General features: G+C 41.5%; 6 protein-coding genes across 19 annotated transcripts; 3 read left to right on the top strand and 3 right to left on the bottom strand.

Moving 5' to 3' along the window:
* Window positions 1-37,062: 37,062 nt before the first annotated feature.
* LOC110522239 (cbp/p300-interacting transactivator 2) lies at window positions 37,063-39,840 on the top strand. Its single transcript, XM_021600464.3, has 2 exons — window positions 37,063-37,197; window positions 37,539-39,840. Exon 2 carries the CDS (start codon window positions 37,547-37,549, stop codon window positions 38,249-38,251), a length of 705 nt encoding a protein of 234 aa, XP_021456139.1. The 5' UTR covers window positions 37,063-37,197; window positions 37,539-37,546; the 3' UTR covers window positions 38,252-39,840.
* Window positions 39,841-42,456: 2,616 nt separating this feature from the next.
* Window positions 42,457-64,446, top strand: LOC110522238 (beta-taxilin). Of its 6 annotated transcripts, none has more exons than XR_016495389.1 (10): window positions 42,457-42,663; window positions 43,882-44,223; window positions 44,965-45,056; window positions 45,707-45,877; window positions 57,266-57,460; window positions 59,875-59,994; window positions 60,190-60,377; window positions 62,385-62,477; window positions 62,695-62,790; window positions 63,002-64,446. XR_016495389.1 is itself a non-coding variant. In XM_090232786.1 (10 exons), exons 1-10 carry the CDS (start codon window positions 42,528-42,530, stop codon window positions 64,079-64,081), a joined length of 2,400 nt encoding a protein of 799 aa, XP_090088912.1. In that variant the 5' UTR covers window positions 42,457-42,527; the 3' UTR covers window positions 64,082-64,446. The 6 variants fall into 6 exon arrangements, 5 of the variants coding, with proteins under 5 accessions (XP_090088912.1, XP_021456138.3, XP_090088913.1 ...); XM_090232786.1 differs by having other exon boundaries at window positions 60,303-60,377; XM_021600463.3 differs by having other exon boundaries at window positions 60,190-60,264.
* A 6,836-nt stretch (window positions 64,447-71,282) lies between these two features.
* On the bottom strand, window positions 71,283-76,157 carry heca (HECA ribonucleoprotein granule regulator). The gene is made up of 4 exons (XM_021600462.3): window positions 75,703-76,157; window positions 73,298-74,386; window positions 72,052-72,206; window positions 71,283-71,774 (listed from the first exon to the last, which is right to left on the bottom strand). Exons 1-4 carry the CDS (start codon window positions 75,863-75,865, stop codon window positions 71,610-71,612), a joined length of 1,572 nt encoding a protein of 523 aa, XP_021456137.1. The 5' UTR covers window positions 75,866-76,157; the 3' UTR covers window positions 71,283-71,609.
* Window positions 76,158-77,173: 1,016 nt separating this feature from the next.
* abracl (ABRA C-terminal like) lies at window positions 77,174-83,158 on the bottom strand. Its single transcript, NM_001160560.2, is given in 3 exon segments — window positions 77,174-77,910; window positions 82,034-82,099; window positions 83,106-83,158. Coding segments are annotated over 2 exon segments (246 nt in total). The 5' UTR covers window positions 82,095-82,099; window positions 83,106-83,158; the 3' UTR covers window positions 77,174-77,725.
* A 7,613-nt stretch (window positions 83,159-90,771) lies between these two features.
* On the top strand, window positions 90,772-114,455 carry reps1 (RALBP1 associated Eps domain containing 1). 8 transcript variants are annotated; one of them, XM_090232779.1, is made up of 19 exons: window positions 90,772-91,683; window positions 93,172-93,295; window positions 98,081-98,274; window positions 98,451-98,607; window positions 98,918-98,982; window positions 100,786-100,951; window positions 101,425-101,488; window positions 101,734-101,888; window positions 102,027-102,148; window positions 102,538-102,618; window positions 104,312-104,399; window positions 104,587-104,685; window positions 104,842-104,914; window positions 105,012-105,210; window positions 108,182-108,355; window positions 108,466-108,552; window positions 110,843-110,982; window positions 112,741-112,846; window positions 113,015-114,455. In XM_090232779.1, exons 1-19 carry the CDS (start codon window positions 91,531-91,533, stop codon window positions 113,081-113,083), a joined length of 2,316 nt encoding a protein of 771 aa, XP_090088905.1. In that variant the 5' UTR covers window positions 90,772-91,530; the 3' UTR covers window positions 113,084-114,455. The 8 variants fall into 8 exon arrangements, with proteins under 8 accessions (XP_090088905.1, XP_021456133.3, XP_021456135.3 ...); XM_021600458.3 differs by having other exon boundaries at window positions 98,918-99,051; XM_021600460.3 differs by having other exon boundaries at window positions 98,445-98,607.
* A 186-nt stretch (window positions 114,456-114,641) lies between these two features.
* Window positions 114,642-132,016, bottom strand: clu (clusterin). Of its 2 annotated transcripts, XM_021600461.3 has the most exons (9): window positions 131,717-132,016; window positions 127,680-127,810; window positions 127,416-127,564; window positions 127,087-127,257; window positions 126,442-126,889; window positions 126,218-126,349; window positions 115,396-115,622; window positions 115,135-115,310; window positions 114,642-114,996 (listed from the first exon to the last, which is right to left on the bottom strand). In XM_021600461.3, exons 2-9 carry the CDS (start codon window positions 127,765-127,767, stop codon window positions 114,984-114,986), a joined length of 1,404 nt encoding a protein of 467 aa, XP_021456136.3. In that variant the 5' UTR covers window positions 127,768-127,810; window positions 131,717-132,016; the 3' UTR covers window positions 114,642-114,983. The 2 variants fall into 2 exon arrangements, with proteins under 2 accessions (XP_021456136.3, XP_090088911.1); XM_090232785.1 differs by lacking the exon at window positions 114,642-114,996 and having other exon boundaries at window positions 115,131-115,310; window positions 131,717-131,929.
* Between the last annotated feature and the right edge of the window lie 12,163 nt (window positions 132,017-144,179).

Raw genomic sequence — 144,179 nt, 5'->3', positions numbered from 1 at the left:
TATCTGAGGTGTCTATATTAAAGGGCACTTCATTAAGTATACAGGTTTGGTGCACATCTACTTAAAATAAGCACTCTTTTCACGGAACAACCTAGATGCTAATAATAGCAATGGCATCAGTCTTCTTCTTCTTTTTGCCAATATAATCACAATAACAGGGCTGAGTGATGCTAGCGACTGCCTCTGTCCTCTGAGGCACCTCGTTCTGTATCCCCTTCTCTCTGCTCAGCACTTTTGTCTGTCATATACACTTTAACTAAGGCTGAAGGGAAGGAATGCAGTGAAAATGTAGGGAGAGAGACATTGGGAATGAACGGGGTGATCGTGCACTGAAGCAGTTTGTAGAATTTGTCAAGCCATCTGTATAATGCCTATAGTAGGTGATAATTAGCCATTAGTCACCACGGCAACTTGTCTTTGCCCTCTCTAATTACTCTAGTGGTACTAGAACTAAAGATGAAACTGATCTGTTATTATTTGATGACGGGGGGATGATGCCATTTACCATTTTGTTTTCTTCTACAGTCCCCAAGCAACACACAGAGAAATGATTCACAGCTGATTGGGGAAGATTGCTGGGTGGAATGATCTCTTTGGTTTGTGCAGTGCAGTGAGTGACAGAAGCGATTGGTGGAGCGGCAAGTCTGCTGTCTCTTCCCTGTTATGTCCCCATCACACGACCTGACCTTATACATCACTGTTATTGGTCTGATTATGGAATCAAAGCTGGCCAGGGAAAATGAAAGATTCTTCCTTCCTTGTTGGTTTGTTTACTGAAGTGCAGAATACAGATGAATCTCTTTCACATGGTGCATTAACCTTCTCTGTGCTCTGCATTGTGAAAGAACAATAACGGATTGTCTCTAAATTATTCCCTGGCTACTTTGTGGGTTTGTGGTCTGTAATTGCTTGGATCATGTTTGGATTTTGGAAAAGGGCCTTACTCTTGCCATACTCTTGCCATTTTCTGTGAAATTATAAACTATTGCCTCTCAGGGAGGAATCTGTCCTCTGCCATTGCAGTTTACTGTCAGAACTGTCAGGGGAGTTCAACAGCTTGTTAGTGGCAGACAGTCATGCCTTGCAGATTCTTTCCTAAAAGAGCCCTCTCCTCCCTTCCCCAGTTGACGAGTGGGTAGAGAGAGCGGCATCTGAGAATCACTGTGTCACCTTGTCTTAGGAGACGTGACTGAAGTCCTGTCACTGAGACCACTGCAGGGCTACCTGCTTGCCTGGGACATCAATCACAGAGAATCACACACTTCCCGTGTTGAAATGACCAGGAAATGGTTAACCATGGAGTGCCAGGAAACATGGGCTACTTTGTACCAGTCCGTGTTGTTGTTTAACAGTCACAATGAGTTCATAATGGGTGTGCCAAATAGTATGGCAATGACCACAGCTGCCTGCCACGTCTAATTTACATGGTTAGTCCTGTCTGTGCAGCCTCAATCTAGATTTACAATCAGAAAAGCCGCAAACATACAGAGATAATATAGGAGAAATATTGAAGAGAGTTGTATAAATGCCTGTTGTAAAAGTAAAAATACTTCTATAAAAATGTATCATAATTTGTGCAACACAAGATGATAAAAGAAGGTAGAGATTATTATGTAACCTTGTACAGAACATGTAAACAAATGCATAGGCTACAAAACATGTATGTTATGACTATGTTAGAATAATGCAACTAGCAGATCAGTCAGCGATGTGAACTGAAACATGACACAGTGAGTGAGGAATGTGTCAGCTCCAATGAAATACATATGTCTGCTCTGGTTCCACTGGAGCCCCGCTCTGATTGTTAGTCAAGTGTTAACAAATTCCAAACTGCAACAGAGTCGTCTTGCGCATGCAGAGCTGGGCTGTGCTAACTTTAGGCCAGACTATTTTTGTCGGCCCAGCCAAGCATTGTGGATAAAGGCTTCTTTCTAACTGCCTGTCTTCTTATTCATGTACATACCACTCCTTCTCCCTTTCTCTCATTCTCTCTCTCTCTGTCACATTCTGACCTTTATTTCCTTTGTTTTGCATTTATTTAGTATGGTCAGGGTGTGAGTTGGGGTGGGCAGTCTATGTTTGTTTTCGTATGATTTGGGGATTTGTATGTTTGGGCCTAGTATGGTTCTCAATCAGAGGCAGGTGTCATTAGTTGTCTCTGATTGAGAATCATACTTAGGTAGCCTGGGTGCACTGTTTGTTTGTGGGTGATTGTCTATGTTAGTTGCTTGTGTCAGCACAGGTCTCATTTATAGCTTCACGGTCGTTATTTGTTTATTGTTTTTGTATAGTTTGTATTCAGTGTTCAGTGCTTTCTTTTATTAAATATTCATCATGAACACATACCACGCCGCATTTTGGTCCTCCGATCGTTCTCGCCTCTTCTCTTCAGATGAAGAGGAGGACGACCGTGACACTCTCCCCCCCTCTTATCACACTCTCCCTCTATCCCCCCTTTCTCTCTCTCTCCCCCCCTCTTATCACACTCTCCCTCTATCCCCCCTTTCTCTCTCTCCCAGCTGCCCTGGATACCTCCAGCAGAATGATGCCTACAGCTTATGCCTTCATTTTTATTGCACAGTAGTGTATCGAGGTTAGAATTTGTAAATCAGGGCATATGCCTAGATTCAAAAATATAAAATGCAAATGGAAAAGGAGAAAATATGTGAAGATATTATATTGATTTATGGTCATCCAAATTAATATCTGCTCATTTTTGTATCCAAACTTGTGGCACTGATTTACAACACTGATTACACTGTGTAAACAATGTTTGACATATGAACATAAGGGCTGAAGTTGCAAATACATTTTAAAGCAATTTTACATGTTCACTATTACTTATAGGAAAGATACTGTATCTATGTTGGACGGTAACATTTCAAATCATCCCATACCTTCCTTACCCAGCAGGAAAGATAAGTGTTTTTGACTAAGATATCCTTGGCATCTCCAGATGATATGCTTTGACCTACATACTCCCCTCTGGATGATGTCAGTAAGAATCAAGGACCCAGACACTTAATACGAATCTACAATAAATCACTTTAAGACTTATCTACAACAAGTCTGTTTTGCATTGCCTAGTTTTACAAATCGTGTTCCTACCTCAAACCCATTCCTTAGCAATACGCTCTATCTCTAACCTCTCCTTTGATCAGTTTTAAACGTCAATAAGTACAGTTGCCTGTAGTTATGGCCCAAAGATTTTTCTCACTTATCTTTGCAGCGTCTTTTCAACTCCCTGGCAGTCTGAGGGCAAGGCTTTCAGGCAGATCCTCTGGAGGTCTGTTTCACTGTGGAAAGGGGGAGGGAGAGCCCCAGGTCCAGATACCAAGCGGTCTCCATCCTCTTTCCCATTCCCAGCGGTGGAAAAAGTACCCAATTCTCCTACTTGAGTTAAAGTAAAGATACCTTACCAGAAAAGGACTCAAGTAAAAGTGAAAGTCACCCAGTAAAATACTACTTGAGTAAAATTATTTGGTTTTAAATATGCTTAAGTATCAAAAGTAAATCTAGTTACATTTAGACTTAAGTAGACTTAAAATAGACTTAAGTATCAAAAGTAAATCTAGTTACATTTAGACTTAAGTAGACTTAAAATAGCCTTAAGTATCAAAAGTAAAAGTATGAATCATTCAAAATTCCTTAAATTAAGCAAAGTTTTTTTTAACTTACGAATAGCCAGGGTCACACTCAGACATCATTTACAAATGCATTTTTTACCAACCATTTTCTGTCTTGCTAAGCATTAAAAATGTAACGAGTACTTTTGGGTGTCAGGGAAAATGTATGGGAGTAAAAAGTACATCATTTTATTTTGAAATGTAGTGAAGTAAAAGTAAAAGTTGTCGAAACATAAATAGTAAATTACAGATACCTCAAAAATCAACTTAAGTAGTACTTAAAAGTATTTTTACTTAGGTACTTTACACCACTGTCAACACCTTCACAACTGCATGTTCCTCCTTAAGAGCTGTGAATCTCCTGGGTGTTTCTCACCTCTCTTCTCTGAATTTCTCTCAACAAATATTTCACCCTGCCTCTAATTGCCACGGGCTGCTGCGGCTGCAGACTGGCTCTGTTATTGCTCAGACACAGGTCTTTCTACTCTCTGCTCTCTCTCTCTCTCTCTTTCTGTCTTTGGCCGAGGTGATGGTTCACTTCTAGAATTTATAAGACAGATGGTCATTTATTTCTCTAGGTTGCAACAGGGATTTTATTTGCACTGTCCTGACATTTTTGTCTATGGGGATCCACTGGACAAATCCACTGGCTTCTATCTGTAGTCTCCTCCAACACGCGTGATAATATTTAAATTAAATTTGATGTTGACATTTCCTCTAAAATCCACTAGTAAGCTATTGGAATATTACACCTCATAAACCTCTTTGTATTGGCTTGCCCATCACAAGCTGGTTCTAACAAAACAAGCTGATTTGAACAAAGCATGGAATTTGACAGTGTCTTGCACCATACCATCCCACTGGGCACAGACGTCATTTAAACATCTAGTTTTGCTTTACCTTTGATTGAGTTATCAACTAAAGTGAATTCAATGTGAAATCAACAAAAAAAGTCACCATGTCATTGGATTAGGTTAAAAGTTGGATGAATAAAAGACAACATTTTCCACGTTGATTAAACATCATCACATAGATTTGTTTGTGTTGAAATGACATGGAAACAATGTTGATTCAACCAGTTTTTGCAGATTGAGATATGATTCCGTTGGCATGGTTTGTGAGCCTTTGCTACAAATAGCCTGTTTGGAGAATGGGGGAGAGGAGGCTTTTTTCCCCTGCATTTCAAAGGTTGTAACCCTACACAGCAACTTCCTGCTGACAGTGCTAAATGCCAGGCATTAAAATGGCAACACTTATTGTAACAAACAGCCCTTGTTGGCTCTGGTATTGCTTGGTTACTTACCAGAGATCAGTGAGGGTGCTTACCAGAGTCTTAAATAGGAAATAGATGGTTACAACTTGTACACAATTTCTCAGACATCATTGGAGCTTACCATTTCAAGTGTGTGGGGGCAGATGGTTAGTCAGAATGAGAGTCTTCAGTCTGTAGTTGTAATTGAAACTGCAGAGTGCTCTTTTCAGAGATTAGTAATGTCATTTGTGTCTTTCACAAGACGTACGCAGCAAACCAGCATCATCACAGCGCTCTAGGCAAACATGCTCTTCACTGTCAGTGCTGTGCTGTTTAACGTGAACATTTCCAACCCGTGTCATCTTGTTACTAGATATCATTCAATTAGGTTTTAGGTTAACCACATCTATACACTTTCAAAATAACAAGTATTTTAGTGAAAGAGTAAAGGTTATTCTTGATAATAGCAGAGGTCCCTGACTGAGTATATTGTATAGTGGAAGGTTGGAAAAAGTAGTGGAGGGATGTTTGTTTTCCTTATTTACAAGGCACGTTTATTTTAACCATGTGTTTTACCATTTATGAGTTGTTTCTTTTACTGCCATATGTTTTAGTACATCGGCATTCCTTCCAGCAGCCTCTCAACTTTCTCCGCTTTTTTTTATTTTCATTTTTTTTACAGAACTTTGAGACTCTAGCTGGCTCCAGGTGAACAATACTCTACAAACTCTGTCCTCCCTCCCATCCCCAGTGTTCCCTTTGAAAAGCCCTGCGATGCTTCAGGCGCCTGTTTCTCCCCGTCTCTGTATCTTTGTTTAAGACAAGTCAACACGGCATCCAGCATAAGACCATGTAACCTGTTTTTTTTACTGGAGGAGCCAAGCACAACTCAATAAACAGAATAAAAAGACAACAAAAGAAAAACCATTACAAATATCATGTGGATATGCTATCCAGACATTACATGGGCTGAATCTGTTTGCGGTGATATTTGCTGTTATAAGGGTAAAAAGTTGATTAGCCAAGACAAGCCAAGTGTTCCTCCTGGGGCAGGTCTGTTGAAGCCTTTCTGCTCTGCTCAGGGCCAGGACAAGCCCTTAAGCCCACTGATCTGAATATCAAATTAAGCCTGCTCCTCTGCTTGCTGTTTCCAGTATGCTTGGCGCCAGGATCGCTCCCTCTCAAAGCACAGCTCTTACTCTGGCTCAATCCCCCATGGCTTTCCCTGACGGACAGCTAATTAAGCCTGGTCCAAATCATTTTCTCCATCATTATCGTTGTGCACTTCTCCCATAGCTGGGTGTTTGCAGAGAAAATAATCACTACTGCTTTGGCTTTATTGACACACGTAGCCACGGGTTATGGAGCTCCTCTTATGTGGTCCGCTATTCAGTCATCTAATAACTAACATTCATTCCTTGTTGAGTTGAGACTTTTTTTCACCTGGAACAAAATGTGTGTGCACACCACTGAACTCAGAGTGTGGGACAGAAAAGGACAGAAATTGTGGGTTTAGTTCTGCACCAGTGATCATTTCAGTACAAACATTGTCCCTGGTCTGTACAACCTGCTCCAGACATCCTAGACAAGTACAGCAGTACCCATCACACTGTTCACATCAGTAGAGTGGAAGATATGGATTTCTGACTGACAAGGAAAAATGATTTCACATCTCCCTGCCCTTGAATAATATAATTTCCTTCATAAATCAAATCAAATGTGTCACATGTGCCGAATACAACAGGTGTAGACTTTACAGTGAAATGCTTACTTACAAGCCTTTAACCAACAATGCAGTTTTAAGAAAATACCCAACCCCGCCAAAAAAAACTAACTAAAAGATAAGAAAAACAAATAATTAAAGAGCAGCAGTAAATAACAATAGCAGGGCTGTATACATGAGGTACTGGTTCAGAGTCAATGTGTCAATGTGCGGGGGCACCGGTGTCGAGGTAGTTGAGGTAATTATATACATGCAGGTAGGGTTATTAAAGTGGCTATGCATAGATGATAACAGAGAGTAGGAGCAGCATGGTGGGGTGGAGGTGGGGCAAATAGTCTGAGTAGCCATTTGATTAGCTCTTCAGGAGTCTTATGGCTTGAGGGTAGAAGCTGTTTAGAAGCCTCTTGAACCTAGACTTGGCGCTCCAGATACAGCTTGCCGTTCAGTAGCAGAGAGAACAGTCTATGACTTGGGTGGCTGGAGTCTTTGAGAATTTTCAGGGCCTTTCCCTGACACCGCCTGGTGTAGAGGTCCTGGATGGCAGGAAGCTTGGCCCCGGTGATGTACTGGGCCGTACGCACTACCCTGTGTGCTGCCTTGCGGACAGTTGCCCAGCAGTTGCCATACCAGGCAGTGATGCAACCCGTCAGGATGCTCTCGATGGTGCAGCTGTAAAATCTTTTGAGGATCTGAGGACCCATGCCAAGTCCTTTCAGTCTCCTGAGGGGGAATAGGTTTTGTCGTGCCCTCTTCATGACTTACTTGGTGTGCTTGGACCATATTAGTTTTTTGGTGATGTGGACACCAAGGAACTTGAAGCTCTCAACACGAGAGCCCCGTCGATGAGAATGGGGGCGTGCTCGGTCCTCCTTTTCCTGTAGTCCGCGATCATCTCCTTTGTCTTCATCACGTTGAGGGAAAGGTTGCTGTCCTTGCACCACACAGTCTGGTCTCTGACCTCCTCCCTATAGGCTGCCTCATCATTGTCGGTGATCAGGCCTACCACTGTTGTGTCATCAGCAAACCTAATGATGGTGTTGGAGTTGTGCCTGGCCGTGCAGTCATGAGTGATAAGGGAGTACAGGAGGGGACTGAGCACGCACCCCTGAGGGGACCCCGTGTTGAGGATCAGCGTGGAGGATGTGTTGTTACCTACCCTTACCACCTGGGGGCAGCCCTTCAGGAAGTCTATGATCCAGTTGCAGAGGGAGGTGTTTAGTGCCAGGATCCTTAACTTAGTGATGAGCTTTGTGGGCATTATGGTGTTGAACGCTGGAACATAGGTGTTCCTTTTGTCCAGGTGGGAAATGGCAGTGTGGAGTGCAATGGAGATTGCATCATCTGTAGATCTGTTGGTGCAGTATGCAAATTGGAGTGGGTCTAGGGTTTCTGGGATAATGGTGTTGAAGTGAGCCATGACCAGCCTTTCAAAGCATTTCATGGCTACAGACCTGAGGGCTATGGGTCGGTAGTCATTTAGGCAGGTTACCTTACTGTTCTTGGACACAGGGACTATGGTGGTCTGCTTGAAACATGTTGCTAGCAAACCGCTAGTCCACACATGCCATACACATGTCCTGCGGTTGTGAGGCTCTGCGGTTGTGAGGCCGGTTGGATCTTATTTTCCACCATAATTTGCAAATAAATTCATTAAAAATCCTACAATGTGATTTTTCTGGATTTTTTTTTCTAATTTTGTCTGTCATAGTTGAAGTGTACCTATGATGAAAATTACAGGCCTCTCTCATCTTTTTAAGTGGGTGGCTGACTAAATACTTTTTTGCCCCACTGTATGTCACTCCCTTTGGTTCCTTCCCCAGGCATCATTGTTTCTGTTTCCTGTCTGTGTGCTGTTAGTGTTTCTTGTTTTGTATTATGTTCCATTTATTTTATTAAAACACTCACTCCCTGAACTGCTTCCCGACTCTCAGCGCACATCGTTACAATTGCCCCTAGCACAAGGTGTACCTGTGTAAAGATCATAATGTTTACTCAACTTCTTGATATGCCACACCTGTCAGGTGGATGGAATATCTTGGCAAAGGAGAAATGCTCACTAACAGGGATGTAGACAAATCTGTGCACAAAATTTGAGAGAAATAAGCTTTTTGTGTGTATTGAATTTTTGGTGTCTTTTATTTCTGCTTATGAAACATGGGGCCAACACTTTACATGTTGCGTTTATATTTTTGTTCAGTGCTATTTTTTCTTTAATCTATGGACTTCAGAAAACACGAAGAGAGCTTCAAAAGGGCCATATGTGAATTGTTTCAGGAAACTAGGCATATGTCGCACCTCCCTACTTCACGTAAACATTTCTTTTTTGTCAAAATACCTTTTTGGCCAGAAATTTCTTTTGGAACATGTAAACTTTCATGTGCCTTAAAACATGTATTCCAACCATAAATATGAAAACAATTGTTAAATTACGAGCCTTGTTGGTTTAGCCATGGACAAATACAGGAACCTTCCCGCTAGCCATGATTGGCTGAGATAATGGATGGGCTGGACATCCCAGGAGATGAGTATGGATTGGTCTGCCATATAGCAGGCTTCTGTCAATTATGTGAGCTGTTCAGTGTGTGTTGACAGTACTTTCTATTGCGCCATTTTTGAAATATATAACGTTAGCCCTAAAGAACTACAAAAGGTATGCTACTTTACTCAAAAACATTGATGCCCTGAATTTAGCAGGTGGAATCGACAGAATAGTTGGAAAAAGTGCACACTTTCTGCACACGCCACGGTCAGTGTGAAACGGAGTGACTTGACACAACGCTAGCCAAACAAGATGTAGCTACAAACAAAACAGAGTTAAATGGTTACAGTCTGCCTTGAAGCATTCATCCATGTATACAGGTAAGAGTCTAGCTACATTTTCAGGTATAAGTTTCACATTTTGTCAGAAAGTCATTTTTATTGCAAGTTAAAGCGTACTAAGGATCGGCGTTCCGTCAACGGGACAATTGTAAATAATTGTAAATAAGTGTCTTATATCAGCTGAACGCGTATATTTTTGTTAATATAACTGCACTGTCCAATTTACAGTAGCTAAAAATGCCATGCTATTGTTTGAGGAGAGCTACTAACAACAAAACACTTTTTTCTTCATGATAGATTTGATAAATTCACCTCTGAAGGTGAAATGTGTACTTACATTCTGAAATCTTGCTCTGATTTATCATCCAAAGGGTCCCAGAGATAACATGAAGTGTTGTTTTGTTAGATCAAATCCTTTTCCTTTTCCATATCCTAAAAAGATCCATATAGCATTCGCGATCAATTTCCACTCGTTCAATTTGCAAAGAAAGGAATCTGTGAAATTCTCACCCTAAATGCTCTTTCAACGAGTCAAATCACATTTGTATCTATTTCTCAGAGATCCTAGAAGGTAACAAGACTTCACTAATTCATTAGGGGTGTAGTATATCCTATAGGACACCATTCATGAACATGTGTACATGTCTAGACAATAGTGACCCATCCACTTAGCTAGATGTGACTGGGGGGAGGTTATAGCATGTCCTTCACATTACCCATCAATTTAGTGGCATCTAATAATGATAAAATATTAAAATATTTATTCAATATTTTTATCTGGACACTTTCTGTTTATTATCTATGTGTCACGCCCTGATCTGTTTCACTTGTTCCTGTGATTGTCTACACCCCCTCCAGGTGTCGCTTATTTTCCCCAGTGTATTTATCCCTGTGTTTCTCTCTGTGCCAGTTTGTCTTGTATGTTTAGTCAAGTCAACCAGCGTGTTTTTCCCGTACTCCTTTTGTTATTCTCCTTTTTCTAGTCCTCCTGGTTTTGACGCTTGCCTGTTTCTGGACTCTGTACCCGCCTGCCTGACCATTCTGCCTGCCTTGACCACGAGCCTGTCTGCCACTCTGTACCTCCTGGACTCTGATCTGGTTTTGACCTTTTTGCCTGTCCATGACCATTCTATTGCCTACCCCTTTGGATTATTAAACATTGTAAGACTCAAACTATCTGCCTCCTGTGTCTGCATCTGGGTCTCGCCTTGTGTCTTCATACTATGCATAGCCACTTTACCGCTACCTAGATGTACTTACTACCTCGACTAAACAGTACCCCCTGTATATAGCCTCGTTATTGTTATATACTTTTATTGTGTTACTTTTTATTTTATTTAGTAAATATTTTCTTATCTATTTCTTGAACTGCATTGTTGGTGAAAGGCTTGTAAGAAAGAGATTGGTGGGCTAAGGCTTAGAGGGTGTGAACGATGCTGAATGGGTGTAGACATAAAAAAGAGCTCTCCAGTAGGTATACAAAAAGCATTCAATGGCCATTTTCTCAATAGTGGTTTATCAACTTTCAAAGCAGAATTACTTTCCCATTGTTCCTCAACTGCAGTGTATGATATACCATTTTCTAGCTCTGAGTCTCTACTTTTATCCAATGTAAAAAACACAATTTCAAATTTTGCTAAATGACCGAATAGAGGCGATCGGTCACATACAGTGCATTCGGAAAGTATTAAGACCGCTTGACTTTTTACACATTTTGTTACGTTACAGCCTTATTCTAAAATAGATTAAATCGTTTTTCCATCAATCTTTACACCATACCCCATAATGACAAAGCAAAAACAGGTTATTTGAAGAAAAAAATCAACTATCATGGTCAAGTCATATTTACAAAGTTGTTGTGAAGATGGGGAGGGGTATGTCTGTTATATACACTGCTCAAAAAAATAAAGGGAACACTTAAACAACACAATGTAACTCCAAGTCAATCACACTTCTGTGAAATCAAACTGTCCACTTAGGAAGCAACACTGATTGACAATACATTTCACATGCTGTTGTGCAAATGGATTAGACAACAGGTGAAAATTATAGCCAATTAGCAAGACACCCCCAATAAAGGGGTGGTTCTGCAGGTGGTGACCATAGACCACTTCTCAGTTCCTATGCTTCCTGGCTGATGTTTTGGTCCTTTTTGAATGCTGGCGGTGCTTTCACTCTAGTGGTAGCATGAGACGGAGTCTACAACCCACACAAGTGGCTCAGGTAGTGCAGCTCATCCAGGATGGCACATCAATGCGAGCTGTGTCAAGAAGGTTTGCTGTGTCTGTCAGCGTAGTGTCCAGAGCATGGAGGCGCTACCAGGAGACAGGGCAGTACATCAGGAGATGTGGAAGAGGCCGTAGGAGGGCAACAACCCAGCAGCAGGACCGCTACCTCCGCCTTTGTGCAAGGAGGAGCAGGAGGAGCACTGCCAGAGCCCTGCAAAATGACCTCCAGCAGGCCACAAATGTGCATGTGTCTGCTCAAACGGTCAGAAACAGACTCCATGAGGGTGATATGAGGGCCCGACGTCCACAGGTTGTGCTTACAGCCCAACACCGTCCAGGACGTTTGGCATTTGCCAGAGAACACCAAGATTGGCAAATTCGCGACTGGCGCCCTGTGCTCTTCACAGATGAAAGCAGGTTCACACTGAGCACATGTGACAGACGTGACAGTCTGGAGACGCTGTGGAAAATGTTCTGCTGCCTGCAACATCCTCCAGCATGACCGGTTTGGCGGTGGGTCAGTCATGGTGTGGGGTGGCATTTCTTTGGGGGGCCGCACAGCCCTCCATGTGCTCGCCAGAGGTAGCCTGACTGCCATTAGGTACCGAGGTGAGATCCTCAGACCCCTTGTGAGACCATATGCTGGTGCCTTTGGCCCTGGGTTCCTCATAATGCAAGACAATGCTAGACCTCATGTGGCTGGAGTGTGTCAGCAGTTCCTGCAAGAGGAAGGCATTGATGCTATGGACTGGCCCGCCCGTTCCCCAGACCTGAATCCAATTGAGCACATCTGGGACATCATGTCTCGCTCCATCCACCAACGCCATGTTGCACCACAGACTGTCCAGGAGTTGGCGGATGCTTTAGTCCAGGTCTGGGAGGAGATCCCTCAGGAGACCATCCGCCACCTCATCAGGAGCATGCCCAGGTGTTGTAGGGAAGTCATACAGGCACGTGGAGACCACACACACTACTGAGCCTCATTTTGACTTGTTTTAAGGACATTACATCAAAGTTGGATCAGGCGCTGGTCTCATCTTGATTACTGTCAGGTAGTATGGTCAAGTGCAGCAAAGAAAGACATAGCAAAGCTGCAGCTGGCTCAAAACAGAGCAGCACGCCTTGCCCTTAACTGCACACACAGAACTAACATCAACAACGTGCATGCCAGTCTTTCCTGGTTGAGGATTGGCAAGAAGCATTACTGTAATAAAAATTACAGATTGTCTGCATAATCAAGTAACATTCAGCTCAGACACTCATACATACCCCACAAGACCTGCCACCAGAGGTCTCTTCACAGTCCCCATGCCCAAAACGAATTCACAGCAACACACAGTATTATACAGAGCCTTGATCACATGGAACTCCCATTCATCTCCAATTACTCAAGCAAACAGCAAAACTACATAAAAAAAAGATAAAACATGGAATGGCGGTGACTGTGAGGGGACTCACACAAACACACGGACACACAGACACACACATACTTTTTAGTGGTTGTATTGTTTGTATTGTATTGTTTTGTTACTTGTCATGTTCTGTGTTTTTTGTGGACCCCAGGAATAATTGTTGCTGCCTCTGCAAAAGCTAGTGGGGATCCAAATAAACAAACAAATACTGACCATGCGTAGCGGGTGATGTTAGTCCATATGTGGTCCATTGAAACTGCAGGTGTCATACAGCCCAATACAGCCCATTGACATTCAACTGAGGGGACTGTAGGAATTACAGTGATCTTTCCTAAATTCTCTCTCTCTATATCCGCCTATGATTAATCATCAGGCAAATTCCATGACTGTTCATGACAAGCCTCATCAGCCACACTGACATGGAAGCTCATATTTGCAATGCTGTAAATCCTTCCTAATGTAGATTATCATAGATTATGTGGGCATGAAAATACATATCCCACACACAAACAAACACATGCTAAAAATAATATTTTATACAGACCACTTGCTGAGGTTCATATCATTCACAGATCCTGTGGCCTTTACACTGATGAAATGTAGACACTGCTACCCTGAATTTAAAAAAAATGTATCCTGCATTTTGAGTGCATCGTTGGACATATTTCAGGGGTCTTTGTGGATTTGAGAACCCGTACAAATAAGAAGTGGTGACCACAGAGGATGTGAGTGTGTGCTGTCACACCTTTGCATATAGCTTATAATCCAGTCCCCACTGATTTATTCCTACCTTGCCCCCCTCTTTTCACTGCAGCCTCTTGCCCTCAGGAAACGGGATATTTTACCACATATTCACTTTTGAGAATGAATACCATCTGGTAGCGGTTTTTAGGGGTCATAGGAAGGTTTGTCAAAGCTTAGTGTTCCAGTGCATTCCGTCTGCATTCTGTCTCACTCCACATTCTATTTACTAACAATATACTCTGCCTGCTCGTATTCACCTGTCACAGTCAATAGCACGCTGGATGCATTGTGCACCCCTGACATTTAATCGAGAGGTATCTTTTAGAAAACCCAAAGGTCGATTTTGTGTCAAGAATGAAAGGGGGGCCAATGCCAACAAAGACTAAAGCACTAATAAAAAACATAACAAAAACAATGTGGGAAAATGTGAATAGCTTAAATATGATGAATTCACCATCCACGAGTAAAATGCATTACATTAGCTCCCTGCTTAGCTCCCTGCTGTTTATACAAGTCTGGAGATACGTATGTGTTGCAATATAATTTTCTTTAATACATTTCCATTTCTGCTCGGGTGACTTTCTTCGAAATTCCAATGTTGTTGGCTCCTCTGACCTTCAAGCCACCATTTATTGACTCTCTGTTCCAGGCACAAGTAGGTTCTATTGATACAGCCCCCTCCTGCCCTTGTTAACTCCAGCGCTTCATTTTTGGCATGTTATTTGGGACCAGGTGTCACTGGGAACCTTGAGTGTGTCCTCACTTCAGATTAAGTCAACATTACGAGGAGCTCTTCAATATGCAAAGAGGCTTAATGAAGCTCAATAAAGTAGATTTGACTTTTGCCCAGATTATACAGAATACATTACTGTTCTTTATGTGAGTGAGTGAGTGAGTGAGTGAGTGAGTGAGTGAGTGAGTGAGTGAGTGAGTGAGTGAGTTTGCAAACAAATTGCCTTGTAGCCTTTTTGTTTTATCACCCCTTCTGACATGATGAGCAGTCTGCTAACAGAACAACAAAGCAACAAACTGCTCTGCTATATCCAACCAGGTTTAACTCTTCACATCCTTTTGGTTTCTGAATAATACATAAAGGTGCAAAATCCACATAGTCTACCTATTGAAACTGCTGTATACGTCTACAGATAACTTGCCTGAAAATATTTCGAAATGTGTGTCCATACAAAGCCATTCACAAAATCACATATTTAGATAGCTGTGATTTATGTACTGTTTACACAACACTGGCGTGAATTGCATTAGCTCTGTGACAGCTCTTGTCTTGTCAAAAGATGGACACAATATAAACAGTGGGTACAAAATATTAGGAACACCTGCTCTTTCCATGACAGACTGACCAGATGGGGGCCTCCCGAGTGGCGCAGCAGTCTAAGTCACTGCATCGCAGTGCTAGAGGCATGACTACATATCTGGGTTCGATCCTGGGCTGTGTTGAAGCCGGCCGTGACCGGGAGACCCATGAGGCGGCGCACAATTGGCCCAGCATCGTTTGGTTTAGGGGAGGGGATGCCCTTGTCCCATCGTGCTCTAGCGACTCCTTGTGACGGCCGGGTGCATGCACCCTGATTTCGGTCGCCTGCTGTGTCAAGCAGTGCGGGGTTGTGTTTCGGAGGACGCTTGGCTCTCGACCTTCGCCTCTCCCGAGTCCATAGTGGAGTTGCAGCGATGGGACAAGACTGTAACTACCAATTGGATATCATGAAATTGTTGAGAAAAAGGGGTCAAAAGTACACAAAAAATAGACTGATCAGATGAATCCAGGTGAAATATTCACTATATTCACTTATTGATGTCACTTGTTAAATCCACTTCAATCAGTGTAGATGAAGGGGAGGAAACAGGGTAAAGAAGGATTTTTAAGGCTTGAGAAAAGTGAGGCATGGATTGTGTATGTGTGCCATTCAGAGGGTGAACGAGCAGGAAAATTATTGAAGTGCCTTTGAATGGTTACGGTAGTAGGTGTCAGGGCGTACCAGTTTGAATGTGTCTAGAACTGCAACTCTGCTGGGTTTTTCATGCTCAACACTTTCCTGTGTGTATCAAGAATGATCCACCACCCGAAAGAACATCCAGCCAACTTGACAGAACTGTGGGAAGCATTGGAGTCAACATGGGCCAGCATCCCTGTGGAACGCTTTCGACACCTTGTAGAGTCCATGCCCTGATGGATTGAGGCTGTTCTGAGCGCAAAGGGGGGAGGTGAAACTCAATATTAGGTGTTCTTAATGTTTTGTACACTCGGTGTATATCCACAAGTGTCTGGAGCCACTGAGGGGAGCTGCTCATCATGACACAGGCAGCCTTTACCGGTCCAAAGGTGACAAACACATTACACCCCTCACACATTGACTCAGTACTGGGACCCCGTGCACATAGCCAAGTTATCCTTCCTCATTGTGTATTTATTCCTTGTGTTATTATTTTTCTATTTTTCTCTCTGTATTGTTGGGAAGGGCCAGTAGTTAGTCCACACATGTTGTTTACGAAGCATGTGACAAATACAATTTGATTTGATTTACTTGATGTGACATAGGCTGGCTGCGAAACATGGTCTGTGTTTGTTTATACCAGAATGTTCCTCCTTAATTAGCTCCAGTGTTGGGCAGTTGGGAAGGGTGGGTGGGGGGGGTGGGGGTTGTTTCAGTGCGTGGGACCACATAGAGCTCTACAGGGAAAGAAAACAACCCTCTTTCTCTAATTGAAAGCAAGTTTACAATGAAAACAAGATGGTGTTAATAGTGCAAGTGGATCCAACCGGTTCCACCTCAGACACTGGCATGCAATTGACACATGGACAGCGACAGGCCAGCAAAATAAAAAAATAAGTGAGTAGGAAAACAGTCAGTATAGCAGCCATGGTAGTGTAGTGTGTCTCTGCTCTCTCCCTTCCCCCTTCTTTCTCTACTGGCCCTGCCTGCACAGAACCAGACAGCTGGCAGAGGCTTTTTAAAGACACAGTGCCTCAACTCGACTAGGACTTCATCTGGGAGCTGAGGTGATAGTCCACACTCCCTCCCCAGCAAATAAACACACATCCAAATATGGTGTCACGCAGCATGACCACAGGGCAGTGAAAAAATGAGAAAATGGCTCCATTTGAGGACTATGTTTCAAGATGGAGAGAATGTCAGAGAATCATGCTGTGATGTCAGAAAGGCTGAGCTGTGAAATGAATAAAGAGTGCTCCCTGCGTGGTGCCAGGGGAAACACTAGCTCTGAGGGAAGCCTGATTAGGAGGTGTTTTTCTTCACTGACCTTGGTGCTTACAAGGTCTTGATCCCTGGGCCAACTCTGTGGCTCATTAAGCGCTAGGCCTCTCTCATGATCTGCTAGACCAGACAACTTTGTATTCCACTTATACGGTCATAAATCAAATCAGTAGTTCACATTAGTTGAAGTTACTACAAGGACAGCTGATGGGATCTGATTGGGTTCCAAAAGGTACATGGACTTTTCCTTATAATTGACAGAGCTTTTAGTCTATTAATTCAATACCATGGGTGAAATGTTCATCATACAAAACAGCACTGAACTGTGCAAACAACAACAGTTTTACTGAACAGTGTGAAAATGTGATGCACGCAATGCAAATGTTGCAGTATTCAGAACTCATCTTGGATGACATGCCTTCCCCATCCATTCAAAATGTTATTTTTCTCACTCTGTTTCTTTTTTTCCCTGCGAGGAAACTCATTCACACCAACAACGGAAACAGTATTTCTGAAGTGTTTGAGAAAAGCCAACCAGCTGAGAAACTGTGGTCTAACAGTGAGTTGAACTTTGACTTTCAATAAATACCGAGCTTAACATGAAATTGACTCATATTGGAGTTAGCCACGACGCTTCAAAGGAAGTCCTTACATGACCATGTATATTCGGTCTTATGCAACAGCATGCCTGAGGTCACAATGGAAGTTAGATACAGGACATGGCCTCTCAAGGTTTTAACAGGGAGCCTTAGGAATCCTCTCTCTAACTTGTAGTAAGTCCATTTTATTCCAATATTAAAAGTTACTGCCCTGATCATGACAACCTCATAAAATGAAATACTACAGAACAATCCATTCAGTATACTGGATATATTGTTCATGACTGCACTACAACCAATACAGTGCCTTCTAACCAATAAAGCAGACAATGATTTTGAAACATTCTGGAGTCTGTGGTATCACATGTCAATGTTATTTATTATTCATTATGTCTATATTTTAAGACACTCAATTAAACCTGTGCTTTTCACAGTAACAAGAGCCTCTCAGCTTTGACCGACAAAATACAAATGAAACATGTTTACAAGGAAAAAAGCCCAATTGTCTCCAAACAATACCTTTCACCTGCTATTTGATTAGTAAAAGAGAAGTGAGTCATCCTGCAAGTTTTGTTGCAGTAAACATTTGACATGATGTTCTGCTGCAGTTGCCTGGCAACGTTTGAGAGAGAAAGAGAGGAGAGGCGACAGGCAGCGAGGGCTAAGTATGGGAAAGCAGCCCACACTGCTCCAATCAAGCTGCTGAGATGAAGCTAATTATTACTCTGGTAAAATTAAGGACAAAAAACTCCTTAATCTCATTAACTCAAACTGGGCCTCAAGCTGAGTTACAATGCCACGCTGGAATCTTCCAAGGCGAATCAAACAACCCTTTAACAATAGCATTTTCTGTCTGCTTGGTATTAGATAGCAAGAAGTTTGTGAAATGTCAAATGTCTTGTGTTTAACAGGGAACGCAATAAGCTATGCAGTCAGTTTGTCATTGTGTGCATTATCTTTTCCTATACAACTCTCTGTTGTCCAATAGCTTCTTAAAGGGGGATTGGGTAAGCAGAACAAACTCACAGGGGTTGTTACATTTGATTTCTGTCACTTTCTGATTTCTGTCACTTTCTGACTACACCCCTTTAGATTTGAATGAAACCTACCATACGATGTTTGCCCATGGCAGAAGTGGTCAGAAATTGACTTTTTGGACTTGAATACCAAAACATTCAGGAGATAGAGGTGCTTAAAGTTGACCTATTTTGCATATCCCACCCTACCCCACCCATTCATGTCGTCATCACTGAAAAGATAAACGGTAGAGTTTAATATCATTGGAAAGCTTGCAAACAGTGTTGTCAAACTGTTTTAAAATTCATAACAAATAAACAAAAAATACTTTTAACTTGAATTATTACATTTTGTCATGTTCAGGTAACAAAATAAAGGAAACACCAACAAAAAGTGTCTTAATAGGGCTTCAATGCACCTTGGCATAGATTCTACAAATGTCTGGAACTCTATTGGAGGAATGCAACACCGTTCTTCCACAAGAAATTCCATCTGATGCTGGTGGAAAACTCTTTTAAACCCCCTATGCTCCTTTGAGACCCTCATTCAAAATCACTGAGATCTTCTTCTAGCCATAGTAGCCAAAATAATGGACAACTGGGCATTTTTATACATGACCCTAAGTATGATGGGATCTTAATTGCTTAATTAACTCAGGAACCACACCAGTGTGGAAGCACCTGCATTCAATATACTTTGTATCCCTCATTTACTCAAGTGTTTCCTTTATTTTGGTCGTTACCTGTATGTTTTAACTTACACCCTATTTTACACCATGAGGTTGTTGTGTTGTTTTGAGACACAGCATACTCTAAAATACAGGGTGTGTGTCATGTTTTGGCTGATAAATGTACTACAATGTGAATATAAATGAAATTTCAACTTTCAAATGGTACCACAGATATGGTTGGAGGTCCACACATCAGAGAATGTTGACTTGAGTGGGAATATCCATTGTTTTGAATGAAACATAGGAAACCTATTGAAGTCATATAAATACATATAATAGAATAGACATTCAAGTCAACATTCGGTGGGTGGCAGCCATCTTTCTGTAGTAGTTGAAAGTTAAAGTTTCAATTACATTTAAATGACAGTGCTGTACCTGCTAAATGATCTGATTCACCTGTCTGACCCTGATCTGATTCACTTGTCTTTGTGCTTGTCTCCACCCCCCTCCAGGTGTCGCCCTTTTGCCCCATTATCCCCTGTGTATTTATACCTGTGTTCTCTGTTTGTCTGTTGACAGTTTGCCTTGTCTCGTCAAGCCTACCAGCGTTTATCCCGTACTCCTGTTTTGTTCTTGTCCCTGTCTTCTTGTTTTCCTGGTTTTGACCATTCTACCTGCCCTGAGCCTGCTTACCATTCTGTACTTTGTGACACTGCTCTGGACCTGTCATTTGCCTGCCCTCTGTTTTTGAAATAAACTTTTGTTACTTCGAACTGTCTGCATCTGGGTCTTATCCTGAGATCTGATATACTGTGATTGTTTTCAATTAAAAACATTTTTTTTAATGGTCACTTTATTAGCTAAATAATTTGTTCAAAACTGTTCAACTATTGTCTCTCTCTCTCTTGAGTCAACTACACAGCACATTTTATGCACTGCAGTGCTGTCACACCCTGACCATAGTTTACTTTTTATGTTAATATGTTTTGGTTGGTCAGGGTGTGATCTGAGTGGGCATTCTATGTTACATGTCTAGTTTGTCCAGTTCTATGTTCGGCCTGATATGGTTCTCAATCAGAGGCAGGTGTTCGTCATTGTCTCTGATTGGGAACCATATTTAGGTAGCCTGGGTTTCACTGTGTGTTTGTGGGTGATTGTTCCTGTCTATGTGTTTTCACCAGATAGGCTGTTTAGGTTTTCGTTACGTTTATTGTTTTTGTAGTGTTTGTGTTTAGTGTGTTTTTTCATTAAACATGAATCGCAATCGACACGCTGCATTTTGGTCCGACTCTCCTTCTCATACAGAAAACCGTTACAAGTGCTAGCTAGCTGTAACTTATGCTTTCAATACTAGATTAATTCTATGATCCTTTGATTGGGTGGACAACATGTCAGTTTATGCTGCAAGAGCTCTGATAGGTTGGAGGAAGACTTTCAGAAGTTGTCAGAATTACTGTGTAAATCTATGGAAGGGGGTGAGAACTATGAGCTTCCTAGATTTTGTATTAAAATCCATGTACCCAAAGGAGGATGGAAACTAGCTGTCCTCCAACCACACCATGGTGCTACCCTACAGAGTTCTATTGAGGCTACTGTAGACCTTCATTGCAAAACATTGTGTTTTAATTATTTATTTGGGGATGTGAATATTTAGTATCTAAAAATAATAACTTGTTTAATGTTTCACTATTTTATTTATTTATTAAATTCACTGAGGACAATGGCCCTCCCCTTTCTCCTCCGAGGATCCTCCACTGTAAATCCACACTTACTGAAATCAATTGATCACATAAATCAAAGGAAAGCAAACTATAATCTTAGCGGCCCTTAACTCACGTGTGTATATCAATGGGTTTCTAAAGTGGTGACTCATGACATGTTACTGCTGCATATTGACACACCATATGGCCACCAAAACACAATCAACATCCATGTACTTTGTGTGAATTCCTAAGTGTGCTGGAGTGTTAATTGCTCTGCATTTACAGTAGCCTAAGAGGATAGTTAATCATTCTATTATTAGATGCCATAAAATGTGCATATGTGTAGTATACGGTGTGAAATTCCTGAGTGCTTGATGTCTGTGAAAGTTAAGTAATATCAGCAACATTTCAGTTAGAGCCACACAGCTTAATTTAATACCTTGAAGTTGGCAATTACATTCGCGATAGCTACCAGCACACTGTCAATTCCAGAGTGTCGGATAGAGTATTAATTTCCAATGGCTCTTGTTGCTTGGAGACCAGGGGAAAGTTGCTCTCTCCCTCTCTTTTATCTGTGGATTACCTCAATGTTTACTTATCATGCTGCTCTCAGCCAAGTGATGGGGAAAATATTCTGTATGTACTTGGGATGAGAAAAACGCTCATGGCTTAGTGGGAGAAAAACAAAGTGGTCAGTCCTTATCTTAATGTCTTTTGTTCGAGATGTGCGGTAGATTGTAGACAGTGAAATAAATGTAGCCAATTAGAAGTATGTTTTGTTCGAAGCATTGTGTCTTTGTGAGATGTACACTGTGTGCAAAACATTAGGAACACCTTAAGGGATCATAGCTTTCACCTACATTCACCTGGTCAGTCTATGTCATGGAAAGAGCAGGTGTTCATAATGTTTTATACACTCAGTATAAAAGTCATACAGACTTTGCTTTACTGTTTGTCCAATGCATAACGTCAGTCCATAAATGTATCCGAAATTATTGCCAGCCTTGATAAAGATTAACAATAATGACTGTATAAAATAAATAGTTCCACTACTGAGCTATATTGTATGCTCAAATAAATTGGGAAATTATATTGTATACTAATACAATTGCTCAGAGAAAGAGATTTTGTTTAACAAGTAATGATTTAGACATGCTAACCTCTCACCATTACCAATAACAGGGGATGTTAGCATGTTTTGGGGTCATGATATTTGACCCAATGTAATTTTCTCACTCGTTATTATTCACGATTCATTCAGGACAATCTGTAATCATGGTAGCATCCACATTAATGTAGAAGTGTTTAGAAACATGTTATAATCTAATTTACAATAAAAAAATGTCTCCAAAATTATAATACATTATTTAGCATTAATTTCTATTGGGCACAAAATAATCTGAAACTCAACCAAAAGGAACTGCAAATGCATCCAACAAGTTTGTAGATTCACAAGCTTGATGAAGTCATTATGTGCTAGAAATATGGGACCAAATACTACACTTTTGACTACTTCATTTATAAGAATCTTTAGTGGTGTCAACTCATTTTGACCCCTACCTTTTTGAGAGAAAAAAATATGACTTGTTAAACAAAAATCTCTTTCTATGAGCAATTGTATTAGTATAAAATAATATATTTTCCCTCCAAAAATGTGTGCTTACCATATAGCTCAGGATTTGAATGATGTATTTTACACAGTCATTATTGCTCATCTTTATCAAGGCTGTCAAACATTTCCCCACTGTGTATGTTAATATAACATATTAACCACATTCCCTAAACGAAAGCTCAGCACTTCTTTGGAGGTGGGCGCTTTTCATAGAGTGTTCATAGGTTACACTACTGTAAACAGAGAACAGAGAAGGGAAAACAAACCGAGCGATTACTGCACTGCCGTGACGACTGTGGGTTATACCAGGACACAACTTCAAATCTTCTCTTCAACCTAATGTCACCTCACTCAATTCTTCCCTTTTCTTTCGGGGACCTCCTCCTATGCATGAGCTGGATTGATTGATTGATTTTATTTGTCAGTTACAAAACACCCATATACACACGCAGTACACACGTTTTAAAAACGTGACAGGATACAACAAAAAAAGTCATAGGCTTATTTTCATTTTGGTTCATAAATTCCATGGTGCCAAAAAACGTCCGGTAGCACTTTATAATAACTCCACCTACTAAATCATTTATAATGGATTATTAAACAGTTTACTCATCATTTAGTAATTATTACTCCCACATTTGTAAATCACATTTACATTTTAGTAATTTAGCAGATGCTCTTATCCAGAGTGACTTACAGCAGCATGTTAGTAACCTAGTTATTCACACATTTATAAACAACTAATAGTGTGATTTGTAACTTCAGACACACTATGCTGAGCAAAATAAAGCTTTTAGTCAACAAATGCTAACATTTCTTGGCAGTGACTTTTCTACCAAAACCGAAATAAGGGTCTAATCTTGTTAACCCAGAACTAAAATCTTGAATAATTTGGTCAGCTGTAATTAAGTTCTGGGTCCATACCAGCGGCAGCGACGGCTCGCCCATTAGGGCATTAGAGGCGGCACCCCACTTGTGATTGGTAATTTTTTTTGTTTTAAATGCTCAAAAAAGTGTGGAAATGTGTACATTTTCCTGTTTCAAAAATATGTTGTTTAAAACAAGCTGTTCAGTTGCCAGCAGCGGCACATCCGTCTCCTTGGGTGCACAGGCCATGCAAACATTGCCTGGATTGTGTTGCCAGCTATTTGCTGTGAGGGGGAATGGTCACAATGAAATGGCAGGAGGATTTCATAGCTTTAATCATAACAGCAGAAAGCAAATGGACCGTCCTGCTCAAATGTCCGTTCAATCACAACTTCTGGGTCGGCTCTAGTCTCCTCTCCCCAATGAGTCGGCTTACTTCCACACCTGAGACTATAGTAGATCTGCTCTATCGGGTACTGATGTCACTAAAGCAAAAAGCTAATTGTAATTATCTTGCAAATAAATAATTATAACAGTCATAGGAACCTGGGACCTGATAAACCGGACAACTACACCCAACAAGGGTCGAAGGACAGTCTTTCTAAACTCTTATCTGACTAACTCAGAAATATTACATTATTTCAGAATAAACAGTAACTGGCTAGCGCGTCATGCTTTGTGACATTATGTTAACTAGCTATCCCCAGTTAGATAATGCGTTTTCACTTATTGCATCTGTATGCTTGTTGCGTTCTCCCTGGTGCACTCGTTCCTTTGTGAGCTGGCTACTTGTTCTGGATAGTATAATATATTCTGTTCAAAACAGTGGCAACATGTGCAGCAGTGGTCATTCAGTGTTTGACATGCAAAAAAATAAACAGATGTATTTATGCTGTCGTTCAAATGCACAGATGGCTTTTGTATCTTCTCAAAGAAACTTCTGGTACTTTAAGAAATTGGCATCACATTTCTGTCATACTGCTTTGTTGATAACTCCAACCATCTCGTACCCTGGGTATTCAGCCAATCAGCGGCCGCCGCTCATCCATATGTGTTAGAAATTGGGGGTTCCGGTCTGCGACGTCTCCACCTTGCAAAAACAAACTCTCAGCCAAAACATTAACATTAAAACTTTCCCTCAATTCCTTGCAAAAGTTGTTTCACAATTGCTTTTGGGAATATAACCTCCTGTGTTGTGTGCTTGTTCTTTTACCATTGATATGTTCTAGGCTATTTTGAAACCTTAAGGAGCATCAGGTACTGCTGGAATGTCTACCAATGGCATGTCCGTCTTTTTGACGAAAAAAAAATACATTTTACTGGTCAGGCAAAACATTTATGGGTGTGCAAATACGGGCCTTTTTGAGTCTCAAGGTTAGATTTTTAAGATAGAATGTTAATTTAGATTTTTTTTATTTCACATCCATTAACACCATAGTACCCTCAAAGCTCATCACAAAGCTAAGGAACCTGGGACTCAACACCTCCCTCTGCAACTTGATCCTGGACTTCCTGACAGGCCGCCCCCAGGTGGTGAGGGTAGGTAGCAACACATCTGCCACGCTGATCCTCAACACTGGAGCTCCCCAGGGGTGCGTACTCAGTCCCCTCCTGTACTCCCTGTTCACCCACGACTGCATAGCCAGGCATGACTCCAACACCATCATTAAGTTTACTGACGACACAACAGTGGTAGGCCTGATCACCGACAACGACAAGACAGCCTACAGGGAGGAGGTCAGAGACCTGGCCGGGTGGTGCCAGAATAACAACCTATCCCTTAACGTAACCAAGACTAAGGAGATGATTGTGGACGACAGGAAAAGGAGCACAGAGCACGCCCCCATTCTCATCGACGGGGCTGTAGTGGAGCAGGTTGAGAGCTTCAAAATCCTTGGTGTCCACATCAACAACAAACTAGATTGGTCCAAACACACCAAGACAGTCGTGAAGAGGGCACGGCAAAGCCTATTCCCCCTCAGGAAACTAAAAAGATTTGGCATGGGTCCTGAGATCCTCAAAAGGTTCTACAACTGCAACATCGAGAGCATCCTGACCGGTTGCATCACTGCCTGGTACGGTACCTGCTCGGCCTACAACCGCAAGGCACTTCCGAGGGTAGTGCGTACGGCCCAGTATATCACTGGGGCAAAGCTGCCTGCCATCCAGGACCTCTACACCAGGCGGTGTCAGAGGAAGGCCCCAAAAATTGTCAAAGACCCCAGCCACCCTAGTCATAGACTGTTCTCTCTACTACCGCATGGCAAGCGGTACCTGAGTGCCAAGTCTAGGACGAAAAGGCTTCTCAACAGTTTTTACCGCCAAGCCATAAGACTCCTGAACAGGTAACCAAATGGTTACCCGGACAATTTGCATTGTGTGCTACCCCCCAACCCCTCTTTTACGCTGCTGCTACTCTCTGTTTATCTTATATGCATAGTCACTTTAACTATACATTCATGTACATACTACCTAAATTGGCCCGACCAACCAGTGCTCCCGTGCATTGGCTAACAGGGCTATCTGCATTGTGTCCCACCACCCGCCAACCCCTGTTTTTACACTTCTGCTACTCTCTGTTCATCATATATGCATAGTCACTTTAACGATACCTACATGTACATACTACTTCAATAAGCCTGACTAACAGGTGTCTGTATATAGCCTTGCTACTCTTTTCTTTTTACTGTTGTTTTATTTCTTTACTTACCTACACACACATACACATACACACACACACACACACACACACACACACATACCTTTTTTTCTCACCATTGGTTAGAGCCTGTAAGTAAGCATTTCACTGTAAGGTCTACCTACACCTGTTGTATTTGGCGCACGTGACAAATAAACTTTGATTTGATTTGATTTAGAGACTAAAATAAACTTAAGCACTAAGCACCCACACCCAAACTTTTGACATTCTGCTATGTATTAAACGTACAAAAGTATTTATAATAAGAAAATATTTAATACACCTGTTTAAATATGACTTGGGAAGATAATATTTTATTGTACGTCATTACCAAATAGGCTATAATAGATGGTTTAAATTTTTTTTTTTTTTATTATGTGTATTTAGGATACATTGTATGCTGGCTGTTCAACTGGAGTTAGCATGCTAGAATCCCTGATATTTATGACCAAATACTGTAAAAATGTAATTCCCACCACACGTCATTACCACCACATAATGAAATGTGATGGCAAGGACAGAATGTGATGGTAATGACAAAATGTATACATGTTTACATACCTTAAGACCTGAAAGGACACACAAATTACATATATGATCATGGTTAAGTGAAATGTAACACTTATTTACCCTTTGAAGGCCATTATGTTTTGTATTATGTCAGGATGATTGAGTGATATTGATGTCTATTTATGTGACTTACTATGGTGATTACTGACTTAAATTATTTATTTTAGATTTTTCTATAAAATGCCCCCTAAATCAACCAAGTAGAGGACAAGCAAATACAGTATACAAACAAAAGTATATGGATACCACTTCAAATTAGTGGATTCTGCTATTTCAGCCCCACCCATTGATGAAAGGTGTATTAAATCAAGAAAACAGTCATGCAATCTCCATAGACAAACATTGGCAGTTGAATAGCTCGTACTGAAGAGCTCAGTGACTTTCAACGTGGCCCCGTCACCTTTCCAACAAAGGTGACGGGTCAGTCCATCAAATGTATGCCCTACTAGAGCTGCCCCGGTAAACTGTAAGTGCTGTTATTGTGAAGTGAAATCGTCAAGAAGCAACAACAGCTCAGCCGCAAAGTGGTAGGCCACACAGCTCACAGAACAGGACCGCTGAGTGCTGACGCGTGTTGCGTGTAAAACTTGTCTGTCCTTGGTTGAGACACTCACTACAGAGTTCCAAACTGCATCTGGAAGCAACAACAGCAAAATAACTGTTAGTCGGGAGCTTCATGAAATGGTTTTCCATGGCCGAGCAGCAGCACACAAGCATAAGATCACCATGCGCAATGCCACGCGTCAGCTGGAATGATGTAAAGCTGGTCTGGGGCTGTTTTCATGGTTTGGGTTAGGCCCCTTAATTTCAGTGAAGGGAAATCTTAACGCTACAGCATACAATGACATTCTAGATGATTCTCTGCTTCCAAGTTTGTGGCAAAAGTTTTGGGGAAGGTGCTTTCCTGTTTCAGTATGACAATGCCCTCACACATAAATGGTTTGTTGAGAACAATGTGGAACAACTTGATTGGCTTGCACAGAGCTCTGTCCTCACCCCCATCGAACACCTTTGGGATGAATTGGAACGAATGGTCTGTTCTATATATATAATAAAATTAAACATGTACAACTGTGACAAAATGTTTAATAGTATTTTTCATCATTTGTTTTATACTGTACCAGTCAAAAGTTTGGACACACCTACTCATTCAAGGGTTTTTCTTTATTTTTTTTTACTATTTTCTACATTGTAGAATAATAGTGAAGACATCAAAACTATGAAATAACACATATGGAATCATGTAGTGACCAAAAAACTGTTAAACAAATCTAAATATATTTTATATTTGAGATTCTTCAAAGTAGCCCCCCTTTGCCTTGATGACAGCTTTGCACACTCTTGGCATTCTCTCAACCAACTTCATGAGGTAGTCACCTGGAATGCATTTCAATTAACAGCTGTGCCTTGTTAAAAGTTAATTTGTGGAATTTCTTTCCTTCTCAATGCATTTTAGCCAATCAGTTGTGTTGTGACACAAGGTAAGAATGGTATACAGAAGATAGCCATATTTGCTAAAATACCAGGTCCATATTATGGCAAGAACAGCTCAAATAAGCAAAGAAAAATGACAGTCCACCACAGTCACATAAACCGTCAAGCGCTATGAGGAAACTGGCTCTCATGAGGACCACCACAGGAAAGGAAGACCCAGAGTTACCTCTGCTGCAGAGGATACATTCATTAGAGTTTCCAGCCTCAGAAATTGCAGCCCAAATAAATGCTTCACAGAGTTCAAGTAACAGACACATCTCAACATCAACCGTTCAGAAGAGACTGTGTCCATCAGGCCTTCATGGTCGAATTGCTGCAAAGAAACTACTAGTAAAGGACACCAATAAGAAGAAGAGACTTGCTTGGGCCAAGAAACACAAGCAATGGATATTAGACCGGTGGAAATCTGTCCTTTGGTCTGATGACTCCAAATTTGAGAGTTTTGGTTCCAACTGCCGTGTCTTTGTGAGACGCAGTATAGGTGAACAGGTGATCTCCTCATGTGTGGTTCCCACCGTGAAGCATGGAGGAGGAGGTGTGATGGTGTGGGGGTGCTTTGCTGGTCACACTGCCTGTGATTTGTTTAGAATTCAAGGCACACTTATCCAGCATGGCTAGCACAGCATTCTGCAGCAATATGCCATTCCATCTTGGTGGGACTATCATTTGTTTTTAAAGAGGACAATGACCCAACACACCTTCAGGCTGTGTAAGGGCTATTTGACCAATATGGAGAGTGATAGAGTGCTGCATCAGATGACCCGGCCTCCACAATCACCCGACATCAACCCAAAGGAGATGGTTTGGGATGAGTTGGACCACAGAGTGAAGGAAAAGCAGCCAACAAGTGCTCAGCATATGTGGGAACTCCTTCAAGACTGTTGGAAAAGCATTCCAGGTGAATCTGGTTGAGAGAATGCCAAGAGTGTGCAGAGCAGTCATCAAGGCAAAGGATGGCTACTTTGAAGAATATACCATTTGAACACTTTTTTGGTTAGTACATGATTCCATGTGTCATTTCACAGTTTTGATGTCTTCACTATTATTCTACAATGTAGAAAATTATACAAAAATAAAACCTCTTGAATGAGCATGTGTGTCCAAACATTGACGGGTACTTTATGAAATCTAATTTCCACCACAGTCATCATCATCGCGGTGCATATTTTTGAGGCCAAGGTGTATTAAATTCCAGTGCTTTCCTTTATATGCTTGTTCTTAAGATAATTCCTAAAATAATGCAAAATATTAAGATGTTGGTGTTTTTGAGTATCATCAAGGCATGTATGGACATTTAGACATCACAGTGACGAATACATATAATTAATAAAACTTCCAAACAGTAAAAAAAAAAAAACATGAACAAATGTGAAGTGTTATATGAAATAACTTAGGCACAATTAGCACATTTTATGACGTGGTGGTAATGATATTTCCCTTCAGGTAATTGGGGTAACTGACCAAAATGTTTATATTCTTCAAGAGTACGGTCTCAAACACTATTAAATCTTGATTCCAGACAGAGTGAAGAAAATATTCAGGTAGATACAAAGCGGTTTCAAGAGGTTTAATTTAACATCCAAAAGTGCCCGTTTTGGCAAAATCAACCTTATAAAAGTATAAATAGCCCACACTTTAGATGAGGCCACGCAAAAAGACTTAACTAATGATTAGTAAATGGTTTATAAGGACCTATATTCAACATCTTATGAATGGAGTAATGATTCATAAATTATTAATAAACTATGTACATTATAAATCCTTTATTACGCGGAGTTATCATAAAGTGCTACCCAACATTACATACATACATAGATCAAAAATAAATCTAGTGCCTGAGCTAAGTGAGTTTTCTGAAATAGCACTAGTAGTGTGAGGCAACAACTGCACAATATAGGCTGTGCCACAATCTCACAGACCGCAGTCCAATTTGTCAAGCCATGTGGAATTCTGGTGTTGACCCTGCAGTTCTGTTATGCCAGTGTGAATCGAGCACAGGACGGGTCTTGCCAGTCTGTTGGGATTCCACGATCGTTTGGCTACGCTGAGTTACACAGCCATCAGACAGCATTACAGTCACGTAGTAACAGGAAGACATGATCCAAACACCGTTTGTTTATTTGCCACAGATTGTTTTCTTTACTTGTATAGATGCTGCAAGTGTTCATCTTACATTCATGTGAGACCAAAATGTGAGAATAACCCCAAATATATTTACATGTGGTAGTCAGTAGTTGACATATTCTGTCTTGAATGCTGTATCTGAAATGCAATAAGCTATTTCAAAATGGGGAAAGAGGGAGAAGAGGACATTGAAAAGGAACTAATACTTCAGCACAAAGGGAGAGCGATGGCAGCATGCTGATCATTAGAGAAGTAGCTGACTACGAGTAATTGACATAATAAGTGATCCAATCCAGGAAGGTAGGAATCATATAACGCTCTTAATCCACAATAAACTCCCAGTTTTCTATCTCCACAGGTTCTTTGTAGTTTTTCCCTGTATGGATATAAAATCACATGCAAGTATTAAGAGCTCTCTCCCTCAGAGCCTCCTTTGACAGCCCAGCACAGCAAGGACAAGCACAGGAGGGGGACCGCCATAATGATGCCATCAACAAACAACATAAACCCATTAATAATAAAAAAGCTCTGGAGCAATCCGGAGCAGAGGTGTTGAAAAACTCCTCCTCAAGCCTTCCCTCTGCTCGTCCATGATCAGAGCCCAGCTCGAACCCAAAGTGAATTGATTTATGGTAACATTGGGGTTGAATTGGCTCTAGAGTGTGTAAACATCCTGTCTTTGCATAATGAGACAAATGAAAGTCCCCAGCCAGCAGCCGCGTCTCCCTGAGGGGGAGAGAGAGAGAGAGAGCGAGAGAGAGAGAGAGAGAGAGAGAGAGAGAGAGAGAGAGAGCGAGAGAGAGAGAGAGAGAGAGAGAGGAGCAGAGCCGAACATAGCGCGGCGTGGTGGTCACATGCACACATTCCTGGTGCGCCTGACCCCCCTGACCCTGCAGGCTGTTTTAGAGCACGGAGCTCATATCACGGGGGTGGGACTGGGACTGGGACCTCATGGGAAGGAGTGCAAAGCCTTGCTGCAAAACCCCAACAGAGAAACACCTTCTGGCCTAACAGCATGCACACCGAAATGTGGAATAGCATGAAATGACATTAATACGCAGTGAACCAGTCAGCTGAGGGATACAATTAACTTAGAGGAAAGGACCGATAGGAACAAGTTCTGTTTGATTGATGCATGTTGACTTGAAGTATGTAAATGACTTTACAAATGAGGGGTGAGGGGAGCCGTGTGAGGTGGAGCACCAAAAAAAAAAAGTGATGGCATTGATTGTACAGTATGTTTATGAGAGTAAAAAGAGCATGTGTTTACTTTACACTCCTATGTGTGAACACAATCATTTGATGAAGGACGGACGCAGTGATAATCCATCTAGTCAAGTGGAGAGTCCTCCTCTATAAGGGACCTAGAGATGGTGTGTTTTACATTTTACAGTCAAATAGCAGCACAGGGTAGGCTATATTCCAGTAGACAACAATCAATGCTTTTAAAGTATTGTGTGGTTGTGAGCTTTATAAAAACTAAAGCCCTTTCAGCCACAGCACCAGACACAGATCCATCTAACATTCAAGCTCACTCTTTAATTAGAGCTGACAGAAAATGACTCAAAGCCGCTTCTTCTCTCTCATTATGACCATATACAAATGGGCATGTTTATCCACAACGCAACTAAAGATGACTGAAAGCGTGTTGTGTTTATTTTCAAATGCTGACATTTTATATCTAGGCTAAATGACTGACTGTCCCCCCCCCCCACACACACACACACACACAAGGGTGAGGTAGTGAACAAACCAACATGTTGCAATGAAAGCAGTCCAAGGTTTAAAGAAATATAGGCTTCTGTCGGTTGACGTTCTTCAACCATAATGTATGGTCTCAGTCTTGAACAATAAATAAAAATCACAAGTAGAGTATACCAATAACAACAAGGTGCTGTTAAATACAGTACAAGCGAATATGTCATCTGAACATGTACAATATTTTCCCACGGTAAGTTTCCTAAGAGCTTGAGACAGCCAGCTAATAAAGAAATAAAGATAATATATAATTCATGGATGTACAATATATACCACACCCATGAGGCTCAATAAAAAATGCATAGTGTTATTTCTGTGGCCGACAGACAGTTTTCCTGATGTTGAGAGACAGAGAGAGAGATAGAGAGAGAGAGGTAGAGGGAGGGAGACATGGTTTATCCATGTGCTGCTGTCTTAGCTATGCCCCTTTGCCGTGGCAAATTTCACTTTCAACGTACTATTTAACCTCAGATTATGGCAGGTGCATCTGGCCGCTTATTTGTTTATGCCACTTCAGCCAGAGAATAAAACCTTTCTGTAGAGGGAGAGGTGGCCAGCCAGCCCACGTAGCACAAACACAGAGCAGGCTCTTTTACAGCCTGTAGCAAGTAGCAACGGTAATGTGACATTTGAGCGAAGCCCTGCCACCCAATCGTTGAAAACGCTGCAACATCACAGGCCAATTGAGAGAGATAATTTTATAAAAGTTGTTTCTTCACAGGTTTGCAGTCTGGTGTCCATGCACTCATATTGCTACAGCAGAGTTGCTGATCACATACTTTAGTTTGGCTAATATTTTAACTTTTTTGCTTAGCGCAAGAGAGTGAAGCTAACGGGTTGCGAACAAGAGCAAATGAGCTGGCTATGCTGCTTGTAAGCATATCATGTAAAGAGGTTAGAGAGTTGTAACTGTTTAGTGACTGTTCAATATTGTTCACTATGTAATAATGAGAACCCACTCGGCACAGACGTCAGTTCTGTCACAACCTGACCTTAGTTATCTTTGTTTTCTTTATTATTTTGGTTAGGTCAGGGTGTGACAAGGGTGGTATGTGTGTTTTTGTCTTGTCTAGGGGTTTTTGTATATCTATGGGCTTTTGGTATGTCCAGGTACATGTAGGTTTATGGTGGCCTGAATTGGTTCCCAATCAGAGACAGCTGTTTATCGTTGTCTCTGATTGGGGATCCTATTTAGGTTGCCATTTTCCATTTTGGTTTTGTGGGTTATTGTCTATGTGTAGTTGCATGTCAGCACTAGTTGTTTATAGCGGCACGTTCGTTTTGTTGTTTTTGGTTAGTTTGTTTAAGTGTTATTTGTGTTTTTCATTAATAAAAGAAGAATGTATTCTAATCACCCTGCGCCTTGGTCTCATCGTTACGACGACTGTTCAACATTTTGCTTTCATTTACATTTGGTTGAGTTGTCAACTAATGTCAATTTAACATGACATTTTAAAAAATGGGGTTAAAAGTAGGGTGAAAAAAGGCCAATGTTTCCTTATGGTAATTACTTTTTTCAAATCCAATTGGTTTTCCACGTTGATTCAATGTAATCACATCGAATTTTTGTGTTGAATTGATGTGGAAACATTGTTGATTCAACCAGTTTTTGCCCATTGGGAAGTCTCCCTCGTGTACCATTATTTCAAGGGAAATAAAATAGAATGGAATTTTCTGCCAGCCTGTGATCATACGATTACAAATCAGCCTTTTAGAACGGCATCTCTTCATGATCTTTGACATTTATCATCATTTACGTCCCTTGTTGAAGAGATTATCTAGTGAGAATATATTTATAAAACACACATTAACATGGTTTGAAAAAAACGACAATATTTTGATCAACGAAATCCATCAAAGTGTTCAAATCTGTATTTAAAGACACGTGCATGCACACACAGACACACGGAGGGACACAGTTTCCCCCTCTAACACACACACATTAAACCCAACCAAATCAATGATTCGGTCTACTCCTGGTTGCCCTCAGACTGATCAAGTGCCTTGGAGGGCCGTATCCTCAGGTGGGTTTAATATAGCTGGATATGGGCAGTCAGAACAGACCACAACAGTAGAGCATAATACCTGTAAGACTGAGGTTTAACACCTGGATGTGCAGGCCTAGCTAAAACCACACAGCGCTTGGCTGTATGGAAATCTTATCCAGAGGGCTCAGCTGGATACTAGTTTACTGTGCTTAATGATGGAATTGTGCTATTGGAGACTATTGCAACCTTCTTTCTCTGATTTATTAAGAGGCATAAAGCAGTACTTTCTGATTCATTGAAATCATAATGGCCCCAATGGGTTTACTGGTTGGTTGGTTGCACTGCACAGCAGTAAATAAAAACCCAGGGGCTTCTAAAGAGATGAGTATAATGTCACACTACAGTGGATTTAGGGGGGATGGTGTGGATTATGAGTCTAATATTTGTTTGCAACGGATGAAGAGGAAGGGAAATAAAATATGCCCAATGAATTAAACAGTGAACAGTCCATTAAAACATGAATAAAGCAGGTTGCATTTCCTTTCAAACAAAGAGAGCCAGCCAGAGCACCCGAGTGATTTCTAGTGGCACGAATGTGCAGTAGGTTTTCAACATACTGTATGGTTTAGTGGGTGTAGGCTCATTAGTTCTATTCCCCACTGGGGTTGAGTGAGGCATGACGTTGGGATTAAACCACCGAGGAATGCTATTGTCCCTCCACATTGAACAGTTGGAAAGGGGAAGAAAACTGTACTTTTGAAAAGGATAGACCAATTAGTAAAAGGGTAGAAGCATGGGTATACAAGACACAGGCTGGCTGGGGGAAAAGCCAGGCATTAAGAGTCTATTTTACCATTATGTACAGAACTGCACTGCAGGTATTATGTATTAGTCTACGTTGACTGAGAGGCAATAGTTCACCATTGTGAGTTCTACTTTATAATAATATCAGTCATATCAACTAAGGTGGTAAAATGCATGTGGTTTGTTTGCCAAACAGAATATGCAACATCCCTTGGAGGAATGTGGTGAGAGACTGGAAATATAACAAATGCCTTTTAAGTTGTAGCCAGAGACAATACAGTATCATAACTATTAGAGCTCACTTTTAAAAGAAAAGTGGCAATGGAGACCTGGGTGCTTCTATAGAGGAAACAACATTGATTCAACCCTAAATGTGTAAACGGGTTTTCTATTTTCCCTCAGCCACTTTCCAGATCTGTGACTCAAATGGCATTTCACAAAGACGCCGCCTGCCGGGGTCTCCGAATCCCTAGCTCTCACTTTTCACACAATGGTTAAAGAGTTTCCCTCCAGCTAGGAGCCATGCTTTCTAACCAAGCATGGCTAACTGAAACAGAATCCACCCATTCCACACTGTGTGCTCTACTCGCTAGCCCCTTTCATTTTCACACAGTCAGCTGAGTGCACTCACATACCGAGCTCCTCTTCCCTCACTCTCTGTCAACACTGGTTTCCAAACACACTCAACGGAACTCAAGAGAACAGTTAGTCACTCTGTCATGACGAGGTGAAAACAAACGTCATATGGTACATCCAAAAGCATTGGAGATGGTGACTCAGAATAGAGGTTTTATATTCTAGGTATGAATTACATTTCTACTACATTATAACCAGGCTAAAATGATGCTGCACCCAAGCAAATTCCAAGATGAATTTAAATTCACTGATATCATGCTATCATCATAAGCATGAGCCACCATCACTTTAGTATTTACATACTATTCTGCAAAAAAGACGCTGTGTACAATCATGCATTGCTAATTTGCCTCCAGTGTGGCACAGGTAATTGGCAGGTCAAGAGCCTTGTGTAATATGGAGCTGGCTTTGTACTCTCATGAGAAGCCATGGTAGATGTGTTTGTGTACAGCAGTGGGCATCATCAGGGTTGAGGTGATCAGGTTTGTTTACAGAGCATGGAGAAGTTTGGCTGTTCAAGACACTGGTGGCAACTGCTACAAGCAGAGTGCAAGTCCACAGAAGCGTTCCATGTAAAACCTGGAATGTGCAAGGACTGAGGGGCAGTGGACAGTTTTCCATTGTTCAATGTGGATTAATGTCACTTCACATGTCATTTGTAAATACTGAAAATACTAAGTCATGCAAATGAACTAGTAGACTGTTAAAGGGCTGTATACTGTATATCCTCCGTATAGCCTACTTTTCCAGGACAGATTATATAGGGTATTTTCATCCATAGTGAGAGATAGATGTCGCAATATCATACCCCCAAAATGTATTTTGTGCGGGGAATATGGGACCAAATATTAAACGTTTGACTACTTTAATACAAATATAAATTCATTTGTCCCAAGAATGTTGGTCCCCTAAAATGGGGGGGACTATGTCATTTCTAAACAGTTCACCTGGTTTTGTATAATTTCAGATGCAAAGGGCTGGAGTACAGAGCCAAAACAACAAAACTTGTCACGATCCCAATACTTTTGAAATTCACTGTATCTAATTTTGTATTTAGGTTGATCAACTGTGGATACACCTATGCTTATCCTAATTATATTGTTTTATGAGTTGATGCATGTTAAAGTCTGGACCTCTGCCACAAGACTAAATAGATTATACTCTGTCCATTAGGTCATTTTTGACCTCTATGCGCAAAAGTGAGGGACAGCTTCTATGCATGTTGATCTTTCCAAAGCTGTGAAATGTGAATCCACGGTTTGCCACTCTTGCCTTGAACAGAAATAGCTGCAATGAGGTAATGTGTGCCTCGGTGTTGCTGCTGTGAACGCGGGAGACGTTTTGTGCGAAGACTCTCCTCCACGTTTTGCGCGATCCTGAATCCAGACTTTTGTCTCGTCAGAGTCAAGATTCGGTTGCTCCGCCCCTGACTGCTTGTATATCAGCACTGGATGAGAGCGGTTGAAACAGTTTTGTATTTTTTTGAGCTGAGTTTGAAAGTACACCATCTTGATTTCCAGAATGCACACCATTCACTGAGTTGTGATTGCAAAAACTGGACTGATACAGTCACTCGCCTTGTGCTGACAGCGGAGCCATATCAAAGGGATCCCGTCAAAGAGGTAAATGACGAGTTTTGTGTTTGGAGTAGTGGAGTGAGCTGCGGAAATTGATTCACTGAAAAAGGAAAGTAATTACAATGTCACGGAGACATTTGAAACAACCTTGCAGCTCTGTTTATTGTGACTCAGTCTGCAGTTACATTGTATACATACATAGTGTCTAAGATTAATGTTTTGCATGGGATTTGTTTCTAAGTAGTTTTAATATAATAATTTGGAGGCTTTAACTGCAAAACTATTTACTGGGTGATAATCATTTTCACTGCGCGTAAATTGTTGGATAGCCTGTTTTTCTTATCCAGTCGATGCAAATTAAATGTTTGTATTTTAATTTGTGACAGCTTGGGGAATGGTAGACCGCATGATGGCAATGAACCATGGACGATTCCCTGAAGCTGTGAATGGTCTCCACCATCACCACCCAGCGCGCAGAATGGGCATGGGGCAGTTCTCGAACCCACTACACCATCAGCAACAACAGCAGCAGCATGGCTACACTACTGGTATAATGGGAGATAATTTGCACTACGGAGGGGGCAATGTAACAGCTAACCACGGAATTCGGCATTCTGTGGGGAATGTAAACGCTGGACACCCAAACGGCAACATGCCTCCCGGAGCGCGCTACAGCTCTCAATTTGTGGGACCTGCCGCCGCCGTCCCCACTCAAGGACAGCTCGCGGCAAGTATGCAGTTACAAAAGCTCAACACGCAGTACTACAGCCACCATACTCACCCCTCTCACCATCATTATATGCATGATTTGCATCCTGCGAATCATCAACTTAACGGGACGGGACAACAGTTCAGAGACAGCAACGCGAAACACAGCACGTCCAGTTTGCCTCAACAAGCGCATCATGTGCCTGCAGCAATACTGCCCCCCAACGTCATTGACACGGATTTTATTGATGAGGAGGTCTTGATGTCTCTGGTCATTGAGATGGGGCTGGACCGAATAAAGGAGCTACCTGAGCTGTGGTTAGGACAGAACGAGTTTGATTTCATGACAGACTTTGTATGTAAGCAACAGCCAAGCCGAGTGAGTTGTTAAATCTCACTAAGTGGACTTATACAGTCATCTACTCAAACAGACTTTAAAGCATTCCTTGTTGTCCCCTAAACTCGAACATTGAGAGAGAAGATCTGCAATATACCAATGGAGAACCATTCAAACATGTACTATACCAGATGATATATTCCTCAAATATTTTGGGGTAATAGACTTATACTGCAGATATAATGGAAATGAGTTTGTTTGATGTAGGAATGCACTACAATCTCAATTGAATCTTTGTCAGAAAGGCAAATCTTTACATCCATGCTATGCATCATTACTTCAAGCTAGAATCCTTAGTTGATACATCAATTTTTGGAGAAATTAACTAAGAAATGTTATATATATATATATATATATATATATATATACCCATTGATTCTTGAAGAATATAACTTAGAAATGCCTCATGAGCTTAGTTCAACTGTGATACCCCATCACCCAAAGGAAAAATATAAGCCCTTTTTTGTTAGCAATGTTAATATAAACAAACACTGTATAGCCTCAACATGGTTAACTATCATTTTGATATAATGTGTGGTCAGTCCTTGCACCAATAGCTATGTCTATGAATTTCAGAGTGGTTATTTTGGCCCATTCCTCAGCTTTAAAAAAAAAAAAAAAACAGTGGGGATGCCCACTTTGTTATTGTTTCAATTAAGGATTCTAGCTTTAGTTGGACAACAGAACATGTGAAATCAAGAAAACCTTTTAGATGAGTAGAGTGTGTCTGCTTATTTGAATAGGCCTAGTTCTGGAGGAAAATAGAGCCGTACAATAGCGTGCTTGGTATATTTATTTTCCTGCCTCGTTCAAACATTTTGGATGACAGAAAATGTTGAATAATTATGAATTGCAAATGAACCATATTCAAAATGCTCGAAGTGGTTAAGAAACATGCTTGTAGACAAGTACTGTGTAATTGTTCCCTACAATACTATACTGTACAATGTTGTGGCCATATACTTACCAGATATCTGTGCTTTAAAATGATTTGTCTATCATGGAGGAAAACTGAAACTTGTGCTTGTTTTTTTTTTTATTTCCTCATCTGCTGCAAATGTATTTTTAACATTGCTTGTATCACAGCCAGGATGCACTGTGAGTTAACATGGTTTTCTTTGATATTGTAAAGGTTAATGGTAGGAATGGAAATGTCTTTACAGAGATGTGGATCCTTCAATAACAGAGGGGGTGATGTGTGGGTATTTTCCACATGCTTAAATGGGAACAATGTCTGTTTAGAAAGAGAGAAAAAAAAATGAGTCTTTGGAAAAGGGATACTCCTTCGCTTAAATATCCAACCCCTCCCCCCTGCTCTTTCATGTGTGGACAATAAACAGTGTGGAATGTTGTCAAGGTAAAGAGTATAATTTCACAGGACGTCTTGTTTCTCATCAGTCCTCAGAATTGACACCACTGTGCTTATTTAGTGTATGCGATACAAGGCAATACTACTGTGTTGAAGCTTTCCAGGAAAGTTTGACAGTATTTTTGTACATTTTTTTTTTTTTTTTAGAAGAAGAAGAAAATTGTTAATTTATTCTATTTTAATTTGCAAACATGAATAAAGCAGCTGAAGTGCATTACTGTAGTGATCATGGTGTCATTGTGGGTGTTGGCATCCGTTCCATGTGTTTTCAATTTGTGGGGTTTGTTGTTGCACACTTTTGCCACTTTTGCACAGTTGCAGGCCAAAGAATGAGGGCAATTCCACCGTAACAGACTGATGCTGAGACTCCGATTTTTCTTTTCACTTTTAAAATGTATGTCAAAACAAAAACCAATGATAGCAAAGATAAATAAACCATACAACTATATGCACAAGGACTACTTTTAACAATTTCCACTGGCATCTTTACAAAAACACATTTCACTTGAACAGTGCAGATGCAAAGTTTGGTAACAGTATGACAAAACAGTCACCAATGTACTGATCTTCAACTAAATGTGCATCATTCTGTTAGTGGAATTGCCCATGACTGTCCTTTTTACATTCAGACAACAGTTTGGTTCACATGGATTCAAAGTTAGGGTTGTTGTGAGGAAATACTACTGGTGAGACTTACAACGTAACACTTCTAGTAGATATAGGATAGTAGTTAATACTATTTAATTTAGCCAAACTGTAATAAATATAACAAACTTAGCACTTTGAACTATGAAATTACATTTGGACTATTCCGCCCATAATACCTTAATGGTGATCTTTGCAGCCAGCTGTCTCTCTTTGAGAGGGAGCGTGAGGAACCAAACACTTAACCAAAAGGAAGTGCTCAATGAGATGAACCCTGAGGTGTAACGCTGTAAGCGTCTAACCTTAACCATGCCAATGTTCAGCAGCTTCATATGCTGAGCTCTTTCTCGCCGTCTGATGAGACCTTGAACCGTTTCTCAGCGAAGGAAGTTATAATAGTGAGGATTCACTCCTAATTTATGTATCTGTTACAGGGACTAAATGTGAAGCGAATTTTAAACACATCTTAAATCAAAACTTGAGACTAATGAAAAGTATGGAAGATGAGTCCCATGTGAGATTTTCACTGAATATTAAGGTAGAGAGATTCATTCATCCCAGAGGCATACTACCCTGTATTGTCCTTGAATTTCTTATTTTTTTTAAATCTCTGATTCAGTCATCCCTTTTATATGGGAAAAGGGATTAGATTCTCAGAAAAAGAGACACTTTAAAAGAAGCTTGAAATGTTAGCAAGAAAACGTTCGGAAGACTTGAAGGGTTATCAGTAAATTGCAATGAATCCTGAAATTGGTGTCTTTGACTATAGAAAACCAAATTGACACAACAATACAGTAGCTTAGCAATAGAGACACTTGTCTTTGTGAAGTGTGCTGTGCAAACCCTTGAAAATATTAATTTCACTCAGACAAAATGATAGGCTCTCTTGGCTCCCAAAGAAATAAAATATACAGTGAATGACAGAGAAGGACATTAAAAATAGTATTTCCATAAACATTAAATATTTACTTTAATATACCTCGGCTTCAGCCCGATCATAGACACAGAACTGTCTTAGGGACAGTTGGCAGGGACGTTTAACAGTGACGAGGAGTATCCTTGTGCCAAAAAACATAGATGCTGCTCTGCTGGTCAGTCTGTGTGCCATTAACACCTTGTCAAGTGTGCAAACAAACCCTGATTTGTATGTTTACAGTGTCTAGAAGAAGGAATAAAATTATCTGTCCTTAAAAAAGGCTAAATGCTTTCAGTGATTAATTTTGCTTACAGGTGTGCATGGATTTTCGTTGAAGACTTGATCCGAACCATTCAAAGATACTTTACAACAGACAAACCATGGCTTTCACTATCAACCCCCAATTTACAGCGGCTGAAACGGAGACAGCACCCCATCCCCCACACCCAATCTATGATTGGCCACCTCAGTCACGTCCTGAATTACTAGATTTAGGATTTTAATCCCAGTCCAGCAGTGGGATTCAACATATTCTCCTGCTCAATCCACACCAATCAGATATGTTTAGCCAGTCATTTAATTTTGACCATATAGAGGGTTTGGGGTCAGTAGCTACATACAATTAATTTTAAATAAACAGTTCAGTGTTGACCTATGAAATAGATGGGGCAGAGGAAAAGCTTCCACATGAAATCCATGAAGTTAAATAATTAACATTTATGACTTGGCAAGAAGTTGAAGTAGTACTGCAGCTGGTGGTAAATCAGGGAGCCAGCGCAGTAACAAAATGCACTCTGGAGCAGTTAAATGCTCATCATAGCGAGTCATTCAATAAAGTTTTAATTAAAAAGAGGTCATTTAAATGGCCAAGTGCCATTTTGGCTGCCTCCTGTAAGTTTTGATAGCTAACATTCACATATTCCATGGAATGAAATGTGTATAGATTTTATGAGTCCTACAAACAGCTCTATAAAAAACTTCAACATAACATGATGAGACATTACCATTTTTACAGCTGTCACAACACAACATGAGCTTTAACTAGGGCCAGGGGGTTATCCTGGCCACATGACATGACCAGAAAAAAACTGGGCGCTACTTATAAGCTATCCAGGGTCCAGAGTATTTCGTAGTCATGTGATATGGTCAGGAAAAACTCTGTGCCCTAAACAAGAGGTATAATAATCAGACAATCTAAACGTGTACTGTAAACCTACACCAAACATTTATTTAAAAACAGCCCCTGGAGATTCCAGAAAGGACAGTCAAGGGTGGTCCTCGGCGCTGCCCTACTGGAAAGCCTGATCAGAAAGGCTATTATTGTACCCCCCCACCCCTCGATGGGCCGACATCCTCTTGGTGTGAGCCGAGTTGAGTTGCAGGAAGTTATTTTAAGGGGCTTGCCTGTCACAGTTGTTGTCTCAGTCACCAGAGTCCTGTTGGACCCATTTCACTTCTCTCTCCCCGCTGGACCTGGTAAGTGGCTGTCCCATACTATTTTACACACTTTTCAGGTACAGAAATGACACGTTAAGTTTGAGTTTCTGTTGGTCTTAGTGCTAAGTGTTACTGGACTGTTTAGAGATGATGGTTGGTAAAACATTTTTTTAAACCTGCTTCATGATATGTGGTGACAAAGTTTCTTGGCGTTACTGTCAAGCCATAGTGACAAATGTGTTGTGCTAGTGCGACATGTGTAATGATAAATGTTCTGTACCATGGTGGTGCATTGAGTTGGTGGGGAAGTTTTCTGCCAAGTTGATTTGGCCTGAAGTCACACTAAATTATTCAAACACTGATGACAAGTGTTTTTTGATGTGCGTTCTTAATTCAACATTATCAGAGGAGGTGATTAGCTGTTCCAAATGATCAACTGAAACACACGGTCGTTTAGAAAATATGTGTAATCTCATCAGGTGTTATAACAGCTAACCAAGAATGAATGCAGACATTCAGAACAAAATGTCAACTCTGTTTTTCTCACTTCTACGTAAAAGCACAGTCATTGACATCAGTAGATACGTGTCTAGAATCCGAAATAGCTTGACCATATTTAGAGGCTCCTAAAATAGAGTGAAGCCTCATAACAGGTGCCATGTGCCTGCCCGCTGGAAGCAGGGAGGGGGGAAGAGGGCTGCAGAGGGGGACTAGGGATCATTTTATCCTGATAAGCTGGGGGCAATCATGTTGCAATAGAGCTGGGGGATAAACAACCTCTGGATACTTTAAGTTCATTCCATATTAAATGAAAGGGAGAAGTGGGAAGGGAGCCTGGTGGGTCTGATGTCTATTTGTGACAGGGCAGATTTAAATCCTCACAGTGGTATTGTGTCCTGACTCCTGACAGGCTACTGGGTTTTGTGCTATTTTTCACCACCCCTAGTGATTTGTACCACATGCATCAGACTGAAAGTTACTTTGCTTGGAAGTAATACTCTAACTAGTATGAGGATGAACAGGAGCTTGAACATCAGAGTAAACATTAGACATTAAATATATGAGATTTCTTTCAAATATTGTTGACATTTTAGTCTATCAAAAATATATTGCAGTTTGGCGATTTGGTTATAGATGTAGATGGCAGGTGGTACACAGGTACCATTGATTAGTATATTTTTCAGTTTGTTTGTTTTACACTGTTTCTATGTATCTGCCACATGGGTACTAGTATCTAACATCTCCGTCCCCTCTCAGCCACATCTGTGAAAATGGAGACCAATGTCCAGTCTGCTGCAGAGGTCATTCCAGCCCAGACCAGAGTGACTCCACCACAGTCCCCAGTCACCACAGAGACCCAGGTCCCTCCACCCCAGGCCCAGGAGGCCCAGCACATGGACCCCATGGAGGAGTTTGGTCGTCAGCTGGAGGAGATCATCAACACCTATGGCTCCGCAGCCAGCCTGATGGAGAAACAGTGCATCGTCCTGGAAACGGAGGAGGTGGACGAGGAGGCCAGCAGAGAGCAAGGTGATGAAGTCACAGCCACCAAGGATGCCAGCACAGACAAGGATACAAAGAAGTTGCTGAAAGCCTTAGGTGAGTGGTTTTAGTGTCACTGTTTTGTTTTGTTTCTCTCATGCATTATTTGTATTGTGCAGTTTTGCTTTTAAAGACAACATCCACAGTGATTTCTATTGAAAACATACAGTCAAGTCTTCACTCGAGAATGGCTTTGTTTTTCGACACAGCTGTGCTGTAATCTGTTGTTTGACAGCAGTTGCTGTGAGGGCAAAGACAGAGCAGTGTGCTGATGAGAGAGTCCAGAGGAAATAATTGAACAACTTCCCTTCCAATCTAAGACAAAGTGCATGTCAGTTTACACTTAATCCCATTCATCATCACATTTTCACAAAGGGAAGAGTAGACTAAATAGCAGAGTCATGCTGTTACTGTATCTTACCATGACAGCAATGTTGTGCCCCATGGTCAGATTCTGTTTTGAGGACAGGTTACACAAGTCCTGGGCAGAAGCAACACAAACATGCATTTTCTAACCAACAGCAGACAGTTGGTTTCTTTGCCACAATATGAAACCGGGCCAGCAACGGAGGGTTATTAACATCTTCCTTGCACATTTTCAGGAATTTGATTTGATTTGCTTTTCCAAAGCCATACTTGTCAAGAAGCAATGGCTTTCATGCTGAGGAAATGGCTTCAGAAGAGTATTTATTTTGAAGAAATTTATAGAATGATCCCTGGTGGGCTTTTTCCATCCTTCTTTTTTTTATATCAGTCCTACAGAAACAAACATTACATGATTTATCTCTATCCACACAGGAAAGGAGGGCACGCTACTAATGCAAAGTTTGAACAAGCTGCACACACCACAGGAGAAATTGGATGCTCTCCTCAAGAAGTATGCCGAACTGGTGAGTGTTCTCTTCTCCCCTCTATCAGCACACCAGAGAGTAGAGTCCTTCAGCACAGCAGTAACCAGCGGCAATAAAACAGACGAGGGAAAGTTAAAAGGAAACAAATAAAAACACACAAATGAATCAACGGGGAAAACAGAGAGTGCCTGGTGAGATCTTGGAAGGGGTTCAGCCTCATACCGTGATGACCTAAATATTCTTCGCCTCCGGCAGCAAAAGCGAATCCGAACACAAGGTCATATGCCATGTGATACAGCTAGCTATAACATGGCTCTCTAATTCCTCGACAGAGATATCAAGAACACTATGCATTATGAATAATATTATCAAAGACATCGGCTCTCGCAGTCAGTTTCATGTTTAACAAATGGATAGTTCCTTAGGCCATCCTAATATACAGTTCATAGTATCACCAGGAAAAGGAAACAGAACGTATAAACAGATGTTGGGTGTCGAGATTAAACAAATATATACTCATCCATATACACCCACCCAGCCATACCAAATCCTCTTCGGGCATTTTTTCTGCTTTTAGTCACCTAGCCGGTTGTTAGCCAAAAGCAGCTTAAAGAGCCCAAGTCTGTACAGAGGGCAGAGGCTGTGATCCAGTGTAATATATATAGCACATCTGTCTGCACGGTCCACAGCTGGAGGAGCGTCGTGGGGAACAGAAGCAGCTGAGGTTCCTGCAGAAGAAGCAGGGCCACGTGGGGAAGGAGAGGGACCAGCTCCAGTACGAGCACAGCAGAGCCATCCTGGCCCGCAGCAAACTGGAGGGCCTCTGCAGGGAGCTCCAGAGGCACAACAAGACCCTCAAGGTGTGTGATCACTGCTCAGCTCAGCTTCAATTAACACTACACTAATCTAATCAACATAATGGGCTCAAGACCCTTGAGGTGGTTTCTCACAGACCAGTCTAACTCCACATTACACTAATCTACTCAACATTATGGGTTCAACACCATCGGGGTGGGTGTTCATAAGACCAACTAGGTTTTGAACCCTGGTTATCCACATGACGTAAGACTATGTTAGACCATTGAGCTAAAGCCTATAGGCATTAGCTCTGAAAGAAATCATGAATCAGGCCTCAAGCAAGATTACGTACCACAATTCAATTGAATTGAATTGAAAGTGCTTTATTGGAAAGGGAAATAGGTTTACATGCCAAAGCAAGTGAAATAGATAATAAACAAAAGTGAAATAAACAATAGAACATTACACTCACAAAAGTTTCAAAGTAATAGAGACATTTTCAAAAGTCATAATATGGCAAGGTAACGATGTGCAAATAGTTAAAATACAAAAGGAAAAATAAATCTTCTCTGGTTGTGTCACATTGGTATGAATGATTTGGGAGACAGGCACCAGAATGCGTAATAAGGTTTATTTATTGCACCCAAATTACGGCGTGCCATGTAAAGGCATGGAGACGAAGACCAAACAAACACTATACAAAACACAGGGTAGAAACCCAAACAAAAGAGCGAGGAGTACCTCAAATAAATAACACAAATGCACAATGATTATCACATGGGACGAGACACGTAATCATCTGCGCAATCCACAATGGCACGAAAGCCAAAACACACCGCACAGGTAGTCACATTGTAACAATAATCGACAGGACAATGGTAAACCAAGGACACACTTATACAATTACTAATCACTGGGAATAGGGGCCAGGTGTGCGTAATGAAAGTTCCGGAGGGATCTGTGACAGGTTGCCCTTTTCTTGTGGCAACAGGTCACAAATCTTGCTGCTGTGATGGCAGACTGTTATACTTCACACCAATAGATATGGAAGTTTATCCAAATGTAATTGGTTTTCAAATTCTTTGTGGGTCTGTGTAATCTTAGGGAAATACGTGTCTCTAATATGGTCATATATTTGGCAGGAGGTTAGGAAGTGCAGCTCAGTTTTCACCTCATTTTGTGGGCAGTGTGCACATGGCCTGTCTTCTCTTGAGAGCCATGTCTGCCTACGGCGGCCTCTCAATAGAAAGGCTATGCTCACTAAGTCTGTACATAGTCAAAGCTTTCCTTAGTTTTGGATCAGTCACTGTGGTTATGTATTCTACCACTGTGTACTCTGCTTAGGGCCAAATAGCATTCCAGTTTGCTCTGTTTTTTGGTAAATTCTTTCCAATGTGTCAAGTAATTATCTTTTTGTTTTCTCATGATTTGGTTATGTCTAATTATGTTTTTGTTGCTATCCTGGGGCTCTGTGAGGTCTGTTTGTGAATAGAGCCCCAGGACCATCTTGCTTAGGGGGCTCTTCTCTAGGTTAATCTCTCTGTAGGGGGTGGCTTTGTTATGAAAGGTGTGAGAATCGCTTACTTTTAGGTGGTTGTAGATTTTAACAGCTCTTTCCTGGATTTTGATGTTGAATTTTATGTTCCTTTTGATGGCGTAGAAGGCCCTTCTTATCTAGTCTCTCAAATCGTTCACAGCTTTGTGGAAGTTACCTGCGGTGCTGATGTTTATGCCGAGGTAGATATTGTTTATGTGCTCTAGGGCAACGATGTCTAGATTGAATTTGTGGTCCTGGCAAGTGGACCTTTTTTGGAACACTATTATTTTTGTCTTGCTGAGATTTACTGTCAGGGCCCAGGTCTGACAGAATTTGTGCAGAAGACCTAGGTGCTGCTGTATGCCCTCCCTGGTTGGGGACAGAAGTACCAGATCAGCAAACAGTAGACATTTGACTTCAGATTCTAGCAGGGTGATGCCAGGTGCTGCAAACTGTTCTAGTGCCCTCGCCAATTCGTTGATATATATGTTTAAGATGGTGGGGCTCATACTACATCCCTGTCTCACCCCACAGCCTTGTGGAAATACATTTCTTTTGTCAATTTTAACTGCACACACCCACTCTGCTACAGCTCAACCTCAGCCAACCCTAGATTGTTGAATGTAACAGTTAACACCTTCTCACAAATAACTGTCCTGATGTTGCAGAGATTGTTAATTCTGCTCTTCAAAACTCCCTAGTGTCAACCCTTGTCATGTGTGCTCCCTCTCTGGCCTCTAGGTCACCAGGCTGCTCATTACGGCACACACCTGTCACCATCGTTACGCGCACCTGCGTGTCATCAGACTCACCTGGACTCCATCACTTCCCTGATTACCTTCCCTATATATGTCACTCCCTTTGGTTCCTTCCCCATGTTAAGCGGAGCAGCACAGAGGAACCCAAGAGCAGACTCAGACTAGAAAACAAGGATGAATGAACCAAGATATTTATTGTAACAGGGAGAGATGAAGTGCAGAAGTACAGGGAAGTTCGGATGAGTTGTGGGAAACCAGATGTGGAGGCTGAGGTTGGAGTGAGCTAGGTTGGGACAGGGTAAACAGGTCCAGAGGGGAATCCAAGAGAGTGATGGTGAGTTGAGTCCAGAACAGAGTAGCATGGTGGTGAGATGTGGAACAGGAGACAGAATCAGGGCGGCAAAACTGCAGTGAGAGGATAAACAGCGTCAATCAGGGAAGCAGGTACAGCAGGGTAACAGGATCTTGAATAATAATAATGGCTAGAAGCTTAAACTGACTGAGCAGAGATTACGATCTGGCAGAGTGGAAGTGGCAGAACTGAGTATTTGTAGAGGTCTTGATAATGGAACGAGTTGTAGCTGGTAGGGATCTGCTCTGACTCCAGCACACCTGTCTCCAACCACACAAGCAGAAAGGGAGGGGGGGGAGAGTGTACTGGGGGAATGGCTGCAGGTCAAGCAGACACCGGATGACCACTAGGGGGTGTGGCAGGAGCAGATGTGACACCCCAGGCGTAATTGTTTCTGTTTCTGTGTCATGTCTGTGTTGTTTGTGTTTTCTTGTTTTGTATGATATTACGTTTATTTTTTAGAACACTCACTCCCTGAACTTGCTTCCCGACTCTCAGCGCACACGTTACAGCCCTAGCTATATGGAAACACAGTTCCCCAAAAAATAACACTAGAGCTCACATTAACATAATTACTGGCGACACACTGGTGCATTAATGGAAAAAGCCCATTGCCCATCAAGTTTCTATTAATGTCTTGCTGGTGGTAGCTGTGAGTATTGAAACTCAAATAGACTTGATGAGGGAAATAAGACATCAAATGCAGGAGAGTGAAAATGTTACTGTCAATGCCTGTCAACTATACTCGTTGGATGAATCCATTTGAATTCAATCACTTTTTGACAGCATCCCTTTTGATTTAAACAAAACTTTTCGTACATGTTTGCCAATGGAAGAAGAGGTCAGATAGTGACTTTTGCCAAAACATTCAGGAGATAAAGGTGTTCAAAGTTGACCCATTTTGCATACCCCACCATACCATGAGACATCCAAAAGATCAACGGTTGAGTTTGATATCACACCTACACACCTACAAACAGGGTTGTCAAACTATTTTTTATAATTTCTTTAAAAATAAAATTGTTCTAATCATATTTGTTTTTGCTTTGACCCTACTTTACGTCATCTGAGGTTTTTGTGTTGTGCTGATCGGTTGAGACACAACATGCTCTCGGGTGTCATTTCATTCATAGAAATATAATTAATAGAATGGATATATCCCTTCAGACCACTGTAATTTAGCTGGTTCACCATTGAAATTGAATTGAAATTGTAACTTCTAATTACAACCACAAAGATAGCCACCAGTCCACCCACCCACTGTCCAATTTCAACTTAAATCTATATTTCTATGATTTCAATAGGTTTCCTATGGAGGATTGACAGTATAATTTAAACCACACATATTTGCGTTCAAGGCTACATTATCTGATGTGTAGACATCTACCCATCTTTGTGGTACCATTTGAAAGTTGTAATTTCGATTTTATTCAAATTTTAGTAAATTTATCAGCCACCCTGTATTCAAAAGCATGTTGTGTCTCAACTGATGGCAGACTACAACATCTGTAAATATGAAAAATCGGAGTTTCCAATTAAAAAAAAAAAAATGACGTTAAAGTTAAAAAATATGACAAAATGTATATTAAAAAAAAAGTTTTTCAATCAATCTATTTTCCAATGAGGAAGACATGGATGTCTCATCGTATGGTGGGATATGCAACATAGGTGAACTTTGAGCAGCTTTATCTCTTGAATGGTTTGGCATGGGCAAATACGTATGGAAGGTTTCATTCAAATTAAAGGGGTGCTGTCAAAAAGTGATTGAATTCAAATGTCTTTACCCCACTGTAGAAATGTGCTTAAAAAATACATTCTACTGGTATTGTCATTCGAAAAGTTGGATGCTTAAAGGCGCCACTCCCAAAACGCCTTAACTCTCTACCCTGAGTCAGAGGGATCTCAATGTGAGGGGGTCATATCTCAATTAGGCCTTACATGGGTAAGTGTCCTGTTACATCTATAAATAATAGATTGACATACGGTATGTTTAGTCATCCCATTATAAGTGGCTCGTGTGTAACATTTCACAGAAAGAGCATGACCAATGGCACTACCTAATTTTAGCAAAGGTCACAGGTTTAGCACAATGAAAGCTTTCTATTGTGAGTTGACACATTGCCACTGCTGTTCATCCTCTCAAAAGGTGAAACCTCTTCAGCTAAACTCTAGGTATTGATAAAGTTTATGCCTTAATCAACATACATGAAACCGCTGTTCACTTATCCTTTGATTCACAGCCAATAATTATGTACACTGTTTGGCCATTTGATTTGTTTATGAATCATAAATCACCCTATAAGTCAATGGCATAATGCTCAATGATCTGTAAACAAATAGTCCCTTTTTACTGGATCAGTGTCCTATCTATTGTGCAACCCTTACACAATCTCTGGGACGTATTGAATCTCCTGTTCTGCTCCCCTTGGGAGGTAATTGGACTCCATGTCGCTCTCCCTCTCTCGTCTCTCACCGCCACAAGGCAGTGTGTGTGTGTGTGTGTGTGTGTGTGTGTGTGTGTGTGTGTGTGTGTGTGTGTGTGTGTGTGTGTGTGTGTGTGTGTGTGTGTGTGTGTGTGTGTGTGTGTGTGTGTGTGTGTGTGTGTGTGCGTGTGTGTGTGATTCCCACTCAGAGAGGAGACCCCTCAGACACAGGGCACCGGTGACGCGGCTCTCTGACAAGAAGGATGGTTTCATTGGGCTTTTGTGGCATCTGCTCTTCGACTATAAATCAAAGGCGAGAGAAAGAGGCTCTAATGCCTTGACCCATCTCTTTCTGCTCCTTCTAACATCTTCACATTTCAAGATATAGAGGAAATCAGGGTTAAAGCAGAATGAGGATGATCATTTGACTGTTGGGTATAATCGATTAATATGCAGATTTGTGTAAATAGCCAGCTCTTTATACATCCTAAATCAATCAAACAAACAATAGACAAATATCTGAACAAGAATCCTACATGCTAACAAAAGTAAATCAAAATGTGCTCATCTGAATTGGAATGGGACAGCTGTTGAAAGTGGAAGATCATGTCTTGTCATCTGGTAGCTCATGATGTAAGCGAGAGTCTGAGGAGGCTTGCAATTAATGTGCTTTGCTCCTTTAGTTGTAAGAGCTCTGTATTTCTGCACTTATCGGTGGGTGTAATTGCGCTACAGTACATTTCCCATGTTGGAGCTTATGCCTGTGTCATTTGCAAACACAGTCAAATAAACAGACATGTCTTAAGATAGAAACTCTGGCAATGCTTGGTTCACTTCTCAGTAAGCTAAGTCTGGAAACTGGCATTTCACAATCCTGACCCTAGCAACTGAATGTTTTTTTTGACACATTTTTTATTTAGTAAATTTTTTTCGAGTGGGGTTTACAGGTACCAAAAAACAATCAAAGAAATACCTACATATAAAACCCCAGCGCATTATATTGTTCTTTACAGAGTCACGTATATTTGTCCAGGCCTCAGTTGTTCCTTGACTAGCACCATTCATTTTCGCTGTCGATAATTCTGATATTATAACATCTAGTAGTAACTGTATCCACTGGTTAAATGGGAGAGAGTGAGTGCTGTCTGCCAGCAGTAATCTTCTCTGATTGATGGAGAGATTCAAGGGACTATCATCATTAAGTAACATAATAGAAGCAAAGCATTGAATATTTAAATTCATGCACTTCGAAATTCATTTTGTAACTTTGCCCCAGAAGCATTCAACTGCAGGGCACTCCCACATCATATGAAGGAATGTGCCTAACTGATGTAGGGGACGCAGGGAACAGATAGGGAGTTGGTGCCAATTTAATCGTAAAATGTTTCCTTGGTGTTAAATACAGTCTGTGAACAAACTTAAAATGTATAAATTGTTGGTTGAGATTACGGGATGCCAAGTTAATATTTCTCCATATTCTGTTCCAGTTAAAAGGTGGTTGAGATTCAATGAGATTTGTGGACTATGGTTTTGTAATGGCTATCTCAGAATAATAATAATAATACATAATAATACATATTATGGAGATCAGTCCTTTCGGGAGCACAGATACTTTATTTATAAATCCCATCATTGGATGGTAGTTGGCTTTCCATAGTTGTAAAGATAGAAAATAAGGAGTTGCCTGGTAATGTGTGTGTCGTTCAAATCTTAGAATGATCTCAAACCATTACCATCCATGATATTGATAAGGGTACAAATTCCATATTTGGACCATTGGGGGGATGCAAAAGGCCACCCTCCAGATCGCAAGGCATCATTGTAACATATTAGAGTATGGGCATGCCATTTTGATTCCAGTTACATTTTTTTTTTCAATTTTGCAGATGGGGCGAAATGCTAGTACCTGGAAATACAATTTACAGTTTGGTACGGATAGTCCTCCTACGTATTTCCCTCTTTGTAAATGTGTTAATTGTATCCGGGACCATTTACCTTCCCATATACATTTTGAAACAGCACTGTGAATTGTATCCCAATTACCAGAAGGAGAAGCCATGGGAAGCATTGAACTACAGAAATTCAGCCTTGGCAATATATTCATTTTGACAATAGATATTCTGTCAGTTAAAGAAACTGGGATATTATTCCATCTACTGAGGTTGGATTGAATTGATTTGAGCGTTCTGTTAAAGTTCTGGCAATGGTTTTATCTAAGGAAGGAAATTTATATTTTCCCAAATATTTAAAACAATTGGGATTCCATAAGTAGAAATGGAGTCATCCATTGGAGTCTTGAGAGGCAGTAGGGATGATTTGGGTAGAGACTGCTTGTCTGCTGCTTCTAATGATGTCTGTTATAACTATGGCTGAGGGATTGGCATATAGTATTTTAATCATATTAATGAAATTGGAGCCGATTCCCATATGTTCCAAGACAGACCAGAGATATGACCATTCTAGTCTATCAAAAGCTTTTTCTGCGTCGAGAGATAATACAGCCCAAGGAGCTGTTGTTTCTGATGAACCATCTAAGATATGTAATAGTCGACAGAGGTTATCTGAGGATAAACACTTTTTAACAAACTCGCTTTGAACCAATTTGGGTAAGTCTCGAGATGGGACAACAACATTTTAGAAAACAGTTTAATATATGTGTGTATCAAGGAAAGGGAGCAATAGTGAGAACACTGGGTGGCATCCTTACCTTTTTTAAATAAAAGCCAAATTAGTGCTGTATACACATTTCTCCCAAATTAACCTTTGTGAATGGCTGTATTAATAATTTTGAGCAATAGTGGACCTAATTGATTCCCACATTTTAAATAGACCCCAGGAGGAATACTGTCCCATCCAGGTGATTAGCCTTTATTCATGATATCCAATGCTCCTTTGAGTTCATTGATAGAGATTTGTGCTCCCAGCGAGGTGGTTTCCTCTGATGAGAGAAGAAGAGTTCTTCATTATTTTATAAATGACTTAGTCTTGCTTGGTGTAGATTTAAAATCAGGGGTGTACAGTTCTTTATAGAAGCGGGAGAATCTGTGATGGATTAATCTGAGTTCTGATCATAATTCCCCTGTTTTAGATGCAATAGTTGCTATATCAGCTAATTGATCATGACTGCGTAGCTTGTTGGCCAGTAAACGACTGGGATGATTATCATGGAAGTAATGGTTGAGTGTTATTTGATGGATGGCAAATTCTGCTCTCCGTCGTATCAATAAATGCAGTTTTGTCTTGACTTTGGAAAGCGTAATAGCTACCTGGTCTGAAAAGAGTGTTTGTTGAAAACATTCTAACACAACATTTCCAAATACATTTCCTTTAATTGTGATTTATTTAACCCAGATACAAATGCGGTTGCATTCTTTTAATAAAACCTTTGGTGGCATCCCATAGAATCCAGGGGTCATCGACTGAATTTGTATACATCGTTATGAATTTTGTTCAATTTCAAATTGATCACAGAATGTAGGCTTTTGTAGTACTGAAATGTTGAAACTCCATCTTGTGGCTCTTTTAGGGGATTCAGAAATTTGAAGTTGGCAGTAGTAAGCGTGGTGGTCAGACAAGCGCATATGTCTAATGTCCATTTTCTTAATTAAAGAAAATACAGGCGCAGATAATTGTATGAAATCAATTTGTGAGAATGATTTTTGACTGTTTCAGTAGAAAGGAAACCTAGTCCGTTGTACAACTGAAATGTGTCATTCGCATTTAACCCAACCCCTCTGAATTGTACTCTTTTGTTTTAAAATGATGAACTCACAAGACATCAATGAGATTCTAATCAGAGAGTATATGCTGGAGAGCCTTGATTGCATATGGATTGTGTATTTGGTCTTATTAAAGTTGTCCCACATGTCCAAAATGGCATTCATGTCTGTCCCAATAACCAGATGGAATTAAGTTCTAACAATATGCTGTTCAGAGAATCAAAAATCATAGGATCATATGAATTTGGAGCATACACATTAATAAAGGCAATTTTCTATCCATAAATAAAGTAATAATGCATTCTTGGTCTCCGCCTTTAACCAAGATGATCATTTTTAGTTTCTTATGTATCGTAATGATTACACCTTTAGTTATGTTTGGGGCTTATGAAAAAGCAGTCAGTTTGAACAAATGGTTCTCTTTTCTATGTCCGTCCTTTTGAATCAAGTGTGTTGCATTGCTGTATCAACATGATTTCTTGCTAGGATATCAAGAAAACTGGAATGTTTAATAAGACAGTTTCGGCCTTTCAAATTCCAATAGAGAATAGCTAGCATTGCCATTGTTAAAACAAAAATAATGTTTTTATTAATAATGTAATTGTTTTCTTTAGTGTTAATAAGCCCATGGATGTGAAAAAAAAGCGGGTTTTGGTGGCACACAACATTTTTCTGGAGGCAAGCCGAAGTTTGGAACCGAAGTCTACGCCCCTTTGTCGGTGATTGGTCAACAGTAGGGGTTCCTCAATAAAGTCTTTGTTGTCATTCAATGAGAGATTACTTGTTTTCATGCAATTTTTTTAATAGAAAAATACTGCACCAAACGCGACTAAGATCTATTTAGCAAAAACGTCAAAATTAATGACATATTTCTTGAGTTATGTTAGATTAATTCAAACTATTTTCAGGAAGCATATATTGGCTATGGTGTCTCAAAATGGAAAAACAGTACTATTGCTGCTTTTTTCTTATTTTTCAAGTGAGGGTTTTTTAAGGGAGTATGCAAGCACACTTGTTCAGTTTGGCTAGCCGAGTTTGGCTAGGCACCAGCCGAACTGAAGCATGCTGATGCCTTTACAGTATTGCAGCATACCTATGAAATCTCTTAAGCAACATATTTTTTGGTCTCAAAACTTCTTCAGGCTAGGGTCTATTTTTCTCCACTTCCTGTCTGACCGACGTGCCCAAAGTAAACTGCCTGTTACTCAGGCCCAGAAGCCAGGATGTGCATATAATTGGTACCATTGGATAGAAAACACTCTAAAGTTTGTAGAAATGTTCAAATAATGTATGAGACTATAACACAATTGATGTGGTAGGAGAAAATCCAAAGAGAGCCCATGCTCTTTCAATGGAAAGTCATGAGTCCTACGCAATTCCAGCTCCCAGATTGTTGATATCTAGTGGAAGCCATAGGAATTGCAGTCTTTGTTCAAGGTTTCAGGCTTGTTTGTTCCCAAATGAGGAAGAATTTTGAGTTTTGGTACTGGGAGTCAGAGTTGGAAATCAGTCTGGTGGCGCGCGACGAAGAGGACGCGCACTTGTTAATTTTGCTTTTCTATTGAACATACTTCTTTTCGTATGAAATATTATAGTTTAATAATATTTTAGGGTACCTGAGGATTAAATAGAAACATAGTTTGACTTGTTTCAACAAAGTTTAGCGTTAGTTTTTTTGGATTCCTTTCTCTGCATGTTGAATGAGTGGATTACTCAAATCGATGGCGCCAACTAAACTGATTTTTTTGGGATATAAATAACGATTGAATATTGAATAAAAGTGAATATTTAATCGTTATTTGTGATTTTACGAAGCCTGTGCTGTTTGAAAAATATTTTGATGTGGGGCGCCATCCTCAAACAATCACATGGCATGCTTTCGCTGTAAAGCCTATTGTAAATCGGACAATGCGGTTAGATTATTAATCATTTAAACTTTTAACTGATATAAGACACTTGTATGTACCTAGATGTTTAATTCCCATAATTTTTTGATTATTTATTTGAATTGCGCGCCCTCCAATTTCACCGGAAGTTGTCGACAGGTGTCCCGCTGTAGGGACGCCTAGCCCTAGAAGTTTTAAGGTATTGAGAATTAAATAAATAACCATTTACCCCTTCAGACCTTTACATTTAAGTTTGCAGACTTGATGAATTAGGGTGGCTAATGAAGAAAAAAGGAGAGATAAGGGAAAAAAGTAGGCAAAACAGAAATACAAGCCTAAACAGTCAAACAGGATGTCTGTGGGAGCAATAGCTCCTGATCCATTATCATTAGAAATATGGTCTAAATTACCCTAAACATAACGTACCCTCAATTTGTATTGAGGGTACGTTATTGGCATTGGCATTTCTAACACACCAGCCCATTCTTTTCCCTGAAACACCCAAACTGGCCAATTATTTTCCTTGAGGCCACCATTATTAGCCAGATAATTATCATTTTGCGGAAAAAAAAAAAAGAAAGTTAGACAGGCCCACTGGGACAGAAATGAACCAGCCCACCTGGCATTTGCCCGAAATGCCAGATAGCCAATCCGCCCCTGCTTCTGAATGTCTCTCTCTCTCTCTCCCGCTCTCTCCCCCCCTCCCGCCTTCTCCCACTCTCTTTCTCTCTCTCTCTCCCTTCCTTGTCCCTCTCTACCTCCCTTAATCTCTCAGGAGGAGACCCTAGCTCGTTGTCGTGAGGACGAGGAGAAGCGCAGGGAGATCACCACTCACTTCCAGAGCACACTGACAGACATCCAGGCTCAGATCGAGCAGCACAGTAACCGCAACAACAAGCTGTGTTTGGAGAACGCCAACCTGGCAGACAAACTCAAACACATCATCAGCCAGTACGAGCAGAGAGAGGAGGTACACAACAGGAATACGTAACCTTAACCTCACTGTTATATGTCTGTACACTCTCATTGGGGTGGCAGGCCGCCTAGTGGTAAGAGTGTTGGGCCAGTAACAGTGTTAACCCACTGTTCCTAGGCTGTCAATGTAAATAAGAATTTGTTCTTAACTGTCTTCCCGAGTTAAATAAAATCCCTGGCCTACTAACACCATGCATGCAGGCTCCAGTCATGGAGTCATTTGATAACCAAAGCTGTTATTGATCATAATTCATCTGTCCCCAAAAGGAACAAAAGTCTATACAGGAAGTAGACACTTCTACGTCATGTTTAGTGAGATAGCTGTGACAAAATAATTGAGTCAGATCTTTGAATAAAGACACTCAGAGACACTTAGAGGTATTATTGCTCCCTACGCACATCAACAGTCAGAGATATAGCCAGCCAAGGGCGCTCATTGAATAACACTATAGCATGTCATATGTAATCACACAACAATACACCAGGAAAATGACAAGCCTAAAGTGACGCACGAAAAACAGGATCTGTCATGCAGTTGGTTGCCACTGAGGCTGTTGCACCACTTCTGCTGCCCACACACAGCTGCAGCTGGTGTGGTAAAACATAAGAAGATTTACATTTCTTATTTTTTACTTTTTTTTAAACTTGTGAGTTTCTAATAATTTGTCTTGAGTGCCATCTGCTGGTTGTAGTCAGTATAAACACTTCAAATCAAATTGTATACATACACATGGTTAGTGCGAGTGTAGCGAAATGCTTGTGCTACTAGTTTGATGGTGCCGTGATATCTAACAAGTAATCTAACAATTCCCCAACAACTACCTACCTAACTACCTAACTACACAATGAATGAGAATATGTACATATAGTATATAGATGAGCAATGGCCGAGCGGCATTGGTAAAGTGTAAAAGTGCATAGGCATAGTAAAATAGATGGTATAAAATACAGTATATACATGTGATATGAGTAATGTAAGATATGTAAACATTATTAAAGTGGCATTATTTAAAGTGGAATTGTTTAAAGTGACTAGTGATCCATTTATTAAAGTGCCTGGGTCTCAATGCAGGCAGCAGCCTCTCTGAGTTAGCGATTGCTGTTTAGCAGTCTGATGGCCTTGAGATAGAAGCTGTTTTTCAATCTCTCGGTCCCAGCTTTGATGCACCTGTACTGACCTCGCCTTCTGGATGATAGCGGTGTGAACAGGCAATGGCTCGGGTGGTTGTTGTCCTTGTTGATCTTTTTGGCCTTCCTGTGACATCAGGTTCTGTAGGTGTCATGGAGGGCAGGTAGTTTGCACCCGGTGATGCGTTGTGTAGACCGCACCACCCTCTGGAGAGCCTTGCAGTTGAGGGCGGTGCAGTTGCTATACCAGGCTGTGATACAGCCCGACAGGATGCTCTCGATAGTGCATCTGTAAAATTGTATCAGAGTTTTGGATGACAAGCAAAAAAAATTCAGTCTCCTGAGGTTGAAGAGGCGCTCTGGCGCCTTCTTCACCACACTGTCTGTGTGGGTGGACCATTTCAGTTTGTCTGTGATGTGTATGCTCAGGAACTTTCCACCTTCTCCACTGCTGTCCCTTCGATGTGGATAGGGGGGTGCTCCATCTGCTGTTTCCTGAAGTCCTCGATCATCTCCTTTGTTTTGTTGACGTTGAGTGAGAGGTTGTTTTCCTGACACCACACTTAAGTGTCAAAAAGACATGATTATTTGATATCCAAATAACATCTAAAGTGTCTTATTAAAATATGTGATTAGATCCTACATTGCAATTATGACATAAAATGGATACAAGTTGAACTTTGATAGTTGGCTAAATGCTGATGGACATAAATTAACTCTGCTCTTTTTGGCAGGAAACTTGTGGATTATGCCACACTGTTTATGCATATGGCTATTTCCCATAGTAAAGAAAATAGATTAGTCTTACGCGCAAAATAAGCAATATGTATAGAAACAATTATTTTCCGCAATTGAACTCATCTTGGGTCAGTATTCTCATCAGAATGTGTGCCCTGATGATAATAATAATAATAATAAAAATCCCGATAAAGACAATACTTTAAACCATTTACTCCCCCGATAAATGTGAAACAGTAATTCAGTAAGTCACAGGTTTTAATTGGTTCTCCACCCACTATTTTGTCTGTTCTCCTTGGCATCATAAAAAGTGTCTGAACTTCCCAATGAAATACTGTAAGGCAAACAACAATGGTCTTAATTACGTATCAAGGCACACATTTATGACCATTTCTCATAGACAGACATAGGGTAGCGGTGGTGGCTTTTAGCTAGACAAAAAAGTGTGAAATGTATCCTAATTGATGAGTCATAACCTGTACAGAATGTCTCAGAGGCCCTTCTCAAACCAAAGTGTCCAATCTCACCTTGTCTATCACTCAGAGCTTGGAGAAGATCTTCAAGCACCACGACCTGCAGCAGAAACTGTCTGATGCCAAACTGGAGCAAGCCCACGCACAGCTGCAGGAGGCTGATGAGAAGCACAAGAGAGAGAAGGAATATGTGAGTTACTATACTTTAACCAACTTTTACTGACCTTACCCACAGCGTACTGTAAAGCAATGTCAATATAGTTGAGAATCATTTGCCTTACATTTTAATTCTGGTTTACTTTCAAGTATACAACCAATAAGTCTTACTGTGCATGTGATGCTCACACAAATGAGTATTGTAACCATCCACTGTCTCTGTTGTTAGCTGCTTAGGGAGGCAATTGACAAAACAAAGAAATGCTACACATTGAAGGAGCAAGAGTTGCAGTTGAAGAAAAAGGTACATTTGTGCTTTGCGTGTGTTTTGTTTTTAACCAGTTACTGGTACACGCAGCTGAGTGGAAACTACAAGCTAAACTTCTGAGAGAGCAGGAGACAGTCATGCAGGCTCAGGTGAATATATCCAATATGGTGCCAAGCACTCTTATTCAAACCATTTATTTCAGGTCCAAGCCTACCAAAGGCAAGCACAGTCCCATTAAGGTCCTCTGGGTTGCTCAATGTGTTTTAAAGGCCCAATGCATACATTTTTTTTATCTTAATATCAAATAATTTCTCAGTTACAGTTGAGTACCTTACTGTAAAACTTTTCCATTAAAATGGTAAAATCTCAAGCAATAATTTTTGAGAGTGATCTGCGTGGGGCGTGGGAGGCATATGTAATCTGAAAACTAGCTGTTGTTGGCGGAGAGTTTTGGAACTCTCTCTGTTATTTGCCTAAATTAACTTAAAGCACCTGGCGATGTCACCAGGCAAGCCAAAACTCCACCTATGCAAAACCTGTTGATTAGAAGGTCCTGTGTAGATTGTATTTTCAACCAGCAACTATTAGGAAATAACGCTGATAACATATTTTCACACTTTTACAGTGTTAGTTTCATCAGCTGTTGTACAATATGATACAAAACACAGGGAAACAGATGTTTGACTGCACTGGACCTTTAAAAGACAACTAATCTATTTCTGTGTATTTGTCCATTGGGATCTAAAGCCCTTCAATATCATCCCAAACATTGGCAAAGTGACCCCCTCATTTGAGAGTAATCCCAAATCGTATTTCTCCTCTCTTATAACTAACTATATGGCTTAATGTACATAGCATTTAATATGAAAGGAAGGAACACCTGTTAGCTGAGCTACTGTACGCAATTTTTTTTTTTGTACACGGTCAAACCAGCACAGAGAGCAGTCATAATTCCCATGATAGAGCAGGCAAGGCAAGAGCAACTTCCTCTCCCTGAACCAGCAGCATGACCCACTGCATCATGGGGATACAAAAAAACTCTTGCTTTGCAATTAATGTGACATGGAGTCGATAAAGGTGATGATTGCATCAATGCAATGCAGCACTGTTTTTCTGTTGGAACATTGAGTGCATACTCCAGTACCATTGATTATTCCATTTGAAAATTATGATAAAATTACAATTGCTATGTTTATTGGATGTGGTACAATCATTGTTTGGGTGCAAGCAAATTATACAATGAAATTAGTTGGGCTGACACACACCATGTTAATAAATGATAAATCATACAGAAATCATTTATGAATCCAACGGAACAGCATTTATCGCTGACAGTTGATATGGTTATAATTAATTGCAGAGAAACCTTGCCATTATGTAAAGCCTTCAGTTTTCTCAATAGAAACCTTAGCCTGGCTCCCAACTAAATCAAATGACAAAGTAAAATGAAAAGATAAATAAGTTAATATTGCATTTCAGTACCCATACGATTCATTACATATTTGTAGCAAGCCATGTCACATTTCCAATCTAATTTACGGGGAATGTTAATTTCTCTGTCCAGTAACAGACAGATTTAGATCACACAAAGAAATGGCCGAGTCAGCCTTCAGACAGAAACTGATCTGAAATACAAAACATATTCATTCAAAAGCCTTTCCTCTTTTATAAAGTGTGTCAAGTCATTTGTTTTGCTTTTCTGCCAAACCAGTAGCTTCAAAATATGGACAGTTGATCTCAGTTGAACAGGGTGGCTTGCAGAGACATGTTTGAATATTGGAGACTGACTGTGTCTGCAATACTGCTTTCCCCTGAGGGCCTCCAGAGATTAGCCTGTTAACTCTAGCTGGACAGACTGCCTGGCAAGGCATACCAACAATAAGTGACCTTATTGGAAGTGCTTATTTGTTCCCGGGGAAAATATACACAGAGGAAAAGAATTGTCAGCCCCCTCATGAATTACCAAATGTTTGCTGAACCCCCCCCTGGCTCTTTCTCTCTCTCATCGCCCTCTAAAGTTTAGAACATTTGTTTCTGGTGTGAAATTATGTTAAAATCATAGATCTGATTGTTCCCGGGGTGAATAGATGCATATTATTGCTACATGTGAAGTCAACATGCAATCTCCTGAAATCAATTTCTCTGTTTCTCTGCAGCTTGTGCTGTACTCCCAGAAGTTTGAAGAGTTCCAGACTACGTTGTCTAAGAGCAACGATGTGTATGCCAGCTTCAAAAATGAAATGGAGAAGGTATTTGGCATCCTTAAAATAAAATCATTGTTCCTTACAATATACAGTGTATTTTTAGGGCCAAGTGCTCGGAGGTGATATAAGGTCAGCATCATCCTGAAATGAGAAAACAACTATTTTCTGGAGGGATAGAAGCTTCTATCAAACATGTTCAAAACGATGAAGGTTACATTTATTTTCATATACGTTTTAACCCAACAAAGATTTTGCTTCATAGATGACAAAGAAGATGAAGAAACTAGACAAAGAGTCAACTGTTTGGAAGACCAGATTTGAGAGCACTAACAAGGCTCTCTCTGAGATGATTGAAGAGGTGACTACTTATCTGTAACACATAAAAAAGAGAGCCTTTATTCAATTGAGCTACAACAAGTTTATTTAATTGAATTTGTAAAAATGTATTTTACCTTTATTTAACTAGGCAAGTAAGTTAAAAACAAATTCTTATTTACAATGGCGGCCTACAGTTTAACTGCATGAACAACAGTGTCCCTGACTCTCTGATTCACTCTCTTTTCCCACAGAGGACTCTGAAGGAGAATGAGTATGAGATGTTCGTTGTGAAGATTGACAAGCTGGAGAGGCTCTGCCGAGCACTCCAGGATGAGAGGAAGATTCTGTATTCCAAGATCAAAGGCATCCGTCAAACCCCTAATGCCCCCGAGGGGACACCCAAGGACGAGACACAGGAGCAGGCCCCTGAACCAGTCCACAGCCTCATGGATATTGTTGAGGAGCCAGAGATGACAGAGGAGATGGCCCGTCTGAGAGCTGAGCAGAACAGGCTGGCGGAGTTCGCCGCCTCTCTACTGGCCCCGTCAACAGGAGACAATGATGACGATGACTCTGACAGCGAGGAAGAGCCAGAGTCTACAGAACCGGCTGAGACCCAGAACATCTCTGAACCAACACAGGCCTCAGCACAAGTACAGATAGAGGCACCAGCAAAGGCAGAAGAACCAGCACATGCAAAGGCACCAGCACAGGCTCCATCACAGATAGAAGCACCAGCACAGGCTCTCTCACAGGTAGAAGAACCAGGACAGGCTCCCTCACAGGTAGAAGCACCAGCACAGGCTCCCTCACAGGTAGAAGCACCAGCACAGGCTCCCTCACAGGTAGAAGCACCAGCACAGGCTCCAGCTCAAGTAGAGGCACCAGCACAGGCTCCCTCACAGATAGAAGCACCAGCACAGGCTCCCTCACAGGTAGAAGCACTAGCACAGGCTCTCTCACAGGTAGAAAAACCAGCACAGGCTCCCTCACTGTTAGAAGAACCAGTACAGGCTCCCTCACAGGTAGAAGCACCAGTACAGGCTCCCTCACAGGTAGAAGCACCAGTACAGGTTCCCTCACAGGTAGAAGCACTAGCACAGGCTCTCTCACAGGTAGAAAAACCAGCACAGGCTCCCTCACAGGTAGAAGCACCAGTACAGGCTCCCTCACTGGTAGAAGAACCAGTACAGGCTCCCTCACTGGTAGAAGAACCAGTACAGGTTCCAGCTCAAGTAGAAGCACCAGTCCAGCCAGAGCCCCCAAAACAGCCAGAGCCCTCTGCCAAAAAGCAGACACCAAAGAAGAAGAATGCAAGGAAGACCAGCTGAACCGACAAATGTGTCATTGTGTGATCGTTAGTACTGTAGTCCCTGTGCCTGGTGTTATAGTTGAGATATCTAATCCAGCTTGGTTTGTCTATATACTGGTGTATCCAAAGTCTATCCAAAGTCATGGCGTGCAGTAGAAGTTTGTTTAAATTGTATATCAGATGACGACAGAGATTTACTGTTTTTTACCATTTAGAAATACACTGGCATAACCAAAGAATGGGCAGCAAGGTTATTCAGGACATTGCAGCCTAAAAACCTTTCAATGCCAAATGTGGTTTGCAAAACAGCATCATAAAAGCCACTGTCTTTTTTTCCATCTGAACCCTATAATGTAACTTCAATAAATATCTGATTGAAATTTATGTAGACATGTTGGTGCTCTTTGGAATGTTTTTATAGGCCCACTTCTCTGGTTTACACAATAAAAACTCATATCTAATATGACCAAATATTGGAAGATGCAAAGTAGCTAGATAAATGCACTACAATGCTTTCATGTCCCTTTTATTTGGATCAGTCTCTCTCTCTCTCTCTCTCTCTCTCTCTCTGTATGAATTGTTAACTGGACATCAAAAACGTCTCAGAAGACACGCGGCCACTCTTTCACGATAATTTAGGGATGGATCCTTACTGTAGTTTCCATGGCAACCCAACCAAAAAAAGCCAAGCGGACAGTGCACATCTATTTTTTTTAAATATAATCTGTTTCAGACAGTCTCTATCCCCAGAGTGGGTTGTTTTGGCCAGGCCGTGGTCTGTCTGTGTTCTGGGAAAATAACAAAGTTACACAAACTCTCCTCCACCAAGGACACAACATTAGAATGACAGGCACCAAGTCGCCACGGCAACGCCATCTGCTTATTCATTGAGGAGGACATTAAGGTGTGCATGATAATATAATAGTGCAGAGGACCCTGGGTTTTTAATAAATACTGATCCGTGTTGAGTGCCCCAGGGAAAACAAATTAGACCACTGTGAACATCATGTTTATGTTCTGGATTGTAGTACTGCTTCAGCAGATTGCACACCGCACAAAAATGGTATACAATATCTTCCGTTAGGACAAAAGCACCTAGTTGTCACTTAATAAAGAAACTGACAAAAGTAGGACAAACTCGAGTCCTATCCAATGCCCGACTTTATGATCATATCTACACCAACCTATGGAAGTCATCCTGATGCCTGAAATAGCCTCTGCAAACTTACAAGGGACGTGAGTATATTCAGTTTCACCAAGAAGATGACAAAGCTTCACGGCTTTTACTTCATGGTTGTGACCACCAGATGAGGCCTTTGAAACCATTCACAATTCCACCGAAACCTCCACACGGACTTCCCTCTTATTTGCATTCCTATGCACATTACTGTGGATTTATACAGTGTGTCATGCAATCAGCCTTTTGAGGGGCCTAATCAAAATGTTGTAGCGAGCAAAACATTTTAGCAGTCCCCCTCTTGACAGCGGAGAGAAAACATGTACATTTTAGAGTTAATTTAATTCTACACATTTTGCTATGGGGCGTAGAGAAAATGTTTGTTTTAGAGAAAGTTTGCTGCAATTCTACTAATTTTGCCATGGGGCAGAGAGAAAAATGTGCAGTTTTGAATATGATATCTGAGTGAGATTTACGAATAAAATAGTAGTAGATGGATCGTTTGTCCAGACCTGCAATAGGCTAACTAGTAATCATACCTCACCTAAAATCTGCCTCAATTTGTCATATGAATCTCAAGAACAAATAGCTGATAGGCAGCGGAGAGGCCAGGTGCACATGAAAGAAGAGTGAAGATATGAGACACACAGCTCAAAATTCTCCCTTATTGATCGTGTTTAGGGGAAATACAATTGTCTGACATAGACTAGCCTACAACAATGAATAATTGCAATGAATAATGAGTGCAAAATTCTGCAGTGAAAATGTCATTTGAATAACGGCGCGAAAGCCTGTGATTTCAATGTTTAATTCGATTTGGATCAGTTGTGGGTCGACTCTCGACAGTTTATAAGGTCGATAAAGGCACAGAAGCACTCCAGTCTAGCTGTATTTTTACTTCTGATACTGAATGCGCTGTCTGTTGCAGATCATCACTCTCCCAAGTCATCCTGTAATAATGTGACCACATACTCCCCGCAGGCCCAGTTATTCAGGAAAGCTTAACACATGCTCTGCCTCCTCTCCAATCTGAGCGGCTATTCCTTTGACACCTAGAACCTAACGCTTCAATACAGTCAAAATATTTATCATTTAACTTTTTAAAAGGAATTACCATAATATGTGGCATAAACACAACCAGTCACAATGTTTTAATCTGATTAGGCTACTTCAAAAGTCTCCTGTAGGCATGCGCACATTCCTCCAAAATATAATTCCAGCATCCTCAAAATTGTTTGACAATAACCAGATTTCTGCATCGCAGTGCTTGAAGCGTCACTACAGACCCAGACTGTGTCACAACCGGCCGTAACCGGGAGTCCCATAGGGCGGCGCACAATTGGCCCAGCGTCGTTCGGGTTAGGGGAGGGTTTGGCCGGGGGGCTTCACTTGGCTCATCACGCTCTAGCGACTCCTTGTGGCGGGCCGGGCGCCTGCAGGTTGACTTCGGTTGTCAGTTGAATGGTGTTGTGTTGGCTAGCTTCAGGGTTAAGCGGTCGGGTGTTAAGGAGCGTGGATTGTGGGGTCATATTTCGAAGAATGCATGACCCGACCTCCGCCTCTCCCGAGCCCGTTCAGGAATTGCAGCGATGAGACAAGATAGTAATTGGATATGGCAAAATTGGGGAGAAAAAGGGAGTATAATAAAATAATGTCACCCCATCATAGGAAAGCATGCAGTTTATTAGGCTACAGATTAAATAAGTTATGATGATCCTCATCACTGTGCACTTTCACCACCTTATGAAAGTCATCATAACTTATTTCATCATAACTTATTTCATCATACCTTATTTCATCATAACTTATTTCATGCTCCTTTCAATAAATATCAAGGGTCTTATTCTGGTGACATGATGATCGATGCTTGGCTGCTATTTGACAAATAAAAATAATCTTGCACTTTTGTCCATAATATCTCATCATGTAGTAGGCTACAATATACCTGCACTGTATCTGCAAGCCGCTGGCTAGAGCGCACGTGCCAATACCAGAGTGGGCATATTCGCTATAGCTATGCAACATTTTCTGTGAAAAAACCATCAGTATGGTAAGAATGTATTGTAACGTTTTTAAACGCTGTGTTCTACTCCCTTCACAGAACAGCGCAAACTGGCCCTAACCAGAATAGAAAGAGGAGTGGGAGGCATCGGTGCACAACTGAGCAAGAGGACAAGTGTCTAGTTTGAGAAACAGACGCCTCACAAGTCCTCAACTGGCAGCTTCATTAAATAGTACCCACAAAACACCAGTCTCAAAGTCAACAGTGAAGAGGCAACTCCAGAATGCTGGCCTTCTAGGCAGAGTTGCAAAGAAAAAGCCATATATCAGACTGGCCAATAAAAATTAAAGATTAAGATGGGCAAAAGAACACAGACATTGGACAGAGGAACTCTGCCTAGAAGGCCAGCATCCCGGAGTCGGAACAGCGCAAACTGTCCTCTTGCTCAGTTGTGCACAGGGGCCTCCCACTCCTATTCTGGTTAGAGACAGTTTGCGCTGTTCTGTGAAGGGAGTAGAACACAGCGTTTAAAAACGTTACAATACATTCTTTACAGAATTCACAATACACTAAGTGTGTGCCCTCAGGCCCATACTCCACTACCACATACAGTGGGGCAAAAAATGTATTTAGTCAGCCACCAATTGTGCAAGTTCTCCCACTTAAAAAGATGAGAGAGGCCTGTAATTTTTATCATAGGTACACTTCAACTATGACAGACAAAATGAGAAGAAAAAAATCCAGAAAATCACGTAAGATTTTTTATGAATTTATTTGCAAATTATGGTGGAAAATAAGTATTTGGTCAATAACAAAAGTTTACCTCAATACTTTGTTATATACCCTTTGTTGGCAATGACAGAGGTCAAACGTTTTCACAAGGTTTTCACACACTGTTGCTGGTATTTTGGCCCATTCCTCCATGCAGATCTCCTCTAGAGCAGTGATGTTTTGGGGCTGTTGCTAGGCAACACGGACTTTCAACTCCCTCCAAAGATTTTCTATGGGGTTGAGATCTGGAGACTGGCTAGGCCACTCCAGGACCTTGAAATGCTTCTTACGAAGCCACTCCTTCGTTGCCCGGGCGGTGTGTTTGGGATCATTGTCATGCTGATCGACCCAGCCACGTTTCATCTTCAATGCCCTTGCTGATGGTAGGCTTTGTTACTTTGGTCCCAGCTCTCTGCAGGTCATTCACTAGGTCCCCCCGTGTGGTTCTGGGATTTTTGCTCACCGTTCTTGTGATCATTTTGACCCCACTGGGTGAGATCTTGCGTGGAGCCCCAGATCGAGGGAGATTATCAGTGGTCTTGTATGTCTTCCATTTCCTAATAATTGCTCCCACAGTTGATTTCTTCAAACCAAGCTACCTATTGAAGATTCAGTCTTCCCAGCCTGGTGCAGGTCTACAATTTTGTTTCTGGTGTCCTTTGACAGCTCTTTGGTCTTGGCCATAGAGGAGTTTGGAGTGTGACTGTTTGAGGTTGTGGACAAGTGTCTTTTATACTGATAACAAGTTCAAACAGGTGCCATTAATACAGGTAACGAGTGGAGGACAGAGGAGCCTCTTAAAGAAGAAGTTAGTTAGGTCTGTGAGAGCCAGAAATCTTGCTTGTTTGTAGTTGACCAAATACTTATTTTCCGCCATAATTTGCAAATAAATTAATAAAAAATCCTACAATGTGATTTTCTCGATTTTTTTTTCTCATTTTGTCTGTCATAGTTGAAGTGTACCTATGATGAAAATTACAGGCCTCTCTCATCTTTTTAAGTGGGAGAACTTGCACAATTGGTGGCTGACTAAATACTTTTTTGCCCCACTGTATCTACAACACAAAATCCATGTGTACCTGTGTGTAAAGTGCGTACGTTATCATGTGTGTGTATGCATGTGTCTGTGCCTACGTTTGTGTTATTTCACAGTCCCCACTGTTCCATAAGGTATATTTTTACCTGTTTTTTATATCTGATTCTACTGTTCTACAGTTACCTGATGAGGAATAGAGTTCCATGTAGTCATGGCTCTATGTAGTACTGTGCGTCTCCCATAGTCTGTTCTGGAGTTGGGGACTGTGAAGAGACCTCTGGTGGCATGTCTTGTGGGGTATACATGTGTGCCCGAGCTGTGTGCTGGTCTTTTAAAAAGACAGCTCGGTACCTTCAGCTTGTCAACACCTCTTATAAAAGCAAGTAATGAGGAAGTCAATCTCTCTTCCACTTTGATCCATGAGAGACTGAGATGCAAAACCAGTTCTTTAAACATGCAAAACCTGTTTTGTTTAACTCTTGAGACATTTTTATTGGCTAAATTAACTTTGATCTGTCTTTTTAATTGTGTGCTCTGTATTTAGCTTAAGATAGGTTATAGGTAGGTGTAAAATAAATATAATTAGCCTTTAGCCTATTTCTGTAATTTGTTGGGTATGGTAGCCACCTGCCTTTGTTGGAAATTGCTGCAATATAGCCTGTTCAAAAGGTTTAAACCAGTTTGTAAGTGTTTTGCTCCATTCTGTTGAGCCATTTTCTTTGGCCAAATTAAATTAGCTCCTGAATGGTGCAGCATTCTAAGGCACAGTGCCAGAGGAGTCACTACAGACACTGGTTCGATTCCAGGCTGTATCACAACTGACCGTGATTGGGATGTCCATAGGGCGGCGCACAATTGGCCCAGTGTTGTCCGGGTAAGGGTTTGGCCGCGGTAGGTCATCATTGTAAATATGAATTTGTTCTTAACTGACTTGCCTAGTTAAATAAAGGTTAAACCAATTAAAAAAGTTCAAAATGTAATGCTGTGTTTGCAGCAATATAATAGCCTGCTCTTATTTTTCCTATAAACAATGGCTTGACTTACTTTTCATACTACCCTAAAAAAAAGTTTAGAAACTTTTGTGAAGGTTTGTTGTGGCTATTATTAAGCTTTAGCTACTGCAAGCCTTTGATATGAAGGCAGTGTGCACTGGCGTTCCAAACAACTCTAACAGTTGAACTTGAGGTGAGCAAGAATGTTTCAGGCCTATTAGAGTTACTCATATAATCTTACACTATAACGCTTATCTATATACAGCATATTCTGATTGACAATGAATGAATTAGCCTCCTTCTGTACATCTATATCTCTATAACCATCACTAAATGAAATGCATGTTGGTGTCCTAGCATCCTGCCGGGCATATCTCTATCTTTCTGGGGCTAGGCCTAACCTTCTCTTCCATGATATAGGCTATATTTATATATATTAATATCATACAGTGGACACCTAAGCCTATAGGCCTATGCATGCAATGCCCTGATGCATTTAGTGCTCACATCTCCAACAGCTGAATCGTGAGGTGGACAATTATTATTTTAGGAAAGCAGCCCAAAAAAAATACAAATTAATTGGCTATAATGTTTGGGCCAATATCCCTCATTTAGTCCAATGTGAATGGATATGGGCGGTCAGTAAATTTCTGAAATGTCTGGTCAATTAAAATCTTCCTGGTCACGTTGTCCGGCACCCTAAAAATGTTTAAAACATCCCACTGCTGGCCTGCTTTGAAGCTAAGCAGGGTTGGTCCTGGTCAATCCCTGGATAGGAGACCAGATGCTTCTGGAAGTGGTGTTGGAGGAGGCACTCTTTCCTCTGGTCTAAAAATAAATATCCCAATGCCCCAGGGCAGTGATTGGGGACATTGCCCTGTGTAGGGTGCCATCTTTCAGATGGGATGTTAAATGAGTGTCCTGACTCTCTGTGGTCACTAAAGATCCCATGGCAGTTATCGTAAGAGCAGGGGTGTTAACCCTGGTGTCCTGGTGAAATACCCAATCTGGCCTTCATACCATCATGGCCTCCTAATCATCACCAGCGTACAATTGGCTTATTCATCCCCCTTCCTCTCTCCTGTAACTATTCCCCAGGTTGTTGCTGTAAATGAGAATGTGTTCTCAATCAACTTAACTGGTGAAAAAAAAAAAAAAAGAGATTCATAGTGTAATTTATATTGACTAATTTCTGCCTACTCTTTGCTGTTTGGCAATTATGATGAACAAGAGCATGCAACATTTCTTTCTCTCCTTTATTATATATTTGTCATCCTTTTGTAAAAAAGCAAATTTGGCATACAGATACATTCACTTGTTGTCACAGTATATGTGTTTCATCTTTTTAAGTGCCAGACAGTTCCGACCATTGTAGGTCTTATGAATATAACTTTTTCTGAAATCATATAGATGCTGTCTTGGACATTTTTAGTCGAGTCATATTCTTTCTATACATACAAAATAAAACAATAACTAAAGCCCAGAAAAAAGTATTTAAGGGCCAAAAATAAAGTTGCCTAGATAAAAAACAGAAACAAGAGAAACAGCACTAGCATGCATGCACATTTGTCAATAAGCTTCCAAGACTTTGAAGGAGGAGAATGGCTTGACAAAGTGGTAGTCGAGGTTCCCACAGTGGGGGCACTGCTGCACGTTGCTGTACTCTGAGAAGTACTGCATCCCCACCCTGACATCTATGACTGGCTTGCCACAGTGCTTGCAGTTCAGACGGGCCTAAGGGTACAAATGGAGGAAATGGCTAAGGATCCGGAGTAGTTGACTTTGCCATGCATAATGTCAATGAGACGATTTGATAGGAAGAGATCTAGCCCCAACACAAAACCTGATTTTTTTTAACTGACTTTGGTCCATGAAGCTACCTTATGGTAGGCAGCCTGCCATATTTAAATGACACCCCTGAACCATCTGGATGCTAACTCAAATATGACTTTCAAACTCATCGTGAGGAGAAAAAAAAAGATATATAGATAAATACTAATAGCCTACTCACCTGACAACATGGTGTGGCGGCCAGTATATCGTAGGTGTACATCGTCCCCAACTGGTGCCAGCTCCCATCCCACCTGGACTTGCACTTGATACAGACAATTTTGTGGACTCCCTCCAGACAGTCGACACATATTGCATACAGATGCATCAGCCTCCCTTTACAAGAGAGACAATAGGGTTGTTTAATAGATTCCACAAATAATCCCTAAAGCGTGAAAAATAATCATGCATTACAAAGCCTGAAGATCAAAGCAACAGCATTCAGCCACGGATGTAATTCTTATCCATGTGGTGAATAGCTACTAAGAACCTGTTTGTGGAAAACAGTATAGATTGACTTGATTGATATGCATGTCATGCTTGATCACATTCATGTGCCATAATAATTTTGTTTAGTTCTCAATGAAAGTAATGAATTATATTGTGCCAGGTTTATTATGGTGTGTTCTTATCTCAAATATATGCAAGGGATAACACCCTTGCTGACCAAAATAACAATTATGAAAATTCACAACCAAACGAGTTATTCTGAAATACACTAAAACATGCATATCTGGAAACAGCTGTGGTCCAAATCATTTGCTTGCAGCAACATACTGTAACTCCTGGGGCCTGATCAGCTGTCAACAGTAAGCCTGAACATTTCACTGTCCACATTTCTTCTACCACAACAGGAACCAGCATATAGGTGTCAGGTAGCCTAGAGGTTAAAGAGGCGCGCTAGCATGTCCGACCCAGGTTCGACGAGGAACAATCTGTTGGGAAGTGAGCTGGCAACCAGAGGGTTGCTGTCGGTACCAAATCCTAGATGACATTGCCTGCCGTTGTGCCCTTGAGCAAGGCACTTAACCCCACAACAACAACAGCTCTTGGGGGTCCAGTGTGGCAGCACCTCTACAAAATCTGTATGCATGTGTGTTTTTCTGCAGTGTTGGGTTCAAAGTCAAACGTCAGATGGAACGTGTGCAATTCACCAATAAAGTGATCTTTCTCTTAAACTCGGGTTCAAGACAATCATTTTCAAATTTTTAATTACAGGTCATCAGATTGTTTGTGGGAAAATATGTCCATAGAATATTAGAAAAATAATTATGTAATTTCCAGTTTGCAATATTTGAGTTTGTACCCAATCACAACATACATACATGCATGCATGCATGCGCAATGGTTGGGCAGTCTGCTGGTTTTGATAGCCTAAGTGTTTCAAATTCTGTTTCTCAGAGATGGACATTGTTCCAAAGACCTACCTTGCAGATGGCACGGCACATCGTACTCAATCTCATCGTGTCTGGAGGGGCTCAGGAACAGGGTTCCGTCCACCAGGGGGAACTGCTCAAAGACAGGCAGGGTGCGGTGGCACAGGGCACAGTTGACCATGTTCCTGTGGCTGGCGCTTAGAGCCGACAGGATGTACCTCCTCAGGTCCTCTCCCTGGCCCGCCTGGGCATCATCCTCCATACGTACGTGGTAGGTGTTCAGCTTGTGTCTGGGTATGTGGGTCAGCAGCTCTGTGAGGTCCAGCCTCCGCAAGAACTGCACTGGGTTGTCCCCTGGGGTGAGTCTGGGCAGGGGCAGGATGGTGTGATCGAGGTGGCCTCCGCGACCCAGCATGCCGCTTGCCAGCATGTGCTTCCGGTGACTCTCCATGTGCACCGCATTCTTCAGGAACTCCCCCAGGTGCCGGGAGCTGCGGGGCCCTGTGAATGCAGGCGGGGAGAAGAAGGAGAAGCCTGACGGAGGGGACTGACCCGGGGAGTCACAGGGTGAGCGGGGCCCCAGGCTGCTTCCACAGAATAGGCCTCCGTGACCCCTCTCCTGAGAGTTCTGCCGATCCACTGACTGTCGGCGAGGCAGCTCCTGACTGGATGCTCTGTGAGCCAGCTTACTGCCCCCAGGCAACTTGCCCCTTTTAGGATCATCAGGGGGATCCAGCCCACCTCCACATGCACCCCCTCCAGCTGAGCTGCTCAACTTCCCTAGACTCTTCTCCAGAGGCACCTTCTTCTTCACCTCTGTCATGCGCTTCACCTGGTACCAGTCCGTGTCTTTCTTAAGGTGGCCCTGGCCACAGCGGCAGGAGCAGAAGCGGAAGGCCAGGTCGTATCCCTTCTTAGTCCACATGTTCTGCCGGCACTGCTTCTCGTTCCAGCTGCGGGCCCTTCCAATGCAGTTGAACTGGACCAGGATGCTACTCTCCCACTCGTAGAAGCACTGCAAGTGCATCCAGTTGCCATAAGGGCAGCTATCACTGTTACACACCACACGTTGATAGTCATCCTTGTCAAGGTCAATGTCTCTGGCCAGACTGCACACAAGAGGGGTAGCACAGGGGGCCTCTGCAGCACACAAAACAAAACAGAGTTACTATATCACTCATAAACATATTATAACATCTCCATACGAAATATGACTTGAAAATACATTTTAAAAAACATGCTGAGGCTCAACATTCACTTTGGACATATTACAGAGCAACAAAACAATATTAAACAGCAATGTTTAACAGCAGTTAAACTGCTGACAAAATTCTATGCTGTTACTGAATGATTCAGGACTCAAACATCAATGCACAGTCTGTCTGGAATTTAACTTTAAAACGGTAATGGACTGTGTGAACATTCAATAATAAGAAGAAGGCTAATGGGATCTGTGTTATCTTGCAACATAAGAGCCATCATTGAGTATGGATCACTGAGAAGTGGTGCCTGAATACCTGTCAGACAGACAGACAGACACTGAGGGTTTCCCTGTCTCTGTGTGTGTGTGTGTGTGTGTGTGTGTGTGTGTGTGTGTGTGTGTGTGTGTGTGTGTGTGTGTGTGTGTGTGTGTATGGTAGATCAATTTCCTCCTTTCATTTCCTGTACTTCATTGTCATCTCTCAGCCCTCATAGTTTCTAGACAGTGTATCAGAAACAATCCCATGCATGCACTGTAATGTGCCTAACTATACCTGCATCAAAACTCAGTTCAGTTAAAAATAAAAATAAATAAGAAGAACGGGACTAGTCTATGCCTTTGCAACATGATTATGAGTCACCAACTTCAGGCTGCCAGGGTGATTCAAACATAAACCTGAGGCTCTGTACAATGAATTCCATCATTGTTCAGCTATTTGCCTACCCCAGCACATTTTATTAATTGGTAATATTTTGTTTATAAAGAGCCGACCGGAATATGTTTTACATAACAAAACATATTTCATTCAGATAGTAAGTTAGGCCTGGTATAACTTTGATGCCAACTATAATGTATATACAGCCTATATGCACAGCCTACTTATATCGTTTCTGTGTTACTTTATCTGACTCAGGACACAGACGTTGCAATACCGACAATGTATCAAATTAAGTTGAACTTGAGCAGGCAAGCGGCGAGGTGCCAGCACTACCCATGAACAAGGCCACAACTGACACTGTACATGTGTGCGTCGTGATATGACAGTGCATAGAGCTCCATTACGACGCATCATTAAATGATCAATGCATAATGCTCGTTGGCAATTACACTATAACGCGTGAGTTATGAAGCCTACAGTCGATAACAACAAAAATGTGAAGCACCGTAAAGCGTACGTTAGCTCATAGGCAATAATAAAATAAAATCCATTGCAATAACTTCGGTCACGCATGTTTTGACACAATTTCACTCTTACCACTTCTATGCTCGTTGAACGGTGCAGCTGTAGCCCCTAATAATGTTGCTGTTACCCCTGGTGCTCCTCCTGTTGCGGCAGCACTGGCTCCATTTTCTTGTTCATCTCCACTACTATTAGTCCTTTTATTTCTCTTCCCCTTGTTGCTTTTCTGGTTGGGCATTTTACTGATCCAGATATGAATACTTTCAACCCATCAACGGCTGGCTGACATTTCTGCGGATTCCATTTGAATCCTACTTGAGAGATGCAATGATTCTCTTCTTGATTGCAGGTGGTACTGTTTACAGCTATATTATCTCCATCCAGGTTTATGCAGTTGTGACAGCAAAGGTAACCTACGAAGAAGGCGTGTCCGTTTCTTGTTTTGATTCCTGCTCTGAATGTAGATCCGTCAGGCGCTGTTCTGTTTTCCTCCTGCCGCCATGACGAAACACTGCTCCGCCCCCCGAACCTTGCTGTAAATTATTATTCGAATTAACAAGGGAGTCCCACGTAAAGGGTCCTGGTAGGAAAGGAAAACTCAAGTAATTCCTCAGGTTAAAGTCAATGCTTTCTTTGGGTTATCTGTGGTAACAATTGAAGTCATACTCTATCGCATTATCAGCTATCTTAATGATTACTTCTAAAAGTGCAGACATCAGTGCAGACTTAATAGACTGGTGGTAGTATAGCCTACTGTCCTTTTCACAATACATATATTCACATTTTCTTCAAGAATGCAATGTTATATAGCACAGCATAAGGTTACAAAATATATATATACACACACATGACCCTTCTGTATGCAATACATCTGTAGTATGGAGCCTATAGATTTATTTATTTTTTAAATCAGGCTGCAAAGTGAACGTTTGTTCTTTATTAACTGAGTATTTCATCCACAGAACACTTTCTTTGGAATACATTGTCAATATGTCAATAATTTGGAAATTATTGGACTTTGGAAAGGAACTGCACTTTGATGATCATACATGTATTGTGCTCAATTTGTCATTTGTTTATTTTTTCTTGTTAAACCAATTTTTTTTTTTTTTTTTTGAAGAGTTACTATTGCTTCCCATGTCAAGTTTCAAATGTATTTCCTACCAGGACACAATACTAAGCATCGTGTATCTTCTTTGAACATTAACACCATGCATGATAAGCCTATATTCACAGTTCATGGTAACCCACACAATTTGATGACAGAGTCTTATTCATGATAAGGGGCACATTACGTAAGCCACAACATACATGTTGCAGGTATAGAAATGTGATCAACAACTCCCTAGCCTGTAAAATAGAGAACATCTTATACATAATTTCTATCCATCTACAACATTTGAGTACTTTATCAATATGTCTCTTATTAAGACTATTCTATGCTTGCATAATATACAACACTGTATCTGGAATGAGGCAAACTTGTATTCTAAATAAACGAGTCTAATTTCAAAGGTCAGTTTAACATTTGGTCCTGAGGAACATTACAAAACCTAATTTTTATTTGGCACAAATCACCCTGTCATTAAATACTACTAAGAATCACACAGGAAATCCATTGGCTTAATCCCCCTTGGTTATAGCGAAGGCAAAGGTTTGTGAGTGGTCGATAGAGAAAAGACAGTCATGCGAACATATAAAAGCTTGAATAATACATACTCAAATGCTTAACATTAGCATGAATAAAATAAAAATCAATATGTGCAAAAGCCTCTCTTGAAACACTGCCATCTTAGTTTTTCTAAGGAAGTCCACAAGAGGTACCAAAATGACCATGTAAACAATAAATGAAGTTGCCATTTGGTGATTCCTGTAAGGTAATTTGTTTCCTAAAACAGCTAGGTGTATTTCGTCCCCTAGAATATACTCGTTATGAACAATATTCTAACGTGGTATACAAAGTGTTACATTCTCAGCCTGTACATTTGTAGTCCTAAAAATGTATCAAAATGTTGATTTGTGATCCCTGGTTGGTAGATGTAATAGTAACGCCTCAAAGAAACTTGACTTTGCATCTGAATAACGATAGCCATCAGTTTCATTCTTGCAGGAGTGTGATGTCAACATTGTCATGGACACCTTGCAGGAGCAGCTCCCCTTCAAATGCGATGATCTTCTTCCTCTTGGCAGCCCTCAGAGTCCCAACCAAAGCCTCAAAGATATTTGCGCACCTATCGTCATTGAACAGGACACCAAATTTTACACAAGTTTGTCCATCTGCATCTGTAAAACAAGGCAAGGTAGTATTAAAAAAGAGAATCCTGTATTCCTTCAATAATAAAAAAAAGAAAGAAAACGAAACGTTCCTGAAACACCTGTGAATGTCTATCACATAAACAATACTCGTCAAAATGTTTGTACACACCTACTCATGCAAGGGTTTCTTCATATTCTACAATGTAGAATAATATTGGCGAAAACATCAAAACTATGAAATAACATATGGGATCATGTAGTAACCCCCCCCAAAAAAGTGTTAAAATCTAAATATTTCATATTTGAGATTCTTCAAAGTTGCCACCCTTGGCACACTCTCAACCAGGTTAATGAGGTAGTCACCTGGATTACATTTCAAGTAACAGGTGTGCCTTGTTAAAAGTTAATTTTTGTGGAATGTATATCCTTCTTAATACGTTTCAGCCAATCAGTTGTGTTGTGATAAGGTAGTGTTGGTATACAGAAGATAGCCCTATTTGGTTAAATCCCAAGTCCATATTATGGCAAGAGCAGCTCAAATAAGCAAAGAGAAACGACAGTCCATCATTATTTGAAGACATGAAGGTCAGTCAATCTGGAAAGAATTACCTCTGCTGCAGAGGATGAGATAATTAGAACGAACTGCACCTCAGAAATTGCAGCCCAAATAAACACTTCAGAGTTCAAGTAACAGACATATCAACATCAACTGTTCAGAGGAGACAGCGTCAAATCAAGCCTTCATGGTCGAATTGCTGCAAAGAATCCACAAAAGGACACCAATAATAATAATAATAAGAAGAAGAAACTTGCTTGGGCCAAGAAATACACGCAATGGACATTAGACCGGTGGAAATCTGTCTTTTAGTCTGATGAGTCCAAATCTGAGATTTTTGGTGTCTTTGTGAGACGCATAGTAGGTGATCGGATGCCCTCCGCATGTGTGGTTCCCACCGTGAAACATGGAGGAAGTGTGATAGTGTGGGGGTGCTTTGCTGGTGACACTTGTCTGATTAATTTAAAATGAATCTCACCAATTGAGATTGGTTGTGATGAGTTGGACCACAGCATGAAAGAAAAGCAGCCAACAAGTGCTCAGCATGTGGGAACTCCTTCAAGGCTGTTGGAAAAGCATTCCAGGTGAATCTGGTTAAGAGAATGCCAAGTGTGCAGAGCTGTCAAGGCAGAGGGTGGATACTTTGAAGAATCTAAAATATAATCTGATTTAACACTTTTTTGGTTAGTACATGATTCCATGTTATTTCATAGTTTTGATGTCATCACTATTATTCTACAATGTAGATAAGTCAAAATAAAGAAAAACCCTTGAATGAGTAGGTGTCCAAACTTTTGACTGGTACCATGTTTAGTGTTTCCTCTAGCACTGCACAGTATTGGCAGGGGATGACACTGAAACTAGCCATTCCCAAATAGGCTGCGGCAGCTGAGGAGCAAATAGGGGGGATGCATTGCTCTGTAAACAAGGAATTAAAGCCAGGGGATTTTCAACAGCAGGAGAGAGCATGGAGGTAGTGGAGCTAATATGGGGTGGTTATTTGGAAAAGTCTGAGATGAGTTCACAAACTGGATGCTCCACTGCCGGAGGATAAAGTTGGTGTCCAAATGAAGACAAAACAGGCTTACTTTCAGTGCACCAATTAACTATGGATCACATTAATTGCATGATGGTGTTGGGGATCCACATGGTATGCAGACTTTGGTTCCACCCCAGTGCTAATGAACTCAACTATCCACCAAGCCCTTGAACCAGGGGAGCATTCAGCAGGACAACATTTTGGATAGAAATGTTATATAGAACAAACATGCCTCTACGCAACGTTTGTTTGTTTGTTGGAACTAGTGCTGAGCAATTAATGCTGAGGTCGGTTCAGTTATGCTTATTTGAAAACAAAATCATGGATTTCGATTTGATATATTTTATTAAGCAACTGCATTATGAAATACTGACATTAAAATTAGTAGAGCTTTTTAATGGAAATGCCAAAGCCAAAAACAAGCAATTAGGGTTCAATGAGATCCATTGAAAATATTCCATCGTCTCAGTCAGGTCCACATAGTAATTAACTATTTTAAGATATTTATGTTACTTAGTTTTACTTGATGGCTTTATAATTTTACTTAAAGTCGTCATCTCATCTCAGGCAGCCAGACATTTCTGTTCTTCCCATACTGTAGGCTACTGTCTTTAGTCACCCCATTAAGCTAGGCAAGCCTGCCTAAGGATGCTGCTCTCTGAAGATATCATTTGACTAGTTCTTCAAAGTAGATCAGGCATACTTTCAATAACTCTATCCCTATCATTCTTTATGTTGTCTCTCTCTCTCTCATACGGTGGCGTATGGGGTCTGTGTGCATCTAAACAAACCGGCATAAAATTAGTGGTGTAAAGTAATTAAGTAAAAATACTACAAGTCATTTTGGGGGTATCTATACTTTACGATTTATATTTGACAACTTTTACTTTACCACGTTCCTAAAGAAAATAATGTATTTTTTACTCCTGACACCCAAAAGTACTCGTTACATTTTGACAGGAAAATTGTCCAATTCACACACGTATCAAAAGAACATCCCTGGTCATCCCTACTGCCTCTGATCTGGTGGACTCACTAAACATACATGCTTCATTTGTAAATTATGTCTGAGTTTTGGCTATACAAATCATTTATACTTTTGATACTTAAGTATATTTAAACCAAATACTTTGACACTAGTATTTTACTGGGTGACTTTCGCTGGAGTCATTTTCTATTAAAGTATCTTTACTTTTACTCAAGTATGACAATTGGGTAGTTTAACAACAACTGCATCTGTGTCTGAGCCGGTAACGAACAGGTGCAATGGATTATGGCCATTGCAGTTAATTACCACTTTTCGCCACTAAACTATACTGAACAAAAATATAAAAACGCAACATGTAAGGTGTTGGTCCCATGTTTCATGAGCTGAAATAAAATATCAGAAATTCTCCATATGCACAAGCTTATTTCCTTCAAATTTTGTGCACAAAATTAGTTTACTACTCTTTTAATGAGCATTTATTCTTTGCCAAGGTAATCCAGCCACCTGACAGGTGTGGTATATCAAGAAGCTGTTTAAACAGCATAACCATTACACAGGTGCACCTTGTGCTGGGGACAAGAAAAGGCCACTAAAATGTGCAGTTGTGTCACACAATGACACAGATGTCTGAAGTGGATGGAGCATGCAATTGGCATGCTTACTGCAGAAATAACCACCAGACCTGTGAGGGGGGACAAAAACGAATTTGGAGTGGCTGGACCTACCGGCTCCCAGAGCCAACCCTGGCTCCACCCCTGCCCAGACATCTGAAATCCATAGATTAGGGCCTAATTAATTTATTTCCATTGACTGATCTCCATATATGAACTATAACTCAGTAAAATCTTTTAAATTGTTGCATTTATATTTTTGTTCAGTATAGGTTGAAATGTTGCTTAATAAAAACTACGACTCCCTTTGGACCAGCATCCCATATACTGTTCTTGACTTAATTTCTCATGATTTGATTTCTCTCGAGAAACTAAATGGAATTCAAGTAATTGAACCAAAGTTGGAAATGTGTTGTTTAATAACCGAAACCCCCCCTGAAAATATGGTTAATGGCTCAGCACTAGTTAGAATTTAGCTGGGAGGGAAAAATTTAAAAAATAAAAATAAAAAATAAGTCTACACACCCTATTTGGAAAGAATTGTAGAAGTTTCAGATTACAGCACAACCTCTATTACAGGAATCACACCACCTATCCCTGCTGATTTGATAATTATAAACAGATGGTCTTGCAAAGTACATTGATTAAGCACTTCATCCGGTTGGTTTCATCCTTGGGATTGACATTGAGGTCTGAAAGGACGCCTGAAGATTATGATCACTTGCCTGAATTAAGTATCTATTTTCATCTTCACATACGGAACTAGAAGGACCAGACTACTGGAATTAGGATTTTGGTTATCAGTAAAAAAAAAATAATAATTAAAAGTCACCTGCCTAATGGAGCAACCTCAACTTGTGACAACTCGGGTCACTTGCCCCGGTCAATAGGGCAACCCCCATTGCATTGGTTATTTGTTATAAGCAAAGTGCACTGTAATACAAGACTATACTTACTTTTACTGCCAAGCCGTTGGATCTCTCCAACAAGCAGAGATACTTCATGTTGGACGTTCATTGCAACTAGAAGTGTAACAAAATGTAAGTGTCACATGCCAATATTATATGGGCATTCCCAGAAACCAAAAGCAGCAAGGGAGAGGGGGTGTCATAATGTAGACATGTGTCATAACATCTCTTGTAATGTATTATAGGATAAATGGGCTCCTGGTTAAGACAGGATACACCATCACAGTATTATAAAGATGGTCCGTTTCTCAAAAATGTAGCCTACGCAGCAGCAGAAACAAGTCAGTTTCACATTGTAACAAGCTGCAACAAAATTGCCTTCCATATGAAAAGTGGGGCGGCAGGTAGCCTAGTGGTTAGAGCATTGGGCCAAGTAAATGAAAGGTTGCTAGCTCTAATCCCCAAGCTGAAAAGGTACAAATCTTTCGTTCTGCCCCTGAACAAAGCAGTTAACCCACTGTTCCTAGGCAGTCATTGTAAATAAGAATTTGTTCTTAACCGACTTGCCTAGTTAAATAAAAAGGTAAAAAAAAAAAAAGAAAAAGACTATCAATGCGGAAGTAGGCAAGCTGGGCTCAGTAGGGTTTAACCTATTTACCACAGCCGCAAAGTCAAAATGGGCTGTAATGGTGACAAAAAAAAACACCCTTTGTCTAAATATAAGTTTAAGCAAAAATTAGCAGTGTGGTTTGGGTTAAAGTCACATTTTAAGAAGAGAAATTGTAGAAATAGGCGAGATATGACTTTGTTGCTGTGATAGGTAGTGATCGGTCGTCACTAGTTAAGGGAATTTAGAATCAATCACGTTGAAATAGACGGTGAATCCGTTTCGAGACCCATTACTTGACCCCTGTCCAGCTTGACTATTTCGATCCTTTAAAAAATAAAAATAAAATAATTTGATTATAGACTACATAAACACGGCTATGGCAGACAATGGAAGGAAATGCGAGAGGCTGCCGGCTAAAGTGATGATAGAGTTTAAATGTAGGCTAATAACCCAACAGACTATGCGCATGTTCTATTTCACATTTAATTGTTATTAGGTTGCGGTATTTACCTGAGTAAGAGCGATATCCCGATATAACACGATGCCTGAGTAGAATTCAACAGGAAGAGAAAGAGGGACGAAGCAAATTAAAACCGTACCATAAAAGGCAGTATTGCCGACGTCATGACCACTCCTTCTTTGGCTACAGGGAGGGGGAGCTTAAAACTCCTTTTAGCTTTGGTGATGATCACCTAGTTTATACAGAGCTCAGTTTTGAAGGCATAGGCTTACGTGAAAAATCTTGTTTTAATACGTACATAAGGCAAATGTTCCGGAACCAATTTACGCCTAGAGGAACATGTTTTTTCTGGAACATGCTTACTCCTGACATTGTCTGGAAAAAAAGCTTGGTTGATGCATTACAAAATATTGTATAGCAAACAAATTTAAGGAAGTGCTCTTTAAGATTGTACATAAGCTATATCCATGTAATTCTGTGTTGTCCAAATTTGTGGCTAATGATGACATCTGCGAAAAAGTGAACGTTTGACTCACTTGTTCTATGAATGTTAATGGTCTTGTTATCAATGCAATAGTAACATATCTATGATAGATTTTTGGGAAAAACCTTGCAGAATACTTGTTTACCTTTTTGAACACCACCCATGTTGTTGACAAATGATATGTTACTATTGCAATGATAACAAGACCATCTAAATTATTGTGATTTATTTTTTATTCTTGTTGCTTTAAACAAGACAAATTCCAGAATTCTACACCAAAATAGCAAATATTTTTGATTGAATCATCTTTAAGATATTATTTTTGTTATTCACTAGGGATAATATCTCCCTGAATCATGGAGATTTTTCTGAGTGAATACAAACTGCACTAGAATTGTATTTTTTTTGTATATAAAAACTCAGCAATAAAATAAAACAGCCCTTTCAGGACGCTTTCTTTCAAAGATAATTTGTAAAAATCCAAATAACTTCAGATTTTTATTGTAAAGAGTATAAAACACTGTTTCCCATGCAACCAAACAATTAATGAACATGCACCTGTGGAACGGTCGTTAAGACACTGGCAGCTTACAGACGGTGGGCAATTAAGGTCATAGTTATGAAAACTTTGGACACTAAAAGAGGCCTTTCTATGGACTCTGAAAAACACCAAAAGAAAGATGCCCAGGGTCCCCGCTCATCTGTGTGAACGTGCCTTAGGAATGCTGCAAGGAGGCATGGGGACTGCAGATGTGGCCAGGGTAATACATTGCAATGTCCGTACTGTGAGATGCCTAAGACAGCGCTACAGGGAGACTGGACGGACAGCTGATCGTCCTCACAGTGGCAGACCACGTGTAACAACACTTGCACAGGATCGGTACATCTGAACATCACACCTGCGGGACAGGATGGTAACAACAACTGCCCGAGTTACAACAGGAACTCACAATCTCCCCATCAGTGCTCAGACTGTCCACAATAGGCTGAGAGAGGATGGACTGAGGGCTTGTAGACCTGTTGTAAGGCAGGTCCTCACCAGACATCACCGGCAACAACATCACCTATGGGCACAAACCCACTGTCACTGGACCAGACAGGACTGGCAAAAAGTGTTCTGCCATGGCCATCGAAGAGCCCAGATCTCAATCCCATTGAGCACGTCTGGAACCTGTTGGATCGGAGGGTGAGGGCTAGGGCCATTCCCCCCCAGAAATGTCCGGGAACTTGCAGGTGCCTTGGTGGAAGAGTTGGGTAACATCTCACAGCAAGAACTGGCAAATCTGGTGCAGTCCATGAGGAGGAGATGCACTGCAGTACTTAATGCAGCTGGTGGCCACACCAGATACTGACTGTTACCTTTGACCCCTCCTTTGTTCATTCAATTTCTGTGGAACTTGTTCAGTTTATGTCTCAGTTGTTGAATCTTATGTTTATACATGTTAAGTTTGCCGAAAATAAACGCAATTGACAGTGAGAGGACTTTCTTTTTCTGCGTGTACACTACCAGTCAAAAGTTTGGGGTCATTTAAATGCTTCTTTATTTTTTTTAAGAAAATGCCAAATATTTGTCCATTAAAATAACATCAAAATGATCAGAAATACAGTGTAGACATTGTTAATGTTGTAAATGACCATTGTAGCTGAAAACAGCAGACTTTTTAATGGAATATCTACATAGGCCCATTGTCAGCAACCATCACTCCTGTGTTCCAATGGAATGTTGTGTTAGCTAATCCAAGTTTATAATTTTAAGTCACTAATTGATCATTAGAAAACCCTTTTGCAATTATGTTAGCACAGCTGAAAACTTGAATAATTTAAAACTAGCCTTCTTTAGACTAGTTGGGCATCAGTGTTTGTGGGTTCAATTACAGGCTCAAAATGGCCAGAAACAAAGAACTTTATTCTCAAACAGTCTATTCTTATTCTGAGAAATGAAGGCTATTCCATGCAAGAAAATGCCAAACTTAAGATCTTGTACAACGCTGGGTACTACGCCCTTCACAGAACAGCGCAACCTGGTTCTAACCAGAATAGAAAGAGGACTGGGAGGCCATAGTGCACAACTGAGTAAGAGGACAAGTACATTAGAGTGTCTAGTTTGAGAAACAGACGCCTCACAAGTCCACAACTGGCAATTAAATAGTACCCGCAAAACACCAGTCTCAACGTCAAAAGTGAAGAGGCAACTCCGGGATGCTGGCCTTCTTCAGTTGTGCACCAGGGCCTCCCACTCCTTTCTATTCAGGTTAGAGCCAGTTTGCGCTGTTCTGTAAGGGAGTAATACACAGCGTTGTACAAGATCTTCAATTCTTTGGCATTTTCTCGCATGGAATAGCCTCTCTTTTCTCAGAACAAGAATAGACTAATGAGTTTCAGATGAAGGTTCTTTATTTCTGGACATTTTGAGCCTGTAAATCGAAACCACAAATGCTGATGCTCCAGATTCAAGCAGCACAACGGTTCTCAGCTGTGCTAACAATTGCAAAAGGGTTTTCTAATCAATTAGCCTTTTAAAATTATAAACTTGGATTAGCTAACACAACGTGCCATTGGAACACAGTAGTGAAGGTTGCTGACAAACGGCCTATGTACGCCTATGTAGCTATTCCATAAAAATAAAAGCCTTTCCAGCTACAATAGTAATTTACACCATTTAACAATGTCTACACTGTATTTCTGATCAATTTTGTTATTTTAAATGGACAAAAGTGCTTTCCTTTCAAAAACAAGGACATTTCTAAGTGACCCCAAACTTTTGAATGGTGGTGTATGCATTTTGTCTGTAGCTGTGTTTTGTTAGACATGTTTGATGTAGGGATGTAAATTGATAATTTGGTATTATGAAAAAAATAAGAGGTTGAGCGTCGCTGTTGGACACGATTAGCATATCTACATTTTGCCATTTCCACTGCACTAATATGCACGGTGGCTGTATCGTCTGTTGCTGCATGTGCTTGGTTTAGCCATTGACTACTGCAAACAAAGCCATTCATTAAAAAAACCTATAGAAAAAAAAAGCTTTTAAAAAGGCTACTGGCATCGGAGTGTGTTTGAACTAAGGTTGTGTTTCAACCCATATCTTTTTATTTATTGGCAAACTCATTTTTTGGGGGTCACATTGCTACCTCAAAGATAACTACAGAACAGGGTACTGGTTTTGAGTCTTCCTTCCAATCATGTCGAAGGGTTTTTAAAATATTCGATACTCAGCCGGACAACCCTGAGGGCCAGAGGGCTCTGCCCAAACTGGCTCTTAAGAACAGATGGTCATGCAGATTGACCAAAATGTTATAAACTGGTCAGGTAGGTTAGGTTTATGAAATATTCTCTGACCAGTGTCCCCGGTTTCTCTTTTGGTCACTGTAGCCTACCTGACAATCACACATCTATCCCAGCTGGCAGAATTAGCAGCAGGACTCAAAATACCCACTTCCTGTTCTTGGTTAGTCTCTTGAACCAGAATCTGGCCTTGCAGGAGATGTGGATAAGGTGAATCACCTTTAAGCCCAGGAAGCATCCATTCAACTTGCCATTGGCCAGATTAAAACTTAATGTTAAAATACATTCGTTACTCACCAAATATGGAGTTTTGAATAGCAACTATCGCCATTTACTGCCGTCAGGGCCTGTATGTACTTCCAAAAAGTCTAAATAAAAAGTTTTTTTTTAATGCCTCATTGGCATCTCCAATGTATTGAGCCGTTGTAGACTTCCAGCAATGACGGCAGTAAATGACAATAGTATATCCCTTCCAGTCTCGCAGTCCCTGCTGCTGAAAAGAATCCCCAATTGCATGATGCTGCCACCACCATGCTTCACAGTAGGGATGGTGTTAGACGGGTGATGAGCTGTGCCTGGTTCTTCAGACATAGCGTTTTGCATTCAGGTCAAAGAGATACATTTGTCTCATTAGACCACTGAATCTTTTGCCTTATGCTTGAAGTCTTTCATGTGCCTTTTTTGCATACCCATCTTAGCCAAGGAACTCTATCGTTCTGTCAGAGTGGTCATTGGGTTCTTGGTCTCCTCCCTGACCAAAGGTCTTCTTGCCCAGTTAGGTCAGCTCGAGGCAGAGTCTGGGTAGTTCCATATTTTTTCAATTTCTCAAAAGATGGAGACCACTGTGCTCTTGGAAACATTCAACACTCTATAAGTTGTTTTATACCCTTCCCCAGATATACCTTAATACAATTATATCTCGGAGATCTACGGACAATTCCTTGGACTTCATTGTTTCTGCTCTGACATGCACTGTTGGACCTAGGTGGTTCTTCAAGGTTTTATTGGCAGACTATATCCAAAGAGGTATATTGCCACCGCTTGGTGGGATGAAAACATAGTTTAACAAAAAAATAAATAAATAGGGTAATGAAAAAAATAAACCTCATAAGCTGGGTTCTAATACTCAAACTGGGTTCTAATACTCATACTAACCTCACTAATCATACTATGTCTGATGTAAATTGAGTATGTAGTATGCTTAGTGGTCAGAGTGTGGATATAGTTAGTATGACAAAGTTCCCGGATGTCGTACTAGTCGCCAAAATACGAAGTATACAAGCAATGGACACCATTTCCGCACTTTTGTATTTCGCTACACTCGCATTAACATCTGCTAACCATGTGTATGTGACAAATAAAATTTGATTTGAATTATTCAGAAATAGGCGTGGCTTCACAACGTTTTCAGATTTGAAGAAAATGGCGGAAAATATGCAACAGAAGTCTGATGAGAGCAGATTCAAATTTATTGCTTTAACTAATTATGACAAATGTTAAGAAAATGTTGAGCAATGTAATAAAGTAATGCCTTTTCAAATAAGTTACATTGTGTTGGCAGACAATTTGTTAGCTACGCTATCCTTACAAACCGCATAGCATTACAGCAGTATGTACCAGATATGTTAGCTACCTACTAACATTAGTTGGCTACTAATACATCGAACTTACCAGTATATTTACTTCATGCAATCTACCCAACATTTATTGACTTGATTATTCACGTAATTCATAGCTTTGCTAAGGGGTATGTATAGTGGTTCAGGTGTGTTTGTAAATTCACTCTGGCCATCTAGTCCAATTTCAGAGCACTCTCCTCTGACGGTGCCAGAGCTCAGAATAACTGATGAATTTACGAATGCTCACTCATTGAATGTGGCAATTGTCAGTAAACCTCAGCAAAAAAAGCCTAATTAAATTGTTGCCAGCAGCATAGTTAGTCACCAACACTCTGGATAACATGAAAACAGCCTAACCAGCTCTGCTAGGGTGAGTAAAATACTCACGAGTGAGGTTCTCATTTGTGTCTGGAAGTAGCTAGCAAGTTAGCTTGGGTGCTTGAATTTACTTTATTTTACCTTTATTTAAATTGCCAAGTCAGTTAAGAACAAATTCTTATTTACAGTGCCGTTGCGAGTCAAATGTTCTGACTCTCGCGGATCAACGCTACTCCTCAGCTAAAGCACTTCAAATTTATGAACGGACAATCTGACAACACACTGAATTTATGAACGCTCTGAGTGCACTCTGGCACTCCATATTGAATTTACAAACATGTCTAGCTAGTAATTTGTTATGCTAACAAGAGATTGCATAACAACAGCATCAACTTACAGTACACAGGCAAAGCGCTAGTACACGCAACTGAAAAGACACCATTCAACAACAGTATACTAAAATGAACTAATAGTTTCCATATGGGTATTCGAACAGAGCGCTATTATTCTCACAAAACAAAAATGTACTCCTTCACTTGGTCAAATGTACTCAGCTCCCACACAGGCTCTGGGGCCTGAGAGGGGGAGCATCTTCAGACAGTATTCCCTGCAATGTTTCAGCTGCGAAATCCGATTATATAATGGCAGTCTGCAAACAAAAATTAAAGGTGCATGCCACCACCTACTGTGCTGGACTGTGTGTCAATCACAGTTTAAAACATTATCTCCACATTTCTAAATCCTTCTACCTAACTCGGTACATTGAGAAAATAAGAGTCCTACTAACAGACCCACCCCCAAATCCCTTCCAACCCCCCTACACTTAAATCGTTCCCTCTCTTCAACAATATAACATGAGGCACCGTTTCGTCGACCATACACATGTTTACCAACCAGATGTAATGACAAGTTCAATGTAGGTGCAATCAAGCAAACACCACTTCCTTAATCTGACCTTTGAATCTTGGTCCACCAACCTTTTCTTTTGAGGGCATATAAATGCCAGACCTTGGGCTCAGAGTCCCATCTCTTCTACCACACATCTATCAAAATGGCTCTGATGTTATATTTGGCCTCACCTCTACCCAGTGGAAAATGATCACGTCATTTTAAAGCCCATTTAAAAGTTGTAGAACCAATGGCCATTCCCTTCCACACCCAAATGGGCTGGGACCCAACATAATCTCACTACTACAGTACACCCAGTCCCTCAATTCACCATAATAACATTAATGCCTCCAATAGTAAGTCACTCCTATTAGATTTGCCAGGACTTCTGACTGAAGTCCTGGAGATCCAATAACCTTTTAATCGCTTTCTCAAGGATTTCCAGTTTCTTTGATTTTTGGTTAGTTTGTCCTGTACAATGAATTACTTACGCAATAAACGAAGCAAACTCAACCTTCTTTACGATTAGTGTTCCAAGACCTCTCAACCCACTGACATTGTGGGACAGGTGGGTTTCTTTCTAAATCATGTCCTAACAATTGAATTGGCCACAGGTGGACTCTAATCAAGTTGTATCGACCTTGACTAACCTGTTTCCCCACACATTGCCTCTGCACCTGTACCCCCTGTATATAGCCTCGGGTCTGTTATTTTATTGTTGCTCTTTAATTGTTTGTTATTTTTATTTGGTCTTTTAAAAAAAAAAAAACATTTCAGTTTATCTTAATACTTATTTTTCTTAAAACTGCATTGTTGGTTAAGGGCTTGTAAGTAAGCAATTTACTGTAAGTTCTACTACACCTGTTATATTCGGTGCATGTTACAAATAACATTTGATTTGATCAAAGTCTCAAGGATGATCAAAGGAAATTGGATGTACCTGAGCTCAATTTGGAGTGTCTGTATTTAATTTCCGATACACTTGCAAACATTTCTAAAAATATGTTTTCACTTTGTCATAATGGTGGTGTGTTGATGGGTGAGAGATTTTGAATCCATTTTGAATTCAGGCTGTAACACAACAAAATGTGGAATAAATCAAGGGGTATGAATACTTTCTGTGAAGTCCCTGTATCAATGTCTCCTGTAAGGCCAGGTTCTGGTTGTCCCCTCTCATCATACACGAGGGAAACAACAGCCGTTTAAAAAGGCAAAACCTTCCGCAATGGACCTCCTATGCCTGGTTAATCACAGCCATGGCATTCTACTAGTGCATCAGATATGACAAACAAACAAATATACAGTAACTATGGCATTTTTTTTGTGATCCGGGCGCCGCTCACTCACAACGTCTGTACGATGACATCACGGGGCATAGGACTGGTGGAGAAAAGAGCCAGAAGACCCTAAAACTTCATGTCTAATATAATTTTGAATTATTCAGACTTGATTGAAACATACGGCAACGGAATAGAACCGGAAGAACTCCGTTTCATTTACCGTTGAATACCGACACCCAGTCTCGGAAGTTGACTATTGCTGACTTGAGGCTGGTTTTCTACCTGGCTAGCCAGCTACGTTAGCTAGCTGCTAACAGCTTGTAACGTTAGTAGCGAGGCCAGAAAGTCTAACTTTATCCATTGATAAATAGCAAAGTAATTACCCTAAATAGTCAATTGTTCTAACCATTCGGTACGTAATATTGCGACTGGGCTAGTTTCTGGGGACATACAAGACCCCTTCTTGCCATAACCAGCATTTCGCTGAGCTATTTAGCAAAGCTAACCAGCAACGTCGCTCTTTCGCACTTTTTGGGTCCAGTTCAGGCAAGTAAGGATAACGAAACAGCTAGTTCGCTAAACGGGTACTTTTTATGCCATAATGGAAAGTTTAACATTATCTGATGGAGAGCAGAAGTATTACTCTGATTTGTTCGTTTATTGCGATACGGACAACACAAAGAAAGTGGCTTCCAATGGCAGAGTTCTTGACCTTTTCCGGGCGGCCCAGCTACCCAGCGAGGTTGTCCTGCAGGTGGGCTACCTAAATTAACTAGCCAGCTAAACGTATCAATCTGTCAAATGTGATAGAGGTGTGTTGACATGTATGTGGTGTTCATGTTGACAGTGGTTAACGTGACGAGACACACCTTATACTTGCCAGTTAGCAAATTGAAAAAGGTATTTCCTGCATCAGGCTAACTAGCAAAGCATGCTACCAAGAATATAGTTAAGTTGCTAGCATTACATTTTATACATAGCCACATGTTCTCTCAACACCACAGCTATTTATTTTCAATGTTTTTCTAGCTGTCTTTCTGCTTGATATTTTTGCAATTTGAATCATAAACTAGCTTAATTATCCCCACTTGTTTTTGTAGCTAACCAGTTTAAGTCGACAGCCCACTTTCTCTCTTGTGTATTTAATACTTTGTTGCTTGCTGGACTGGATACAAAATGTACAGTATAAGATACTCATATTTGTATCGCCTTGATACTATTCGAAGGTCATAGTGCTCATTTGACTGATTAACATTAATCCAATCCAAGATGTGAAGCCAGTAGAATGTGCATTGTAGCAACGACTGTGTTACTTGAACATAGTCAGTCATGTTTAGCTATTTCTTTTTATATTCGTGCTGTTATCAATTTGTGGGCTGACGCCAACATTTCTGTTGCGGTTGAAGGTTTGCTGGGCTGTCTTTCTTTCAATGTGTCATTTATTGACCTGCTCAGTCTAATTCCTAGGCCACTTGTCCTGGTGTAGGCTATAGAATTCATGTGCTAGGAAGGGGTGTGACTCAGACTTTTGTTTCAACAGTTACTGTGCTCTTTTGTGGGCCATGATGTATGCTTTTATTTCCTCCCTAATGCAAAAACACAGGACTAAAGGTTTCTGTTTTGGTTGTTCATTATACTGAAGAATAGGCCTAATCCATGATCCATAAATCTGAGATGTGAAATGTTGCCTGGGTCTGTCTGTGGCCTATTTCCCATTGAAATGATGCAGACTCACTAGGCCTTGGCTGGTAGTTATATTTCTTACCAACGCAATGGCAAAGTCTCAGGGAATAGGTCTTCAACTTGCCGTATACATCTATATATATGTATATATCTAATTCAGATGCATCCTTGTAGAAATGTCAGACCATTTTCTTTTATGACGACACAAGTCACATTGCTCAGTGAGCACACAAAGCAACATCTGTCTTCCTGTGTTAGTTAGGAAGCAATGTCCTTGGAACTTTCTCTGTGAGAGACTGCAACATTCCCTCCCATGATCAACTATTTGGCACATAACAGTGATGCGTGAACACAATAGTGAGTTTATATCACTCTACAGTATGTTGATAATAAGATGAACTGCCCCTCCCTACCTTCAGGCTATGCTCAAACCCTAGACCCCAACAGCAGCAGAGTCCCTGCCCATCTTCTGAAAGTGCCTGAAACCCTACCTCTTCAAAGAGTATCTTAAATAATCCCCCTCCTCAAAAAAGACTGAAATGTAAATTTGTTGTCTCAGATCACAGAGCTCTGTGGAGCCACTCGCCTGGGCCATTTTGGAAGGAGCCAGTTTTACATTGCACTGAAACTCATCGCTGTAGCCCAGTCCGGACTGCCTCTCCGAGTAGAGAGCCTCAATTCTGGTTAGTAAACATGTCTGGAATGCTCCATCTATTAGGAATTAACCACTAATGTATGAGAGAGGGTATTAGCACCTGGGGGCACACTGGACAATGTTTACATCTTTTTATGTTTGCCTTTGGTGCGGTTTCAGTTAAATTCAGTTGCCTATATTGAAGGGAGAGTAGCATAGTCATGTGTTTTTCACAATGGCGCACATTTGACTTCAAAACAAAACCGATTACAGTGCATTCGGAAAGTATTTAGACCCCTTGACTTTTAACACATTTTGTTATGTTACAGCCGTATTCTAAAATAAATACAATTGTGGTTTTCCCTCATCAATCTACACACAACCATAATGACAAAGCAAAAACAGTTTTTTTAAATAAAAAAAAACTGATTACATTTACTTATGTATTTATTTAGACCCTTTAGTCAGTACTTTGTTGACGCACCTTTGGCAATGATTACAGCCACGGGTCTTCTTGGGTATGATTTTACAAGCTTGGCACACTTGTATTTGGGGAGTTTCTCCCATTCTTCTTTGCAGATGCTCTCAAGCTCTGTCAGGTTGGATGGGGAGTGTCGCTGCACATTTATTTGAAGGTCTCTCCAGAGATGTTCGATCGGGTTCAAGTCCAGGCTCTGGCTGTGCCAATCGAGGACATTAAGAGACTTGTCCCGAAGCGACTCCTGCGTTGTCTTGGCTGTGTGCTTATGGTCGTTGTCCTGTTGGAAGGTGAACCTTCTCCCCAGTCTGAGATCCTGAGCGCTCTGTAGCAAGTTTTCATCAAGGACCTCTCTGTACTTTGCTCCGTTCATCGACCCTGACTAGTCTCCCAGTCCCCACAGCATGATGCTGCCACTACCATGCTTCACCGTAGGGATGGTACCAGGTATACCCAAGATGTGAAACTTGGAATTCAGGCCTAAGAGTTCAATCTTGGTTTCATCAGACCAGAGAATCTTGTTTCTCATGGTCTGAGAGTCCTTTAGGTGCCTTTTGGCAAACTCCTAGCGGGCTGTCATGCCTTTTACTGAGTGGCTTCCGTCTGACCACTCTACCATAAAGGCCTGATTGCTAGAGTCCTGCAGAGATGGTTGTCCTAATGGAAGGTTCTCAAATCTCCACAGAGGACCTATAGAGCTCTGTCAGAGTGACCATTGGGTTCTTGGTCACCTCCCTGACCAAGGCTTGCTCTAGGAAGAGTCTTAATGGTTCCAAACTTTTTCCATTTAAGTATGATAGAGGCCACAGTGTTTTTGGGGATCTTCAATGCTGCAGACATTTGTCTGTGCCTCGACACAATCCTGTCTACGGACAATTCCTTTAACCTTTATTCCTTTAACCTCTTTGCTTGGTGCTTGCTCTTACATGCACTGTCAACTGTGAGACCTTTTTTTATATAGACAGGTGTGTGCCTTTCCAAATCATGTCCAATCAATTGACTTTACTGCGGGTGGACTCCAATCAAGATGTATGAACTTTTCAAGGATGCTCATTGGAAACAGGATGCACCTGAGCTCAATTTTGAGTCACCAGAGCAAAGGGTCTGAATACTTATGTCAATTAGGTATTTCTGTGTTTTATACATTTCCCAAAATGTCTAAAAACCTGGAAAAAGGGAAGGGGTCTGAATACTTTCCTAATGCCATGTGTGCTCCCTAGAGATGAGCTGTTTTCAAATGCATATACTGTCAGCATAGAGGATACATCACCCAAGTTTCATATCTGAGTCCGTTTAATAAGTAGCAGGATGCAGAGATATGGATGGATCAGAGATGGAGTGTGATTTTGCAGGAAATGAAGACCACTATAAAGTACCAGTCAAAAGTTTGGACACACTTACTCATTCAAGGGTGTTTCTTTATTTGTACTATTTTCTACATTGTAGAATAATAGTGAAAACACAAACTATTAAATATCACATATGGAATCATGTAGTAATCAAAAAAGTGAAACAAATCAAGAAAAAATATATATTTGAGATACTTCAAAGTAGCCACCCTTTGACTTGACAGCTTGGCATTCTCTCAACCAGCTTCATGAGGTAGTCACCTGGAATGCTTTTCCAACGGTCTTTAAGGAGTTCTCACATATGCTGAGCACTTGTTGGCTGCTTTTCCTTCACTCTGCGGTCCAACTAATCCCAAGCCATCTCAATTGGGTTGAGGTTGGGTGATTGTGGAGGCCTGGTCATCTGATGCAGCCCTCCATCACTCCCTATTGGTCAAATAGCCTATACACAGCCCAGAGGTGTTTGAGGTCATTGTCCTGTTGAAAAGCAAAATGATAGTCCTACTAAGCGCAAACCAGATGGGAAGGTGTATCGCTGCAGAATGCTGTGGTAACCAATCACAGGCAGTGTCACCAGCAAAGTACCATCACACCACCACCTCGCATGCCTCGCATGCTTCACAGTGGGAACCACACATGTGGAGATCATCCGTTCACCTACTCTGTGTCTCACAAAGACACGGCAGATTTCCACCGGTCTAATGTCCATTGCTCATGTTTCTTGGCCTAAGCAAGTTTCTTATTGTTATTGGTGTACTTTTAGTAGAGGTTTCTTTGCATCAATTCAACCCATGAAGGCCTGGTTGATGCAGTCTTCTCTGAACAGTTGATGTGTCTGTCACTCTGGGAAGCATTTGATGGGAAACTGAGGTTGGTAACTCTAATGAACTTATCCTCTGCAGCAGAGGTAACTCTGGGACTTCTTTTCCTGTGGCAGTCCTCATGAGAGCCATTTGCGATTGCACGTGAAGAAACTTTTCAAGTTCTTTACCTTTTCCATATTTACTTACCCTTACCTTCATGTCTTAAAGTAATGATGACCTGTCATTTCTCTTTGCTTATTTGAGCTGTTCTTGCCAAAATATGGACTTGATCTTTTACCAAATAGCCCTATCTTCTGTATACCAACCCTACCTTGTCACAACACAACTGAAATTCCACAAATTACATTTTTAACAAGGCACACCTGTTAATTGAAATGCATTCCAGGTGACTACCTTCCTAAAGCTGGTTGAGAGAATGCCAAGTGCAAAGCTGTCACGGCAAGGGTGGCTACTTTGAAGAATCTCAAATATAAAATATATTTAGATTTATGTATCACTTTTTTTGGCTACTAGATGATTCCATATGTGTTATTTCATAGTTTTGAGGTCTTCACTATTATTCTACAATGTAGAAAATAGTACAAATAAAAACCCTTGAATGAGTAGGTGTGTCTAGATGTTTGACTGGTACTGTATATACAAAAGCATGTGGACACCTCTTCAAATCAGTGGATTTGGCTGCTTCAGTCACACTCGTTGCTGACAGGTGTATAAAATTGAGCACACAGCCATACAATTTCCATAGACAAACATTGGCAGTAGAATGGCCATACTGAAGAGCTCAGTGACTTTCAATGTGGCACCATCATAGGATGCTACCTTTTCTTCAAGTCTTTTTATAAAAATAAAAAACCTGCCCCGGTCAACTAAGTGTTTTTGTGAAGTGGAAACGTCTAGGAGCAACAACGGCTCAGCCTTGAAGTGGTAGGCCACACAAGCTCTCAGAACGGGACCGCCAAGTGCTGAAGCGCGCAGCGTGTAAAAATTGCCTGTCCTTGGTTGCAACACTCATTATCGAGTTCCAAACTGCTTCTGAAAACGTCAGCACAATAATTGTTCGACGGGAGTTTCATGAAATGGGCTTCCTTGGCAGAGCAGCCGCACACCAGCCTAAGATCACAATGTGCTATGCCAAACGCCAGCTGGAGTGGTGTAAAGCTTGCCACCTTTGGACTCTGGAGCAGTGGAAACTGGAGTGTTGAATCACGCTTTACCATCTTACAGTACGACGTACGAATCTGGGTTTGGCGGATTCCGGGAGAAAGCTACCTGCCCCAATGCATAATGCCAATTGAGAAGTTTGATGGAGGAGGAATAATGGTCTGGGACTGTATTCATGGTTCGGGCTAGGCCCCTTAATTCCAGTGAAGGGGAAATCTTAAAGCTACAGCATACAATGACATTCTAGACAATTCTGTGCTTCTAACTTTGTGGTAACAGTTTTTAGGGAAGGCCCTTTAATGTTTCAGCATGGCTGTGCCCCTGTGCAGAAGTTGAGGTCCAGACATAAATGGGTTGGCGAGATCAGTGTGGAAGAACTTGACTGCCTGCACAGAGCTCTGACCTCAACTCCATCGAACACCTTTGGAATGAATTGGACCGCTGACTGCGAATCCAGGCCTAATCGCCCAACATCGCTAAATAATCTTGTGGCTGATGGAAGCAAGTCCCTGCAGCGATGTTTTAACATCTAGTGGAAAGCCAACCCAGAAGAGTGGAAGCTCTTATAGTAACAAATGGGGGACCAACTCCATATTAATGACCATGATTTTTGAATGAGATGTTCGATGAGCAGGTGTCCACATACCTTTTGGTAATGTAGTGTACAAGCGAAGAATAGAGAACACATTCAACAGGAAATTGCACAGCCTAAACAGGAACCTGGGCCAGAGCTATTGGAGGAAAGGACTCAAAGTACCTCTTGAAAACCTGAACATTAGGCTTTGTAAAGCACCTTTTGATACGTCACTTAAGTAAATTGGGTAACACTTTAACTAGATGTGGTTAATAATGCAGCTGCAAACAAATGTTGTGGTTATCATTTTCAACACTTTTGTAGGCCATGTTGTAATAGGCCATACTAGACGACAACAACTGACTAGTTAAGTCCTGCTAGTTGAAACAACTAGCTAGCTAGAAGGGATTTGAGGCAGTGCTATAATCTAACAGTTTCTCATCTACAGTCAAGGACTTGCCTCTGCCTCGCTTTGTTGTGGCCAAGAATGAACAGGAGGCCAGACACACAGCCATGTACCCAGACTCTGAGAACCAGGGGTCTTACCAGGGCGTAATCCCACGACCCCCAGGCCGAGGGCAGGTCAAGAAGTTGTCTGCCCATGAGGTCATCCAGCCCTGCGTGCCCACAGTAGAACCACAGGTCATTGCCCCTCTGAGCGTTTCTCTTATTAAGAGATCTCTAGTGGAGAAATATATTTGATCAACTATTTGAATGATCTAGTTTCTTGACAGATTGATCTGTCAGAATTACAATTCAAACTTTGATAGACATTTAGGTTTTAATCTGATGTTATTTGCCACTCTTTGAAGCTGCAGCCTGACACCACGTCCCCTGTGGTGTCTCCGCACCAGTCCCCTCCCACCTCGCCCCACTGGAGAAAGCACAAACGTCAGGCCAGCGGGGGGAACGTAGAGAGACAACCTGTGGTTGTGGCAGGTGCTGTCTGGACACCTTTCAGAGAACCACAAGCAGGTACACACTCCACACAACAACCTGTATCCTCTGAATGTTAGTCTGACAAGGTTTACAGTTTCAGTTGTAGATGTGTATTAATATCTGTACACAGTTGTCATGCATCGTTTTGGCTTTCGCCAGTCATATAACTATTACATAGCTTGCTAGATAAGTGAGGTTCAACATGATTATTGATAATAGGACTATTGATGACAAGTGTCTTTAATCCACTCACTGAATGCTTGAGTATGCTCACAGCATCAGCGAGAAGGAGCTCTGTAATCTAATTGCCCTGTCCTGAGGCTGTGTAACTCTCCTCTCTCTACAGGACCTGTGGTGTCAGGTGATGGGATGTGGTCTGCCAACTCTCCTCCCCCTGTTCAGGAAAGCTGGGTCAGTTTGAAAGATGCTCATCCCCCCTCCTCCAGCACACTCCCAGCAATACATTCCTCACCGGTCCAGGTAGTGCAGCAAATGCTTCCATGGACCTGTCATATTTCTTGTAATGGCTTAAAGGCATAGAGATGGAGATGGCCTATTTCACTACATGCTCTATTTCATTGGCTAATGTTTCCCCCTCAAACTACATACGGTGCATTCGGAAAGTATTCAGACCCTTTGACTTTTTCTACATTTTGTTACATTACAGCCTTATTCTAAAATGTATAAAATTGTGTTTTTCCCCCTAAATCTACACATATTACCTCATAATGACGAAACGAAAACAGGTTTTTATAAATGTTTGCACATTTGTAAAAATAAAGACTATCACATTTACATAAGTATTCAGATCCTTTACTCAGTACTTTGTTGAAGCATCTTTGGCAGCTATTACAGTCATCTTCTTAGGTATGATGCTAAAATCTTGGTACACCTGTATTTGAGGAGTTTCCCCATTCTTTTCTGCAGATCCTCTCAAGCTGTCAGGTTGGATGGGGCGTATTGCTGCACAGCTATTTTCAAGTCTCTCCAGGGATGTTTGATTAGGTTCAAGTCCAGGCTCTGGCTGGGCCACTCAAGGACATTCAGAGACTTGTCCCGCAGCCATTCCTGCGTTGACTTGGCTGTGTGCTTAGGGTCGTTGTCCTGTTGGACGGTGAACCTTCTCCCCAGTCTGAGGTCCTGAGTGCTCTGTAGCAAGCTTTCATCAAGGACCTCTGTACTTTGCTCCGTTCATCTTTCCCTCGACACTGACTAGTCTCCCAGAGACTGCTGCTGAAAAACATCCCCACAGCTTGATGCTGCCATCACCATGCTTCACCGTAGGGATGGTGCCAGGTTTCCTCCTGACGAGACCCTAGGCATTCAAGCCAAAGAGTTCAATCTTGATTTCATCAGACCAGAGACTCTTGTTTCTCATGATCTGAGAGTCCGTTAGGTGCCTTTTGGAAAACTCCAAGCGGGCTGTTGTGCGTTTTACTGAGTGGCTTCCGTCTGCACACTCTACGATAAAGGCCTGATTGGTGGAGTGATGCAGAGATGGTTGTCCTTCTGGGAGGTTCTCCCATCTCCACAGAGGAACTCTGGAGCTCTTTCAGAGTGACCATCGGGTTCTTGGTCACCTCCCCGACCAAGGCCCTTCTCCACCGATTACTCAGTTTGGCCGTGCAGCCAGCTCTAGGAAGAGTCATGGTGGTTCCAAACGTCTTCCATTTAAGAATGATGGAGGCCACTGTGTTCTTGGGGACCTTCAATGCTGCAGAAATGTTTTGGTAACCTTCCCCAGATCTGTACCTCAACACAATCTTGTCTTAGGTTGAAGGAACTGTCGAGCTCTAATGGCTTGGTTTTTACTTTGACATGCACTGTCAACTGTGAGACCTTATATAGACAGGTGTGTGCCTTTCCAAATCATGTCCAATCAACTGAATTTACCACAGGTTGAAACATCTCAAGGATGATCAATGCAAACAGGATGCACCTGAGCTCAATTTCGAGTCTCATATCAAAGGGTCTGAATACTTTATTTTTTTTAATACATTTGCAAAAATGTGTAAACCTGTTTTCGCTTTGTCATTATGGGTTTTGTGTGTAGCTTGATAAAATATTTAATCCTTTTTAGAATAAAGCTGTAACGTAACAACATGTTGAAAAAGTCAAGGGGTCTGAATACTTTCTGAATGCACTGTAGCTATTGCTACTACGATAAGTCAGGAACGGTTCTTTTCTCTCAATGTTTCACATGATTGGCTTTAGGAGAACTCTTCGATACGAACGGTTGCATCTGCGACAACAACCAATGAAACCCAAAGACAGTCCAGTGGTGGTTATGACGACCCCTGGAAAATCACAGACGAGCAGAGACAGTATTACATAAATCAGTTCAAGACCATCCAACCAGACCTCAACGGTTTCATTCCTGGTGAGTAGTGAGCTTTGTGTGAAACCAGCTTTTACACATTCACCTTCAATCTGCAGTTGCTTCATCCATTTTTGGACTAATAAATGAATGTTATTCAAGAATCAAAGGGTATATACATTAGAAGTGCCTAATGAGCTTAGTTTAACTGTCATACTCCATCAGAACCCAAAATATGTTTGTTTTACACCAATGGTTGTAAACATTGTACATGTAAACAAACATTTTATAGCCTCTCAACATGTTAAAAACTATATTTAATATATTGGCTGGTCAGTCCTTGTATTCATAGCTCTGCCCATTCAATTTTAGTGGTTACATTTCTCCAGGCCTATCCCTCAGCTTTTTACCAAAACAGAGGCAGGGAACCACTTTGTTTCAATTAAGGATTGGCCCTTTAAAGGTTACAGGGACTGGCTGTTATGCTACAGTGATTGACCCAGCACAAACAGTTTTTCCCTTCGTCTATATTTCAGGTTCTGCCGCAAAAGAATTTTTCACAAAATCAAAGCTACCTATTCTTGAACTGTCCCACATTTGGTAAGTTATTAGAAAGAGGGCTATTGGCTTTAGTTGAGATGCTCCCCATATGTAATGATGGATTTGTATTATGAACCACCTGCTTTATTCTTAATCCAGGAAGTAATACCAAAGAATGGAATAAATAACTCTTCAGTTATTGAATTTGGATACCTCTTGTCCAGTGATTGAATTCACAAGGGATTCGAGCAGTTTTCCATTCACGAGTTTGTCTTTTTCGCTGACTCACATTTTTTGCATTACAGGGAGCTGTCAGACTTCGATAAAGACGGGGCGTTGACACTGGATGAGTTCTGTGCTGCATTTCATCTGGTTGTTGCTCGGAAAAACAGCTATGATCTACCTGAAAAGCTGCCGGAGAGTCTTATGCCAAAGCTTATTGACTTGGATGACTCCGCAGGTAAAAGCTGGCGCTCTCCTGCTATATAATCAGAATCTGTCCAAACTTGGCCTTGGGACTGTCTGCTGAAGACAGTTGATTTATGAAACACAGAGAGAAATGGAATTGTCATCCTGATATAAATGTTCCATGTTCCAGAGGTTCCAGACCAGGCCCCTGACGTGGGCTACTCGGGATCCCCCGTGGAGGTGACACCCAACAAGTCCCCCTCCATGCCCTCACTCAACCAGACCTGGCCTGATCTCAACCAGGGCAATGAGGTTGGACACCGAACCACCACATGTTGTCACTGTAAAATAGGTCATCGTTGAACTTTTGCCATTCCAGCATTTTGCAAATTACTTCTCAATTAAGTGATCGATAAGGATCTTTCCATTGCTCGGTTTTAGGAGCTGTCCTCTCGCAGTAATTTCCTAATTCAGTATCTTTCTTATCCATTTTTAAGAAACACAGATTAGTACTTACAGAAAGCTACAATTCTCAATCAGTCAGTTTGCTCCATTTCTGTTAAGCTAGTTATCATGGTTCCAGTCAATATCCATCCCTTCCTCACTATAATGAATGGCTAAGTGATGGTAAATGCAGTGGGGTTTGTAACTGGGTGGGGAATCATCCTGTGTGCTGATGTGTTTCTGCTTTGTCTCTCTAGCAGTGGGAGACTTTTAGTGAGCGCTCCTCCAGCTCACAAACTCTGACCCAATTTGATTCTAACATTGCGCCAGCTGACCCTGTAAGTCCATCACTTAGTTTGCCTGTTTCAGTATAAATTATGAAATTAACCCAAGGGCTAATTAAGATCTCGCTCTGAGTGCATGTACTTAGTGCTACTGAATTTACCATAACAGCAGTACCCATGTGATTTTTGCTTGCTTAGCTTTTTTTTTGTCCCATATTATGATAAAGAATGACATTGTGGGCCCTATAAGTTCCTGGGATATTTTAAATGTTAGCAATATTTAATGTCTTCATTTTTTTTTTACTCTAAACTATGAAATAACACATGGAATCATATGTAACCAGAAAAGTGGTAAACAAATCAAAGTAGCCACCTTTTGCCTTTAATGACAGCTTTGCATTCTCTCAACCAGCTTTATGAGGTAGTCACCTGGAATGCATTTCAATTAACAGGTGTGCCTTGTTTAAAGTAATTTGTGGATTTTTTTTTCCTTCTTAATGCATTTGAGCCAATCAATTGTGTTGTGACAAAGTAGGGGTGGTAAACAGGTGGCCTTTTACCAAATAGGGCTAAGTCCATATTATGGCAATAACAGCTCTAATAAGCAAAGAGAAATGACAGTCCGTTACTTTAAGACATGAAGGTCAGTCAATCCATACAATTTCAAGAACTTTAAAAGTTTTTTTTAAGTAAAGTTGCAAAAACCCATCAAGCACTATGATGAAACTGGCTCTCATGAGGACTGCCACAGGAAAGGAAGACCCAGAGTTACCTCTGCTGCAGAGGATACGTTCTTTAGAGTTAACTGCACCTCAGATTGTAGCCCAAATAAATGCTTCAGAGTTCAAGTAACAGACGCATCTCAACATCAACTGTTCAGAGGAGACTGCATGAATCAGGCCTTCATGGTCAAATTGCTGCAAGGAAACCACTAAAGAACACCAATAAGAAGAGACTTGCTTGGGCCAAGAAACACGAGCAATGGACATTAGACTGGTGGAAATCTGTCATGTCTTTTTGAGACGCAGAGTAGGTGAACGAATGATCTCTGTGTGTGTGTGGTTCCCGTCATGAAGCATAGAGGAGATGGTGTGGGGGTGCTTTGCTGGTGACGCTTGTCTGTGATTTATGTAGAATTCAAGTCACACTTAACCAGTATGGCTACCACAGCATTCTGCAGCGATACGTCCTCCCATCTGGTTTGCGCTTAGTGGGGCTATCATTTGTTTTTCAAAAGGACACCTCCAGGCTGTGTATAGGCTATTTGACCAAGATGAAGAGTGATGGAGTGCTGCATCAGATGACCAGGCCTCCACAATCACCCGACCTCAACCCAATTGAGATGGTTTGGGATGAGTTGGACCGCAGCGTGAAGGAAAAGCAGCCAACAAGTGCTCAGCATATGTGGGAACTCCAAGACTGTTGGAAAAGCATTCCAGATGAATCTGGCTGAGAGCGTGCCAAGTGTGCAAAGCGGTCAAGGCAAAAGGTGGCTACTTTGAGGAATCTCAAATGTTAAATATATTTTGATTTGTTTAACACTTTTTTTTTAAATAAAGAAAAACCTTTGAGTACGTGTCCAAACGTTTGACTGGTACTGTAGAGCTTCAGTTTTCTCAATCTGCATAATTGCCATGAATGGAAGCCTTTTCTAGCCTTTTACAAACTATTCTGACACTATATGAAATATTTCTATCCTAATGGCAGTATATGGGCTTATGATCATCAGACACCTCTGTCCTTACAGGATACAGCCATTGTCCACCCTGTCCCCATCCGCATGACCCCAAGCAAGATCCATATGCAAGAGATGGAGCTGAAGAGAACCGGAAGTGGTAAGATACTTTACCCATATGATAAGAGCACGTAAACATATCAGAAGACCGAGCTCTGTCTTCGAAAGCAGTAGAGACTGGAGAGACTAGCAACTCTCAAAAATTTTACTGAGAAGTAGTGAAGGGATGCACTGTACCTCTTTCTAAATACTGTTATGGGAATTCACCGTCTTTCTCATTCCTGAAGACCACACACATCCTACGAGTCCCCTGATGGCTAAACCACCTGACCTCTCTGAAGAAACCAAGCTTGCCACCTCTATGAAGTTTGTAACTGCTAACTCTGGTAAGTGTCTCAAGGGATGTGCCATTATCATAAAGAATTTAGGACAGTTGCAATTTTTAGGTAGGCCATATTTCCTATAATAGATCTGTGACCATATTATATTGCATTTCCTTGAGGCATGGTTCAAGATACAATACTCATATTTCTCTCCTAAAGGTGATGGTTATAGCAGTTCAGATTCCTATACTTCAGATCAAGACCCAATTACTAGTGTTGTAACAAGACAAAGGTAAGTTGGTCTCAATATCTAGAGATATTCGATGTCAAAACACATGCTTTGTTAATTGAAGAGTTTTTGAATGGTAAGCTCACTAGCTGTGTTGTAGGTCTCATTCTGGGACGTCTCCTGAAGGACTGAAGGTGGTGACTGCTCCCCCACCGCCACCCCCCAGACCACACGCCTCCCACTCCCGCTCCTCCTCTCTAGACATGAACAGAAGCTTTGCGGCTGTCCCCACCGGGCCACAGTCGGCTGGAGTCGTGGCCTACCCTCCAGCCGTGCCTCCTAGACCACTACCCACACAGGTAGAACTATCAGCACAGACCTGAAGACTTATCAAAATGTTGCTGCCTCTGTGTAGTCTTAAATAGGAAATGTACATATTTAAATGCTGAAATCTCCTTTATGTTCTATTCACTCTACACACACTTATTATTACTACTACTACAACTAAGGGAGTGAACGTTATTTATAATAAGGGTTACATGGAGAAAAGAGAACCTCTCTGAAATGAAAATGGATAGCCTTCCCTTGGAAAAAAAAGTGATATATACACACACCCAAAATAATAATTAAAACGAAGTGGATAGCAGAGAACATGTTTAGCCTCACTTCTTGGAAACACCAAAGCCTTAGATATGCAGTTTTAGAAACTGTTCTTTCTTCTGTAAGCATTACATGGCAACGCAGGATTTTTTTATATATTTTTTGGCACAGGGCTGCGGGCCAGAAGGTTGTGAGTTCAGAGACTACTGTGGACAGATAGCTTTTACTATAAAGGACATCATATTTGCAGGTCAGAGAGAGAAATGGCCTTATAGAAACATTTCATGCAATTCTACATAATGTTACATATTAGCAGAATATTTTTTAATACCACATAAATTACAGGCTAAGAATGGACAGATGTGTGTTCATCTTGTCACATTTCTCCAATGCCAAATCAGTGTGTTTTGTCTGCAACAAAACTGTTCATGTCTGCAAACAATCATTAGGAATCTGAGAATGGTCAAGTGTTTCCCTAAAAGCTGTCTTGGGTTTAAATATCTTCTATTGTACAGAAAGTGAATAGCTTAATCAATTGATAGTGACAGAATTTGATTACCTCTCAAGCAAAGTACATTTTTGTCTCTGCTGTAGAAACTAAATGATATCCCGGGTATTTTACCGCTTGTTTCTATCATAAAGCGTCACGGACCTAAGCACTGTTATAGTTTACTTATATATAATGGGATCTGTAATTTTTTCCCCCTCTAAATCTTAAGATAACAATGTGTAGGCCTGTGCTTTTTGCCATTTTCTTTAATAAAAGGTAGACCTATGGCAAATCTATGAATATAGCAGCCTAATAGCCTAATTTTATCTGTCAAACAGGTAGGCCTACCTCTTTCTTAAATAGGAAGAAATAGGCTCCAACACAAAGTCCTCTTGTTGTTACTAAAGTCAAATTAAAACTTTATATTAATGATGCCTACTGTCCATTGGTTGTGCTGCTGCTTCAAATTTCAGCACCACAATGTTACTCGAATCAATAACTCTGAACATAGGTTATAGGCTAGTCCGCGCACATGATTTGGACTAGGCCTAATCGGAAGTAATGTTTGGAAGAAGCTTTTGACTCACCTCCTGAACTGCTGCCACTGTAGGCCTGCACAGCATTGGTGAGACGGTACACAAAAAAGGTTTTGATCAGCAAGAGCAGAGCAGCCCGGGGCTCAGGGTTGGAATATCCATTGCCGTGTGTAATGCAGCCTAGTTTTATTTATACCATCCCAGCAGCTATCTTTGTAATATAACTTTGATCTGTGCTTCTCCGGCCATGCACTTCGTAGCCTATAAGCTATGGATAATTTGATTGAGACTACACTAAATAGCCTGTAGGCTCACTTGATATTGCATGCCAGGCGGAGAATCAGCGATGAGGGGCGGCATCAGGCGCGCGCGCGCACACACACACACACACACACCGTACCAGTCAAAAGTTTGGACAGATCTAACCATTCAAGGGTTTTTCTTTATTTTTACTATTTTCTACATTGCAGTGAAGACTTCAAAACGATGAAATAACAAATATGGAATCATGTAGTAATGAAAAAAGTGTTAAACAAAATATATTTCATTCTTCAAAGTAGCCACAGTTTGCCTTGACAGCTTTGCACACTCTTGGCATTCTCTTAACCAGCTTCACGAGGAATGCTTTTCCAACAGTCTTGAAGGAGTTCCTACATATGCTGAGTACTTGTTGGCTGCTTTTCCTTCACTCTGCGGTCCAACTCATCCCAAACCTTCTCAATTGGGTTGAGGTCGGGTGATTGTGGAGGCCTGGTCATTATTTGGCCTCTCCTCCTTGGCCAAATAACACTTGCACAGCCTGGAGGTGTGTTTTGGGTCATTGTCTTGTTAAAAAACAAATGATAGCCCCACTAAGTGCAAACCAGATCGGATGGTGAATTGCTGCAGAATGCTGTGGTAGCCATGCTAGTTAAGTATGCCTTGAATTCTAAATAAGTCACAGACATTGTCACCAGCAAAGCACCACTTCCATCCTTCACGGTGGGAACCACACATGCGGCGATCATCCGTTAACCTACTCTGCGTCTCACAAAGACATGATGGTTGGAACCAAAAAGGTCAAATTTGGACATCAGACCAAACGACAATTTTCCACAGGTTTAATGTCCATTGCTTGTGTTTCTTGGCCCAAGCAAGTTTCTTCTTATTATCAGTGCCCTTTTAGTAGTGGTTTCTTTGCAGCAATTCAACCATGAATGTCTGATTCACACAGTCTCCTCTGAACAGTTGATGATTACTCTGGGTCTTCCTTTCCTGTGTCGGTCCTCATCAGAGACAGTTTCATCATAGTGCTTGATGTTTTTTGCGACTGCGCTTGAAGAAACGTTCAAAGTTCTTGATTTTCCGTATTGACTGACCATGTCTTAAAGTAATGATGGACTGTTTCTCTTTGCTTATTTGAGCTGTTCTTGCCATAATATGAACTTGGTCTTTTACCAAATAGGGCTGTCTTCTGTATACCACCCCAACTGATTGGCTCAAATGCTAAGAAGGAAAGAAATTCCACAAATTAACTTAAAAAAATACTCAACACTCCCCTTGACTGAAATTGAAAAAACATGACCCTCCCCCAATTTTCTCCAGGTACCTATGCAGTAAATTTCAATCCACACCGAAGTCATTGACTAAGTAATCTCCTATTCAAGGTTGTGTTCCATTTTTCAATATGCAGTGTTTAGTCTGAACCCTGTGTTTTTGCCCCAGACCTCAGGTCCCCACAGTGGGCATCGCTCAGATGAGGGCCTGGCAGCTCATTCCACTACCTCGCCCCAGCAGATCCCGGAGCAGCCCAACTTTGCTGACTTCAGTCAGTTCCAGGCGTTTGCAGCCTCAGAAGAGCCCAGCGATGACGGGGAGAAGCACCCAGAGAGTCTGCCGGTAAGTCACACCGTAAAATACAGAACCACCTTGCAGTTGGTGAACCTAACCCGGTTATATCATCTGTACTCCTGTTATAATAAGACAGACTGTTCGTTCTCCGTTCACAGGTAGAGAAGTCTTCAGAAGGTGCTGGGCCTTTGAGAACTGTGAAGAGTGACAACCAGGAAGAGCGAGCTGCAGCTACTGTGAACTCTGTAAGTAATTGACTTATTTAGACCATGATGCACCTCAATCAATCACCCCAACTACCTCGTACCTCAGTACACTGACTCGATACCTGTACAGTGGCTTGCGAAAATATTTGAATTTTTCCTATTTTGTTGCCTTACAACCTGGAATTAAAATGTATTTTTCTAGGGAGGGGGTTTGTATCATTTGATTTACACAACATGCCTACCACTTTGAAGATGCAAAATATTTTTTGTGAAACAAACAAGAACTAAGACAAAAACAGAACTTGAGCGTGCATAACTATTCACCCCCTCCCAAAGTCAATACTTTGTAGAGCCACCTTTTGCAGCAATTACAGCTGCAAGTCTCTTGGGGTATGTCTCTGTAAGCTTGGCACATCTAGACACTTGGATTTGTTCCCATTCTTCAAGGAAAAACTGCTCCAGCTCCTTCAAGTTGGATGGGTTCTGCTGGTGTACAGCAATCTTTGAGTCATACCACAGATTCTCAATTGGATTGTGGTCTGGTCTTTGACTAGATAATTCTAAGACATTTAAATGTTTCCCCTTAAACCACTCGAGTGTTGCTTTAGCAGTATGCTTAGGGTCATTGTCCTGCTGGAAGGTGAACCTCCGTCCCAGTCTTAAATCTCTGTAAGATTAAAAAAAAAGGTTTCCCTCAAGAATTTCCCTGTATTTAGCGCCATCCATCCTTCCTTCAATTCTGACCAGTTTTCCAGTCTCTGCTGATGAAAAACATCCCCACAGCATGATGCTGCCACCATCATGCTTCACTGTGGGAATGGTGTTCTCGGGTGATGAGAGGTGTTGAGTTTGCTCCAGACAGTGTTTTCCTTGATGGCCAAAAAGCTCAATTTTATGTCATCTGACCAGAGTATCCTATCCTCAGATAATAGCATCGTTTGCTTTCGCCAAAAAGCCTTTTTGAAATCTGACGTTGGCTGGATTCACAACAAGTGTAGCGTTAATTTGGTATCTTACATGTGTGTTTTCATGAAAGTTTGATTTTTATAGTAATTTATTTGAATTTGGTGCTCTGCATTTTCACTGGCTTTTGGCCAGGTGGGACGCATATCCCAGAGATTAAGCAATGGCTTTTTTCTGGCCACTCTTCCGTAAAGCCCAGTTCTGTGGAGTGTACGAGAGATACTCCAATCTCTACTGTGGAGCTTTGCAGCTTCTTCAGGGTTATCTTTGGTCTCTTTGTTGCCTCTCTGATTCATGCCCTCCTTGCCTGGTCCGTGAGCTTTGGTGGGCAGCCCTCTCTTGGCAGATTTGTTGTGGTGCCATATTATTTCAATTTTTTTTTAATGGATATAATGGTGCTCCGTGGGATGTTCAATGTTTCGGATATTTTTTATAACCCAACCCTGATCTGTTGGGTTATAAGAGCTCCATGGTCTTCATAGTGCGACTTGCTTGGTGGTGTTGCAGACTCTTGTGCCTTTTGAACGGCTACATATTTATATATACTGAGATCATATGACACTTAGATTGCACACAGGTGGACTTTATTTAACTATTTATTTGAGTTCTGAAGGTAATTGGTTGCACCAGATCTTATTTAGGAGCTTCATAGCAAAGGGGGTGAATATATACAGTTTACATAAGTCAGAAGTTTACATACACCTTAGCGAAATACATTTAAACTCAGTTTTTCACAATTCCTGACATTTAATCCTAGTAAAAATTCCCTGTTTTAGGCCAGTTAAGATCACCACTTTATTTTAAGGGTGAAATGTCAGAATAATAGTGATTTTATTTAAGCTTTTTTCTTTCATCACATTCCCAGTGGGTCATTAGTTTACATACAGTCAATTAGTATTTGGTAGCATTTTTTTTTGGAAGCTTTAACTACCTGACTGATGTCTTGAGATGTTGCTTCAATATATCCACATAACTTTCCTACCTCATGATGCCATCTATTTTGTGAAGTACACCAGTCCATCCTGCAGCAAAGCACCCCCACAACATGATGCTGTCACCCCCGTGCATCACGGTTGGGATGATGTTCTTCGGCTTGCAAGCCTCCCCCTATAGGACTCATTTTACTGTGGATATACTTTTGTACCTGTTTCCTCCAGCATCTTCACAAGGTCCTTTGTTGCTGTTCTGGGATTGATTTGCACTTTTCGGACCAAAGTACATTAATCTCTAGGAGACAGAACACGTCTCCTTCCTGAGCGGTATAACGGCTGCGTGGTCCCATGGTGTTAATACTTGCGTACTATTGTTTGTACTTGCAAATGGTTATTTTCAGATTTATACAGTGTTTTTATTTTTTCCCTGTCAGGCCAAAGGGTCCATCATGGCCCCCCCACCTAAGCCTGTCCGCCGGAGACTGAAGTCTGAGGATGAACTCCAGGAAGAGGCCCTCCCCCTGAAGTCTAATGTCATAGCCACTGTTTTAGCTGCACAGCCGTCCATTCCCAGGTAGGAACAGGGGCTCCATATGAATCTGAATAGTGACTGGTCTTTCATTGTTGATTTATACAGTGCCTTGCGAAAGTATTCGGCCCCCTTGAACTTTGCGACCTTTTGCCACATTTCAGGCTTCAAACATAAAGATATAAAACTGTATTTTTTGTGAAGAATCAACAACAAGTGGGACACAATCATGAAGTGGAACGACATTTATTGGATATTTCAAACTTTTTTAACAAATCAAAAACTGAAAAATTGGGCGTGCAAAATTATTCAGCCCCTTTACTTTCAGTGCAGCAAACTCTCTCCAGAAGTTCAGTGAGGATCTCTGAATGATCCAATGTTGACCTAAATGACTAATGATGATAAATACAATCCACCTGTGTGTAATCAAGTCTCCGTATAAATGCACCTGCCCTGTGATAGTCTCAGAGGTCCGTTAAAAGCGCAGAGAGCATCATGAAGAACAAGGAACACACCAGGCAGGTCCGAGATACTGTTGTGAAGAAGTTTAAAGCCAGATTTGGATACAAAAATATTTCCCAAGCTTTAAACATCTCAAGGAGCACTGTGCAAGCGATAATATTGAAATGGAAGGAGTATCAGACCACTGCAAATCTACCAAGACCTGGCCGTCCCTCTAAACTTTCAGCTCATACAAGGAGAAGACTGATCAGAGATGCAGCCAAGAGGCCCATGATCACTCTGGATGAACTGCAGAGATCTACAGCTGAGGTGGGAGACTCTGTCCATAGGACAACAATCAGTCGTATATTGCACAAATCTGGCCTTTATGGAAGAGTGGCAAGAAGAAAACCATTTCTTAAAGATATCCATAAAAAGTGTCGGTTAAAGTTTGCCACAAGCCACCTGGGAGACACACCAAACATGTGGAAGAAGGTGCTCTGGTCAGATGAAACCAAAATTGAACTTTTTGGCAACAATGCAAAACGTTATGTTTGGCGTAAAAGCAACACAGCTCATCACACTGAACACACCATCCCCACGGTCAAACATGGTGGTGGCAGCATCATGGTTTGGGCCTGATTTTCTTCAGCAGGGACAGGGAAGATGGTTAAAATTGATGGGAAGATGGATGGAGCCAAATACAGGACCATTCTGGAAGAAAACCTGATGGAGTCTGCAAAAGACCTGAGACTGGGACGGAGATTTGTCTTCCAACAAGACAATGATCCAAAACATAAAGCAAAATCTACAATAGAATGGTTAAAAAATAAACATATCCAGGTGTTAGAATGGCCAAGTCAAAGTCCAGACCTGAATCCAATCGAGAATCTGTGGAAAGAACTGAAAACTGCTGTTCACAAATGCTCTCCATCCAACCTCACTGAGCTCGAGCTGTTTTGCAAGGAGGAATGGGAAAACATTTCAGTCTCTCGATGTGCAAAACTGATAGAGACATACCCCAAGCGACTTACAGCTGTAATCGCAGCAAAAGGTGGCGCTACAAAGTATTAACTTAAGGGGACTGAATAATTTTGCACGCCCAATTTTTCAGTTTTTGATTTGTTAAAAAAGTTTGAAATATCCAATAAATGTCGTTCCACTTCATGATTGTGTCCCACTTGTTGTTGATTCTTCACAAAAAAATACAGTTTTATATCTTTATGTTTGAAACCTGAAATGTGGCAAAAGGTCGCAAAGTTCAAGGGGGCTGAATACTTTCGCAAGGCACTGTATATCGTCGATCACTTAATTGGCATTGAAATGAAGAAATTTAAGTTTAAAAAAAATAAATAATTGCAGGTCGGTTGGGAAGGATAAAAAAGCTATTCAAGCCTCTATCAGAAGAAACAAGGAGACCAACACAGTCTTGGCCAGGCTCAACAGTGAATTACAGCAACAGCTAAAGGTAGGGGAGTGTTTAAACACAGTACATGCATACTAACCAATTTGTTAGTGAACTGAACCTGAGGCTTGATTTGGAACATTTTGGCATAAAAAAAAAATCGAAGCCTTTACAAAGGTTGAACTTCATTCCTAATTTTTGGTGATTTATCTTGTTGTTTTTCATTCATAGGACTTGCTAGAAGAGAGGATATCTTTGGAGGTTCAACTGGAACAGCTTAGACCATTTTCCCATTTGTAACCTGTTTGTGAGGAGGATAAGTCCATGAGAGCAGATAGGAGAGATGCACATGTTATTCTCCCGATGTCCACTCCCTCTGTGTTCTGCTGTCTCTACTGTGTGAAACGGACTCTGTCACCGGCTGACTGACTGCAACAACACACCCTGAGTCGCCCTCATCAGACAGAGTACAGTCTTACCAGAGCGGCTGGGATGGGAATGTTACAAATATTGGCACTTTTATTTATCAAAGAAATAAAGATTATTGTAGACGTCAATCCCTTATAACAGGACAGGCCCCCGAGGCTAGGCAGGCAGGCATAGAACTGGAACTTGAGTCATGGGGTACTGAAGGCCAAGTTCCCTCCCCATTCTTCCCCTTGATGACAAGTGTCCAGTTCACTGAATGAGAGGAGCACACTGTGGTCTGTCTGTAGTGTGAGTGGGCCTGGCCGCCCGGGCCCTGTCAAGGACAGATAATCATACCAGCGAGGGCATTGGGTGAGGAGAGGGGAGGAGTCTATGGGAGATGATGCTCTATCCTGGAGCACCTTGGACTGATCATGTGACAGGAATTTATTAATGTTCCAGTTTATTACTGTGTGTGTGGATGTATGTGGGCAGGCAACGGTTACAAACTGCACAATGCAAGTGTATATGTGTTCCTTTTAGTTTTTTTTCACTAGTCTTCTGCGATTTGATCCTTAACACAGTAAGCTGTATTACCTTGTGAAGTGATCGACCCCCAGATGACGGGACACCTTTTTCGCTCCTGGCTCTGTAGTTGCTCATGCTGCCGCTGCCTGTGAGAGAGGTCCTTGTGAGATACCAACTATGGAAGTGAGACCTGACTGAAAAGACTGCACCCCCCCCTGTTTTTCTTTTTGTTTCCCCTCTGACACCATTTTTATTTTTACCTGCATGTTGTTCATGTTCTTATCTAGTATGAAGACTGCGCTTAAAAATAGACCACTTGATTTCTACCTGTATATCTTACCTAGTATGACATTGTGGTGGTACCTAAACATTGTATAACTGTCTTTGTTTTCCTGGAACTTCCTGTTTCTTTTCTCAACCTGTCTTCAAATGCCTTACTCCTGGCGTTCAGGTTTCCACTTTATTCTATTCTCCCTGTATTGAACCTAGGTGAACCTTATTTTCCCTGCTGTTCAGGTTGATGTACTGTAAAAGGGTTATGTTGTATATTGTATATGATACACACCTTTTGATCTCATATGTACATTTGCATTAATTGCTGACTAACAGCAAATATTCTATTTAATTGCTTATTATGGCTGTGGGATGATGTTTAACTGCATGGATGTATCTCTGCAGAATGAACTAGCAGCTGTGTGATTTTTACACAAAATAAAATGACAATATTTTAACCACCTTTTTCGAGGTTCAAATGTTATTGTTGATGTGACTGACTCAAGCCGTCCCAAGGAATACCTTGTATTGCTACATTTTGAACGCTAGATAGTAAAAAATGATGCATTCCAGTCTGATAAGATCCTTTATCAGCTGATGTGACATTTTTCATAGAACTTAGGCAAGTAAATAATCAGAGATACAGTGGTGGTGTTTTTGTCAGGTCTCATTTATTTATATTGCATGTTGCTGTGCAGAAGAGCACAGAACTACAAAAGGAACAGTAGCAATTAACATGAAGTGAAGAGCAGTGAGCAGGTTTTACTCATGGGCAACAGCAGTACTATATTCTTTCTCCTCAAGCCAACAGGACTTGGTGTGTTTATTTATTCAGTTCTTACAGCAGGACGAGCTCTAGTTACACAGGAATATACAATTACTTAAAATATGATCAACAATGATGACAGGTTTCACTTTTTCTAGTTGACAGTGAAGTCATCCTGAACATTCTGCTTTGTGTAGCGGTGCATGGTTGGGTGTCCTCCGATTTCTACTTCACCACTCTGGAAAGGAAAAGGTAATAAAAAAATCGAAACCCACTTCAGGACATTTGTCTCCTATCTCACTTTAAAATATACTTGCTATAAAGCCTGGTGTGATTAGTAAGATTATTATTGGTCCAATGACACAGAAGCACTCACACAGTGGTCTGTTTGTAGAGGTCTAGGGCCTGCTGTGCCACCACCTCAGAGAACTTGGGGTCATTCCAGGGGATGTCTCCAGGCACACTGAAGGTCATGGCAGGGTTGTCAAACAACTGGACAGACACATTGGTGTCCCCTGGCTTCTCAGGGTCCTCTGTGTCCTTGGACATGACCTTGGAGGAATTCAAGACGTAAGTCTTCATAAGACCATGTTACAAAGAAATAGGATACAACGCATTGCAGATTATGGCCTCTCACCGTTTCGATCTTGAAGATTTCATCCTTGGTGTTGGTGTTGTTGGCCAGGGCAGACACCCAGCCAAACTGCTTGCTGAAAAGGTCTAGCAGGCTGGAAGTGTTGGACAACTGCTCCTCAAACTTCCTCAGCTGCTTGCTGTACTCCTGAGTGAACTTCTCTGCCATGGCCAGGGCCTGCTCCAGGTCCTTCTTCAGAGGACCAGCCAGAGGCTTCTTCCCTGAACAGTCTGGAGGAGAGAACCACATTTCATGTAATACACAACTCTATAGTCAACAGAGTCACTGGTGTCCCTTTAGCTCCATATCAGCAACTTTTGGTGTGATGTACTAGCAACTTGTTATACCTATTCGGAAGGCCAAAGTTAGCTTAAGGAGCAGTTCTCTGGGTCTAACCCCAAGAAGTTCTGGAAAACTGTTGAAGACCTGAAGAATAGACCCTACTCACAGCTGCCCGTGTCCCTTAATGTTGAATTGGTTGTTACTGACAAGGAGCACATGGCTGAGCTCTTTAATCACCACTTCATTAAGTCAGGATTCCTATTTGACTCGGCCATCCCTCATTGCCTGTACAACATTTCCTCATCTCCCACCACTTCTAATGCGACTAGCCCCGATGCTCCTCTTTTTACCCTGCCCTGCTACAAAGTGTCTCCTTGCAGGCTGTCGCTGAGTCTAAGGTGCTAAAGGAGCTCCTTATACTTGACCCCAAAAAAACATCTGAGTCAGATGGTTTAAATCCTTTCTGCTTTAAGGTTCCAGCCTCTATCATCACCAAGCTTATCTCTGACCTTTTTAACCTGTCTCTCCTCTTTGGGGTGGTTCCCGTTGCTTGGAAGGCAGCCACGGTGCGTCCTTTATTTAAAGGCGGAGATCAAGCTGATCCTAACTGTTAAAGGCCAATTTCAATTTTTCCCTGTTTATCAAAAGTATTTTAGGTATTTTATTAGGATCCTCATTAGCTGTTGCAAAAGTAGCAGCTACCCTTACTGGGTCATGAAACATGACATAATACAGAACATGAATAGACAGAACAGCGCAAGGACAGAACTACACAGATAGGCACACGTACCCTACACATCAATACTTGCACACAAACTATCTAGATCAAATAGGGGAAAGGCGTTGTGTCGTGAGGTGTTGCTTTATCTGATTTTTAAAACCAGGTTTGCTGTTAATTTGAGCAATACGAGATGGAATGGAGTTCCTTGCCAAATAATACTGTACACTTTCTTGAAATTGTTCTGGATTTGGGGACTGTGAAAAGACCTCTGGTGGCGCGTATCTGGTGGGGTAAGTGTGTGTGTGTGTCAGAGCTGTGTGTTAATTGACTATGCAAACAATTTGGGATTTTCAAAACATTCATGTTTCTTATAAAAAGAAGTGATGCAGTCAGTCTCTCCTCAACTCTTAGCCAAGAGAGACTGGCATGAATAGTATTTACATCAGCACTCTGATTACAATGAAGAGCAAGACATGCATCTCTGTTCTGAGCCTGCTGCAGCTTAACTACAGTTGAAGTCGGAAGTTTACATAAACCTTAGCGAAATACATTTAAACTCTGTTTTTTACAATTCCTGACATTTAATCCGAGTAAGAATTCCCTGTTTTAGGTCAGTTAGGATCACCTCTTTATTGTAAGAATGTGAAATGTCAGAATAATAGTAGAGAGAATGATTTATTTCAGCTTTTATTTCTTTCAACACATTCCCAGTGTGTCATTAGTTTACATACCCTAAATAAGTATTTGGTAGCATTGTCTTTAAATTGTTTAACTTGGGTGAAATGTTTCAGGTAGCCTTCCACAAGCTTCTCACAATAAGTTGGGTGAATTTTGGCCCATTCCTCCTGACAGAGCTGGTGTAAGTGAGTCAGGTTTGTAGGCCTCCTTGCTCACACATGTTTTTTCAGTTCTGCCCACAAATGTTCTATAGGATTGAGATTATTGCTTTGTGATGGCCAATCCAATACCTTGACTTTGTTGTCCTTAAGCCATTTTGAAACAACTTTGAAAGTATGCTTGGGGTCATTGTCCATTTGGAAGACCCATTTGCGACCAAGCTTTAACTTCCTGACTGATGTCTTGAGACGTTGCTTCAATATATCCACATCATTTTTGTTCCTCATGATGCCATCTGTTTTGTGAAGTGCACCAGTCCCTCCTTCAGCAAAGCACCCCCACAACATGCTGTTGCCCACCCCCGTGCTTCACGGTTGGGATGGTGTTTATCGGCTTGCAAGCCTCCCCCTTTTACCTTCAAACATAACGATAGTCATTATGGCCAAACAGTTCTATTTTTGTTTCATCACACCAGAGGACATTTCTCCAAAAAGTACAATCTTCGTCCCCATGTGCAGTTGCAAACCATAGTCTGGCTTTTTTATGGCGGTTTTGGAGCAGTGGCTTCTTCCTTGCTGAGTGGCTTTTCAGGTTATGTCGATACAGGACTCATTTTACTGTGGATATAGATACTTCTGTACCTGTTTCCTCCAGCATCTTCACAAGGTCCCTTGCTGTTGTTCTGGGATTGATTTGCACTTTTCGCACCAAAGTACGTTCATCTCTAGGAGACGGAACGCGTCTCCTTCCTGAGCAGTATGATGGCTGCGTGGTCTCATGGTGTTTATACTTGCGTACTATTGTTTGTACAGATGAACGTGGTACCTTCAGGCGTTTGGAAATTGCTCTCAAGGATGAACCAGACTTGTGGAGGTATACAATTATTTTTCTGAGGTCTTGGCTGATTTCTTTTGATTTTCACATGATGTCAAGCAAAGAGGCACTGAGTTTGAAGGTAGGCCTTGAAATACATCCACAGGTACACCTCCAATTGACTCAAATTATGTAAATTAGCCTATGGTAGAGGTAGAAGCTTTCAGAATCAAAAAGGAGGAAGATGCCATAACATTGAAAGAAGAGAATGTGAAAGAAGAGGCTTCTAAAGTCATGACATAATTTTCTGGAATTTTCCAAGCTGTATAAAAGCACAGTGGACCCACTGGAATTGCGATACACTAAGTTATAAGTGAAATAATCTGTCTGTAAACAATTGTTGGAAAAATTACTTGTGTCACGCAAAGGTATAGTTTGTTAACAAGAAATGTGTGGAGTGCTTGAAACTCTTAGGTTGGAGTCATTAAAACTAGTTTATGTAAACTTCAAACTTCAAACTTCCACTATACATATGAGATGAGTAATGCAAAACATGTAAACATTATTAAAGTGACTGGTGTTCCATTATTAAAGTGGCATGTGATTTCAAGTCTATGTATATAGGCAGCTGACTCTGTGCTAGTGATGGCTATTTAAAAGTCTGATGGCCTTGAGCTGTTTTCTGTTTTCAGTCTCTCAGTCCCAGCTTTGATGAACCTGTACTGACCTCGCCTTCTGAATGATAGCGGTGTGAGCAGGCAGTGGCTCGGGTGGTTGTTGTCCTTGATGATCTTTTTGGCCTTCCTGTGACATCGGGTGCTGTAGGTGTCCTGCAGGGCAGGTAGTTTGCCCCTGGTGATGCGTTGGGCAGACTGTACCACCCTCTGGAGAGCCCAGTGGTTGCAGGCGGTGCAGTTACTGTTCCAGACGGTGATACATCCCGACAGGATGCTCTCAATTGTGCATCTGTAAAAGTTTGTGAGGGTTTTAGATACCAAGCCAAATTTCTTCAGCTCACTGAGGTTGAAGAGGCACTGTTGCACCTTCGACACCACACAGTCTGTGTGGGTAGACCCTTTCAGTTTGTCAGTGATGTGTACGCAGAGGACCTTCTCTACTGCGGTACCGTCAATGTGGATAGAGGGGTGCTCCCTCTGCTGTTTCCCGAAGTCCACGATTCATCTCCTTGGTTTTGTTGACCTTGAATGAGAATTTATTTCCCTGGCATCACACTCTCAGTGCCCTCATTTCCTCCCTGTAGGCTGTCACGTCATTGTTGGTAATCAAGCCTTCTACTGTTGTGTCGTCTGCAAACTTGATAATTGAGTTGGAGGTGTGCTTGGGCACACAGTCATGGGTGAACAGGAAGTACAGGAGGGGGCTGAGCATGCACCCTTGTGGGGCCCCAGTGTTGAGGATCAGTGAAGTGGAGGTGTTGTTTCCTACCTTCACCACCTGGGGGTTGCCCATCAGGAAGTCCAGGACCTAGTTGCACAGGGCGGGGTTCAGACCCAGGGCCATGAGCTTAATGATGTGCTTGGAGGGTACTATGGTGTTGAATACTGAGCTATAGTCAATGAACAACATTCTTACATTGGTATTCCTCTTGTACAGATGGGATAGGGCAGAGTGCAGTGCGATGGAGATTGCATCGTCTCTGGATCTGTTGGGGTGGTAAGCAAATTGAAGTGGGTCTAGGGTGACATGATATGATCCTTGACTAGTCTCAAAGCACTTCATGATGACAGAAGTGAGTGCTACGGGGTGATAGTAATGTAGTTCAGTTACCTTTGCTTTCTTGGGCACAGGAACAATGGTGGGCATCTTGAAGCACGTGGGGACAGCAGACTGGCATAGGGAGAGATTGAATATGTCCGTAAACACACCAGCCAGCTGGTCTGCACATGGTCTGATGACGTGGCTAGGGATACCGTCTGGGCCGGCAGCCTTGCAAGGGTTAACACTCTTAAATGTCTTACCACGGAGAAGGAGCGCCCACAGTCTTTGGCAGCGGGCCGTGTCAGTGGCACTGTGTTATCCTCAAAGCAGGCAGTTAGCTTGGCCAGAAGCAAGACGTCGGTGTCCTCAACATGGCTAGTTTTCCTTTAGTAGTCCGTTATTGTCTGTAGACCCTGCCACATACCTCTCGTGTCTGAGCTGTTGAATTGCGACTCCACTTTGTCTCCATACTTACGTTTTGCCTGTTTGATTGCCTTGTGGAGGGAATAGCTACATTGTTTGTATTCTGCCATATTCCTAGTCACCTTGCCATGTTTAAATGCGGTGGTTCGCTCTTCAGTTTTGCGCAAATGCTGCCATCTATTCACGGTTTATAGTTCGGGTAGGTTTTAATAGTCACAGTGGGTACAACATCTCCTATGCACTTCCTGATAAACTCAGTCACCGTATCAGTATATTCATTAATATTAATCTCTGAAGCTACCCGGAACATATCCCAGGCCGCGTGATCAAAACAATCTTGAAGCGTGGATTCCGATTGACCTGCATTGAATAGTCCTTAGCAAGGCTATTTCCTGTTTGAATTTCTGCCATTAAGAAGGTTGGAGCAAACTGGAGTCATGGTCAGATTTGCCAAAAGGAGGACGGGGGAGGGCCTTGTAGTCATCCCGGAAGTTGGAGTAGCAGTGGTCGAGTGTTTTAGCAGTGCGAGTACTACAGTCGATGTGTTGATAGAACTTCGGCAGCCTTTTTCTCAAATTTGCTTTGTTAAAATCCCCAGATACAATAAATGCAGCCTCGGGATATGTTTTTTCCAGTTTGCATAAAGTCCAGTAAAGTTCTTTGAGGGCCGTCGTGGTATCGGCTTGACGGGGGATATACAGGGCTGTGACAATAACCAAAAATAATTATCTTAGGAGATAATATGGTCTGCATTTCATTGAGGCATTCTAGGTCGGGGGAACAAAAGGACTTGAGTTCCTGTATGTTATCACAATCATACCATGAGTCGTTAATCATGAATCATACGACCCCGCCCTTCTTCTTCCCGGAGAGATATTTATTCCTGTCTGTGCGATGAACTGAGAACCCAAATGGCTGGACCGACTTAGACAGTATATCCCGAGAGAGCCATGTTTCCTTGAAACAGAGTATGTTACAATACCTGATGTCTGTCTGGAAAGAAACCCTCGCCCTAAGCTCATCAACATTATCATCCAGAGACTGAACATTAGCGAGTAATATACTCCAAAGCGGTGGGTGGTATGCATGCCTACTAAGTCGGACTAGAATACCACTCCGAGTACCTCTCCTCCGCCGGCATGTTTTGGGTCGGCCTCTGGAATCAGTTCAATTGCCCTGGGGGGTGCAAACAAAGGATCCGCTTCGGAAAGTTGTATTCCTGGTCGTAATGCTGCTGGTGCTGGAAAGTTACCGCCACTCTGATATCCAATAGTTCTTCCCGGCTGTATGTAATAACACAAAACATTTTCTGGGCTAATAATGTAAGAAATAATACTTAAAAAACGAAATACTGCGAAGTTTCCTAAGAGCTAGAAGCATGGCAGCCCTCTCTGTCGGCGCCATTTCGTATGAATAGGCTAGCTGCTATGCCAAATAGCTCCTCAGACCCGCCCTTGTTCGGCAGGATCACTGGACAGAGACTAGCTGTCCCAACAACTACGTTGCAGAATCCAAACTAAAAAAGTTAGCTAGCTACTAATACACTTTCAAAACAACAAACTTTTAAAAAGAACATCCGAGCTCTCCCTCGTTCCGCGTTCAGAAGTGTTGGAAAAAGTTATCAATAATCAACTGACTGGCTTTCTTGATGTCTATAGTATTTTCTCTCATATGCAATCTGGTTTCCGCCCAGGATATGGATGTGTCACTGCCACCTTAAAGGTCCTAAATTATGTCACCATTGCCCTTGATTCTAAGCAATGTTGTGTTGCTATTATTTTGACTTGTCCAAAGCTTTTGATATGCTAGACCATTCCATACTTGTGGGAGGAGTATTGGTGTCTCTGAGGGGTCTTTGGCCTGGTTTGCTAACTACCTCTCTCAAAGAGTGCAGTGTATAAAGTCAGAACATCTGCTGTCTCAGCCACTGCCTGTCACCAAGGACTCGATCCTAGGCCCCACACTCTTCTCAATTTACATCAACAACATAGCTCGGCAGTAAGCTCTCTCATCCATTGATATGCAGATGATACAGATGATATATGCAGTTTTATACTCAGCTGGGCCCTCACCGGAATTTTTGTTAAATGCTCTACAACAAAGATTTCTTAGTGTCCAACAAGCTTTCTCTGCCCTTAACCTTGTTCTGAACACCTCCAAAACAAAGGTAATGTGGTTTGGTAAGAAGAATGCCTCTCTCTCCACTGGTACGATTACAACCTCTGAGGGTTTAGAGCTTGAGTTAGTCACCTCATGCAAGTACTTGGGAGTATGGCTAGACAGTACACTGTCCTTCTCTCAGGAAATATCAAAGCTGCAGGCTATAAGGTTAAATCTAGACTTGATTTCCTCTATCGTAATCATTCCTCTTTCACTCCAGCTGCCAAACTAACCCTGATTTAGATGACCATCCTACCCAAGCTAAATTACGAAGACGTAATTTATAGATTGGCAGGTAAGGGTGCTCTCGAGCGGCTAGATGTCCTTTACCATTCGGCCATCAGATTTACCACCAATGCTCCTTATAGGACACATCACTGCACGTTATACTCCTCCGTAAACTGGTGATCTCTGTATACCCATAGCAAGACCCACTGGTTGATGCTTATTTATAGGCCTCATTCCCCCCTATCTGAGATACCTACTGCAGCCCTCATCCTCCACATACAAAAACCTGTTCTGCCAGTCACATTCTGTTGAACGTCCCCAAACCACACACATCCTCCTCTTTTCAGTTCGCAACTGGAACGAGCTGCAAAAAAAAACACTCAAACTGAACAGTTTTCTCTCTTCATCTCTTCATTCAAAGACTCAGTCATGGACACTCTTACTGACAGTTGTGGATGCTTCACATGTGTATTGTTGTCTCTACCTTCTTGCCTTTGTGCTGTTGTCTGTGCCCAATAATGTTTGTACCATGTGTCATGACTGTCCTGTTCGGGTCAGGTTACCATGGACCAAAGTCCTACAGATATATCTCTCACACCCACCACAGGGGGGAGATGAGGGGTTTTATGACACCTCATGCCCGTTGTAAATCTTAAGGCAGCAGACAAAATCCTTTGTCAACTCAGTGTGGAGGTTTGGAATGTGTGAGTGGGCCCTATGGAGAATCTAACTCAGAACGATACATGCAATAAATGGACATGGTAATAACGATAGATGGAATATGAAAATGAATGTCATTTTTGTTACGTTATTAAAGGTTAAATGATGACATTATAACGGAAACATTGTAACTTGAAGAGTTTCCATAGTATGCACATGATGTATACATATTGTATGTTGTGTGGAAAATGTCCAGATCAAAAATAATGCTTTGGAAAAGTGAACTGTGAAATTAGTTGTCTAAGGTCTGAGTAGTCGCAACCCCAAAACGCAACATGAGGTTGAGGAAGACAAAATAACCTCTTAACAATTTATGCTTATGTTATTCTATCCAAGGAATCGTGTGTCTACACTGCTTTCATTCCCAAACTGGAACCGTCCATAGTCGTGGCCAAAAGTTTTGAGAATGACACAAATATTAATTTTCAAAGTTTGCTGCTTCAGTGTCTTTAGATATTTTTGTCAGATGTTACTATGGAATACTGAAGTACAATTACAGGCATTTCATAAGTGTCAAAGACTTTTATTGACAATTACATGACGTTGATGCAAAGAGTCAATATTTGCAGTGTTGACCCTTCTTTTTCAAGACCTCTGCAATCCACCCTGGCATGCTGTCAACTAACCTCTGGACCACATCCTGACTGATGGCAAACCATTCTTGCATAATCAATGCTTGGAGTTTGTTAGAATTTGTGGGTTTTTGTTTGTCCACCCGCCTCTTGAGGATTGACCACAAGTTCTCAATGGGGTTAAGGTCTAGGGAGTTTCCTGGCCATGGACCCAAAATATCAATGTTTTGTTCCCCGAGCCACTTAGTTATCACTTTTGCCTTATGGCAAGGTGCTCCATCATGCTGGGCATTGTTCGTCACCAAACTGTTCCTGGATGGTTGGGAGAAGTTGCTCTAGAATGATGTGTTGGTATCATTCTTTATTCATGGCTGTTCTTAGGCAAAATTGTGAGTGAGCCCCCTCCCTTGGCTGAGAAGCAACCCCACACATGAATGTTCTCAGGATGCTTTACTGTTGGCATGACACAGGACTGAAGGTAGCGCTCACCTTGTCTTCTCCGGGCAAGCTTTTTTCCGGATGCCCCAAACAATCGGAAAGGGGATTCATCAGAGAAAATACTTTACCCCAGTCCTCAGCAGTCCAATCCCTGTACCTTTTGCAGAATATTAGTCTGTCCCTGATGTTTTTCTTGGAGAGAAGTGGCTTCTTTGCTGCCCTTCTTGACACCAAGCCATCCTCCAAAAGTCTTCGCCTCACTGTGCGTGCAGATGCATTCACACCTGCCTACTGACATTCCTGAGCAAGCTCTGTACTGGTGATGCCCCGATCCCGCGGCTGAATCAACTTTAGGAGACGGTCCTGGCGCTTGCTGGACTTGCTTGGGCACCCTGAAGCCTTCTTCACAACAATTGAACCCCTCTCCTTGAAGTTCTTGATGATCCGATAAATGGTTGATTTAAGTGCAATCTTACTGGCAGCAATATCCTTGCCTGTGAAGCCCTTTTTGTGCAAAGCAATGCTGACGGCACGTGTTTCCTTGCAGGTAACCATGGTTGACAGAGGAAGAACAATGATTCCAAGCACCACCCTCCTTTTGAAGCTTCCAGTCTGTTATTTGAACTAAATCAGAATGACAGAGTGATCTCCAGCCTTGTCCTCGTCAACACTCACACCTGCGTTAACGAGAGAATCACTGACATGATGTCAGCTGGCCCTTTTGTGGCAGGGCTGAAATGCAGTGGAAATGTTTAGGGGGGATTCAGTTCATTTGCATGGCAAATAGGGATTTTGCAATTAATTGCAATTCATCTGATCACTCTTCATACCATTCTGGAGTATGTGCAAATTGCCATCATACAAACTGAGGCAGCAGACTTTGTGAAAATTAACATTTGTGTCATTCTCAAAACTTTTGGCCACGACTGTACACGGCTAATTAGTCGTCCGGAGAAGACCCCTTTTCAGAACGAGGGCAAGAAAACAGACCACTAAGAGAAAGGACACTGACATCGTGTGGACAATCAGAGACTTACACCTGGTAACGAAAGAAGTGCCACCATCAGAGAAGAGACCTTCGACAAGTAATTACATCATTATATTCTAACCCATAAGAGCAGCAGTTCGGGGCAAGGTGTAAGGGCTAAACTTAAGCATAGTTTACAAATGTATTCAAGTGTTCTTTTCTCTCGTGCACTCTCTCTTTCTCTCTCTTTCTAAATCCCCATTTTGTGTAACAGGTGAAACTGGAACATTTTTCATTGTACTAAGTTTTAATCAATAGCCTAGACTGTTTGTTTGTGTATGTGTATCTTTAGCATGTTAGTAAATAAATTATCAACTCAATTGGTGTGGTACAGAATTATTTAGTGAGACTCGGGTTTGTGCGAATTATGCGACGTTCAGGATGAGACTGCTGTAAAATCTATATTCTGATAGTTAATTAGGGGAAAAGGAAACTCAATAAAAAACGAACTTTTCCCATGGTGCCCCTACTGAGTTAATGATTACCTGATTAATTGAAAGACGTAATTATAAACAGTTAATAGTTAGATGAACAGCAGTCGTCACATAAATCAATACGTCACAACACATGTTTTGTGCTGCTACCATGCTGTGTTGTCATGTGTTTCTGCCATGCTATGTTGTTGTCTTAGGTCTCTCTTTATGTAGTGTTGTGGTGTCTCTACTGTCGTGATGTGTTTTTTGTCCTATATTTTTCTTTTTAATCCCATCCCAGTCCTCGCAGGAGGCCTTTTGCCTTTTGTTAGGTCGTCATTGTAAATAAGAATTGGTTCATAACTGACTTGCCTAGCTAATTAAGCTTAAATAAAACAATTTTAAAAATACCTGACTCAGCCAAGGCATGACTTTGTGGTAAGAAAGAGAAAGAAAATCTGATGGGCTTTACCAATATCCTGGATCGCTACGCATTTTTCACACTCTCCTCGCAGTTTAATGCAGCCAGCAGAATTGCGACGTATCTCTCTGCAGGTCATACCGGAAGGCTTTGTCACAATAACATCCTCATTCACACTCCCCTCTGTGGAAAAAAAGAAGCCCAATATCATTCATGTAAACGTTAACACCATGTTATTGTATAATAACAGTTGTTTAATTAGGACTGAGGTATACCCTCTGAGGGGTTGATGTCAAAGTTAGCGTCTGCGTCCATGACAGGCCCCATGGAGCCGAAGATATTCCGGGCCATGTCCATCATAGGAGCGAACATGTTGTGGAACCCATGGAAGTCTGGGTCCTGCAAAGCGGACCTGACCATACGGGAGCGCACCTTGCCCGTCTCTGCCATCTCTGCTCTCTCATTGGCCCTCTCCCTATGACCCCATAGACTGGGCATGTGGAAGGGGCTGGAGAACATGGGAGGGTTGAGGGAGCGCATGTGGTCAAACACCCTCAAGCTGTCCATGAAGATACTGTCCACCCCATCGGCCACGTCGGAGTAGCGCTCCTCCAGGTTCTGGAACCTCTGGCTCTGCTCCTGGTCCTCCCTCTCCAGAACATCCATGTTCTCCCCGTTGATCCAGATGGAGAATGGAGAGGTCCTGTTCAGAACCTCCTCCAGCTGAGAGGGAAACAGGAGAAAGCAGCTAGTACAACAGTGACCTATTTTATTTGGAAGGATTGTATAATAGCTTAAACACATTGATCAGTGGTTGTGCATGTCTCTGTGTAAGTCTAGCTTACACAACATATTTGAACTACAATTGCAAACCAATGTGGAGATTGATTGATGATAGTTCTGTGTAGTTGAGGCGATACCTGTCTGCCGATCAGTCCGGCGCCACTGCTGCAGGTCCTGGAGTAGTATTTGATGCAGGTGTTCTTCAGACAGGGCTTGCACTCCTCCCACAGAGACTGCATGGTGCCGTTACACACCTCCTGCTCCTCACTCAGTTTAGTCTCCATCTCCTGAGCTGCCTTCAGAGCATCCTGGGAAACAAACACAGCAACTGAGTCAGTGGTCTAAAAAGAACTAGGTGACTATAGCTGATGAATTGAACACAAAATGTAGTGTGATCTTTAACTTATTTTTGTCCAAAACAGTGATGAAAGCTCATGGTACTGTGTGTTGCTCAAATGCACTGTACCTCTTTTTGCTGTTTAGTTTTCTCCAGGGCACTCAGGAACTTATTGTGATCATCTCCAGACCTCTCCATCACTGTCTTCATCTCCTTCACCCCACTGATGGCATTCTCTATCTGCTTGTCCAGGTACTTCACCCCCAGGAGAGAAATCTCTGCAGAGAACAATCGCTCAAAATAAATCTCCCCAGCGACTTAAAAATATCCTGCATTATACAGTATACGGCTATTCTGAACAATTTGAAGATATTTAGTTATATGATGGCTTACGGCTTAGATCCTCCTTGGATGGAGGCAGCAGACACTCAGTAGATACCAGAAGCAAAGCAAGGCCCACTAGTGACCCAAAGACTCTCATCTTTACTGTTTCTTAGATACCAAGCGACTGATGCAGTACACACCTGAAAAACAGAGGGGGCTTAGGGTATTTCGGATGTAATCATAACGCCTCTTGTGAAAAGCACTGAAAAAATGACCTCATAGTCCAGTGGTTCCCAAACTTTTTATAGTCCCATACCCTTTCAAACATTCAACACTCTCTAGCACCAGGGTCAGCGCACTCTCAAATGTTTTTTTTGCCAACGTTGTAAGCCTGCCACACACACGCTATACGATACATTTATTAAACATAAGAATGAGTGTCAATTTTGGTCAGTAAAGAAAACTTTAAGCTCGTCTCTCAATTTAAAAAAAAAAACGTGTCAATAATTTGCCCCTTGATAACTAGCCCACTTCTGTATGTTGTAAAAGCGTTACAAGCTGCCCATATCATTGCATAGTGCAGAAAATACGCGAGAGTTCAGGGGCCTTGCTTTAACGAAGTTAACCATTTTCACTGTAAGTGTCCAAAACGCCTTTCAAGTTGTCAGGCATTCCCTTGGCAGCAAGAGCCTCTAAGTGGATGCTGCAGTGTACCCAAGTGTCGTCGGGAGCAACTGCTTGCACATCGTTACCACTCCACCATGTCTCCCTGTCATGACTTTTGCGCCATTAGTACAGATACCAACACATCTTGACCACCAAAGTCCATTTGATATCACAAAGGTGTCCAGTACTCAGTAATATCCTCTCCTATTGTCCTGGTTTCCAGTGGTTTGCAGAAGAGGATGTCTTCCTTAATTGACCTCCCATAAACGTAACGGACATATAACAGGAGCTGTGCCAGGTCGCCATGTCTGTTGACTCATCCAGATGTAATGCATAGAATTCACAGGCTTGTATGCGAAGTAGTAATTGTTTCAAAGCATCTCCTGCCGTGTCCCTGATGCGTCGTGAAACAGTGTTGTTTGACAAAGGAATTGTCTGTATCGTTTTTTTGGCCTTTCCCCCAGCATTGTCCCAGCCATATCCGCGGCAGCAGGGAGAATTAAGTCCTCCACAATTGTATGGGGCTTGCCTGTCCTAGCCACTCGGTAGCTCATCATATACGACTTCTAGCTCCTTTTTAATGGTATCTGTTGCTTTTATACATGTCTTACTACTTGAAAGTCGTCTTAATTCTTGCTCAAAAAACTCCCATGGCTTATTTTTCAAATTGGCATGTTTTGTTTCTAAATGTCTACGCAAGAGTGAAGGTTTCATCGAGTTGTGAGATAGTACTTTTGCACATATAACACACTGTGGCTGAGGAAAGGCACTACTCCTAATATAAGTGAACCCCAAATCAATGTAGTTCTCATCACATTTGCTCTTCGATGGTCCAACGTCCCTGTCTGTTGTTCGGTGCTTTCCCGGGTAAGGGGGCAGTAGCTGCATCAGATTCACAGCTGTCAGTGTCCATGCTAGCTGGGCTAGCAACAACACGTAGAAATACTGATGCTAAGCATTGGATGTGCTTGTGGAAGCAGAATAACTTGTGTCGTGGACAGGTGCAGGTGGAGTACTGCTGGCAGTAGCAGTACTACCAGTAGAGCTGGTATGTGTCTCTATGGATGTGCTTGTGGAAGCAGAACAACTTGTGTCGTGGACAGGTGCAGGTGGAGTACTGCTGGCAGTAGCAGTACTACCAGTAGAGCTGGTATGTGTCTCTATGGATGTGCTTGTGGAAGCAGAATAACTTGTGTCGTGGACAGGTGCAGGTGGAGTACTGCTGGCAGTAGCAGTACTACCAGTAGAGCTGGTATGTGTCTCTATGGATGTGCTTGTGGAAGCAGAATAACTTGTGTCTTGGACAGGTGCAGGTGGAGTACTGATGGCAGTAGCAGTACTACCAGTAGAGCTGGTATGTGTCTCTATGGATGTGCTTGTGGAAGCAGAATAACTTGTGTCGTGGACAGGTGCAGGTGGAGTACTGATGGCAGTAGCAGTACTACCAGTAGAGCTGGTATGTGTCTCTATGGATGTGGGCCTTACTTTTCTTTAACCATTTATCCATTTTCGAGCAAACTGAATGAGCAGCAGCTACGTTTGCCCACCCCATACATACAGGCCGTTAGTGAGAGAGTAACGGTTAATCTGATTGGATGTTAATTATTTGACTAGGCTACCTGTATTTGACATCGTGTTGTTATTTCGCTGAACACTAGATGGGTTCATTTTATTTTTGGAAGTGAAACGAGGCTACTCGGGTGAGGAAAAAACACCCAAATGCCAAATGTGTAGCCCCGTTGGAAAATATAAATGGACTGTTTCAAAATGTGAAAAATAGATAGTGAATCACATTTTTATTTGGCGTACCGCCGACGTAATTGCGCGTTTGAGAATACCTGTATTACCCCAGTTTGGGAATACCTGTATAGTCCACGTCTGACCTTGGTGTTGTTGTGATGTTGATATTACCCACTAGAGGGTAGTGTTGCCCATATAACGATGACAATACTGTGACACAGCATCATTTGAAACCTTTTTCTTTAATGCTGACATTTGCTGATTTGTTCCAAACGATAAAGTGTGTTTATACTGCATTGCAGCATAGACATTTATCCTATTGTATACTTGTTTAATTTGATAAAAGTATTGACATTAGGCTCAAGATAAACCCTGTGACATAGATACAATGCAGAGATTAGGGGCTGGATTCAATCCTTAGCGCCGAAGAGCAGCGTTGTAGCGCGGTTGAAATGTAAAGGTCATTTCCGATCGAGTCGACATATGCAGCGTTTACTGTGAATGCAGTCTCCTCAAACACAGAAACATTGCCTATAACATTTAATCACGCTACAACGCTGATCTTCTGCGCTAGAGATTGAATCCAGCCCTAGTGGGCGTTAATCTGATAGATCTCCCTGTTGGAATGGAGCCGAAACAAACACAAATTCTTCTCCACTAATCTCTGTGATTATTCCAGGCAGCCCTATAATCCCTTGTGTATTCAACACGCTCACTGTACAACTTCCCAGAAAACACTGAATTGTTGGAAAAAAAATAAAGCCCAATGTTTAGATTTGGAAAACATTGCACATCCTTCCAATTGTGGTGCCAGATATTCAATTGAAATGTCACCATTGGAGGAAATATCTTGCCATTAAGGGAAATGGCAAGATACAGTCATAATGTTGACATTTTCAGACACAGGACTAGCCTTACATATTTTACAGGTCTGGGTGGATACAAGGGAAAATAATCATGGGAGAAAAAGAAGTTTCAAACAATGTCCTACTCATAAATAAGGTCCAATAGCACAGGAAAAAGTAGAACACCATTAATAGAACCCAGAAGTAGAACCCACAATTCTGCTCAATCCAGCAGATGGACTGAGCTCTGTATTAAAAGGGATTTGCACATTCTAGTATACTCCTACAAGGGGAAAAAATGGGGCTTGAGAACTGCAGCGTCCAGACTTAATTGCTCTCTGCTTGTCCGTCTCACTCAAACATGCCCTGTGCAGCTACAATATCAACGCAATAACAGCACTCTAACTCAGAGAGACTTTGTGCCTTTGAGGGTGTGAATTTGAGGGTGTGAATTTAATTATCCAATTGTGGAGTCTTTATAGCAAATGCATTGGATAAAGCTTGCAGCCTTAAAATGTTGCGATATACGCAGTACATATCTGGGTCATTCACAGGCAGTTTTGAACAGAGGTCACCCATGAGTAAGAATGAGGAATAACAGTAACATCACTGTGCAGAATTTCTGCAGAATCAAATAGAAACAATATTTATCATAATAAACCACATGGCAAAAAATAGTAGCATCAGCCCCAGGTACAATTCTAAAGACAAATCAAGCATTTCAAGGATACTCCTACTGCAGTTTTGTCTAGCGCCGCAGAAGGCAGCTGTGCACAGGGCTGATACCCTGAAGACACACAATATGCGTTTTCCTCCCAGCCAGCCGGGACTGCTAGGCAGAAGAGGATCACTCACCTCCCTGTTGATCTTGCCTCTTCAGAGCGGATGAAGTGCAGTGAGGCTGTCTTCCGCTAGGTATTTATACAGGACCTAGCAGTGATGTTGACACTGATTCACGCCCTGTGGCTTTGGACTTTTCCAGAAGTTGTGTAATTCCCAGTCACAGCTCAGAAATGTGGAGCAGCCAGGAGTGGGCACTGTTGCACCGTGTGTCACTAAGCTCCTTCTGGCTACTCTCTGGCTCCTGGGAGACAATGTCAATAGAGGGAGGATTGTGTCATCTTTGTGGGTCAGTGAACATGGTCTGGGCATATGGAGGAGGGGGCTTTCAAGATGATTGATCCTTATATTATCACACATCCCCATGACTCAGTGCATCTGCGCATCATTACACACACACACACACACACACACACACACACACACACACACACACACAAACACAAACACAAACACACACACACACACACATGGATCATCCAAAAGGAGTCAAATTCAAATTATAATGTTATCAGCCTAACAAATGCAAACATTTACTGTAACACCTTGTAGCTCAAATTCAAAACATATCCATAAACTCCACACTTGGCTCAAAACACAACTGTCCCAGGCTCCAGCTTCACACAAAATCATGACCAAGCACAGGTACGGGAATGTTGATGATGTGTTGCTGCTGAATCCAACAGGTTATAAAAGGGTTCTTTAATGAGCCCTGCAAATGTAAACCTCTTACTTTATGCTCTCATCATCCTGTTGCAAAGCTGAGCTCTACAGCCAGGCCAGTGGCCAGATGTCTCCAGTTAGGAGTATACTTTATTTTTTCCTGTGACGCAAGATCATTACATAAGCTCATTCAGAAATGAAACGATATAAAAGGAGGAAATGGAAAAAGTAGATTCCTGGCTACACTCCACCTAAAACACACAGAGAATAACAAGTTCTGGGCCCTAATGTTGAATGTCTGCTCGGGTGATATTTACTGTATGCACACACTCATACCTTGGCACTGTGTCAGCAGTCTTCAGGGGCTGATTTGTGGTTTCAAATAAGAGGAAAGGTGAAAGTTCATTTGTGCAGGACATTACAGCTGGAGCGTCCTAGCAACAAGACCTCAATTGGTCCAGTTTAATATTAATTCTCTCCTATTTGTGTTATTCTCATGCAAAGACAAATTTTGATTTTGAATGTGGGTACGCACTTGACACACCAGTTTGAAGGACATAAATGAGATCATATATAAACAAACTTCAATAATGCCCTTGGCATCGGTCCTCATGGCCTGATGTTTGGTTTTGTGAAGAATAGAAAAGGACTCAGCCAAGTTTAGTGTCTACGCTCAAGTCCACAGACATGATTTGTCATCCACATCCAGGCGAGCTCAAGGTTGATTTGTGATGGTGTCTGGCCCTTGTGAGAGATGCTGTTGTGTTTAGGCAGGCAGACACTTCTCCTCCCCCTCCCCTCTCTCCCCCTCACTTCTCCTCTCTCCCCCACTTCTCCTCTCTCCCACTCTCCAGCAGGCCCAGACCAGGGCAGAGCAAGACGTGCCTGGGCCTGCAGCCTGTCCTACCTCCTCCCTTTCCATCCCCTTCTCCCCTTCCCATTCTTCCCTTCTCTCATCTTTCATCCTCCATCCTTCTCCTCCTCTCCTCCCTTCCTTCCAAGTGCATGTGACCAGTCAAGGTCATTCACAGACTGAGACACAGTCACAGGCAGACGTGTGACTATCACTTTCCACAGAACACAGGGATCTCTTGAGACATGCAGTAGACACTCTCTCTCCCACAGTGATAAACTGCTGCTGGGAATGACAACAGCTGTTCCCTCTGAGAAATGTTCTATTGCGTTACTCCCAAAATAACACTGATTGCAATTCATGCTATTGATTTGTATCACTTTAATTGCTCATGCCTTGTTATACAGTGTCTGACCACAGCAGTGGGTTTGGAATGCCTTTAGATTTGGTGGATGTAAGATTATTATGATAGCTGGTGTCTGTGTGATACAAGTGCCTTTGGCAAGGATGCTTTCCATCAGTATCAGGGTATATGTACAGTAAGGCAAAAAAATATTCTAGGACAATGAAAAATGACAGTAATCTATATTTTCTGTTGATTCGCAGCTTCATAATGTATCCTCCTGCAGTAAAGAAGAAGAAGAAGGTTCCTAGTAATTTCACATGGTGCCCACTGGGTGGCAGTAGATCTGACGTAAGAAATGCTGAGATGTGTACGTTCTCAGTAGCTGCTGCTATAAACGAAGGACTGGACATGTTGGGTGTGTCAAAACGTAGATCAATTATCTTTGCAGTGTGATAAATAGATGCAGTCCAGATACAAAACGTTTGAAATGCAAAAATAAATTGTGAAAAATGGCATCTTCAGTGCTTTCAGTAAAGCAATGTCCTCAGTGTTTTCATTGTTTCATCATTGTTCTGTTTTATCTTCCAAGTCATTTAAACCATTCTGGGTTGTAGCCTAGTCCCTTATGACTGCATGGGACAATTGTTTTCACTGTCTCTGAAGTTTGGCATCGAGATCAAAATCTCTTTGAAGTCATTATAGTCTATCCCAAATCACAACTCCACAAATTGAATTATGTTGGGGCTTCCTAATCTGCTAATGGAAGACTCAACATCCTAACTTGATATTCACTCTCAATCTTTAGAACCACATGCCCTCAGTTTAGCTCAATATTGTATTACCAGCTACCGCTTTTTTGATGTAGCCTGCAATACTACTGCATAACATTACTGAACTGCAAGTCAATGTCCTATTTACATAGTTTACATGACATAACTTCAGTAATTGCTCTTGACCTTTAGACACATCATTAAAAGATCTCTCTACAAACAGCTGAATCCCAGCTGCTATTAGAAACATGCAGGCATCAACATCTGTATGGATGTAAACACTGAAAGTGTTAAAAATAGTGACCTCTAAACTAGAGCCAAGATGGCATCTCTCTGCATCACTAAAAAACCAAAGCAGTCATGAACTTCCCATTAATCAGTGGCCAGGCTATTTATTTGATAACAGATTATATCAACATGAAACTGCTATGGATTGAAACAAAATGGCCCCTGTTTATAAAGTCATGAAACTGGATTGGAATTTAGGTTATTACAGGATGGCCGCCAGTAACATTGTTGTGAAGCTCAATCAAAGATTGTATAGTATGGCTTAAACAATATGTGATGACATGTCTGTACACAATCCAATGAGGTGCCAAAGTTAATGTGATGTGTTAATCGCAGAGCGACATGACCACATGGTGTGAGCAAAGGGTAAGACACATTTGATTGCTCTGCATGTTTAAATAAAGAACGTGACAATAAAAGCATATGCACTTGTGTAGGAACATCTTAAGAAGCATATTTGATAGGTTATGAACATATTTTGCTTTTAGATATATTCAAAAACTGCAGTTCTCTTTTTGGTGCCTCAGGGCAACGATGTACAGTTAGGTTACTTTTCAGGCCAATATCATGCTCAATGAAAGACATATCATTTGCTGTAAAATGATGGCCTTGGTCAATGTTTTTCCAACATATCCACTGACATTCACAGGCAATGGACACAGAGATATTCTATGAGCGAAAAGAGACTAATTGGTTAGAGCGTTGGACTAGTAACCGAAAGGTTGCAAGATCGAATCCCTGAGTTGACAAGGTTCAAATCTGTTGTTCTTCCCCTGAACAAGGCAGTTAACCCACTGTTCCTAGGCCGTAATTGAAAATAAAAATGTGTTCTTAACTGACTTGCCTAGATAAATAAAGGATACATATTTTTGGGAGCAGTTAGGATCATACCCTCTGTTAGTGAGGAAAGTGAGCTTGAGGACAGTGAGGAAAAATGAACCATAGGTTTGAGAGGCAGTGAAATACTAGTTTATTCCCAATTTGTATTTTCTTATAAAAATAGTGCTTGTTTCTACTATGTTTCACTTAATAAATGCTCTGAAAATATCACATTTTCCTTGGTGTTTTATTACCTTTATGGCGCAGCGTTGCCCTGAGGCAACAAGAACAATTCTGGGTGTGGGGGGTGAAGTGAATGTTTTTATTATTGCTAAATTATCAGAAAGCCTAAATCTTCCCCGAAAAATAGAATGGAATATTTAAAACAAATGAAAAACCAAAATGTGTGCAGCTCACATTACAGACTGCATTATTACTGTCTGCATAGGAGCTTACATCATATGGTTAGATCTCCAAGACAAAAGGTCATTTCACAGCGGGTAGAGACAACTTCTTACCTTGTGATTATGGATTGAAGCAAAAACAGATGTTTGTCTCTGTCGCTCTCACACGCTCTCTCTTTCTGAGATCTCTTTCAACTACATTTTCTAAAGATGGAGCTTTATCAAGTCAAGCTGGAAGTGGAACCCATTTCTTAAGTAACAAACTGCTGTCAGAACCTTTTCCAAACAAAGGATTCTAGTTTACCCATCCATTGATTTACTGGCTATTAGGATCCCATCCAAGATCACAACATTTTGTGCATTCGCTGAGTATTAGAAAACATCAGTGGAGCATAATAAGACTTAGACAATCACTAAGATAGGACGATTATAGACCAAAGTGGACCGAAGCAATTAAGAGGTTTCTGTTGGAACCTTAGAGCAGCTGGATCATTTACTCTGTGTGGGCCATGAAGTACAAGGAGAGAAGGACCCAGGCAAAAGGTTCACTCAGAAGTCAGAGAAAATCAAATCTAACCCAATTGTATTTGTCAATTGTATTTGTCACATGCGCCGAATACCTTACAGTGAAATGGTTACTTACAAGCCCTTAACCACAATGTAGTTTTAAGAATAATAAGTGTTAAGAATGTATTTACTAAAATAAACTGAAGTAAAAAATAAAACAGAAAAAAAATAGGAAAAAAAATTATAGAAAAAAAAAAATAATAATTGAAGAGTAATAATAAAACAACAGTAGCGAGGCTATATACAGGGGGTACCGGTATTGAGTGAATGTGCGGGGGCACAGATTAGTTGAGGTAATTGAGGTAATATGTACATGTAGGTAGATGTAAAGTGACTATGCATAGGTAGCCGGGTAGCCATTTGATTAGCTGTTCAGGAGTTTTATGGCTTGGGGGTAGAAGCTGTTAACAAGCCTTTTGGACGTAGACCGCTTGCCTTGCGGTAGCAGAGAGAACAATCTATGACTTGGGTGGCTGGAGTCTTTGGCAATTTTTAGGGCCTTCCTCTGATACCACCTGGTATAGAGGTCCTGGATGGCAGAGGTCCTTGGCCCCAGTGATGTACTGGGCTGGAACGTATGCAATACCTTCTGTAGTGCCTTGCTGTCGGAGGTTCGAGCAGTTGCCATTCCAGGCGGTGATGCAGTCAGTCAGGATGCATCTCGATGGTGCAGCTGTAGAACCTTTTGAGGATCCGAGGGCCCATACCAAATCTTTCCAGTCTCCTGAGGTGGAATAGGCGTTGTTGCGCCCTCTTCATGACTTACATGGTGTGTTTGGACAATGATAGTTTATTGGTGATGTGGACACCAAGGAACTTGAAGCTCTCAACCTGGTCCACTACAGCCCCGTTGATGAGAATGGGGGCGTGCTCGGCCCTCATTTTCCTGTAGTTCACGATCAACTCCTTTGTCTTGATCACATTGGGGGAGAGGTTGTTATCCTGGCACCACACTGCCAGGTCTCTGACCTCCTCCCTATAGGCTGTCTCATTGTTGTCAGTGATCACGCCTACCACTGTTGTGTCATCGGCAAACTTAATGATGGTGTTGGAGTTATGCTTGGCTATGCAGTCATGGGTGAACAGGGAGTACAGGAGCGGACTGAGCACGCACCCCTGAGGGGCTGTGTGTTGAGGATCAGCGTGGCAGATGTCTTGTTACCTACCCTTACCACCTGGGGGTGGCCTGTCAGGAAGTCCAGGATCCAGCTGCCCTGTCTGTCACACCAGCCTTCGCCTTCGCTCCCCCTCCTGTCCAGCCCAGGCATTCGGCATCGCCGGCATACTAGCTGCTGCCGAACCTACTGCTGGCAAAACCCTTCACTCATCAACCTTGGACATGTCTCGTCATCATTACACACACCTGGTTCCAATCCCCACTCTATCACTGTATATATACTCCCTCTGACATTTCTCTTTGTCGGTCATTGAAAATGTTACTTGTTTTCCTGAGAGGAATTTCCCTTACTATTTCCTGAGTACTTTATATTTTAAACTTTGGGTTGCCCTGTGCCTTTTTGTTCCTGAAGATATATTTTGAGCACAACAGAGTTTGTGTTTCGTCCCACTTTGATTTATGGTGCTTAAATAAACTCAGTAGATCTAAACCTGCGACTGACTCCTGCCTACTCCTCTCTATGCCAGTGACCCTGTCCAGATCCTCCATGTACTTCCTCTGTCATCCATATCTTGGTGACTGTTGATGTGACTAGCGCCCATATAGTTCAAAGAGAAGCATCTGCCCTTTCTTCAGTGTGCTAACATTATAGCATCTTGATATTATTGTTGGGAGCAATTGATATCATAGTTGGCATTGCATGATCAACACAGCCATATAGAGGGTAATTAGACAGCCTGGTCTCAGAGCAAACACATTGTATTTGACAAAAATTGCACCAACATAAATTCTCCCCATAATTGTCCTCTGTTCTTATAACACAACAAGAAACCTGGTCTCAGAAAAACACGTATATTACTATACTTCCTCCAAGACGGCGCATAGTTAGCTAAAATGCGTAGTGGTTGCTAATTGGCTAAAATGCAACTTTTTGGGGGGGATTGGTACTGTATGACTGGTACTCTATGTATATATACATATACATATATATATGTATATATATATATATCGATATATATATACAGTACCAGTCACATTTTTTGACAAACCTACTCAAGTGTGTTTCTTTATTTTTACTATTTTCCACATTGTAGAATAATAGTGAAAACATCAAAACTATGAAATAACACATGGAATCATGTAGTAACCAAAAAAGTGTTAAACAAATCAAAACATATTTTAGATTCTTCAAAGTAGCCACCCTTTGCCTCGATGACAGCTCTGCACATTCTTGGCATCCTTTCAACAAGCTTCACCTGGAATGTTTTTCCAACAGTCTTGAAGGAGTTCCCACAAATTCTGAGCACTTATTGGCTGCTTTTCCTTCACTCTGCGGTCCAACTCATCCCAAACCATTTCAATTCGGTTGAGGTCGGGTGATTGTGGAGGCCAGGTCATCTGATGCAGCACTCCATCTTGGTAAAATAGCCATTACACAGCCTGGAGGTGTGTTGGGTCATTGTCCTGTTGAAAAACGAATGATAGTCCCAATAAGCACAAACCAGATGGGATGGCATATCACTGCAGAATGCTGTGGTAGCCATGCTGGTTAAGTGTGACTTGAATTCTAAATAAATAACTGACAGTGTCACCAGGAAAACACCCCCACAACATCACACCTCCTCCTCCATGCTTCATGGTGGGAACCACGCATGCGGAGATGATCCTTTCACCTACTCTGCGTCTCACAAAGACACGGCGGCTGGAACCAAAAATCTCAAATTTGGACTGATCAGACCAAAGGACAGATTTCCATCGGTCTAATGTCCATTGCTCGTATTTCTTCGCCCAAACAAGTCTCTTCTTATTATTGGTGCCCTTTAGTTGTGGTTTCTTTGCAGCAATTCGAACATGAAGGCCTGATTCACGCAGTCTCCTCTGAACAGTTGATGTTGAGATGTGTCTGTTACTTGAACTCTATGAAGCATTTATTTGAGCTGCAATTTCTGAGGCTGGTAACTCTAATGAACTTATCCTCTGCAGCAGAGGTAACTCTGGGTCTTCCTTTCCTGTGGCAGTCCTCATGAGAGCCAGCTTCATCATAGCGCTTGAGATTTTTTGCGACTGCACATGAAGAAACTTTAAATGTTTTTTAAATGTTTCGTATTGACTGACCATGTCTTAAAGTATTGATGGACTGTTGTTTCTCTTTGCTTATTTGAGCTGTTCTTGCCATAATATGGACTTGGTCTTTTACCAAATAGGGCTGTCTTCTGTATAGCATACCTTGTCACAACACAACTGATTGGCTCAAAAGGATTAAGTAGGAAAGACATTCCACAAATTAACTTTTAGACACACCTGTTAATTTAAATGCATTCCAGGTGACTACCTCATGAAGCTGGTTGAGATAATGCTAAGAGTGTGCAAAGCTGTCGTCAAGGCAAGGGTGTGAATTTTTTTTATTTTGATTTGTTTACACTTTTTTGGTTACTAAATAATTCCATAAGTGTTATTTTTGTTGTTTTGATGTATTCACTACAATTCTATCATACAGTAAATAGTAGAAATGAAGAAAAAATCATGAATGAGTGGGTGTGTCCAAACTTTTGACTAGTACTGTGCATACAGACATACATACATATACATATAATACATATACAGTCTATTCGGAAAGTATTCAGAACCCTTTACTTTTTACATATTTTGTTACTTTACAGCCTTATTCTACTTCTTCGGGATCAGTGTCCCTTCCATGGGATGGTTGAGCTAACGTAGGCTAATACGATTAGCATGAGGTTGTAAATAACAAGAAACAATTTCCCAGGACATAGACATATCTGATATTGACAGAAAGCTTACATTATTGTTAATCTAACTGCACTGTCTAATTTACAGTAGCTATTACAGTGAAAGAATACCATGCTATTGTTTGAGGAGAGTGCACAATTTTGAACATGAAAAGTAATTAATTAACAAATTAGGCACATTTGGGTAGTCTTGATACAACATTTTAAACAGAAATGCAACAGTTAGCCTCCCGGTTGGCGCAGTGGTTAAGGGCGCTGTACTGAAACGCCAGCTGTGCCATCAGAGACTCTGGGTTCGTGCCCAGGCTCTGTCGTAACCGGCCGCGACCGGGAGGTCTGTGGGGCGACTCACAATTGGCCTAGCGTCGCCCAGGTTAGGGAGGGGTTGGCCGGTAGGGATGTCCTTGTCTCATCGCGCACCAGCGACTCCTGTGGTGTGGCGGGCCGGGCGCAGTGCCAGGTGCACAGTGTTTCCTCCAACACATTGGTGCGGCTGGCTTCCGGGTTGGATGCGCACTGTGTTAAGAAGCAGTGCGGCTTGGACGCATGACTTTCCACATTCGTCTCTCCCGAGCCCTACGGGAGTTGTAGTGATGAGACAAGATAGTAGCTACTAAAACAATTGGATACCACGAAAACGGGGTAAAACATTTTTTTTTTAATGGTTCATTGGATCAGTCTAAAGCTTTTCACATACTCTTCTGCCATCTAATGGCCAACATCTAAATTGCAGATGGGCTGGAATAATTATTATCTTTTACCAGATCTGTGTTATATTCTCCTACATTCATTTCCCATTTCCATATACTTCAAAGTGTTTCCTTTCAAATGATACCAAGAATATGCATATCCTTGCTTCGGAGCCTGAGCTACAGGCAGTTAGATTTGGGTATGTCATTTTAGGTGAAAATTGAATAAAAGGGACGGATCCTTGAGGAAAAATTACAATTTAACTCATCAATCTACACACAATACCCCCATAATGACTAAGCGAAAACAGGATTTTAGATATTTTTGCAGATTCAGACCCTTTGCGATGAGACTCAAATATTTAGCTCAGGTGCACCCTGTTTTCATTGATCGTCCTTGAGATGTTTCCACAACTTGATTGGTTTCAAATTGTGGTAAATTCAATTGATTGGACATGATTTGGAAAGGCACACAGCTGTCTATATAAGGTCCCACAGTTGACAGTGCATATCAGAGCAAAAACCAAGCCATGAGGTTAAAGGAATTGTCCGTAGAGCTCCGAGACAGGATTGTGTCGAGGCACAGATCTGGGGAAGGGTACCAAAAAATGTCTGCAGCATTGAAGGTCCCCAGGAACACAGTGGCCTCCATCATTCTTAAATGGAAGAAGTTTGGAACCACTAAAACTTTTCCTAGAGCTGGTCACCCGGCCAAACTGAGCAATCGGGGGAGAAGGGTCTTGGTCAGGGAGTTGACCAAGAACCCAATGGTCACTCTGACAGAGCTCCAGGGTTCCTCTATGGAGATGAGTGAACCTTCCAGAAGGACAACCATTTATGCAGCACTCCACCAATCAGGCCTTTATGGTAAAGTGGCCAGACGGAAGCCACTCCCGCTTGAAGTTTGTCTAAAGGTAATTAAAGGACTCACAGACCATGAGAAACAAGATTCGCTGGTCTGAATAAACCAAGATTGAACTCTTTGGCCTGAATGCCAAGAGTCACGTCTTGCACCACCCCTGCGGTGAATCATGGTGGTGGCAGCATCATGCTGTGGGGACGTTTTTCAGTGGCAGGGACATGAAGACTAGTCATGCACTGTACATGTGTGTGTATAATGCAGGGCTGATAGAAAAGTTCCTTTTTCCCCCCTTCCACTTGCCTCTTCCATTTTTGCAGTAATGCTGTAATTAGTTGGTTGTAATTTTGGGAGAGCACATACTTTTGTTAGCTGCATGTGTGACATAATTCCCAGTCCTATTTATGATATCATTTACAAACATACCGTTTTACATTTTTTGTTGTTGTAAAATATATATATTTTTTATCAATTAGTGTAATTGAGTTTAACCGCAATATTTGTTGTATTATTTGTTCTGTCTTTTCTGGTGGATTAAACTGAAATCGCAACCAACTTTCTATGGCTTGTTTTAAAAATAGCGATATTTTGGAGATTTTAAAATAACCGCTAGTGAGAGGTTGTAATCTGAATAAAGGGGAAAAGGCCATTCTTAAACATGGGGGGGGTGTCACGTTCGCCGTATAGAGGAGACCAAGGCGCAGTGTGATATGAATACATTCTTCTTTTAATAAAGAAAGAACACTAAAACAAACGTGCTGCTATAACGACCGAGTGCTGACATGCAACTACACATAGACAATAACACACAAAACCAAAATGGAAAATGGCAACCTAAATAGGATCCCCAATCAGAGACAACGATAAACAGCTGCCTCTGATTGGGAACCAATTCAGGCCACCATAGACCTATATTACCTAGATATACAAAAAACCCATAGATATACAAAAACCCTAGACAGGCGAAAAACACACATACCCACCCTCGTCACACCCTGACCAAAATAATACATAAAACATAGATAACTAAGGTCATGGCGTGACAATTATATTAAATGGACTGGATCTTTACATTTTCCTCTTGGATCCTGTTTCAATAATAATGAAATCAGACCTTCTTGTTGAGTATCTGATCATCTACCATTTTTATAGGAGTGGTTGAAACATGCTAATAACTGTCCTCTGAGTATATCAAAAAATGTTTGGTATACCTCCACTGGTATGCCATTCAGCCCTGGAGTTTTAGGTTAAAATGCTTTAATTGCATCAATAAGTTCCTCCTGGGCCTCCCAGGTGGCGCAGTGGTTAAGGGTGCTGTACTGCAGCGCCAGCTGTGCCATCAGAGTCCCTGGGTTCGCGCCCAGGCTCTGTCGTAACCGGCCGCGACCGGGAGGTCCGTGGGGCGACGCACAATTGGCCTAGCGTCGTCCGGGTTAGGGAGGGCTTGGTCTGTAGGGATGTCCTTGTCTCATCGTGCACCAGCGACTCCTGTGGCGTGCCGGGCGCAGTGCGCGCTAACCAAGGTTGTCAGGTGCACGGTGTAGCCTCCGACACATTGTTGCGGCTGGCTTCCGGGTTGGATGTGCGCTGTGTTAAGAAGCAGTGCGGCTGGTTGGGTTGTGTATCGGAGGACGCATGACATTCAACCTTTGTCTCTCCCGAGCCCATACGGGAGTTGTAGCGATGAGACAACATAGTAGCTACTACAACAATTGGATACCACGAAATTGGGGAGAAAAAAAGGGGTAAAAAAAAAAAAAGTTCCTCTTCTGTAATTTGGCCTTCACATGAGTCTTTCTGTACAACTGTTAATTTTTCTTTTTAATTAGGAAACTACATGTGGGCACATTTACCAGTTGTGTGTGTCAGGTTAGGGGGTCAGCATTTTAGCTAACCCATATTCTACACATATTCACCTAACATATTCACCAATTCACCTAACCTGCTACATAAATTTGCCTAACCTTTGTCATTTGAGTTCTCCTAACCTTTTACTTAAATTATCCTAACCTTTTTTGTTAGTTTCCCTAAGCGCCAACATAAATTATCCTCGCAATTCTCCTTTGTTGTTATGGTGCAACAAGCAACCTGGTCTCAGAGAAAGATGTATAATACCATACGTCCTCCAAGATGTATAGAAGTATGATACTATGCGTCCTATAATTCATATGATATTGTACGACCAATATTCCATTCGTAATGTAACCTAACATAACGTAGTATATACTAAAATTGTCACAGATTTATGAACAGAATAATCCGAATTGCCCTGAGATCGTGTTGCAAATTGATTGTGATAAATTGTGTTATAAGTTAATTAAGCTGATGTTTGTCTTTTAAAGTGGTCTATAAC

Source organism: Oncorhynchus mykiss, chromosome 4, assembly GCF_057628025.1.
Source record: "Oncorhynchus mykiss isolate SJ-2025 chromosome 4, ASM5762802v1, whole genome shotgun sequence".
NCBI lineage: Eukaryota > Metazoa > Chordata > Actinopteri > Salmoniformes > Salmonidae > Oncorhynchus > Oncorhynchus mykiss.
Note: the sequence above shows the minus strand (reverse complement) of the source record. Positions and strands in the feature narration are given on the sequence as shown.

Excerpts from the sequence above, each read along its gene's own strand:
- LOC110522238 (XM_090232786.1), top strand. The coding sequence starts at position 42,528 with ATGGGCCGACATCCTCTTGGTGTGAGCCGAGTTGAGTTGCAGGAAGTT. Across the intron at positions 45,057-45,706 it reads TCAAGAAGTATGCCGAACTG|CTGGAGGAGCGTCGTGGGGA; the intron begins GTGAGTGTTCTC and ends CACGGTCCACAG. Across the intron at positions 59,995-60,302 it reads ACAAGAGAGAGAAGGAATAT|TTACTGGTACACGCAGCTGA; the intron begins GTGAGTTACTAT and ends GTTTTTAACCAG.
- LOC110522239 (XM_021600464.3), top strand. The coding sequence starts at position 37,547 with ATGGTAGACCGCATGATGGCAATGAACCATGGACGATTCCCTGAAGCT.
- heca (XM_021600462.3), bottom strand. The coding sequence starts at position 75,865 with ATGCCCAACCAGAAAAGCAACAAGGGGAAGAGAAATAAAAGGACTAAT. Across the intron at positions 74,387-75,702 it reads GTTCAACGAGCATAGAAGTG|AGGCCCCCTGTGCTACCCCT; the intron begins GTAAGAGTGAAA and ends TGTGTGCTGCAG. Across the intron at positions 72,207-73,297 it reads TGTGCCGTGCCATCTGCAAG|GGAGGCTGATGCATCTGTAT; the intron begins GTAGGTCTTTGG and ends TCTCTTGTAAAG.
- reps1 (XM_021600457.3), top strand. The coding sequence starts at position 91,531 with ATGGAAAGTTTAACATTATCTGATGGAGAGCAGAAGTATTACTCTGAT. Across the intron at positions 98,275-98,444 it reads TGCCCACAGTAGAACCACAG|CTGCAGCCTGACACCACGTC; the intron begins GTCATTGCCCCT and ends CACTCTTTGAAG. Across the intron at positions 100,952-101,424 it reads CCTCAACGGTTTCATTCCTG|GTTCTGCCGCAAAAGAATTT; the intron begins GTGAGTAGTGAG and ends TCTATATTTCAG.
- clu (XM_021600461.3), bottom strand. The coding sequence starts at position 127,767 with ATGAGAGTCTTTGGGTCACTAGTGGGCCTTGCTTTGCTTCTGGTATCT. Across the intron at positions 127,258-127,415 it reads AAACTAAACAGCAAAAAGAG|GATGCTCTGAAGGCAGCTCA; the intron begins GTACAGTGCATT and ends TTTGTTTCCCAG. Across the intron at positions 126,350-126,441 it reads TGACATCAACCCCTCAGAGG|AGGGGAGTGTGAATGAGGAT; the intron begins GTATACCTCAGT and ends TTTTTTCCACAG.